Source organism: Hyperoodon ampullatus (genome assembly GCF_949752795.1).
Source record: "Hyperoodon ampullatus genome assembly, chromosome: 11".
In the NCBI taxonomy this organism is placed as follows: Eukaryota; Metazoa; Chordata; class Mammalia; order Artiodactyla; family Ziphiidae; genus Hyperoodon; species Hyperoodon ampullatus.
Window position 1 is genome coordinate 70,898,027 of NC_136924.1, and position 141,330 is coordinate 71,039,356.

Consider the following 141,330-nt stretch of genomic DNA (forward strand, 5'->3'; position numbering starts at 1 on the left):
AGTTCCCATAAATGTTTACTTTTTATAGTCAGTATATACAAGTTTCCTCACCCATAGGCCCCCATTTCTTAGAAAACAAAGACCTTTTGGTTTAATTTTTCTTTCTAGCTTGTTTACTTTGTGAGGATCTCTGAAAATGCTCAACTATTGTAGATTTTCTAATTTTCCATTTTCAGTTTCCTATTCAGGTCTGAGCCCATTTACAGAAAGAAGGGACATGTCTCCCTTTAAAATTTCCTGAAGTCAATTTTTATTTTGTTTCCTATCAAGTAGTGTTCATTTTGTTTAGAGTATTAAGTGTTGACCAATCTACCCCTGAAATAGTGTACTTCCTAAATAGTTTCTTGTTCTCTCAAGGCCAATTTTTTTTTTTTTTTTAACAGGCTGGGCTGTTTGAATCTGGTCTTTACTATCCTGCTGCTTTTAACCTTTTTCCTCTATGATGAAATTAATTAGTAAGTAAGTTGGGATTCTGCAGCAAATTTCTGTCAGTCTACCTGAGATTTAAAAAAATCTTTACGCATAACTCCCAGCTAAATTCTAGACCAGTCTTTAAATTCAGTTTCTATAGCTCTGACTTCCACTCTAGCAATTTAAAGAGGCTGTTGTTTAGTATAATTTTTCCTTTTCTGAGAAACCGCCAAGAAAGGTAGTTCATTTCAGAGATATGGGTAAGGAGCTGATGGAATAGAAGGGTATTGTGGATACTATAAAGAGACAAATTCAGGGAGGGTAGGTTTCCAAAGGTTTGAGCAGGGGAGTAAAGAGAGACAATCTTAGTCATTTTATTTTGAGGCTTCACAATACCAATTAAAGAAGTCGATTATTGAATGTTATTTTTGTCTCATAATTTTTCTATATTTATAATTCCTCTTAAAGTATTAATTTTGACATTTTAAAAGTTGGCCGTAAGTCCTGTTGTTATGTTGCAGTTGTCAGTCACCATTTTTGTAATTTACCAATGTAAGTGCAAGAGTCTAGATTATATTGGAAGTTTATAAAAGACACAGAAGTTTTTCCTAGAAAAGATATGGCCTTGGCAAATAAGAAAGAGATCACTAGAGTCAAGAAAACGGTGTTGTGGTAATTAAGTGGGAAGAGGCACATTGGGAACTGTCTGGGTAATGGAAGTGTTTTAAATCTTTTTTTAATATAAATTTTCAAATATTTATTTATTTATTTTGCTGTGTCGGGTCTTAGTTGCGGCACATGGGATCTTTCGTTACGGCGTGCAGACTTCTGTCTAGTTGTGGCGCGCGGTCTCAGTAGTTGCGGCGCGCAGGCTCAGCTGCCCCATGGCATGTGGGATCTTAGTTCCCCGACCAGGGATGGAACCCGCATCCCCTGCATTGGGAGGCAGATTCTTAACCGCTGGACCACCAGGGAAGTCCCTGGAAGTGTTTTAAATCTGAATGAGGGCTGTGTTTGTGGTTGTGACGGTATTGGCATACGCCCAAACTCATTTAACTGTATGCTTAAGATCTGCTTGTTTTACTGGATGTAAATTATTCCTAGATAATAAGAGTGCTTTAAAATTTTTTTTCCATTGGGGCCCTTTTTTTTTTTTTTTTTTTTTTTGCGGTACACGGCCTCTCACTGTTGTGGCCTCTCCCGTTGCAGAGCGCAGGCTCAGCGGCCATGGCTCACCGGCCTAGCCTCTCCACGGCATGTGGGATCTTCCCGGACCGGGGCACGAACCCGTGTCCCCTTGGCAGGCGGACTCTCAACCACTGTGCTACCAGGGAAGCCCTTTTTTTTTTTTTTAAATTTATTTGGCTGTGTCAGGTCTTAGTTGAGGCACGTGGGATCTTTGTTGCCGTGCGCAGGCTTCTCTCTAGTTGTGGCGCATGGGCTCCAGAGGGTGGGCTCCAGAGCATGCGGGCTTAGTTTCCCGGGGGCATGTGGGATCTTAGTACCCCAGCCAGGGATCGAACCCGCATCCCCTGCACTGGAAGGCAGATTCTTAACCACTGGGCCACCAGGGAAGTCCCCATTGAGGCATTTTATTTGCATGTTTGTATTGCATCCCTAGAAAAAGAATCCCAGGATTTTCTCTCCTGTGTTTTTATCTTGCTTCTTCATGGTCCGTGATGCCATCTGAAGTCAGCTCAGTGAAACCAAACTGATAGGACAGGAGCAGGTTTTTCTGCCATTTTTCTAGATCTTTGAGTTGCACATCAAATCTAGGGACTGATCACTTCACACTTGTTTGACCTGCCTGTGAGGTTCACAACAGTTTTTCCAGCCCTGTGATCATTGATTTCAAATTCGCTAATGTAACCGTGCTTCATTATCACAGAAACTGGATGATGACTTGGGAGCATGGCCTAATAAGAACCTGGCACTTGCCTCTCCTTTCAGCATTATTGATGCTCTTGAGAGCATCAGCTAGGACTTCGGTGTGCACCATTATATCAGCACAGAAAGATGGCTGGAAGAGTTTAAAATTTTTTTTTAACAAATGTATCCTTACAAACATTCTCAGGTTCCTTGATCAAGCAGAAGTTAGGAAGGTGCCACATAATAAACCCCATGGTTATTGACCTTGTAATGCTGTCATGAAAGTTTAAGTGACCCAAGGTGAAGTTTGGCCCATCACTCAACTTTGCCTGAATTGGTCACTGATGTTACTCATCTTTAACCTTTAGTGCTTGGGGCCAGTTTGAATTGCATTGGAGGCTCTCAGGCGTATGCGTCCATCCATTCCACACGGAGCACTCCCTTATTCAGTGAATGGAAACAAGACAGTACAGGACAAAACAAAACATGTGAGACAAAATTTTGAGCAAGTAGATGAACAAAAGCAAAGCAAGTAGCTGAAGAATTATAAACTAATGGCAAAAATATTTATCAAATAGGACACTCAAAGCCAAAGCCAAAAGGCCTAATTGCCTTATACAGAAACCTACTTGGTACAAATCATAGGGTAACAGAGTTAGCAATGTGAGCTCAAGGCACTGATTGGAGCACCCGTCATTGTTGAGATTGACTCATCTGATAGGAAAATCAAAGAACAAACAAGTTGGACACAAGCAGCCCATTCAGTACACTTGTTTGTCTAAGGGCGTCATTTGGAATGATGCCAAATGAGGGTCTTAGGTTGACTGTCAAAGAATGAGAGACACCATTCAATATCTAAACAAAAAACACAAAGCTGAAATTATTGATTACTTAAGGAAAAGCTGTCCTGGTCTGATACTGCCTCCCCTGAGCAGAGCAGATTGCTAGTCTTATAGGGTTTTTAGGGAATTTCAGAGTCCAAAGATTCACAGACTTTCAAAGGCAGGAGTGAGTTAATGTCAGCAAGTAAAAGCAGTGTCACTCAAGTGAGGCAGTTGCTGATTGGTTGGCATTTTGCTGCGTGTTCACTGAAGTGAGTCTTTTTTCTTTTCTTTTTTTTTAATTTAATGATAATCAATGACAAAGAAGGCATCAAAAAGTGACACAGCCCAGCTACCTAAAGGATAAAAGATGCAGGGAGATGAGTCTAATTTTATTTGTGTTAAAGTTAGTTGGTTTGCTCTTTGGGATGTTTAGGAAATTCTTGTCCCCAAAGTTACCATATTCCCTCTAGATGGGTTCAGAAACAAAAATTTATTTGAAGGCATCTTTCATGAGAATCCTAAGTTTATTTTTAAATATTTCTCAAATATTAATGTAGGTCCATGTGGTTGGCTAATGTGTGCATGGAACTGAATAGAATTATCACCTAAGTAATCCTATTTTTTTCTTTTTTTTTTGCGGTACACGGGCCTCTCTCTCACTGTTGTGGCCTCTCCCATTGTGGAGCGCAGGCTCAGCGTCCATGGCTCACGGGCCTAGCCGCTCTGCGGCATGTGGGATCTTCCTGGACCAGGGCACGAACCCGTGTCCCCTGCATCGGCAGGCAGACTCTCAACCACTGCGCCACCAGGGAAGCCCAGTAATCCTATTTTTAAATGATTTTTTACATTAAAAGAAATAAACCTGACTTGAGTTACATGTTTACAAAGAAAGATTTATTTGTCCCAAATTAAATGCAGACTACCATGTGGAATATTCTTAAAGCTGAAAATTGATTCAACTTTTATTTCATATCCTTTTTCCTAAAATCATATCTGGTAAGAACCATATCTGGCAGTTCACAGAAGTTATGGAGACAGTGTTCCGGAACTGGAGAAAAGTCTGTGGAAATAATGGGTTCAGTAAGTTTAGAAATGTAGGAACTAGTAAGTGGGAAAGTTAGCAGCCGACTTCTTTGGTGGTTTTTATATTTGGTTCCCCGACTCCCCCACCACCCCCCCCCATTAAGGAATGGAGAAAACACAGGAAATAATCCATGTATTTAAAGGTGGAAATGAAGGAGAAATTTTTGAAAAGAAGTCCTTGGAATTAGACATGGCGTCCTGAGGAGAAATAAAGAGATGGCATATAGAGATAGGTAAAACAAATGCTATCTTCTAAGAGTATAGACTGGAAGGAAAGAACATATAAAGAGATTTAACACAAAGAAATATTATGCCAAAGTGAGTCCATTCTTAACTGGCTGACTTTCAGAAATAAGGGGCTATCAACAATAGGCTGGTTTGCAGAAGCATATTCAGTGAAGCAAATGGTTATTGGTTGGTTAAATGTGTATAAACCAGTCCTGGTATTGTGTTACTATGACTAAAGAACTGTCATTTCTTGATTAAGAAGGTTTAAAACCTGTTCTGGTGGCTACTTTTGCACCATGGCCACTGGCCAATTATTTTTCTCTAGGAATGTGGGAGCTTTGTATTCTCATGTTGTTCCCCACCCTGAAACTTTCGGGATCTTTCTTTCTTTCTCCTTAGTGTACTGAAATTTTCTAATGATGAGCCTTGGTATGGATTGTTTCTTTTTGGTTTTATTTTGTTTTGATTTCCACCATTTCAGCATACTGAACCCTCAGTAGACTTTTTTAGTCTGGGCTTTCATGTTCTTGAGATCTTCTGATTCCTGACCATTTCAGTTTCCTTGTGCCACCCCATCTGTCCCCCAACCCCACACCCCACACCCACTTCAGGAGTAGATATTTGGTCTGCTTTCTCTGCTAACTCACTTACCATTAATGTATCTCAGAGGCCAGCAAGTTTTTTCTATAAATGCCACATAGTAAATATTTTAGGCTTTGTGAACCAGATGGCCTCTGTTGTAATGACTTAGCTCTGCCATTACAAGATAGCAGCCATTGACAATACACAAATGAATAGGTGTGGCTGTATTTCAATAAAACTTTATGTACAAAAACAGATAGTGAGTTGGATTTGTCTGCAGACCCCTCCCCTATCGTGTTCATCTTTACCAGAATGTTAGCTCAGTTGAGGGCAGGAATTTTTTTGTTGTTCATTGGGTATATCCTTGTACTTAGTAGGCACTCAACTGCTTGTGGCTCAGGGTTGCAGATGGTTCAGAAAAGGGGGATAACATGTCTATCACTGCCATCTTATAGCTAACAGAATGCCCCTTGATGCTATTTTTCAGCCTTCCTCCCTTTTTTTCTTGATGGAGTAAATATTTTATTGTAATTGAATTTAGGATAGGGCTAAAAGTCACGTCTATAATTCTGCAGTTTCTTTCCTCCTCTGATGTTTTATAAAGGGCACTACCAGTAGCATCCTTTAGTAAGTCGGTTTATGAAATGCTCCATATTAATATGGTATAGTAGTCATTTTAAATAAATGCTTGAATGTCTTGTTTATATAGGAAGGACATGAATACAAAGATAGTACTTAAGAATTCTTTTTTTCTTTCTTTCTTTAATAAGGTACTAGATTTTACAAGTTTGCACCATGCGTGAGTATAAGCTAGTCGTTCTTGGCTCCGGAGGAGTTGGAAAATCTGCTCTGGTAAGACATTCTCACTGTACCCAAGCTATTTACTCCAAGACATGTTCTTTTCCTGTTGAGTTTTAGGTTTTTGCTTATTTGTCTTTATTTATTTGTTAAGGTGAAATCTCCTAATGATTTTAGAAGTAATATAATATTTTTCTTGTAATTTAGTCAGCTTTTAGTTGTATCTGGGTAGATCATATTCTCTCTGGAACATGGCTTCCAGACCAGAATACAGTTTGGACTAAGCACAGAAGGGAAAGAACACATAAAGAGATTTAACACAAAGAAATATTATGCCAAAGTGAGTCCATTCTTTAACTGACTGACTTTCAGTGCATATAAATGGGTGTCTGCATTTCAGAGCCAGACAGGAATAAATTTTGGTCCATCCCATTGTGAGTTGGCTTACAATACAAATTTTATGTTACAAAAATTAAATACACCTTATTTTAAAAACTTTTTCAAAGATTACCTTTGACTGTCCCACCATGTTTTCTGTATCAAGAAATAGTAAAGCAAGAAAGAAGACACAACTTGACAGTGGTGGGTGGGGAAGGGGAGAAACTTGATGCACAGTTCAGAGTTTAGCAAAGCCCCACAGTAAGATAGATTGACCATCTTACTTTGCCACTTAAACACCTAGCACAGAATTTGACATGCTTGGATCAAACTGAGAAGTGTGTACAATGGGGCATGAACTGCTTTTTCATTTGTAAATAGATCCAAAGTAATGGGGAGGTGTTGTGAGTGTGCACATACGTGTGTACACAAGATAATTAGCCACTTTCTAACTAAAATTCAAATTTAAGCCCTTAGGACTGAAACAGGAGCCATTTAACGATTTTTCAATATATGATCTCTAAATTTAGACTTGCCCAATAAGGAGCTTGGTGATTATTAATTTTTTTTTAAAAAAGCTTTCTAAAGTAATTTTCCCACCAAATGCGTATGTTCAAATGTAGTTGCGATTATGTTTTTTTAATCAGTGGTATAACTAGCTATATGAAGTCAATACTTTAAAATGTGCAGAATTGAATGTGCTCTTTTGGGGGGAGTATAATGGTATGTTAATTTTTTTCAGACTGTACAATTTGTTCAAGGAATTTTTGTTGAAAAATATGATCCTACGATAGAAGATTCTTATAGAAAGGTATGTTAACTTTAGAAGGCCTTTTGCTTTTGACTTTACTATAAATATAAATTCTAGTTTTTAGCTTAATAATTATTAAATGTTGTTTACAGAGTAGGACGAAGAAGCAGAGTTAATTTATAAAATTAGTGGGGAAAGATCACACCTGATTATTTCCTGGCATTGTGTGTTTACCAGCTTGAGAATCTTAAACAGTCATTCTTGTTTTTTGTCTTATCTCTCTCTCTCAAAGAATTTTAAGTTTATACTGGCCCCAAAATTGTAATTTGACACACTAACTTTAGAGCTGGGCCATGCATTTCAAGTGGTAGCTCCATGTTTCTCTCCCCTTCCTGCCCCACAAAGACTGAATACTCTCAGGCTCCCTTCTTTTTAATATAAAGATGTAAGTACAAAAGTCTCCCTAACCTTCCTGCTTACAACTCCTTGAGAAAGTTCCACTGCTCGTAATAGTAGAAAGGTTTACTTCTGTCCATATGTTCACTTGTATAACATGTGACAATAAAACTATAAATGCGCGAGATTTTTTATTTAGCAGGGAGAGAGTTATCCTCCACCTTGACATAGTGGCCAACCTGGCCCCTGCTGCTGTGCAGACATTGTGTTTCCGTTCCTCCCTCTGTGTCCACAGTCTACCAGAACAAACTGGAAACCCCTTTCTGCACCCCAGCAGTGAGGCAATATTACTCTTCTTTCCATGTATGTAACTTTGTTCCCTAGGAAATGTTAGGTAAAAAGGGTAGCAGAGATATATAATTTATTTGATAGCTCTCCTCTGCTTCCTTGCTCCCAGAAATGTTGTTGTTCCAATATGGTGAAAGGGATGTGGTTATCTAGAGAAATGAAGGTATTTCTAAAGTATGGGAGAATTGAGATAGACAGTTACTTCTTGTATTATTGGAACTATTACTGGTTTTAAAAAACTTTTTTTGAGCTATTTTGAAATCATTTCCTCTCCAGATTTAAGTGCTGAGTGATTCATATTGAGGTTGGATCTTGTGTATCTTGTATCAATAACTATCCTTGTGTTAAATTCAGAACACATGGTTTTTGCACCTAATGCAGTTTGGGGGTCAGTAGACCTGTTTTCTAGCTATTTTTTTCTCCTGTTTTGTTAAAGTGAGTATTGCTTGAAATTAGTTGTGAAGTTGCTATAATCTGTATCTCTGTTTTAAATATCATATTAGCTGTTGGGTATATTAAAGTAGTCTTGTATACATTTTAAAAAATGAATATCTATTTTAATTTTTCCCCAAGCAAGTTGAAGTAGATGCACAACAGTGTATGCTTGAAATCTTGGATACTGCAGGAACGGTATGTAAAACAGAGTACCAAAGTATATGCACAGCTTGTGCAGTATTGACCTTTAGATGCTAGTATTCTGTAGACAAACATTAGTTAAGCTTATTTAAAAGTACTGCTTGCATTAACTCTTAAAGCTGTTTTCCTTATCCTCTTGAATTCTCCTTTTCTTGTGTGTGTGCTTTGCCATTGCAGTGGATCATTTACTGAAGAAATAAGTAGAAATTTTGTATGAAAGTTTTCATAATCCCGCTAATACTTTTAAAACAAGTTAAACTATATTACCATTTATTAAATAATGTGGAAAATAATATTAGAGTATACATTTATTCCTCAGTGGCTGTATGAAGTATTTTGAATGTTATCTTTCCTTCTTAAATATATTTCCAGACCAACTAGATTTGTTGGTATCTGAAGGTGAAGGGAAAATTTATTCTGGATATGTGGTATTCATTCAACTAATGTTTGAGTACCTGATTTGTGCCATGTATTGTATTCTTACACTCAAAGGCTCACAGTCTAGTGAAGGAGGAAAAGTGTGGGAAAATGGCAAGATACAGGTAACGTGCTGGTGACCCCCATAGAACTAACTAGAGCATTGTGAGCTAGCTGTGGGTAACTTGGTGATTTGATTTGGGTGCCTTGCATATTATGATATATTAAAAATCTGCCTTTAAAAAAAATCTGCCTTTAAGTAGCATTTGGAGACAGGACATTTCTGTTCCACTTGAGTATATTTACTGCACGTAAATCTGCTCTGGTGTATTATTTTTAAGTAAAACACTTATTTCTTGAAATACTGATTTTTTCAAATAGCTACAGACTGTAATTTTAAGAGATGTTACGTAACACTACTGTATTCTTCTTTGAGCTCTAATTATAGACTTTGAAAATTGTCAGATTATCTGTCAAAACATTTTTTTTAACATTATTGTTTTTTAATGATTCTTTCTACTGTAGGAACAATTTACAGCAATGAGGGATTTGTACATGAAAAACGGACAAGGCTTTGCATTAGTTTATTCCATCACAGCACAGTCCACATTTAATGATTTACAAGATCTGAGAGAACAGATTCTTCGAGTTAAAGACACTGATGATGTAAGCTGGCTTCATAATAAATAAATATATTTTGTTTCAAACCCTTATTATAGTGATATCCAACTTAAAAGTTTGAATTTAAATCCAGTTTAAAGTTAATGTATTTGAGGGGCTTTGTTTTTCAAAAGCTTTTTCCTTGAAGGGGAAAAACATATCTTTAACACTATATATAATGTAAAAAGTGAGAAATACCCTCCTCTCCCCTGTGTAAAATAAATTTTATACCCTTCCTGTTTTTAAATCATGCATTTGGTGGAGAAGGAGAGGTGTTGGTGGTAAATATTACTAATAGAGCATATGATGTTCTGGCCACATTTCTGGCAGATTTAAGAGCCTTTTTAACAAGAATCAAAACAACATATGAACAGATCTCAAGCAACTATGACAGAAGGAGCATAATGATAATAATTTTTAAAGAAAGGCAACAAATATATTCGATTCTAATGTAAATTTACATGCCCCTTCAGAGTACACCATAATGGAGTTTAATCCCTTTAGGAAACTTCAAATGGATTATTTTAATTCCTCATCACACTATATATATTATATATAAATTCATCTTGCATCGAATTGATCTTGCATCAGAATCACCTGTAAAGCTGGTTAGATTGCCAGGCCCCACTCAGAGTTTCTGATTCAGTAGGTCTGGGATAGGGCTTAAGAATTTGCATTTCTAATAGATTTCCAAATGGTGTTGATGCTACTGGTCTGGGCACTTCACTTTTAAGAACCACTGTACTATGTATAGTTTAATTATAGCAAATATTTCGAGAGCTTGAGGGCACCTATGGGAAATGCTGCCATTTCCTGGACTTCTAAAGCAGGAGAACTTTGGGGGACCCTGACATACTTACAGCAACCTCGGTAAAGCTGTTTACCAGTGTCTCTGGTAACTACTATGGTTTTCTATCAGTTGCATTAAACAGGTATTTATTAATATGATACTATATATCAGTTCCTTAAAAAGCCAAAATTCTTGATTTTCTAGTTTGGATTTTTTCCAAAACTTCTTTAGAAAGACAATCTCTAAATGGTTAATAGGAGTTTTGCAGCATAAGTATTATTTTTCCCTGTAGTGTCCTTCTAAAATTACAAACATCACATGTATCCAAACACGTGATTAATATGGTCTAGATTTTTAGTAAATTAAGATGATTTTACTTTTTGGCTTTTTAATATACACTGTATGAGAAGCTAAAAGTTCTGCTTTGGGGGCTTTCCAGATTTCTCCTTTTTGTGTCATGAAATAGGGAATGAGTATTTGATAAATACATGTTAGAAAACCAGAAAATTCTAAATTGATTTATGTCCCTTGGAGAAACATTTTAAAATTTTGGAATATATTGGCTTTTCATGGTATACCCTTTTGCACTTCCTTTTTTTTTTAAATTTATTTATTTATTTATTTTTTGCGGTACACGGGCCTCTCACTGTTGTGGCCTCTCCCGTTGCGGAGCACAGGCTCTGGATGCGCAGGCTCAGCGGCCATGGCTCACGGGCCCAGCCGCTCCGCGGCATATGGGATCCTCCCAGACCGGGGCACGAACCTGTATCCCCTGCATCAGCAGGCGGACTCTCAACCACTGCGCCACCAGGGAGGCCCTGCACTTCCTTTTAAAAAGGTTTTGTGGGGCTTCCCTGGTGGCGCAGTGGTTGAGAGTCTGCCTGCCAGTGCAGGGGACACGGCTTCGTTCCCCGGTCCGGGAAGATCACACATGCCGCAGAGCGCTCTGCGTCCGTACTGCAAAAAAAAAAAAAGGTTTTGTGTTTTGCTTACTATAATTAGTTAAAAGTCCACTCTGAGGGACTTCCCTGGCGGTCCATCGGTTAAGACTCTGAGCTTCCACTGCAGGGGGCACGGGTTCAATCCCTGGTTGGGGAACTAAGATCCCGCATGCTATGCGGTGTGGCCGAAATAAAATAAAAGTCCATTGTGTTATAATTTTAAGGGTTTTTCAGCCTCTTTTATAAGTAGATCATAGCTTGTTTTCTAAAAAAATTTGATGTGAAAAGTTCTTAAATTAACATTGTCAAGGCTTTCATATTTAACTGTAAATTTTATTACACATTATTAACTTAGCATTTTTCTCTGGCATAATATAAAAAGTAATCCTTAGGAGAAACATTTTAATTTGAATTTTGATTTGAATTTATATTGCATATTTGTTTACTTATTTGTTTTTACCCTTTTTAGGTTCCAATGATTCTGGTTGGTAATAAGTGTGACTTGGAAGATGAAAGAGTTGTAGGAAAGGAACAAGGTCAAAATTTAGCAAGACAATGGAACAACTGTGCATTCTTAGAATCCTCTGCAAAATCAAAAATAAATGTTAATGAGGTATGGTGAAATAGAACTCATGACTTGGAATTTAGCATTCAAAATTAATGGAAAATAATGAGTCTATATTAACACAACCCCAGGTTAATTTGTACTCAGGGTGTTTTGTTGATCATATAGGCAGAAGTCTTGTGTTAAGTAAGTGCATGTTAATAAGCAATAATGCTCTTTGAGCCTCTTTATTAAATACTGGTACAGTGGAATTTACCATAAAATGAAGGAAGAATGGACAGAAAATGATAGGGATGGGGAAGACAGATTAAGTCTTCAGGTATATGAAGGATGTTATGTAAAAGGCAAAGACAAATTCAACAAGGCATGAACGGCTGTTGCCTTGAAGGGACTTAAAATAATGTAGAGTAAGGATACATAGAGTTGAAGAAGAGTACATAATTGTTCTCTTTGGATGGTGGTAAATTCTGTCTGAACTAAGATCCCTGCAGCTCCTTCAACTCAGTATTTATTTTAAGGAGAACGATTTTTAGCCCTCCCAAAAAACAAACAGAAAAGAACTTGGCAATTATAAGAATACCTGGCTTTACTCTCATTACTTAACTGAACAGAATATTTGCTTTCTGGGGAAAAGTTCATGGAAAGTTCAATTTTTTCATTTTACTCTTTCACTTTTAGTTCTTTGGGGGCTTTTTTTCCCTGTAAATTTTTTTAAAAATTTAATATGTTTGCAGATCTTTTATGACCTAGTGCGGCAAATTAACAGAAAAACTCCAGTGCCTGGGAAGGCCCGCAAAAAGTCGTCATGTCAGCTGCTTTAATATACTAAATGCATTGTAGCTCTGAGCCAGGTATGTTGATATATCTTTTCCTCTGTTTTGTTTGTTTGTTTCCTCTAATTTTTAACCTCAACTTTATTAAGGGTTAAGAAAGCAAATATAGGATTTTCTTTTCTAAAAAAGAAATGGTTACTTCCTTTTTAAGATATGAGTTAATATGATATCCTAGTAATTAAAATAATTATTTCATTTATATATCATCATCAGAAGTAAGGTATTCCACATAAGTGAGAATTCTAGATGAGTTTATCTAGTATATACTCATGCCTCAGTGGGTCACTGGTTTGTGTTGACAATACAGTGGTGATGAAAACCAGTCTTCTCTGCTTTCTTCTTTGTTGCCTTAAGCTAACTAAGGTCTAATTGGAGAATTAGACAAACAATTGCAAAATATGATAAATGCTATTGCAGAATAAGTCCAGCATGGTACTGATAATAAAAAAAACCCTGATATATTATGTGCCAGGCACTCTTAAGTACTGCCTATATATGTTAATTGTACTCTCACAACAATCCTGTGAGGCAGAACTATTATAATTCCCATATTACAGATGAGTGAACTGAGGCACCGAAAGATTGTTACTTGTTCAAGCCCTGCAATTAGTGAATAGCCTAGTCAGAATTGGATCTAGTGATCTGAGTACATCGCTCAGAATTTGAACTGTGGTCTGGCTCCCAAGTCCATAATTAGTCACTATTATGGCTGCTATTGGAGCATTTAACTGGAGCACCAGACCAGTCAGATGTGAACTGTGGATTCAGGGAAAGTCTGTCAGAGTGAGATACATCTAAGTCGAAATCTGATGGATAAGTAGAAATTGTGTAGGGGATGAAGAGTTCCTAGGAAGAGAGAACCACAAGTACAACCCTGAGATGAGATAGCAAAGCAAAACTGAGCATACAACACTGTAACATAGTTTTTGAAAACAGTCATATTAAATGAGTTAATACTTGTAAAACAGAGTTCAGTGCCTGGCACATGGTAAACCCTTACCTATCAGCTGCTGTTTGCCAGGTATTGTTAAACCATATCTTACTGTACTCTTATCCTTGGGAACTTTGAATGTTTGTAGCTCTGCTTCTTCCTGTGTTAAATGGCCCTATACTACCATAGAACTCTGATTCTGTATCTCTCTAGAGTTTTTGTCCCTACTCTCCATTTAAGGCTTTGTGTTTAGAGATACAACCTCTCACTTTTTATATCCTCTCATTTCCAGCCACGTGCCCATTCTTAGCAGCACACATGTGCCTGAGCTCACACACTCCCATCTGTCCTTTCCAGTTTGCTACATTCAACCTGCTAAGATTTAGGAAACTTAGAAAACTCATTCAGACTCCAAACGAGGGCTTAAAGTTCAAAGCATTTGTGGAAATTATTTCATCAGCTACGTCTATATTAACAACCTTTCTGAAGCTTGCAACAAATCTGATTCTCAGAAAACCAGTTTAAAAAAAAAAAGAAAGAAACATTTTTTTAGCCCAGGCATGCGTGCAGAAAATCATCCAAAGTTAAATAAATAAATGACAGACCCGTGAGTTCTGATTTTACCTTCTTTACATCACTCAAATTTTTAAAAGTTTAATTTGGTATGATTTTAGTGTAATAACAGCCTTTTCTGACATCTATCTTAGAGTTGGTAGAATCTGTTTGTGTAGAATTAAAAAGTACATAGCTGTCAACTGTAGAGAGCCTTCGTGAAATAAATTCTATTTTGTTCACTTCTATGCACCAGCTTTTTAGCCACTCTTATTAGAAGAGTAGGGAAGAAAAGTCTTGATTTTCTAATACTAGAAAGCCTGGTTAGATGTGCATTCTGTATTTGTCATGTAATTCTAGGGTTGTAAACACAGATCAGCCATTTTGTTAATATTGCTGTCTGTTTTATAATCCTAATTCTAGTAAAGGTGACCTAATGTAAAATTTTAATGTGGTTTTTTTTCTTTTTCCCTTGCTTTTAATCTTTGGAAGGTAATACAAAGAAATTTGCATTAAGGTACACTCAACTTACATTTGACTGACTTTCAAGAAGGCAGCAGAATAGATGAAGTCATTCCAAAAAAGATGAAAATGTCTACCCATGCTTTGCTATGAATCGTGGTACCTGGTCATAATGTAATGACGAGGATAAGAACCTGTATTATATTTATTTCTGACACTTTAGCACTGTTGTCTTAATATGTCCTTTGGATCTTTAGTGTGCCGTTTACACCCCATGTTTTCAATTAATTTAATTTTCTCATTTTGACAGGTCTGAAGAACTGTTGCCCAATTCAACAGTGCCAGCATTCCAACTTTGTTAAACCTACCAACATCTTAAATGGACTTTCTGTGGTGGTACCCTTTAAGAGGCGGATGAAAGCTACTACATCAGTTTGCACATTCTAATCACTTTCCAGTATCACAAGAGAGATTTTTACTTATATAATAGTCCTAGAGTATGCAGCTGGTAAAACCAGAGGCTACAATCCAGTATTACTGCTAAGAGACATTTTTCATCCACCAATGTTGTACATGTATGAAAATGGTGTACTGTATACTTTAACACGCCCTATACTTTGTATTGGAGAGTACAATAATGTAAATCCTAAAAGCACCACTATTTTAGCATAATAAAAGAAAGTCCAAAGAGCTCCTATATAGACTACTCCAGATAACTTCGCTTCTTTGATACTTGTAGCTTATTGTAATTTTTTTTAAGAAATTCAAGGTCATTATCATTGTATTGTACAAATAAGCGCTTTGATTAACACAGCTATATAGTTTTTTTAATTTTTAAAAACCTGTGGAGACAGTGATCTTGTCTTTAAAATATGATAGTCCTTTCAGTATAATGTCTTAGATTAAAGACGTTGCCTTTAATATCTGTTGGGAAGGAAATGTCCAGACTTTTCAAATCTTTTATTATATGTTTCCTTTTTTGTTTACATAGGGAACAATGTTTATAGTTGTGTGTACAGTGGGGGTCTACAACAAGAAGTGTATATTTTCAAACAATTTTTTAATGATTTAACAATTTTTGTAAATCATTTTCAGGCTTCTGCAGCTGTAGATTCTCACTGTGAATCCCCTGCTTGCTCATGCATAAGTGTATTTGCAATACCAAATATACAGGTTTAGTATTTTTGCCTGTTAGTGATTGTTTCACATGTGTAACGTTTTGGTTGAGATGTTAAATGGTGGACGAGTACTGTGGATGTGAATGTGGGAAGTAATTTTAATCATGTGTAATTGGTCACAAGGCCTAAGTTGCAGTAACTATTGCTGTTTTATTTAACAATGCCTTGTTGCTTTGTATGCATTAACGTTTGGGTGTAAAGATTGTGTGTCTATCCAACAGGGAGCCACAGTATTTAAATTGACCAACCTAATGTTACAACTACTTTTGAGGTGGCCAAATGTAAACTAAAAGCCTTAATTAAAGTGGTGCAATTTTGTATAACTTAGCATCAGTAGTTCAATAAATTTGGATTGCCATGCAAGGGCTTGCATTATAATTACTTGCCACTTGAATGTGTTTTGTGTAATGTTTAACAGTGCTAGTAAATAAATATGGGTTTAACTTCTTTTTAAATGGAATGGGTGCATTTTGCATAGCGTGGTTTCATAATTTAACATTTGGGCAGACTCATTAATTACAGAAATGATGAGAGAAAGAAGTCAGATATTCTTAGTATGTTTCAATATCCACATAACCATCTTTTGAATTTTTCCTTTGGAAAGAATTTTGTAAATCAAGCAATATTACTTATGAACGTATGCCTTCTGGGCAGTGTTCAGTAGCTCTTTGAGGTATAGGAGGAAGAATTGAAAATACTTTGACAGGTGTTAAACTTAGATTTTTTTAAAACAATAGGGCACAGTTGTACTTGTCATAAAAATCTTTCAATGAAGTGGACTCAAGTACTACTTTCTTTTTATATAATGAGTGTTTGTCTTAGATGTGCTATAATTCAATTCTTTTTTGAAATCTGTAAGTGAATCTTAACTCAAACTTTATCAAAATATTTTCCAGCCACCGAGCATATTAGCAATTAACTAATGATACCATCTAATTTAGGGATGTCTGCTAATCCCCTGAATACTTGGTATTTGAATGGGACATTTAAAAGCTCTCATTTTAAAAAGAAAAAAGTCTTATTCCTTACATATTTCGCTCACAGAGTTCCATATATTAAAAGGTTCCATGTTATCTAAAGAAAAAAATGTTTTCTCAGAAACCCCACTTAACTAAGAGACTTGTTTTGGCAGAACTGGTTTTATTTATAGTCACTGGGAGAAAATTAAATCCGCCAGAAGTGGAATTATGGAACACTAAAATCACTTCAATTTATTATGTCCTGTTGTTACGTCCATTTGGCCCTCTTTGAGGGCACCACCATTAATTCAGTTACCTTCATAAATGTTTGTTACCTACCAGCCATGAGCCAGGCTGCATTTTAGGCTCTTAAAAACATAAATATCCAACAGATAAATTTAGTAATTTCTTATCAGCCATTTATTCTAGGTCTGAGGATAGAGCAGCAACCAAGATCAACTTAGGACCCTGCCCCCTAGGATTGATACTTTACTTTGGGGTTTCTCAACCTCAGCAGCACTGTGGATGCTGTATGCTAGATAATGAGTTGTTGGGGGCTTTCCTGTACATGATAGGGTTTTTAGCAGCATCTCTGGACTCTACCCACTAGATGTCAGTAATACCACCCCCGCCCCCAAGTTGAGACAAGCAGAATTGTCTCCACACATTGCCAAGTGTTCTCCAGTTAGATTCAGGGAAAGGGGAGAGGGGTGTTGAAGGGCAGAATTGCCCCAGTTGAGAACTGTTGATCTGGTGGGAAACAACACATTAATTACAGATGAGTGTTAGGGGTACAAAGCAGACAGTTTACTATAGTGAATAAGAATGGGTTCCGGAACCAGATTTCCTGGGTTTCTAATCCCAGCACTGCCACCTCCTAGCTTGTGACCCTGGTTAGTTTCCTCAGTTGCTTTATCTGTAAAATGGGAATGATAGTAGCATCTACTTCACAGAAGTTAAAGAGAGTGAAGTACATGGCCAGTGTCATCCTCCAGGTCAATATTTTTGTTGCTTTTTATTTTGTATTTTGTTAACAGAAATGGGGCTGTGGTTTTGGCAAAAAGCACCATTGTCTCCCATACAAAATAATAACTGCAGCTTAGGAATGCAAATCATGTAGATTGACTTTTCTGGTACTTAAATGGACAAAAATATTAAAATAAGTCAGAAAACTAATGAGTCCCTTTTTATGTCACCAAGGATACTTGGAGAAAAGCAAATTTTTGGAGAAAAACTGGTATTTCACGTAATTTTTCTAAAAAGTGGAAAAACCCTATTTGAACTTTCATGTTGATTCAATTCCTTTTCTTAAATATATAATCTTTACCACACGTGGATATTATGAGTAGGAAGTTTAAAAACCTCTATTTATGAGAATAAGTTTGCTTTGCTTTTTTTTAAATCGTCTCTAGATGTGGGGCAGAAAGCTTAGAATCAAAACTCATTACTGCAACATTTTTTCTTCTGGTTTGTCTGTCTGTCTTCATTGAATGTAATCCCCATCTATTACTTTGCCACTCTTTAAATCATGGAAATGTAGAGTTACAGTATTTTATAATTAATACTCCTACAACCTTATCTTAGAAATAATCTTAGTGTTTGCAGTCTTTTTTTTTAATTTTAGTGTTACTTTTTGGCGACATTGGGTCTTTGTTGCTGCACGCGGGCTTTCTCTAGTTGCGGTGAGCGGGGGCTACTCTTCATTGTGGTGCGTGGGCTTCTCATCGCAGTGGCTTCTCTTGTTGTGGAGCATGGGCTCTAGGCGCGCGGGCTTCAGTAGCTGCGGCACTCAGGCTCAGTAGTTGTGGTGTGCAGTCTCAGTAGTTGTGACGCACGGGCTTAGTTTTAGTTGCTCCGCAGCATGTGGGATCCTCCTGGACCAGGGATCAAACCCTTGTCCCCTGCATTGGCAGGCGGATTCTTATCCACGGCACCACTAGCAGGGAAGTCCCAGTGTTTGCAGTCTTTATCTCTCAAACTAGCAGTGAGCCTTAACAAACTGACTTACAAGACTCAAAAATTTTTTAATCTGTTCTATAATTTGTTACAGTGCATGAGTACATCTGGTATTTTATGAATGTATGAGAGAAGTGAAATAGAAAACAGAACTAAACTTCTGTTCCCTTAACTGACTATTGAAAGAAGAACGTATGAGTCCTTTTTATGATATTGATGATACTTGTCAAAATTCTAAACCTATTAATGGAGCAACTAAGTTTGTAGGCTTGACATTAATTTATCTTTGAAAGGTAGAAATAAAATACTTATTGCTGAATACGTCGGTTTTCTAAATGCTGCAGAAGTAATCCATATGTTGCACATACTTTGAACTTGTTCCCTTAAAACACCCTTTGTGTGGCCTATAGATTACTGACCTTAAAAATTAAAGATTTTTTCCAAAATTAGGGATATCCACCTGATTTTTGTATCTTAAGAATCAACAAACATTCAGTATTGCATATTTACCATGGTTCAAGCACTGTTCACTATGCTAGCGTGGATACAGCAGGGATGTTCTGCTCATGTGGAGCTTACATTCTATTGGGGGGAGTGGGGAGTCAACAAATGAGCAAAACTCGGTAAAACAAACTGTCTCAGAACTTTCTATTTGGGACAACTTAATGATTTTAGAAAAGCATGGTATCGTTTTTAATATGTATAAAGATGTTATCATTTGTAGGCAGTTAATTTCTCTATTCTGATTTATTTGAAAGGGTGTGGAGAGAATTTTTACTGTTTTGTTATATTGCAAACCTAGTTTAACCTAATTTTCCTCATACAGTGACTTAAATGAAATAATTATCCATATTCAGCATTTGGGTCAAAATGCAGGGTTTTTTCCTGAAGACTAAACAAGGCAGATCATACAAGATTTTAATGTGAATAGAGTATTCACTTACATCAAAAGGATACAGCAGTTTTTTAAATAGGCAGAGATCAAAGCCTTCAGTGTTTTTGTCATCTACCATTATTACCCATTGAACTTTCTATTTATAGTGTGGTAGTTTATGCCCCCTGGGAGCACTAAGTTCAGAACAGGAAACTCTATTTCTGTCAGATGTGAAATGTGCTGTGTTTGGAGGAGAGGGGAGTAGCAAAAAGTGAATGAGAGAATAAACCCAATCCCTGCTGGCAAAGTGCTTAACGTATCAGTGGTGGGGAAGCCAGTCAGAAAGTATCACATAAGCAAAAACCTAGTACCTCATATCTAACCACAGAGAGTTCATGCTCCATTATCCACACTAATCCAAGTGACTAAGAGTAAAAATTGTATTTCGCTTGTATGGACTATTTGATTTATATTTCTATTCATTTTACTCAGGTCAGTGTTAATTAGATTCTCTGAGCAAATCAACCATTGATGGAAAACTACATGGCTGGCAGAAAAAAATGAGTGTCTTTCCATATTGGAAATGGAGCAAGATCAGAGGGGTACAGCATAGAGTGGGAGTAATATGACTCATCAACAGATTTTGACAGCTGTGTGAAAGATAGCTCAGGAGGTAAAATGGTAGAGCTGGAGGTAACCCAGCCAGTTTGTAGGCTGCTTGGGTTTGTAAGCATGAAGTGATAGCGTTGGAGCTGTGGTGAGAAGGGGAGCCCACAAAGTTTTAAAAAGGAAGAACTGGAGAATTGTTTAGTGGCTTAGATGTGGGAGCTGAAGGAAAGAGTGAAATACCGGGTTATATGAGCCAAACCAGAGGGATTGAAACCAATAATGATAAAATACAGAAGCCAACAAGGAATCGTGGTTTTTAGTGCATGAGCGAAACAACTTTTTGGTATGATGAAGTTTATTTTAAGTGAAATGTTTTAAAGGGTATTTTCTGAGGAGAGGTGGATTTTAACAGACTTTGAAGTCATTGACATACAGGAGGCAACTGAAACCATGAGTGTGAATGAAATTATTTTCATAAGGATTAAGTATAGAGAAAGAAATATAAGAAAGCCTGGCCTCAGTGGGATGGGGAGGAGAAAGGTTGGAGTACAAAGGATTGCTGTTACAAAGACAAGGGCCTAGAAGGCAGCAAATAGCCTTCTATAGCCAGAGAATACAGCATTCTTAATGGCAAGACAGTGTCACCCTCTACTTGGTTTACACTGGTAAGGCCAGCAGTAGTTCATTCTCTCGTTGCATCATAATTTATATCTGTCTCTTCATATACTTCTTGGTGGGGAATTAGCTACTAATCTAAGGAGATGATAGGATAGTTTTGGAAATACCATCCTCTGATTAGTACCAGGTTTGTGGATGTCTGTTCAGCAACTACAGGCACACCTCACAGATATGGCAGGTGTAGTTCCAGACCACCGCAATAAAGTGAATATTGCAATAATGCAAGTCACAAATCTTTTAGTTTCTCAATGCATGTAAAAGTTATACTGTACTGTAGTCTATTAAGTGTGCAGTAGCATTATGTCTAAAAAAGACTACAAACCTTAATTTAAAAGTATTTTGTTGCTTAAAAAAATGCTAATCGTCATCTGAGCCTTTGGCAAGGTGTAATCTTTTTGCTGGTGGAGGGTCTTGCCTCAGTGGTGATGGCTGCTGACTGATCAAGGTGATGGCTGCTGAAGGGTGGGGTGGCTGTGGACATTTCTTAACATAAGACAGCCATGACGTTTGCCACATGGATCAACTCTTCCCTTCATGAACGATTTGTCTGTGGCATGCAATGCTGTTTGATAGCATTTTACCCACAGTAGAACTTCTTTGAAACTTCAAGTCAATCTTCTCAAACCCTGCCGCTGTATTATCAGCTAATTTTACGTAATATTTAAAATCCTTTGTTGTCATTTTGACAGTCTTCACAGCATCTTCACCAGGAGTAGATTCCATCTCAAGAAACCACTCTTTGTTGATCCACAAGAAGCAGATTATCATCCGTTGAGGTTTTATCATGAGATTACAGCAATTCAGTCACATCTTTGGGCTCCACATCTAGTTCTAGTTCTTTTGCTGTTTCCACCACATCTGCAGTTACTTCCTGTACTGAAATCTTGAACGCCTCGGAGTCATTCACGAGAGCTGGAATCAACTTCTTCCAGATTCCTGTTAATGTTGATATTTTGACCTCTTTCCTGAGTCAGAAGTGTTCCTTCTTTTTTCTTTTCCATTATGGTTTATAATTCCCTTTGGTATACAGTAGGACCTTGTTGTTTATCCATTCTGTATATAATAACTTGCATCTGCTAATCCCAAACTCCCAATCCAACGCTCCCCCTCCGCCCCCTGCCGGCAACCACAAGTCTGTTCTCTATGTCTGTGAGTCTGTTTCTGTTTCATAAATAAGTTCATTTCTGTCATATTTTAGATTCCAAATATAAGTGATACATGGTATTTGTCTTTCTCTTTCTGACTTCACTTAGTATGATAATCTCTGGGTCCATCCATGTTGCTGCAAATGGCATTATTTCTTTTTTATGGCTGAACAGTATTCCATGTATTATATGTGCCACATCTTTATCCATTCATCTGTCAGTGGACATTTAAGTTGCTTCCATGTCTTGGCTATTGTAAATAGTGCTGCTGTGAACATAAGGGTGCATGTGTCTTTTCCAGTTATAGTTTTGTCCAAGTATATATCCATTAGTGGGATTGCAGGATCATATGGCAACTCTGTTTTTAGTTTTTTAAGGAACCTCCATACTGTTTTCCATAGTGGCTGCACCAATTTACATTCCCACCAACAGTGTAGAACCGTTCCCCTTTCTCCACACCCTTGCCAGCATTTGTTATTTGTAGACTTTTTAATGATAGCCATTCAAATCAGGAATGTTCTTTTTTTTTAAATAAATGTATTTAACTATTATTTTTTTTTTTTTTTGGCTGCATTGGGTCTTCGTTGCTGTGTGGGCTTTCTCTAGTTGCGGCGAGCGGGGGCTACTCTTCGTTGCTGTGCGTGTGCTTCTCATTGCGGTGGCTTCTCTTGTTGCAGAGCATGGGCTCTAGGTGCGTGGGCTTCAGTAGTTGTGGCTTGCGGGCTCTAGAGTGCAGGCTCAGTAGTTGTGGCGCACGGGCTTAGTTGCTCCGCGGCATGTGGGATCTTCCCGGACCAGGGCTCGAACCCATGTCCCCTGCATTGGCAGATGGATTCTTAACTACTGAGCCACCAGGGAAGCCCAGGAATGTTCTTAATAGCATCTAGAATGGTGAATTCTTTCCAGAAGATGTTCAAATTACCCAGATCCATCAGAGGAATCGCTATGGCAGCTATAGCCTTACAAAATATATTTCTTATTTATTTTTTTTTTATTATTTCTTAAATAATAAGACTTGAAAGTCAAAATTACTTCTTGATCCATGGGCTGCAGAATGGATGTTGTGTTACCGGCCATGAAAACAACATGAATCACCTTGTACCTCTCTGTCAGAGCTCCTGGGTGACCAGGTGCATTGTCAATGAGCAGTACTATTTTGAAAGGAATATATATATATTTTTTGAGCAGTAGGTCTCAACAGTGGGCTGAAAATACTCAGTGAACCGTGTTGTAAACAGATGTGCTGTCATCCAGGCTTTACTGTTCTATTTATAGATCACAGTAGATTTAGCATAATTCTTAAGGGCCCTAGAATTTTCAGAATGGTAAATGAGCATTGGTTTCAACTTCAAGTCACCAGCTGCATTAGCTCCTAACGAGAGAGTCGACCTGCCTTTTAAAGCTTTGAAGCCAAGCATTGACTTCTCCTCTCTAGCTATGAAAGTCCTAGATGGCATCTTCCAATAGAAGACTGTTTTGTCTACATTGAAAATGTGTTGTTTAGTGTAGCCACCTTCATTATCTTAGCTAGATCTTCTAGATAATTTGCTGCATGTTCTACATTAGCACTTGCTGCTTCACCTTGCACTTTTATGTTATGCAGATGGCTTCTTAAATCTCAAGAACCAACCTCTGCCAGCTTCAGACTTTTCTTCTACAGTTTCTTCACCTCTCTCAGCCGTCTTAGAATTCAAGAGAGTTAGAGCTTTGCTCTGGATTAGGTTTTGTTTCAAGGGTATGTTGTGGCTGGTTTAATCTTGTATCCAGACCATTGCAACTTTCTCCATATCAGCAATAAGGCTGTTTAATTTTCTTATCATTTGTGTGTTTGTTAGAGTAGCACTTTTAACTTCCTTAGCACTCACAATTTGGCTATCTGGTACAAGAGGCTTTGGACATGCCTTCCTCACTAAGCTTAATCATTTCTGGCTTTTGATTTAAAGTGAGAGACATGCAACACATTCTTTCAGTTGAACACTTAGAGGCCATTGTAGGGTTATTAATTGGCCTAATTTCAATACTGTTGTGTCTCAGGGAATGGGAAGGGCAAGACAGGAATGGCCAATCAGTGGAACAGAAGACACACAACATTTATTAAGTTCGAGGCCTTATATGGGCATGATTTCTGGCACCCCAAACAATTAAAATAGTAACATCAAAGATCACTGATCACAGATCGCCATAACAAATATAATAATAACGAAAAAGTTTGAAATACTGCAAGAACTACCAAAATGTGACACCGAGACACGAAGTGAGCAAATGCTGTAGGAAAAATGGTGCCAATAGGCTTGCTTGCCGCAGGGTTGCCACAAACTTTTAGTTTGTAAAAAAAAAAAATAATCTGCTAATTGTAATTAAGTGAGGTATGCCTGTATAAAGTCTGTTTCAGAGCCAGTATTGGCAAACTTCAAATTCAGCTGTACCACATCCCCAAGGCATCTTTCAAATACATGTCATTGAAATATTTCTCCACCTACATCTCCAATGATATAAACATGTTTGTTCCTCTTGTCTTCTTAAATGGCACTTTGGTGTTTTACCCACAAAAATGCATTAGGGTGGTAAATTATTATTTATTAAGTGGGTTCTCATATGTTGTCGACTTGTTTCTGTTATTTTCTAAAAAGACATTGGTGTCCTAGCTAAGCAGTATGCGTTAGTTCCTAGGGCTACTATAACAAATTACCACAAATTTGGTGACTTAAAGCAACAAACTGTGACAGTTCTGGAGGCCAAAAGTCCAAAATCAAAGTGTTGGTGAGGCCTCGCGCCCTCTAGCGGTTCCAAGAGAGAAGTCATTCCTTGCTGCCAGCGTTCCTGGGCATTAGGCCGCAATCACTCCAAACTGCCTCCATCTTCATATCGCCTCTGTGTCTCATCTGTCTTTTAAGGACGTTTATGTTGGCATTTAGGGCACAGCCGGATAATCCAGGATAATCTCAAGATTCTTAATCACACCTGCAAAGACCCTTTTTTCAAATGAAGGTAACATTCACAGGTTTGGGGATTAGGATGGGAACATATCTTTGGAAGCCATTATCAGCCTACTAATTTTGCAGTAACAAAGACCAGCATGGGTCTACTCTAGGATAATCCGAAACATGCCAAATTGAATCAGCAGACCTAAGGGTCTCCCTAGAGAGATCCCACCTAGGAAAGCCCCAGAATTAAGCTACTCTGCACAGATCCTTCTAAGGGAAACCTAAAGTCAGAGGAGACCTTCATGAATCAATAAGAGGTCCAGTCTGGGCTAGTTCCACAATTCCAGAACCAATATAGTGTCCATGAAATGCTGTTAACCATTATCCCACTGAATTACCTTCCACTTGGGTTAGCACACATCCAGTCTACCCGACATTTTATATTCAGCGATGACAGAAACTTCCCCCTTCTACTGACTTAGTTTTAGGAGTGATATAAATAGTAAACTTTATTTTCTCTGCTTTTCATTTCTAGACACAACAAAAAGGGTTTTGCCTCCACCTCACCCCCTCACCTTCAGTGAGACATACATGATTCATATTAGAAGAAAATGAGTGCTTCTGAAGCCAGTGTCATGATTTAGATTTTATTCAACCTCTGCACTGAATTGCATGTTTCATTTACTGCCTTTCTTTGTTTTTAGAAATGGGAGCAATGAATGGGCACAAGAATTAAATGATAAAAATTCATTTGTTTGGAATAAATTACATTGAACATTCAAGCAAATAAGGGATTAATTCAACCCAGTGGGATTTGGGGGTTTTATATTTGTTAGTACATCCTGCATTAGGTTTCTGTGAGGTTTCTCAAAAATGAATTTGCACCTTCTCCAGATAGGCCTTATCTGTTCGTTATTTCTGGTAACTATTTGAAGTAATGGTAAAAGGAGACAGTAACCATCCGTGGGGTTTACATGTTTAAAATACAAACTTATAGTTCCCAGAAGTTGATTCAGTCATTCTCTATCAGAACTATTCTGGAAAAAGTTCTCACTTTGTTCATTTATTCCTTTGGGTTTTCTGACTGCACTAAAGCGTGACTTGGATTGTGCAAGACTTTAACTGGAGACATAAAAGAGTCTATTTTATTAGACTAAAAGACAGTCATGATTCTTGAAATGCATCTTGGGCTCCTGCAGAAGCTAGACCAGCTGGTAATTACTATGTCAAACACCTAACAGCTAGCTCTTAACTTGTTCAGAAACAAAGAGATGATATTAGCTACCACCATGCCATTAATTTCATTCCACCAGTGCTGTCATAGAGGATGGCACTAAAGAAGGAAGATGCACCCATCACCCCTCCCTTCATCCTTCCATTCTGAACCAGTACAGGATATGGTCAGGCCATCCTCTCCTTAGCAGGATGTGGCTAATGCCAGATACAGAGTTAATGATTTTGTTGCCCTGGGCCCCCTGCCAAGGTTCTTGTTCAGGGAGGGTAAAGAGGACAGGTCTCAGGATGTCATCCAAATAAGATAGAAGTAAAATGTCAAACCATCTCAGCCCTGGAAAGTGAAGACAATTTACAGTGCCACCTCCCCTCCCCACTGTCTGCCGGAAGAGAGCTATAGCTACCCTAGAGTTCATCTCCCCAAGGCTATTACATCATAAGGAAGGATTTTTTTCTTGGCTCAGTTGCTTGTGAAACTCACTGAGAGGAGCAGTAGAATTAGTCACAACTGGCTCAACTGCTTTATCTCACTTCGAGGAAGAAAGGTAACAAATTCTAGGAAGCAAAAGATTTTGTGACAGGTCTCCTTGACCTGCACACAATAAATTCAAAAACACCCCATGAGTTAAACCAAAACATATTCAGTATCTAGCCTTAAACCTAGTTTGACTATAACGTCTCTTTTCCAAAGGAAGGTAATCTGTGGAATAATGATTTCAGAGATTGTTATAAAATAATAATAATTATTATGTAGTAATTTTTATTTTTTTAATGTTATTATTACATAATAACAATCTATGGAATCATCTCCAAACATAGACTATTTCTCTGCTCTCTTTTCCTGTCATCCTATCAAGGGGAGAGAATCACAAATAAAAGCTTAAGAAACCTGTTACCCATGCTCCCCAAAACCAATTTAAATGGAGAATGATGGAAGAATAAGAAAAAGCAGCAAGTGATAGCTGAATTCTTGTTCTTTGGCATGATGTTCTGATGAGAAACTTGGGATTCAAGAACTCATCAACTCTGATAGTTTAGAAGTAATAACAATATTAGTTATTTCTTGGACCCCTACCATGTGCCACCCACTGCTCTAAGCACTTTACAGGTTTTTATTTAGCCTTCAAAACGATGCTATGAAATAGGGGATATTAGTGTCCCCTATTAGTGCTAATGGATGCCTTAAATCAATAAAATAAAACATAAACACTAGAAAAGGAAGTTATTATAAATAAATACTTGAAAAGCTCAAAAAGTCAATTAGAATTATTCAGGAACTTAGGAAGGTAGCTGGATACAAAAATATGCCAAAAATCAATAGCTTTTTTTTTTCTATATTCACAGTAAGCACTTAGAAGTTGATATGAGGGTAAATATAACAGACAAAAATTATAAATGTCTCAAGGAATAAAGCAAACAAGAAAGAGCTACTAAAAAGTCATTAAAGAACATAAATCAAGATCTGAACAAACTATATTCTTGAATGGGAAGACAATATAAAATATCAATTCCCCCAAATTAATATTTTAATGTAATATGATTCCAATTTGAATTTCAACTGGTGAAGTTTTGAAATTGAACTAAATGATCTTAAAGTTCAAGTGAAAGAAGAAATAACATTCAGGGACTTCCCTGGCCCTCCAGTGGTAAAGAATCCGCCTTCCAATGCAACGGACGGGGGTTCGATCCTGGGTCAGGGAACTAAGCTCCCACATACCACAGGACTAATGAGCCTGCACACAACTAGAGAAGCCCGCGTGCCACAACTAAGAGCCTGCCTGCCGTGACTAAGATCCAACACAGTCAAAAATAAATAAATAAATAAATATTTTTTAAAAAGAAATAACATTAATTAGTAGAGTAGAACTGAGTCCAGAAGTAGATTCTAGTATATAACATTAATATATGACAAAGTTGTATTTCAGTAAGAAAGAATGTTTCTTAGTAAATGCTGGCACAACTAGCTATCCATTTGAAGAAAATGAAAGTGCAACCCTTATATTGCACAAAAAGCAAATTCCAGATATATTAAATTTTAAAAATTAAATATAAAGTAAAACAAAAATAAAAATCTAAGAGACTGGAAGTGCAGTCTAGAGATGGGGTACTTTCTTAGCCAATTTAAGAAACTCAAAAGCTATTTTTTAATTAAAATACTTTATATATTTATGAGACTTCCCTGGTGGTCAGTCCAGTGGTTAAGAATCTGTCTTGCAATGCAGGGAACGCTGGTTTGATCCCTGGTTGGGGAACTAAGATCCTACGTGCCAGGGGGCAACTAAGCCCGTGCACCACAGCTAGAGAGGAGCCCGTGCACCATAACAAAGAGCCCACGCACCACAATGAAAGATCCTGCATGCCGCAACTAAGACCTGAAGCAGCCAATAAATAAATATATTTAAAATATTTTATACATTTAAATTAAGATAATGAAATTAAAGAATTTATAGATTTAAAATTTGACAAAATATATTACAAAGTCAGTTCATTTGGGAAAATACAACAAAATATATAGGGTTAATATCTATAAAATACAAAAGGTTCTTAAGAATTGAGATGAAACAATCCAAAAGAAAAATGGGTGAAAGATATTACTAGGCAGTTCCGAGGAGAGCAAATTCAAATGGCCCATAAACATTAAAAAAAAAAAAATGCTCAAACTAACTTGTAGACAGAGAGATGCAAAACAATGTACCAAAGAACCCAACACACAGGGAAAATTTGAAAGAGATAACACTACAAGCCCAGAAGAGAGGTTAGAAGGCAAGAAAGGAGTCATATATTGCTGATGGAAATGTGCTTTGTAGAGCCTTTGGTAAGCAAAAATTTTAATTTGCTATCTGCCATTACCTATTGAAAGTCAAAGTAGGCTTATTTGACCCAGCTATATCCTACTCCTGATGGCTACACCAAAGAAATAAAAGTATATATATATATATGTACTTTACTGCTACAGTGTAGTAGAAAAACAGAAATAGGGTGAATGACCATCAGAAGAATGATTAAATAAATTATGATGCATTCATAACATAGAATATTATGCAGCCATTAAAAATGAGTTTGAGGGGATTCCCTGGCAGTCCAGTGGTTGACTTGCCGCTCTCACTGCAGAAGGCCAGAGTTCAATTCCTGGTCGGGGAACTAAGACCCTACAAGCCGGAAAAAAAAAAAGGAGTTTGATTTTTGTTTTATTTATTTATTTATTTATTTATTTATTTTTGGCTGCGTTGGGTCTTTGTTGCTGTGAGCAGGGGCTACTCTTTGTTGCGGTGCAAGGGCTTCTCATTGCACTGGCTTCTCTTGTTGCGGAGCACGGGCTCTAGGCACGCAGGCTTCAGTAGTTGTGTCTCACAGGCTCTAGAGCACAGGCTCAGTAGTTGTGGCGCACGGGCTTAGTTGCTCCGCGGCATGTGGGATCTTCCCAGACCAGGGCTCGAACCCGTGTCCCCTGCACTGGCAGGCGATTGTTAACCACTGTGCCACCAGGGCAGTCCAAGTTTGATTTTTAATTGTTGATTTAGAGGGATTTCTATGAGGTATTTAAAGTGAACAAAGCAAAATACATGGAAGGATTGTGTTACGTGTGTGTGTGTTACATGAGCCTGGAACAGGTACTGAAAAATACATTCCAGGTTGTTAACATGGTTTTAGAGGAGGGGAGGGTTGAGGAAGTTAGAATTAGGAGGATCTGATTGGATAAGGGAAGAATAGCAAAAATACAGCTGTGGGAAAACAAAACAGGATCACAAAGGCATAGAGAATTCCTCATTGTCAGTGTCAAGTAAATAACAGTTTCTGGAATATAAATTTTAAAAGCTATATGAATCTCATTGCTATATGTAAAATATGAATATCAACATATGGGGGATAATGTGCTATAACAAAAATAACTGTCCTAGCCATAGTAATATGGATGACTTTTGGATGACTTTTGAATTATTTCTTTTTTCCCTAACATTCTTATGCTATCTTTAAGTAAAAAATAATTTTTGTAAACATTAAGTAATTAAGTCATAACTTCATAGCTAAATCAGAAAAAAATAAGTAATCATTCAAAAAGCAAAAGGAGTTTAACTTTCTTCTGTTACCTGACATTCAATCTTCTTACACAGCTGAAGAACTTCAGTTGATCTTGTGAAGGACAAAGAAGCAGAAGGACTCCCCTGGGATGGCAGAAAGTTTCCTGAAGATTAAACTCAATCTTTTAAAAATTGCAAATAGGAAGCCAGGACAGATTTCTAAGCACAGAGGTACCTAATGCCCTTTTGAGGCACAGACTCCAGCTTCCTAACAAGTTTCAAGGGCAGTGTTCAAGACAGACCCAGCTTTTTCTTGGCATTATAGTGCACTGCCAATACTTACATTATAGCATTTTATGCTTTTAAATGCTCTTCTGTTTATAGAACCTGCATAGTTGGCTCTTATATGTCAATATGTTTGTAGCTCAAAATATCCTCAAAGTATTTTAAAAGTCCGTGCCTGCTCTTGATTTACAAACTAAATATACTACATTTTCAATCATTAAAATAACCCCTTGGGACTTCCCTGGCAGTCCAGTGGTTAAGACTCTGCACTCCTAATGCAGGGGACACAGGTTCGACCCCTGGTTGGGGAACTAAGATTCCGCATGCTGCACAGCATGGCCAATAAACAAATAAATAAATAAATAACCTCTTGAAAATTGTGTTGTTGTTAAAGAATAGATTCATAGCATAAATTTTCATAGATGATCTAGTTAGAAGATATTTACTTATAGAAAAAGATAACTGTACATATATGGAATCCATTCAAGTTTTTTTTTTTTCCATGGAATGTTTAATGAAGTCATCTATCGGGAAATACCTGAACCGGGAGAGGAAGGGGGCTGCCCAAGACAGCAGTTGGGGCGCTGATGATAACCAACACGGGTTACAGGAAAGTTTGACCTACATCAGAACTGTAGTGCCGAGTCTCCCTGGCTGATTCTCCACGTCTCTCTAGGCTTCCCGTCCCTGCCTCTCGTGGGTGCTTATGGAGCCAGTTGCTTCTCTGCATTTCTCCCTGCCAGGCTCCCTTCTCTTCTTCCACCTCCTCAGCTTGTTTGCAGCGGTCTCAGGTAGGGGTGCATGCCACTAACTCCTATCAACTTTTCGTTCTGCACACGGTCTTCGAACGGATCCCAGCGCCCTCCATTAGCAATCCAGTGAGAGCCACAAAGGCGAGCTGCATATATAACTTAAAATTCTTAGTAGAGTTCTGGAGGCTGGAAGTCCAAGATCAAGCTGTCAGCAGGTTTGGTTTCTTCTGAGGCCTCTCTCCTTGGCCTGCAGATGGCCACCTTCTTACTGGGTCCTCACGTGGTCTTCTCTCTGTGTCTTCATGTGGCCTTTCCTCTGTGGGTCCACGTTCCTGGTGTCTTTCTCCTCCATTCAAGTTTTTAAATTACTCGTTATATTGTTTCTCAAAAGGTTTTCATTTAGATGATGATGTGTTTGTTTTCACTGTGTTCTTTTAACCCCTCCCTACCCTCTTCCACCTCACTGGCTATGCAGCATGTGCCTCCCATCTTTCTGACTGTCAGACACAGAGATCTGGACAATGACCTGCATTTGGTAAAGTGGACTGAAGGCTGAATGCCATTATCTGTGTTCTTAGCACCAAAGAAGCCACCGCATGGATTCTTATGCAAACCCTAGAGAAGAGGAAAGAACCCCTGTGATGTGTGAGGTTGAATTTCCTGCCTTCAACCCACCAAACCAGGGAGGATGAGGGCTCAGTCAGAAGTAAGACCATTATAAGAAAAACAATTTTTAATGTGACTTTTCTTAGCCAGTCGAATTTATGGGGTAAGGTTCATGCTAGCTACCTTCCTTTGATATTAAAAGCTAAATAAAGTATAAATCATGCTATTTAGAGAAAAGAGAACAAAACAATGCTGTCTCAAAGGCCCTAAGAAATCATTCATCAGGAATGCGAGTGCGTATTTGATTTACAGAATTTCTATGCCAAGCAGAGAAGTATGCAAAAACAGCAAAGCAAAATGCAGAAGCTGCAATAATAGTTTCGTAGTTTAGCTGGAGCATGTCCTGTATCAACAGGGATTAACGATTTTAGTTTTTTGATCGCCCCCAAGATCATGTTCACTATTGATGACGCCTAAGATGTCTGTAAAGAGTCACTGCAATTGATTTATTTGTCCGGCAAACTTTTTGTCAGCAAATTCACTACCACCTTAAAAATGTCACTGACTGCTCTATGCTTTCAACACTAGAAGCACAAGCTGCAGTGAAACCTGTATTGAGCTCACCCTTACTGTCAGAATTCTAAGAAGCAATAACATATTTATGATTTCATGTTAAAAATCTCCCAGACATCACTGTTTAAATCACAATTTAGCAATAACAGAGTAACTTGAAATTATGAAATTTTACATTTCACCATTCTGTTTTCCTCTTCACATTGAACAAAATTTGAAAGGATTAAGAGGAGAAGCTATAACACATAAATTATTCAAGAGTTCTTCCTGTTTTTAAGCTCCACAAGACTGAGATGACAAAGAACTCTTTTGAAGTGGTAGAGAGTACTGTGAGGTATCTATATATGATAGAATATAATATAAATGAAAATAAATTGTCTGATTATAAAAATGTAGATATTCTTATTAGAATATTTGTTGAGGAATTGAATGCAGTTGTATTGATTGGAAATGACCCACTCATTCAAAAAAATTTGAGCACCTACAAAGTGACAAAAGGTAGAGATGAATAAAACAGATACGGTCCCTGCCTTCTTGGAGCTGAACAAAAGAGCAAACACATACTAAATATTTACTATACACGGTGCATTATAATATTAGTCTATGTTTATTGGTTATTATAGACCAAACGCTGTTCTAAGTGATTTGTCTGTGTAAACTCATTTAATCCTCACGATAAATTTCTCAGGTAAGTACTATCATTTATGTTATACAGAAGCAGAGAGGTAGTTTGTTCAAGGCTCCACTGAGTAAGTGGAGGAGCCAGGATTCAACCCAAGGAGTCTGTGTTCTGTGCCACCTCTCAAATTGCTACATAAACAATATTTAATCACGAGTACAAACTTCTGAGGACAATACTCTTATCTCAGCTTTGCAGAAGAGGAAACTGAAGTGTAAAGAGGTGAAATAACTCATCAAATATGAACTGACAAGACCCTACCCACTACACTACACTACACTCTCTGCTTTACAGGCAAGATAGGCACACAAGGGTCAACTAGGCTCCGTATTTAAACTTTGACCCCATTTGACCTCAAGGTAAAGCATTTTCCTTCAAACCAGATACTAACCCCACCCCACCACCAGCAAAAAATGTCATATCAGAAAAGACATAATGTACTCAATCAATAGCTTCCTGCTATCACCACCACGACCACATCCTTTCTTAGACTCCTGTCAATGTCTCAGGGAGTCCTTCCATTAGCGTTTCTCCTCTATGTGAGGTTCCGATAACACATCTGAATCTTCGAGGGCACACACGGTTTACACTCCACACTTAAATACTTTTTTACTCCCCTGATTCATGAGCTTCTTCTTAAAATTTAACATTTTTTCTATCTTTTTGGCTCCCTGATCTCTCCAGACCAAACTCATATCTTGCAGATTCCCCCTAAAATCCATTCAAAGTTCTGTTTTCCTTCCCATCACTGATGTATAACTGCTTTACAATATCACTGCTACTTATGCATGAAATGTGTGTCAGCATTTTATTCTGACTACCAAGATCTGATGCATCTTGAGCAGGAAGCCAAATTAAATAAAAAATAATTTTGGATTTATTTTGGTTTATAATTTGGTTTCTATGTTTAAGACTAAAATATTTCCTTGCACAATAATGTGAAATGTACTTAATGCCACTGAACTGCACACGTGGAAATGGCTAAAATGGTAAATTTTATGTGATATATATGTCATCACAATTTTTTTAAATAAATAAATAAATAAGCTAAAAGAGCTGGTCGACATCAAAAAGGAAAAGCAAAAGAATAAAACATTGCCAATCAAGCCCTAATATCAATTTACAAGATCTAACGGTTTTACCTCATAACAGGTTTTAAGTAAGAATATTTTAAGAAAATAATGGCCAGGGAATTCCCTTGAGGTCCATTGGTTAGGACTCCACAGGGACTTAAGACCTCACAAGCCACAGCACGACCAAAGGAAAGAAAAAAAAACACCAAATTTTATTTGGTGACTATAATGGTGACCTAAAATATTTATGTATTCCAAGTTTGTGATCAATTATGTATATTTGAACAGGTAAGTTTACATGATTTTTTTTTAATCAGCAAATGTCCTTTTCCCCAATCAATATCTCCCAGCTACAAGCACAGTGCCTGGTACATAATTGACACTTGATAATTATTTGTGAATGGGTGAATAAAGGATTCTTCAGGATTATAACCACTGAGCTGCTTTATATGGAGAACAAAAGGAGACTTTGCAATTATATTTATATTTATCAATATAAAGTATTAGTTATTTTGAGATCTTTATATAAACAGGGAAAAATGCTTCTGCATCAGAGGTGAAAAAAAAGGATTGGAATTAATTCAATTCAACCTATGTTACTAATGTCACTTTCTCTATGTCTTAAGTTTGATGATGCAAAATGAATGGATAATTATTGTAAGAATAAGATAATTTTTGAACATGTATAATATGCCACACATTTAATGCCTGGTACTATTATAAGGCTTTACACATATTAACTCACTAAATCCTCCTAACAACTTTATGATTTCATACTATTATTATACCCAAAAAGAATAAACTGAGGCACACACTTGCACCCAAGGTCATGTAGCTGGTATGTGGTGGAGCTAGGATGTAACCCAAGTCAATCCAACTTTCAAGTCTGAGCTTTTGACCACTTTGCTCTATTGCTATTTTTGTATTTTGTCCTCACAATTACCCTAAGAGAATATTTTCATTTATAGAGGTGAGGTTTAGAATAGTTAAATAGCTGATAAACTGCAGAACTGAGATTTAAACCTGGGAAACCTGATTTCCAAGACTGCTCTTAACAGCCAGGCAATATTGTCTCCTGAGCCAAGCTAGGTCTTAAAACCTATATATGGTTTTGGTTCGGCCAAAAACTGGTATTTGTATTTAATTCATGATTCATGTTATTTACTATACTTTTGGCTTGTGATTCAATTCAGTTCAAGTCCATGACCTGAAGTAAATTACTTAATCTTACTGCAATTCTACTTCTTTAGATAAAAAGAATATTATGAAATTTTAATAGCATGTTTGCAATGTTTTGAGCTCAAAGAAGAAAACTGCTGTTTTAGAATTAGAACATGTTAAATTTCAGATACTCTGTATCCTCAGAGTAGACATGCCCAGTAAGCAATTGGATGTATGAGTCTGGAATACAAAAGCAAGATATGGGCTAGAACTATAGATTGGGAATCTGGGAGGAAAGAGTTGGTAGTTTAAAGCCTGAGGATAGTGCAGAGTTGAAGAAAAGAGAGCTTAGGTCAGAATTCTGGAGAAAATGAATTAACATTTAAGGGAAAGGCAGATTTCAAAAGCCCACATAGGAGACTAGTTAAGAGAAGCCAGAGAAGACTTTAAAAAGCTCATGAGGAAAGTCATGAGACCTAGGGACAGGACTGTGGCAGAGAAGAGAGTGGTCTGCAGTGTCAAATGCACCCAAGATGATGAGAGATGAAAAACAAACTTTTACTGACAAAGAGAGCATTGGTAACCTTGTTTGGAGCAGTTTTCTTTTAGCAGTGAGGGTTGAAGTCAGACTGTGTTAAGTTGCATTGTCAGTGTAAATAGAGACAAGTTTTCCTCTTTCAAAATATTTGGCTAAATTAACAATGATGCAGATGAAAAATATTTGATATGATTAAAATGTTCACACTGTTAAGTGAAAAAGCGATTATAAAACAGTGTTATAGTCTGATCCCACTTGTTCCAGTTATCTATTGCTACATAACAAGCCACCCCAAAATGTAGTGGCGTAAAACTGAAACAGAAGGGAAGGGGGCAGGGCACATTAAAAGAATGCCTAACCATTGAGGACAAGACATAAACTGGTTAGAACCAACTAGGTCCAAGATGGCAGAAGATTCAACTTCCAGTAGACCTTCGGTCTCATTATACACTCATTGTAATTGTAATACATTAGCATCTAAATGACACACCCACAGATGCCATGACAGTTTCCAGGCCTACCATAAAAGGCCAAAAAGTGGGCCTTGGCCCAGTTCCTGGAAATCCCTGTCCCTTCCCCAAAATAGTTGGAATAATCCTCCCACTTGTTAGCCTATGAAATTACCCAGTAATAAATTAACCACCCCATATTTTGGGGCTCACTCTCGCCTTTTGAGATGGACAGGATTCTGTCTATGGAATGTGTATCTCTCTAAATAAACCCACTTCTTACCTATCACTTTATCTCTCACTGAATTCTTTCTGTAACGAGACATAAAGACCCTGAGCTTCATTAAGTCCTGAGACCTGGTGTGGGATTTCAATTAAAAAGTGGGTTCAAGTCCCAGTCTGAGTTCTGGCTGGGTTCGAATCCCATCCGAGTTGTGCAGTTTCCGTATGGTGTTTATGCCTACTAATCGATTGTTTCAAAAGTGAACCCCAGTGCACTTTTTAACAAGTGTTCCCTCTTTGCATATGAACTGAACACTGAGCTAATCCTTTGCCCAAAGCTGCTCTTCACTTTTATTGTGTGCCTTATGGTCAATCACTTCAAGTAATTACATGAATAAAACGCATTGGAATTCACTTGCTAGGGGACACATGGCAAGAACCTGAAACACTGGCTCATACTTTGAATAAACCTGTCTCTGGCACTGACAAAAACCATTAAGACCACATTTCATTTTCCGTAAGAGAAAAGTGTTCTTTTGTACAAGAAAATTAGGATATGGGAGAAATGAGAGAGCACTAGGGTGAGACCCAAGTAGTTATTGGAGGAGGAAGAAAGTAACATTTCGATGAGTACCATGTGCAGTGCACATTTGACATCTCGTTTTAATCCTCCCAACAACTCTGCGATAAAGGCGTTCTACAGGTGAGGAATCTGCAGCGCAGGGGTTTCAAGCCTAGGTGGAGCCCAAAGCCACGTTTCTTCAAAACCCCACGTCGTCTCAGCAGGAATTAGGTATGAAGAAGCCTTCCTAGAACGACATTTCCCAGGATTAGAGTGGAATGTAAATGCCTAAGGCAAAACTTCGACTGATTCCTTCAGGGCCAGAATATTCTTTTTGCCTATCCTGCACTTTGAAATAGAGGGCAATACCAACATCTTTTATGCTTTCTTTAAACAGGTGATCCTTTTCTCCTTAATAGGGAAAAATACCAAGTAAAGAACAAATAGCCATTATGGAAAACAATTTCAAAAACTGTAGGGGGTTTACACTACAGTTCAAACAAGGTGAGTACAGTAAGAGAGACACAGGGACCCCCGAGGTGTAGCGAAGAGATTGCACGTCAGAATTCCAGGTCCAGGATGTTTCTAACAGAGAATACCAGGAAGTGACTTCACATTTCTCTAGACTATCAACATACGGCAAGTATCCCAGCAGGATAACCCCGGCGCCTGGACCACGCCCATAAATGCCAGTCAAGCAAAGTGGCGGCCGCACAGCGAGGCGAAACTGTCAGGCCCCGCCCCCGTCCTGCCCCGTCCCGCCCAGCGTCGTCAACCGCTGGCACACCTTTGCGCCTGCGCAGACCGGACAAGCGGCGGCAGGCGAAAGAAATTGCGCATGCGCCGAATGGGAAAGTTGTTCCTTCCCTCCCGCCTCTCGCCTCTTTTTTCTACAGCGGCTTAGCGAGGGCGTGCTTCCGGGTCAAAGGGTTTGCTTCCGGAGAGCGGGGAGGCTGAAACGCGGCGGTTAAACTGGGACTGAGTTTGCAAGGTTCTCGGTGGGAGAAGGCTATAGCCATGGACAGGTGAGTTCTGGTGGTGATGGCCGAGCCCGGACACTTGTCCCTCCAGGGTGTTGGAGGAACGAAACCCGACTCCCAGAGGAAGCCGACGAGGGCCCGGGTGCTGACCCTAGGACTCCTTTAACGGGCTGGGGGACTGCAGCTGATGGAAGAAAGGCCGCTTGGGTCGGGAAGGGATACAGCTAATGATAATCTTCTGGTTCCCACGGCGGCTCTGCCATCTACTCACTTTCGCGCAACATTTTTCGCTCCTGGGGTGGGCGAGGTAGGAGGTGGCCCGGCATTCGAGATGTGACCTGCCCGAGATCACAGAGCCAGTCAGTAATGGAACAGGATCTCAGCCCAGACTTTCTGATTACAGGTTCCAGCACCAGATAGTTATTGAATTCTTTCTATGACCCTGGCACTATGCCAGACACCTGCGTAAAAGATGAGTTATTCAAGGTTCTTGGCCTCTGGGGAATGTGTAGTGGAGGAGGCAGCCGAGCAGTATGGAGTGATAAGTGTTTTGTACTGCTCTGTGGGAAAAGAAATGAGGAGCAATGAAGTCTCCCTGTCATGGGAGGTATCAGGAAGACCTCTCAAAGGAGAATACTTTCTAGTTGGTGTTTGAATAGTAGCAGTAGCCTACACTGAGCAACTTAAACGCTTTAAATATATTATTAGCTAATTTAATCTTTCTAACAATCCTGTGAGGATAGCTACTGTGATCCTCTTTTTACACCTAACATTGGGGCTAAAAAAGGTTAAGGAACTTGGTCAGTTAGGAAGCTAACAAATAGAAGAACCAAGTTGCCAACCTGGATCTGTGTCTCTAGACTCCAGGAGGCTGTTTGATGAGTAAGTATTCACCAGGTAGACCAAGGGGGCAAATGTAGGCCTCTGTAAAAGAAGCAACATGTACAAAGGTGTAAGGATATGAAGGCGTAGCTGAATGGTCACATGCAGTGTATGTTTGTATGGAGTGATGTTTTGGCTGAATATAAGGCTGAACTGGTAAGCTGGGGTCAGGTTGTAAAACCCATGCTAGGAAATTTGGACTTGATTCTGTAGGCCAGAGATAGCTATCTGAAGATTTTCAAGTGGACGAAATGCATATTAGATTCTTGTCTTAAGATACGGGCCTCTCAATTCACACAATTTATTTTCTAGACTTTGGGCAGACAATGACAAGGGCATTGTGACTACAGTAGTGCTGAGACAGGAGACACCCTTAGTGTAGTCTGGGGAGAAAAAACTTGAAGGATCATTTCTCTCCAATTTACTAGATTTCTTTTTTTTTTTTTTTTCGGTACGCGGGCCTCCCACTGCCGTGGCCTCTCCCATTGCGGAGCACAGGCTCCGGACGCGCAGGCTCAGCGGCCACGGCTCACGGGCCCAGCCGCTCCGCGGCATGTGGGGTCCTCCCGGACCGGGGCACGAACCCGCATCCCCTGCATCGGTAGGCAGACTCCCAACCACTGCGCCACCGGGGAAGCCCCTAGATTTCTTTTTTACTTAGCCTCCCAAGTCACCAGCTTAAATAGTAGTATCCATGGTTTGAAGTATTTTGGAAACTACAGAAGGTCCTTTTAAGAGTTCCTGCAGTTTTAGGGGCCTCAATCCAAAGAGGAAAGGTTTACCGCCATGAAGCAGTTATCTAAAACAGTGTTATAATATAGATTTAGATTCCACGTGTTAAAATAATTCCATAGGAGAAAATAACAAGTAAGTATTAGAAAGTCATAGAAGTCTTTGTGCAGGTAAAATTTGAGCAGGACTTTGAGGGATAAGCAGGATTTGGAGCCAGAGGGGCATTGTCAACAAAAATATCAAAGACTTGGCTACTGGGATGATCTGCATCTTGACTGACTTAGGATCCTTTGGTCCAATCATGGTGATAAAGTTTTTTTGCAAATGCTGCATTCTCATTTCATTCACATGAGCTTGATTATGCCATTTTAGGAGTGGCTTTGGAGAGATGTCATCTCCTGTGATCCGGGAGGCAGAGGTGACTCGGACTGCACGAAAACAGAGTGCTCAAAAAAGAGTTTTAAGTATCCTTTGCATTTTAAGCATGATTATAAAAATTGCAGCATGTTCAGAATCAGGATTATAGACTTTTCTTTTTATGAGAGATATTAAACACTAGCTATAATAATAAAATGCTGTGAACATTAGTTTTAGTTTGTGTGTTTTTTTTTAACTTCCCAGATGTGTTATTTTGTAAGTATAATGCTGAAATTCAGTGAGATTCATGTTTCCCTGAAAATAAGGATGTTCCATTTTACTGCTGACCATCATACTGTGGTTAGCTTCTGCTGAGATTAGATTTTTTTTATTATTTGAAATCTGACTAACAACTTTTAGTTCAATGTGTAGTAACCTAAGACTGATAACTGAGAATTTAAAGGGGAGAGGGAATTATTTACTCTTTGCATAGAAAATACGGTAGCCATAAAATACCTTGCCCTTGAAAAATGTATTCACATATTTTGTATAGTGTAAATATAGTTCATTCTAACTTTGATGGTGTCTTTTCTACATAAAAAACTTTTCTTAACTTTTCCTGTAGTTCAGGCATCCCAAGATGAAATTTTTGCTAATACTACACCAAGAAACCAGGTTATCCCCCGAACTCCCAGCTCATTTCGACAACCTTGTAAGATTTTTCTTTTTGCTTTTAAAGCATTTAATAATGATAACAATAATAGCAACTAATACCATAATATATATTATATTTTATAAATTATCTCTAATTAAGAACAAATAATAATGATTGCAGTTACTATTTGTTGAACTCTTACCATGTGTAAGTCACTGTTCTTTACATAAATGCATACTAACTATGACATAGGTATTATCTCTATTTTGCCAAGACTGAATGTGAAACTTAGAGAAGTTGATTAACGCAGATAACATAGCTAGGTAAGTATGTAAGTAATGGAACCAAAATTCGAACCATTATCTGCTTACTCCAGGGCCCATGTCCTCTATACTATAGTATGCTTTATAAAGTTAGAATTTGGCAAATTCATGGACTCATTAGTGTCCCTTTTTTTATGCTCAGTTATGCTATAATGAAAGCATCTCTGTTTGCAGTAAAGTTTTTCTTGGTGGGCTCAGTAGTACCAAAAATTCATATTTAGAAAAATAAGTTGAATCTTCATATGATGGAAATGTTAATATTGAAAGTATTTATTTGGTTAGAATCTAAATAATTGAAAAGTGAAAATTATTCTTTATTGCTTGTTTTCTTCCATGATCAAGGCTGACGCATTTCGAATTCTTTTTACTAACCTCTTCCTAGTAGTTACTCCAACAAACCGAAGCTTACTAAGGCAGCCAGATATTTTCTGCATTCTTGGAACTGGAGGGAGGTCTCCTCGGCTTACACAGTCTTCGGGGTTCTTGGGAAATCTGTCTATGGTATGTAGAAAGATGGGGCTGAAATTTTCTTCCTTTTTATTAACGTAAGATATTTAGCTTAAAAGCTTTTAATGAGAATTGAAGTCTTATTTGTCATAAAATAATTCGGTTATGTTAATTGAAATCAGTTTTTGATTAGAAAGACTTTCAGAAAACTGAGACCCTTAAGCATACTCATGTCATAGGTGGAAGCTGTGGCACCAGCGGCAGTTAGTTGCCGACAAAATGTGTTAATCTGACAGTTTGCTGATCAGAATAAATCAATTCCGATTGGTTGCTATTGGTATAAAAGCTGAGCCCAAGAAGCATAGAAGAGAAGGAAGCCAGGAGTTATCAATGAAGACTGTCATAAGGAAGGAGGACAAAGCATTAAAGGAAAGACGAGAAAATTTTGGGAGAAGTAGATGAGACACTCTTTAGGAATCACTATGGTACAATATTTAAAATAGCAAAAGAAATGTCTTATAAACTGTGATACAGAATGACTTGACCTAGGTGCTTAAAATACCCTATAGAAAAAGAAAGAATTGTATCTAACTGAGAAGAAGGAAATGGAAGACTTTTGTTGGAGTAGTAGAGTATTGTGGCCCATCTAGTTCCAGAAACAAGATAAAAATGCCTTTTTATTTGGCTCTGTGCTTATTAAAAAGAGGTTTTGCATGTTAAACCTCTCCTTGTCTTAGAAGGTTAAATCGATCTTAACAGTATTTATTACAGTCTTATGAATTTTTAGAGTGTTAATATCTAACAGTGATCTAGTCATTGAACAGTTTTACTTTGCTTATGAAACTGGTTTATTTTGGCAATGTTTATTCTTATTCTTCTTAAAAACATGAGTGAATTGACTGCTTCTGGGTTTAAGCAAAAGAAGATGAGTTTTATTATTTACTGCTTCAGAACTGCAAGATTAATAGTAAAATTGTTACTCTTTTAAAGAACAGGATAGAGTAAATATGTATTGATTATTACAAAATGTTTGGAAATTACTTTATAGTCAAAGATACTGTCTTGATTTGTTTTGCCTATTTTATTTTATTTTTTAATATTTATTTATTTTCCTTATTGTTTTGGGTCTTAATTGGGGCACACGGGATTTTCATTGAGGCGTGTGGGATCTTTTCGTTACGGCACGTGGTCTCATTGTTACGGCGCACGGGTTTTCTCTGTCTAGGTGTGGTACATGGGTTTTCTGTCTCTAGTTGTGGTGCGCAGGCTCCAGGGTGTGTGGGCTCTGTAGTTGTGGTGTGCGGGCTCTCTAGTTGAAGCGCGAGAGCTCAATAGTTGTGGTGCATGGGCTTAGTTGCCCTGTGGCATGTGGGTTCTTAGTTCCCTGACCAGGGATCAAACCCATATCCCCTGCATTGGAAGGCGGATTCTTTACCACTGGACCACCAGGGAAGTCCCTGTTTTGCCAATTTTAATATCAGCTGTGAGAAGTGGTCTTAGATAGCCCTGAAGGAAGTACAGTTATTTGCTATGTTGATTTTACCATGTGCCTACCTGCTAAGATTTGGTTATGGACCGAAGCATTTTTCTGAATGCAGGATATCACTACTGTGTAAGATTTTCAGTTTGAACTTTATAATAATGATGATAAGTATCCAGAAGGGAGTAAACTATCAATCAGTCTTCGGTAGCTGCAGCTAAGCTCTCCTCAGCCCATAGTTACTACCTCACTAATATATAGGGCCCCAGCACCCATCTTTAGCATTTTTCCTTGAGGAGACTGATTTAAAGGTACATTTTTATTGTTGCTCATGCCTGGATTTTAAGTAAAGGTAAATTTAAAAAAGATTTTCATTACTATTTTTTAATATGTCCAAAAATACAATAGTAGAGTAAGCCTCCATGTATTTATTGCCCACTTTCAACAGTTATCAGCATATGGCTGATCTTGTTTCATCTACACCCACAAGCATTTCCCCCACATTATAGTTCTCAGATTTCATACCATTTTATCCATAAATACTTCAGTAGGTATCTCTGAGACATAAGGATGCTTTCTTTAACATAAGTACAATATTGTTAACACATCTAGCCCCTCCCTACACACACACAGAGTAATTCCTTTATCATTTCAAATAGCCATTTTATGTGTACCTTTTTCATTACAATACGTATATCATTAAGTGTTCATACTTCTTCAGTTGCGTCAAATTTTTTAAGTTGGTTTGTTCAAATCAGAATCCAAAGAAGCTCAACACATTGCATTTGCTTGGTATGTCTCTTATGTATTTTAGTCTATAAGTTCCTCCATCATTCTTTTTTTCTTTACCATTTATTTGTTGTAGAAACTGGATCATTTGTCCTGTACTATTTCCCAAAATTAAAAAATTGATTTGAACTAGTCCTAGAGCAATAGGACTAAAGCTGATATTAGTTTACTTATTAATATCAGCTTAAATATTACAAAATGGAATCTTTATTGGCTTTTTTTTTAAAGTATGGAGTAATACAAAGAAGAAAACAAAAAAGCTGGGACTGGGACTTTCCTGGTGGTGCAGTGGTTAAGAATCTGCCTGCCAGTACAGGGGACATGGGTTTGATCCCTGGTCCCAGAAGATCCCACATGCTGCGGAGCAACTAAGTCCATGCGCCACAACTACTGAGCTTGCGCTCTAGAGCCTGTGAGCCACAACTACTGAGCCCACGAGCCACAACTACTGAGCCCGCAAGCCACAACTACTGAGCCCGCATGCCACAACTACTGAAGCCCGCACACCTAGAGCCTGTGCTCTGCAACAAGAGAAGCCACCACAATGAGAAGCCCGTGCACCGCAACGAAGAGTAGCCCCCGCTCGCCACAACTAGAGAAAGCCTGTGCTCAGCAAGGAAGACCCAGCGCAGCCATAAATAAATAAATAAATTTTTTTTTTAAAAAGGAAGGAATATACTGCCTTTTTAAAAAAAAAAACCCACCAGGACTTCTTTGGCGGTCCAGTGGTTAAGACTCCAAGCTCCCAACACAGGGGGCGCAGGTTCAATCCCTGGTCAGGGAACTAAGATCCCACATGCCTCATGGCATGGCCAAAAAAAAAAAAAGCCATGATTTCCTTAATAAAATGGCCCCATGGCTCTCTTTTAAAAGTGAAAAACACATACCTATGGTCTTTAAAAGATTTTAATAGTATTAAAGTCTTTATTCACTCAGCAGCAATAACCGCATTACTTTTCTGTACCTTCCTTTTATTTTTTCAGGTAACTAATCTGGATGACAGTAATTGGGCCGCTGCATTCTCATCACAGCGTGCAGGGCTCTTCACAAACACAGAGCCCCACAGTGTAACAGAGGATGTAACTCTCAGTGCTGTTATGTTACGGGAGGACGATCCTGGAGAAGCTGGTAAAATTTCGTTTGTAACACAGTAGCTTGTCGTTTTACTAAGATCAGGGAAATTATCTCCTATTTCTGAACATCATTAAAAAATATTTTTTGGGGCTTCCCTGGTGGCGCAGTGGTTGAGAGTCCGCCTGCCAGTGCAGGGGACACGGGTTCGTGCCCCGGTCCGGGAAGATCCCACATGCCGCGGAGCGGCTAGGCCCGTGAGCCATGGCCACTGAGCCTGCACATCCGGAGCCTGTGCTCCACAATGGGAGAGGCCACAACAGTGAGAGGCCCGCGTACCACAAAAAAAAAAAAAATATATATTTTTTGTTAAGCCAACTAGTTATGGTAACAGCTACGACATTTGATGTAGTAGCTTTAGAAGGTTGAGAACCTCATGTTAGTTCTCAGTTGGAGTGGCATTTTGCCGTTTAATCTTTCAGTATAAGTAGTAGCCTGTTAGGTTATTAGACTAGTCTCTAATATTTTTATTCTTTCCATATTTGTGCTGTTGAAAGAGCTTCTCTTTTTCTTTTGGTTTAATTTTTATCTGACATTGTTGACATGTTTTATTTGGCCTGGATGCTAGTGTTGTTTCTTCAAATAGTACTGTGACTATTCTAACTTTACGTTGGTTATTACCATTCCCTTTTGGAAAAAAAATTTGCTTTTAGTGTCTCTGTACCTGCACATTATGACATAGGTTCTTCATTTTATCATTATAAGCTAACATATATGAGTGCTAGTCAGTATGCTTACCACTGTATGAACACTAACTCCTTTCATGGTCCATTAAATAGATACAGTAACTGTTTCCATTTTCAGGGAGAGGAAACTGCTGCTCAAAAAGATTAAGTAACCTGTTTGAGCTCACCTGGCTAGGAAGTGATGGCACCAGGATTTGAAACTAAGCAGTTTGATTCCAGAGCCCTTCTCTCTCTCTCTTTTTTTCCTAATAGATTTATTTATTTATTTTTGGCTGTGTTGGGTCTTCGTTGCTGTGCTCAGGTTTCTCTGGTCGCGTCGAGCAGGGGCTACTCTTTGTTGCAGTGCATGGGCTTCTCATTGCAGTGGCTTCTCATTGCAGTTGCAGAGCACGGGCTCTAGGCACGCAGGCTTCAGTAGTTGCAGCACGTGGGCTCAGTAGTTGTGGCTTGTGGGCTCTAGAGCTCAGGCTCAGTCGTTGTGGCGCACGGGCTTTGTTGCTCCGCGGCATGTGAGATCTTCCTGGACCAGGGCTCGAACCTGTGTCCCCTGCATTGGCAGGCGTATTCTTAACCACTGCATCACCAGGGAAGTCCCAGAGCCCTTAACACTCTGGTGACCACTCCTTCTTTGTAGTATTTGCCAGTTATAAGTACTCAAATATTGAGTGACTCAAAAGTACTTTGTACTTAATCTATAAAAAATTTCATTTTTAGTATGAACCATGGCTGAGTCCTTAAATATTATACAGTATTGTAGTAGAGTGTATGTATTTTCCCTGAGTATCTATTATAACTTTCTCAGCTACTTTGTTAGGGTGTACTTAAAATATAATTCAGATGTTTCAAAATTTGGCTCATGGTTTTGTAGTAATGGTCAACAGACTACTGAATAATACATTTTGGAATCTTTAAAGACTTGTAGGTAACAAAAGACAAAATAAATTGGACTACATCAAAATACGTGTCAAAAGAACAATCAATAGAGTGAAAAGGCAACCCACAGAGTGGGAGAATATATTTGCAAATCATATATCTCATAAGAGATTAATATTCAGTATGTAGAAAGAACTCCTACAACTCAACAATAACAGAAAACAAACAACTCAATTGAAAAATGGACAGAGGACTTGAATAGACATTTCTCCAAAGAAGATATAAAAGTAGCCAATAAGCACATGAAAATTTGCTCAACATCAGTAATGTTGCATTATTAAGTAATAGTTTGCATTAAGGAAATGCAAATCAAAACCACAAGACACCACCTGAACCCATTAGGATGGCTACTGCCAAAAAACCGCACAAAAACAGAAAACCCCCAAGCAAACAGAAAATAACAAATGTTGACAAGGATGTGGAGAAATTGGAGCTCTGGTACATTGTTGGTGGGAATGTGAAATGGTAAACAGTGGTGGTTCCTCAAAAAATTAAAAATAGAGTTACCATATGATTTAGCAGTTCTTCCTCTGGGTATATACCCAAAAGAAGTGAAAACAGGATTTTAAAGAGATTTGTGTTCCCTCATTTATAGCCCCATTATTCATAATGGCTAAAAGGTAGAAGCAACCCAAATGTCCATTGATGGATGAAGGATAAACAAAATGTGGTATATACTTACAGTGACATATAATTCAGACACATGCTACAACATGAATGTACTTTGAGGACATTATGCTAAATGAAATAAACCAGTGGCATAGGGACAAATACTGTATGATTCCACATATGTGGGACACCTAGAGTAGTCAAACTCATAGACATAGAAAGTAGAATAATGGTTGCCAAGGTCTAGGGAAAGGGGAGAATGGGGAGTTATAGTTTTAGGATTTTTTTTCTTTTTTTTTTTTGAGGTATAATTGACGTAACATTCTGTAAGTTTAAGGTGTACAACATATTGCTTTGATACACTTGCATATTATTAGTGTTAGCTAACACCTCCATCATACTTTCACATCACATAATTATGATTTCTGTGGTGAGGACATTTAAGATCTAGTCTCCTAGCAACTTTCAACTATGTAATACAGATTTATTGATTATAGTAAATGCTGTGCATTAGATTTCCAGAATTTACTCATCTTCTAACTGCAAATTTGTACCCTTTAACCAACACCTCTCAATTCCCCCACCCTCTAGCCCCTGGAAACCACCATTCCACTCTCTGTTTCTATGAGTTTGGCTTTTTTAGATTCCTCATGAATGATATAGTACAGTATTTGTCTCTCTCTGTCAGATTTATCTTACTTAATGTTTTCAGGGTCTATCCAGGGTCTATCCTGTCACAAATAGCAGGATCACTTTCTTTCTCATGGCTGAATAATATTCTGTTGTATATATATACCACTTCTTTATCCATTTATCCGGTGATGGACACTTGGGTTTTTTCCCTGTCTTGGCTATTATGAATAATGCTGCAGTAAGTGTGGAAGTACAGATACCTTTTTGAAAGCCTGTTTTCATTTCCTTTGAATATATACCCAGAAGTGGTATTGATGGATCATATGGTAGTTCTATTTTTAATTTTTTGAGGAACCTCCATACTGTTTTCCATAGTGGCTGAACCAGTTTACATGCTCATCAATAGTGCACAAAGGTTCCCTTTTCTCCACATCTTCACTAACACTTGTTATTCCTTGTGTTATTGATGATAGCCATTCTGACAGATGTGAGGTGATATCTCATTGTAGTTTTGATGTGTATTTCCCTGATGATTAGTGATGTTGAGCATCTTTTCAGGTACCTGTTGGCCATTTGTATGTCTTTGGAGGAATGTCTGTTCAGTTCCTCTGCCCATTTTTAAATCGGATTGTTTGTTTTAGAATGTTATGAATTCTTTATATTTTGGAGATTAACTTCTTATCAGTTATATAGTTTGCGAATATTTTCTCTCATTCCATAGGTTGCCATTTCATTTTGTTGATTGTTTGTTTAGTTGTATAGAGCCTTTTAGTTTGATACAGTCCCACTTGTTGATTTTTTGCTTTTATTGCTTGTGCTTTTGGTATCATATCCAAAAAGTATTGCCAAGACCAGTGTCAAGGAACTTTTTCCCTACATTTTTTTTCTAGGAATTTTACAGTTTCAGGTCTTATTTAAGTTTTTAATTCATTTCAAGTTCATTTTTATGAGTGGTGTAAGATAGGGGTCTGAGTTTGTTTTTCTGCATGCGGTTATCCAGTTTTTCCAGCACCATTTATTAAAGAAACTATCCTTTCCCTGTTCAGTATTCTTGGCTCCCTTGTCAAATATTAATTGACCATATATGTGGGAGTTTATTTCTGGACTCTCCATTCTTTTCCATTGGTTTATGTGTCTATTTTTATGCCAGTACTGTTTTGAATACTATAGCTTTGTAGTGTAGTTTGAAATCAGGAAGTGTGATGCCTCCTGCTTTGTTTTTTCTCAGGATTGCCTTGGCTATCCTGAGTTTAGTTTTGCAAAATGCAGAGTTTTGTGGTCCCATGGTGGTGATGGTAGCACAGCAGTGTGTATATACTTACTGCTACTGAACTGTACACTTAAAAATGGTTAAAATGGTAAATTTTGTTAAATGTATTTTAGCACAATTTTATATTTTTAAAAATACAGCAGTTAAAAAAAAGGATTTGTAGCTATGTTTTTAAGTTTTTAAAACAAACAGAGTTACCTAGAAGTATGTCATTTAACTCTTTCTGTTCCATTTCTTTTTAATGTGTTCTAGCATCCATGAGTATGTTTTCTGATTTCCTGCAGTCTTTTTTGAAGCACTCTTCAACTACAGTTTTTGACCTTGTGGAAGAGTATGAAAACATATGTAGTAGTCAGGTAAGTTAATTTCACTGCATTGCTGGTCAGACTTCAGTACTCTTAAGTTTTTTTTGAACAGCATCAATTTGTGAATTTCTATACTATATTTAAGGAGGATGTCTTGGGTTGTAGTGACAAGTGTGGCGTGGTTAGAAGGTCAGCCAGAGCAGCTCTACTTTTTACACGTTGAGAGTCTGTATAATATTTCTTTTAAGGACAAAGGGATTCTGCATCTTTGAAAAAGGAAAAACCAAAATATACAAAGAACTTAAAACTCAACAGTAAGAAAATGAACAGTCTAACTGAGAAATGGACAAAACATGTAAACAGACACATCACCAGAGAAGATCTACAGATGGCAAATAAGTATGGGAAAAGATGCTTAACATCATATGTCAACACAGCATTATAAATCAACTATACTCCAATATAAAATAAAAATTAAAAAAAAGACACATCATATATCATTAGGGAATAGCAAATTAAAACAACAAGATGCCACTATACACCTGTTAGAATGAACAAAATCCAAAACACTAACAAAACCAAATGCTGGCAAGGGTGTAGAACAAGAATTCTCATTCATTGCTGGTGGGAATGGAAAATGATACAGCCACTTTGGAAGACAGTGTCTCAGTTTCTTACAAAACTAAACATACTCTTACCATATAATCTAACATTCATACTCTTTGGTATTTACCCAAAAGAGTTTAAAATATATGTCCACACAAAAGCCTGCACATAGATGTTTATAGAAGCTTTATTCATAATAGCCTAAATTTAGAAGTAATCAAGATGTCCTTCAGTAAGTGAATGGGTAAATCAACTGTGGTTCATCCAGACAGTGGAGTATTATACAGCCCTTAAAAGTAATGGGCTATCAAGCCATAAAGAGATGAGGATTAACCCGAAATGCATATCACTAAGTGAAAGAAGCCAATATGCAAAGGCTACATATGGTGTGATTGCAACTATGCGATATTCTGGAAAAGGGAAAACTTACAGAGAATAAAAAGATCAGCAGTTGCCAGGGTTCAAAGGGCAGTAAGGATAGAAAGTGGAGTACAGTGGATTTTTATTGGAGTGATATTATTCTGTGTGATATTATTATGAGGGATACATGTCATACATTTGTCAAAACCCATAGAATGTACAACACCAAGAGTGAACCCTTGTGTAAACTATGGACTTTCAGTAGTAATGACATGTCAATGTAGCTTCAGTGACTGTAACAAACGTACCACTCTGGTACTGTATATTGATATACAGTTAGGGGGTTAGGTTGTGTGTATTTGGGGGCAGAAAGTAATGGGAACTCGCTGTACTTCCTACTCAGTTTTGCTGTGAACCTAAAACTGCTCAAAAAATTAAGTCTCTTTTGAAGGAAAGGAAAGGACTTCAAGAAACTATTGCATTCAAGAATAATTGAAATAATAGTAATAGCCAACATTTTTTGAGCATTTAATATTAGTTCAATAATCAATTTCTGAATTGTTCCATTATAAAAGCAGTAGCTTCATTAAATAACAAAAGCAATAATAATCACCTAGTGAATCACTGGAGTTAGGATTCCAGTAGAGAATTTATTAAAGGAATGAGAAATACAGATAATACTTTTATTAAACACTGGCCTTAAGACAGAAGTAACATTACTTTTTGAATACTTTTTAAAGGGTGGGGAAACCTGTTGTTTTGGTAGTGATTCTTCATTTTCTGAATGAGACCAATCCTGTTTCTTAATTGCCCTTGATAAGGAGGTAATATTCATAACCTTTGAGAAAGGTTTCTTTTACCCTGGGTCCTTAAACCTCCTATTAAATAATTTGGTGTGTGTTTCTGTGAAGAACATCCATATCTTTCATTAGACTTCCACAAAAAGTCCTCAAATGGTTAAGAACTACTGTTTTACAGCAAGGAGGGATTTTGGTTAAGGTTTGGTTAGAAACGACAATGTTTTGGTACCAGTCTTAGGAAAATATTTTTCTTGATTTTTTTATATGGTATAAATTTTTCAGATAAAATTTGAAGATACCTTATTTTTAATTTTCATTGCTGCTCTGTTGGTTCATGTTATGATTTTGTTGGGTGTAGGTTAGATTTAGCTTATCTTCTGGGTTGATGTACAAGGAGAAAAACATACTCATGGCTGTTATTGTTGAATCTGAAATCTAGAGTCTGTTAAACTTCTACATATATACTCACATAAACACACCTTACTTCAAATTAAGGCCATTTCTAGTGGGAATGTTATATTACACTCAATTTAAAAAAGACAATAGACAGGAAAAATTTATAATATAAATATGTATATATATAAAACATATATAATTAGTTTTAGCACTATGTACTTGAAGAATACAAAGTTGTGACTCAAAATTATAGAAAACCTTATTACATTTGTATTTTTAATTCAGGTGAATATACTGAGTAAGATAGTGAGCCGAGCAACACCTGGACTTCAAAAGTTTTCAAAAACAGCCAGTATGCTCTGGCTTCTTCAACAGGAGATGGTCACATGGAGGCTGCTGGCTTCTTTGTATAGGTAAAATTGTGTAGGACTTTAAAGAGAAATAAACTGGCAGATTAACTTGGAAGTTAGAGTAAAATGTGTTTGGAAATAGCTTCTGCCATTCTGTGATACTTATCATTTCTAATGCCTTAGTTGTCAGAAGTGAGTTAACGAGGAAAGAGGGGAATATTAATCATAAAGCTGGTAGCTACCAAAAATTGGATATGTGGAAAGATTTAAGGAAAGTGCTAAAAATACGGCAATATTTAGAAGAGGATAGATTAAGAAAAAGAACTGACAGATATACTTTATGTAATATGGAACTTTGAGAGAAGTTAACCAAATTTTTCTTCTCTCAGATGCTCCTTGGTTTTGGCTCTCATTCTGTTACTTTCTCATCCTAATGAGAAAATCTTGAGAGAAAATTACGTTTTTTCATTTGGGCCCTGTGAAAACATTATATTCAAAAGTTAGGTGTATGCATTAGCAGGTAACCATTAAAGACTTTGCAGTTTGTATCTTCAGTAAATATCATGTTTGTTCAGATGTCAGTATTAGATTCAGAAGGCATTTACTACTTGATTTTTGCTTTTAAAAGCATGTTGGCTAAGTTAATTGGAAACTCATTTGTTTACAGTGGATGGAATGCAGATTTCTGCATGTATCTAGCTTAAAAAGGTGATTTCATTTACTCATATGAAATAAGGCTTTTTCATTTTGTGTTATTTTTCCCCAGAGACAGAATACAGTCTGCATTAGAAGATGAAAGTATGTTTGTAATTACTGTAAGTTTTATATTAAATTTTTTCCTTTATAAATGCTTAAAAATTCAAATGTTTTTAGTAGTAGAATTTGATTTTTGACCCTCCATCTAGAGTTTCTTCATTTAAAAAATTTTACAAATAAATAAAAGATACAATAATCAAAATTGATTTACATTATAGAGTAAAAGGTTAAAGTTCTCTTTTATCCCTCATACTGTTCAGTCTAACAATTTAGTACGTATTCTACCAGACATTTTTCTCTGCATCTTTATACATATATACACACACAGTTTTGTGGGGGTTTTTTTGAAGATCAAGTTGAGAATGTCATTTTGAAATGTTTAGTTCCACCTTGGGAAGGTCAACCGCAGTGTTCTAGAGATGCCTTCCTTCAGACAAAGGATCCCCCAAACAATGACGGCTATGCCTCATTATCCTCGAAATCAAACATTGACCTCCTAGGAAATTTGAGAGAGTTGTCCCTCAGGCCATTCAGCAGAAGCCTTTTTTTTTTTTTTTTTTTTTTTCAGTACGTGGGCCTCTCACTGTTGTGGCCTCTCCCATTGCGGAGCACAGGCTCCGGACGCGCAGGCTCAGCGGCCATGGCTCATGGGCCCAGCCGCTCCGCAGCATGTGGGATCTTCCCAGACCAGGGCACGAACCCTCGTCCCCTGCATCGGCAGGCGGACTCTCAACCACTGCGCCACCAGGGAAGCCCCAGAAGCCTTTTTTAAATGCAGTCTGGGTGAAGTGTTGCAGGATTCAGTGACTTGGGTCCTAGTAAAGGTGTTAGTCAAGTTGTTAAATTGTGCAGACTTCTCTGCAGCGCTAGAATATATTTTGTTCTCTCCTAGAGACTCCAAGCAGAGAGAAGACACAGCCTTAAGGGAATGAGTCCCCCGGCTCTGTCTCATTCTGTAAATGGTCTTTCCATATTCTTCTTTTCCTCCCAGCAGACCCAGGGGAACTCAGCCACGTTGCCCCCCTTCAAAAGTCAGCACCTTCTGCAGTTAACGTTTGAACAACACGGGTTTGAACTGTGTGGGTCCACTTAACACACAGATTTTTTTCACTAAATACATACTGCAGTACTACATGATCTGCAGTTGGTTGAATCCTCAGGTACAGAACCTCGGTTACAGGAATGAGCAGTACAGAGAGCCAACTGTAAAGTTACATTTGGATTTTTGACTGTAAGGAGGATCGGTGCCCTAACCTTTGCATTGTTCAAGGGTCAACTGTATTTCTTTTAAAGCAAAATAATTTGCAAGCGCTGTAACTCCAACCTGTCAAAAGTCAAACCCACTTTTGCCTTTCAGTGGATGACACCATAGCTAACTTTCCAAGGAACCCTAATGTTCCCTAAGCCAGCACTTCTCAAACTTTACTGTGCACATGAGTCACCTGGGGATCTTGTTAAAATGCAGATTGTGGTTCAGTAGGTCTGGGGAGGGGCCTAAGATTCTGCATTTTTAAGAGGCTCGCAGGTGGTGCTGATGCTGTTGGTCTGTAAACCACACTCTGAGTAGCCAGGGTTTAGACCCTGCTCTCTGCCTCATCTCAAAATTTAGTCCATCATCAGATCTTGCTCACTTTAGCTCTTCTGTTCCAACTCTGACCTCTCATCTCTGTTCCTCTTGCCACCACTTAAGCCAAAGCCTTCCCCATCATTTTTTGCAGGAATTATGGCAATAGCTTCATCTAGTCTCCCTGCTCTATACATACACATAGTTTTGGGTGGCGGGGGGTGGGGGTTGGTTGGGTGTTTTTTTCCTTTTTACCATATAGTATGATTTCATTTATACCTTATACTGAAGAGTTTTTTATTATTCATCAATATTTCTTAAGTTTTTTCATGTCAATTTGTATACGTTTACCTTATTTTTTCATAGTATGCCAAAGTATAAATATGCCATAATTTTTTTCAGACATTCTGCGGGACATATTTGTTTCCAGTATTTTTGCTATAGTTATCAATAATGCAATGAACATTCTTCACACTTACCTACATATTTGAGTATTTCCTATATTCCTGGAATTGAATTGTTGGGACAAAGTTTGATAGAGTTTGTCGTGTTGCCTTCCTAATGAAATGTACTAGTTTACACTCACAGTGTGAAAATGTTTACTCTGCCATCAATCATTTGATTTTGCCAGTTGGAAGGAAGGTACCTTGTTTTTTCTTTTTTTAATTAATTTATTTTTGGTTGCGTTGGGTCTTCGTTGCTGCATGCAGGGCTTTCTCTAGTTGTGACGAGCGGGGGCTACTCTTCGTTGCCGTGCGCGGGCTTCTCATTGCAGTGGCTTCTTCTGTTGTGGAGCACGGGCTCTAGGCGCGCAGGCTTCAGTAGTCGTGGCATGTGGGCTCAGTAGTTGTGGCCCGCGGGCTCTACAGCGCAGGCTCAATAGTTGTGGCGCACGGGCTTAGTTGCTCCGCGGCATGTGGGATCTTCCCAGACCAGGGTTTGAACCCATGTCCCCTGCATTGGCAGGCAGATTCTTAACCACTGCGCCACCAGGGAAGTCCTAAAGTTTTTATTTTATTTTATTTTATTTTTTTTTTTACATCTTTATTGGAGTATAATTGCTTAACAATGGTGTGTTAGTTTCTGCTTTATAACAAAATGAATCACTTATACATATACGTATGTTCCCATATCCCCTCCCTTTTGCGTCTCCCTCCCACCCTCCCTATCCCACTCCTCCAGGCGGTCACAAAGCACCGAGCTGATCTCCCTGTGCTATGCGGCTGCTTCCCACTAGCTATCTACCTTAGGTTTGGTAGTGTATATATATGCATGCCTCTCTTTCACTTTGTCACAGCTTACCCTTCCCCCTCCCCATATCCTCAAGTCCATTCTCTAGTCGGTCTGTGTCTTTATTCCTGTCTTACCCCTAGGTTTTTCATGACATTTTTTTCTTCTTAAATTCCATATGTATGTGTTAGCATACGGTATTTGTCTTTCTCTTTCTGACTTACTTCACTGTGTATGACAGACTCTAGGTCCATCCACCTCATTACAAATAGCTCAATTTCGTTTCTTTTTATGGCTGAGTAATATTCCATTGTATATATGTGCCACATCTTCTTTATCCATTCATCTGATGATAGACACTTAGGTTGTTTCCATCTCCGGGCTATTGTAAATAGGCCTGCTATGAACATTGTGGTACATGACTCTTTTTGAATTATGTTTTTCTCAGGGTATATGCCCAGTAGTGTGATTGCTGGGTCGTATGATAGTTCTATTTTTAGTTTTTTAAGGAACCTCCATACTGTTCTTCATAGTGGCTGTACCAATTCACATTCCCACCAGCAGTGCAAGAGTGTTCCCTTTTTTCCACACCCTCTCCAGCATTTATTGTTTCTGGATTTTTTGATGATGGCCATTCTGACTCGTGTGAGATGATATCTCATTGTAGTTTTGATTTGCATTTCTCTAATGATTAAAGATGTTGAGCATTCTTTCATGTGTTTGTTGGCAGTCTGTATATCTTCTGTGGAGAAATGTCTATTTAGGTCTTCTGCCCATTTTTGGATTGCGTTGTTTGTTTTTTTGTTATTGAGCTGCATGAGCTGCTTATAAATTTTGGAGATTAATCCTTTGTCAGTTGCTTCATTTGCAAATATTTTCTCCCATTCTGAGGGTTGTCTTTTGGTCTTGTTTATGGTTTCCTTTGCTGTGCAAAAGCTTTGAAGTTTCATTAGGTCCCATGTGTTTATTTTTGTCTTTATTTCCATTTCTCTAGGAGGTGGGTCAAAAAGGATCTTGCTGTGATTTATGTCATAGAGTGTTCTGCCTATGTTTTCCTCTAAGAGTTTGATAGTGCCTGGCCTTACATTTAGGTCTTTAATCCATTTTGAGCTTATTTTTGTGTATGGTGTTAGGGAGTGATCTAATCTCATACTTTTACATGTCCCTGTCCAGTTTTCCCAGCACCACTTATTGAAGAGGCTGTCCTTTCTCCACTGTACATTCCTTCCTCCTTTATCAAAGATAAGGTGACCATATGTGCGTGGGTTTATCTCTGGGCTTTCTATCCTGTTCCATTGATCTATCTTTCTGTTTTTGTGCCAGTACCATACTGTCTTGATTACTGTAGCTTTGTAGTATAGTCTGAGGTCAGGGAGCCTGATTCCTCCAGCTCCGTTTTTTGTTCTCAAGATTACTTTGGCTATTCGGGGTCTTTTGTGTTTCCATACAAATTGTGAAATTTTTTGTTCTAGTTCTGTGAAAAATGCCAGTGGTAGTTTGATAGGGATTGCATTGAATCTGTAGATTGCTTTGGGTAGTAGAGTCATTTTCACAATGTTGATTCTTCCAATCCAAGAACATGGTATATCTCTCCATCTATTTGTATCATCTTTAATTTCTTTCATCAGTGTCGTATAATTTTCTGCATACAGGTCTTCTGTCTCCTTAGGTAGGTTTATTCCTAGGTATTTTATTCTTTTTGTTGCAGTGGTAAATGGGAGTGTTTTCTTGATTTCACTTTCAGATTTTTCATCATTAGTATGTAGGAATGCCAGAGATTTCTGTGCATTAATTTTGTATCCTGCTACTTTACCAAATTCATTGATTAGCTCTAGCAGTTTTCTGGTAGCATCTTTAGGATTCTCTATGTATAGTATCATGTCATCTGCAAACAGTGACAGCTTTACTTCTTCTTTTCCGATTTGGATTCCTTTTATTTCCTTTTCTTCTCTGATTGCTGTGGCTAAAACTTCCAAAACTATGTTGAATAAGAGCGGTGAGAGTGGGCAACCTTGTCTTGTTCCTGATCTTAGTGGAAATGGTTTCAGTTTTTCACCATTGAGGACGATGTTGGCTGTGGGTTTGTCATATATGGCCTTTATTATGTTGAGGAAAGTTCCCTCTATGCCTACTTTCTGCAGGGTTTTTATCGTAAATGGGTGTTGAATTTTGTGGAAAGCTTTCTCTGCATGTATTGAGATGATCATATGGTTTTTCTCCTTCAGTTTGTTAATATGGTGTATCACGTTGATTGATTTGCGTATATTGAAGAATCCTTGCATTCCTGGAATAAACCCCACTTGATCATGGTGTATGATCCTTTTAATGTTCTGTTGGATTCTGTTTGCTAGTGTTTTGTTGAGAATTTTTGCATCTATGTTCATTAGTGATATTGGCCTGTAGTTTTCTTTCTTTGTGACATCCTTGTCTGGTTTTGGTATCAAGGTGATGGTGGCCTCGTAGAATGAGTTTGGGAGTGTTCCTCCTTCTGCTATATTTTGGAAGAGTTTGAGAAGGATAGGTGTTAGCTCTTCTCTAAATGTTTGATAGAATTCGCCTGTGAAGCCATCTGGTCCTGGGCTTTTGTTTGTTGGAAGATTTTTTATCACAGTTTCAATTTCAGTGCTTGTGATTGGTCTGTTCATATTTTCTATTTTGTCCTGATTCAGTCTCGGAAGGTTGTGCATTTCTAAGAATTTGTACATTTCTTCCAGGTTGTCCATTTTATTGGCATAGAGCTGCTTGTAGTAATCTCTCATGATCTTTTGTATTTCTGCAGTGTCAGTTGTTACTTCTCCTTTTTCATTTCTAATTCTATTGATTTGAGTCTTCTCCCTTTTTTTCTTGATGAGTCTGGCTAATGGTTTATCAATTTTGTTTATCTTCTCAAAGAACCAGCTTTTAGTGTTATTGATCTTTGCTATCGTTTCCTTCATTTCTTTTTCATTTATTTCTGATCTGATTTTTATGATTTCTTTCCTTCTGCTAACTTTGGGATGTTTTTGTTCTTCTTTCTCTAATTGCTTTAGGTGCAAGGTTAGGTTGTTTATTCGAGATGTTTCCTGTTTCTTAAGGTGGGATTGTATTGCTATAAACTTCCCTCTTAGAACTGCTTTTGCTGCATCCCATAGGTTTTGGGTCGTCGTGTCTCCATTGTCATTTGTTTCTAGGTATTTTTTGATTTCCTCTTTGATTTCTTCAGTGATCACTTCGTTATTAAGTAGTGTATTGTTTAGCCTCCATGTGTTTGTATTTTTTACAGCTCTTTTCCTGTAATTGATATCTAGTCTCATAGCGTTGTGGTCGGAAAAGATACTTAATACAATTTCAATTTTCTTAAATTTACCAAGGCTTGATTTGTGACCCAAGATATGATCTATCCTGGAGAATGTTCCAATGAGCACTTGAGAAAAATGTGTATTCTGTTGTTTTTGGATGGAATGTCTTATAAATATCAATTAAGTCCATGTTGTTTAATGTATCATTTAAAGCTTGTGTTTCCTTATTTATTTTCATTTTGGATGATCTGTCCATTGGTGAAAGTGGGGCGTTGAAGTCCCCTACTATGAATGTGTTACTGTCGATTTCCCCTTTTATGGCTGTTAGTATTTGCCTTATGTATTGAGGTGCTCCTATGTTGGGTGCATAAATATTTACAATTGTTATATTTTCCTCTTGGATCGATCCGTTGATCATTATATAGTGTCCTTCTTTGTCTCTTCTAGTAGTCTTTATTTTAAAGTCTATTTTGTCTGATATGAGAATTGCTACTCCAGCTTTCTTTTGGTTTCCATTTGCATGGAATATCTTTTTCCATCCCCTTACTTTCAGTCTGTATGTGTCTCTAGGTCTGAAGTGGGTCTCTTGTAGACAGCATATATATGGATCTTGTTTTTGTATCCATTCAGCCAATCTGTGTCTTTTGGTGGGAGCATTTAGTCCATTTACATTTAAGGTAATTATTGATATGTATGTTCCTATTCCCATTTTCTTGATGGTTTTGGGTTCGTTATTGTAGGTCTTTTCCTTCTGTTGTGTTTCTTGCCTAGAGAAGTTCCTTTAGCATTTGTTGTAAAGCTGGTTTGTTGGTGCTGAACTCTCTCAGCTTTTGCTTGTCTGTAAACGTTTTAATTTCTCCATCAGATCTGAATGAGATCCTTGCTGGGTAGAGTAATCTTGGTTGTAGGTTTTTCTCCTTTATCACTTTAAATATGTCCTGCCAGTCCCTTCTGGCTTGCAGAGTTTCTGCTGAAAGATCAGCTGTTAACCTTATGGGCATTCCCTTGTGTGTTATTTGTTATTTTTCCCTTGCTGCTTTTAATATTTTTTCTTTGTATTTAATTTTTGACAGTTTGATTAATATGTGTCTTTGCGTATTTCTCCTTGGATTTATCCTGTATGGGACTCTCTGTGCCTCCTGGACTTGATTAACTATTTCCTTTCCCATATTAGGGAAGTTTTCAACTATAATCTCTTCAAATATTTTCTCAGTCCCTTTCTTTTTCTCTTCTTCTTCTGGGACCCCTATAATTCGAATGTTGGTGCATTTAATATTGTCCCAGACGTCTCTGAGACTGTCCTCAGTTCTTTTCATTCTTTTTTCTTTCTTCTGCTCTGCAGCAGTTATTTCCACTATTTTATCTTCCTCGTCACTTATCCGTTCTTCTGCCTCAGTTATTCTGCTATTGATCCCATCTAGAGTATTTTTGATTTCATTTATTGTGTTTCTAATCATTGCTTGATTCATCTTTAGTTCTTCTAGGTCCTTGTTAACTGTTTCTTGCATTTTGTCTATTCTATTTCCAAGATTTTGGATCATCTTTACTATCATTATTCTGAATTCTTTTTCAGGTAGACTGCCTATTTCCTCTTCATTTGTTAGGTCTGGTGGGTTTTTATCTTGCTCCTTAACCTGCTGTGTGTTTTTCTGTCTTCTCATTTTGCTTATGTTACTGTGTTTGGGGTCTCCTTTTTGCAGGCTGCAGGTTTGTAGTTCCCATTGTTTTTGGTGTCTGTCCCCAGTGGCTAAGGTTGGTTCAGTGGGTTGTGTAGGCTTCCTGGTGGAGGGGACTAGTGCCTGTGTTGTGGTGGATGAGGCTGGATCTTGTCTTTCTGGTGGGCAGGTCCACATCTGGTGGTGTTTTGGGGTGTCTGTGGACTTTTTATGATTTTAGGCAGCCTCTCTGCTAATGGGTGGCGTTGCGTTCCTGTCTCGTTAGTTGTTTGGCATAGGGTGTCCAGCACTGTAGCTTGCTGGTCGTTGAGTGAAGCTGGGTGCTGGTGTTGAGATGGAGATCTCTGGAAGATTTTCACCGTTTGATATTATGTGGAGCTGGCAGGTCTCTTGTGGACCAGTGTCCTGAAGTTGGCTCTCCCACCTCAGAGGCACAGCCCTTACTCCTGGCTGCAGCACCAAGAACCTTTCATCCACACGGCTCCTCAATTTGGGATGATTCGTTGTCAATTCATGTATTCCACAGATGCAGGGTACATCAAGTTGATTGTGGAGCTTTAATCCGCTGCTTCTGAGGCTGCTGGGAGAGATTTCCCTTTCTCTTCTTTCTTCTCACAGCTCCCGTGTCTCAGCTTTGGATTTGGTCCCGCCTCTGCGTGTAGGTCACCGGAGGGCATCTGTTCTTCGCTCAGACAGGACAGGGTTAAAGGAGCAGCCGCTTCGGGGACTCTGGCTCACTCAGGCCGGGGGGAGGGAGAGGCACGGAGTGCGGGGCAAGCCTGTGGTGGCAGAGGCCGGCGTGATGTTGCACCACCCCGAGGCGCACCGTGAGCTCTCCCAGGGAAGCCGTTCCTGGATCCCGGGACCCTGGCAGTGACGGGCTGCACAGGCTCCCCGGAAGGGGGGCGTGGACAGTGACCTGTGCTCGCACACAGGCCTCTTGGCGGCAGCAGCAGCAGCCCCAGCGTCCCACGCCTGTCTCTGGGGTCCGCGCTTTCAGCCGCGGCTCGCACCCATCTCTGGAGCTCCTTTAAGCAGCGCTCTTAATCCCCTCGCGCACCAGGAAACAAAGAGGGAAGAAAAAGTCTCTTGCCTCTTCAGCAGGTCCAGACTTTTTCCCGGACTCCCTCCCGGCTAGCTGTGGCACATTAGCTCCTTCAGGCTGTGTTCACGCCGCCAGCCCCCGTCCTCTCCCTGCGCTCCGACCGAAGCCCGAGCCTCAGCTCCCAGCCCCTAAAGTTTTTAAATGTTAATTTCCTCATATGCCCCATGACTGCATCCTACCCTTTATTATGATTTGTTTCATTTTGTTTTGTGTTTTATTTTTCCTGAAAACAATATCTCTGGGGAAATAGAACTTAAAAATTTTAAGCATAACCAAGAATTAAAATATAAAGTAAGAGCAGCTACACATTGATCTAGCAGTTTGAAACTTACTTATAAAATTTTTTTCAAAGGTGAATATACAGATTTGCTATGTTAAAATGGTTATGGGTGGTTAAATATACTTATTTCAGATTCTGTTACCTTTCTGTTGAAATAATGTTCTTGAGGATCTTCTTTTCTTTCTTTCCACCATTTTTTTTATAGGCTCTTAATGCCAGTGAAAAAGCAGTTGTGGAAGCATTATTTCAGAGAGATTCACTTGTCCGACAAAGTCAGGTATGACTAGAATTTTTACATTTTTTTGGTGAACTCTGGAGAAAGGTAAATGACATAAAAGAATGAAGTTTTTTAAGTCAGACTTTTTTCTTAATTTTTTTCTTTTTGATCTTTTAATTTATAATTAAAAAGAAGTAAGAACCTTGTTTTTTGTTTTCAAATAATAGCCCCACCATTTCCAGGAATAGCCTGTTAAAAACTGTATTATTCCTATAGAAAATATCTTTTGCCATAATATTTATACATCTTTAAAAAGTAAGAACAGGGGCTTCCCTGGTGGCGCAGTGGTTGAGAGTCCTCCTGCCGGTGCAGGGGACACGGGTTCGTGCTCCGGTCCGGGAAGATCCCACATGCCGCGGAGCGGCTGGGCCCGTGAGCCATGGCCGCTGAGCCTGCGTGTCCGGAGTCTGTGCTCCGCAACGGGAGAGGCCACAACAGTGAGAGGCCCGCGTACCGCAAAAAAAAAAAGAAAGTAAAAACAGTGATAGAAAAAATTGTTACTTGATAGTTTTGAATTAGAAACCTTTTTTTTTTTTTTTTTGCGGCACACGGGCCTCTCACTGTTGTGGCCTCTCCCATTGCGGAGTACAGGCTCCGGACGCGCAGGCTCCGCGGCCATGGCTCACGGGCCCAGCTGCTCCGCGGCATGTGGGATCTTCCCGGATCAGGGCACGAACCCGTGTCCCCTGCACCGGCAGGCGGACTCCCAACCACTGCGCCACCAGGGAAGCCCAAACCCTTTTTTTTTTTAATTAATGGTAGGAGTAATACTACTTCAAATAAAATACTTACAGATTTTATAATTAATACTCTTTTTGTCCCCCTTTCCTAGCTGGTGGTAGATTGGTTGGAGAGCATTGCCAAAGATGAGATTGGAGATTTTTCGGATAATATTGAGTTTTATGCAAAGTCAGTATATTGGTAAGTCACTAAACTTTTATTGTTGAAGTCATTTAATGTTGGTTTTGTTTTTTCATCTTTCAACAAATATTTATTCAGTTCTTACTGAACTCAGTCTGTGAGCAAAACAGATAAAAACCCTGCCTTTGTGGAATTTATAATTGTATAGGAGAGTTAGACAGCAAATAGACATATATCCTATTGGGTGCTAAGAGCTTTGAAAGAAAAAAAAAGAATCAGAGTTGATAGATAGAGGATTGTAATGGGATTTACTTTAAGTAGAAGTGGTGACCAGGGAAGGCCTCTCTAAGGAAATAACAGGTAATAAGAGTAAGAGGTTTTTAAGAAATAAGGGAGGCCAGACATGCAAAAATTTGAGGGACAAGTGTTCAGGGCAAGAGCAGGAACTACCGAGACTCTAAGAAGGTAAAGCATTTGCACAAGGAGGCCAGTGTGAACACAGCAAAGAAAAGAATGGTAGGAAGAAATGAGATTGAAGAGAGCCAGCTCATATAGGACTTTTACAGGTAGCCAAGGTAAGGGTTTGGGACTTTATTCTAAATGTGATGGGAAACCTTGAGAATAAAAGAATGACATGGTCTGATTCATGTTTTCAAACAATCACTTTGCCATATTTTCTTAATAATCATAATTTGATTATCAAGAAGACAATTCTCTCATGTTTCTAGCTACTTGTGTTTTTGTTTTTTAATTTCTTTTCCCTGCATTCTTCAGTGCTTCTAAATTATTGTAAGACCTTGAAACCAGAAAGCAAGCACCCCTAGGTTAAAGGGACAGTTTATTTCAAGACTTAAAGAAAAAGTTCAGTTTGCCTTTAAATTCAGTAACATTATATATGTATCAAGTCTATAAATCAATTGTTTTTTCTCTGCTTAACTAGGAAATTAGTGCTACCAAATTTTATTTTTAATCTTAAATCTTGGTTAGTTGTGGTTTTTCTGAGAGAAAGAGAAATTTTCATTTTCAGAAAAAAAATTTTTTAAGTTAATATGTCCTATTAAGGTTTTTACAGGTTTTTTACGAGTTAGGCTCCTTTTCTTGCCAAGCAATAAAAGAGAATAGAGAATCCTAAAACAGAGCCACACTTCTGTGGTCATTTGGTTTTTAATGAGGCATCAAAGCAATCCAGTGGGGAAAGCAATGTCTTTTGAACAAACCATGCAGGAAAAAACTGCATATCTATGTGAACAAAGATTAACCTTGATACCTTCCTCACACTGTACCCAACAGTTAATTCAAGATGGATCATAATCCCCAATGTAAAAGCTAAAACTGTAAAGCTCTTAGAGGAAAACATAAGAGGACGTTTTTGTGACCTGGCAAATAAGCGATTGTCACAGAAAACAGTAATCAGGAGAAAGAGATTGATTTGACTTCAAAATTAAAACCTCATTAAAAGACATCATTGAGAAAAGGAATTGGTGGCAATCCACAGACTGGAAGAAACATAAAGAACCTGTAATTCATAAAGAACTACAACTCGGGGGCTTCCCTGGTGGCACAGTGGTTGAGAGTCCGCCTGCCGATGCAGGAGACACGGGTTCGTGCCCCGGTCCGGGAAGATCCCACATGCCTGCGGAGCGGCTAGGCCCGTGAGCCATGGCCGCTGAGCTTGCGCGTCCGGAGCCTGTGCTCTGCAACGGGAGAGGCCACAACAGTGAGAGGCCCGCGTATCGCAAAAAAAAAAAAAAAAAATCTACAATTCAGTAGCAAGAAGACAGCTGGATAAAAAGGACAAAGATTTGAACAGATTCCTCACAAAAGCAGATAGGTGAATGGCCAATAAGGCATGAAAAAGTGCTCAACATCATTAGTCATCTGAGCTAAAATGCCCTTTTATATTAGCGTTTTGATTGTTTTTTCTGAGTTTGTACTCTCTTTCCTTGACTTGATTTTTTTTAAGTAGACCTATTAAAATTCCTCGTTTAAAAAAAAGTTGTACTTACTCTTTCAGGGAAAATACTCTGCATACCTTGAAACAGCGGCAGCTCTCTTCTTACATAGGAAGTGTCCGTCCTCTTGTCACTGAATTGGTAAGTGTTCTTTGAAATGGAAGTTGTCTTCAAAGTTAAGTGATTTTTATTCTTAAAGGCTGAGAATTTTTATTTTCTTGGATCCTTGTTTTAGTTTCCTGAAGGATTGCATATACTATTTAACTCTGAAAATTACTAAGTTGCGTTTGAATTTGATGGCATATATTTGAACCCATCTGTGGCCTATAGATTGTAAATTGTAAAAGCAAGTATAGAAAGTGTTCTTGATTTTCCAGCATTAAAACAAATTAATTTTGACTTTATAGCAAGGTTTGACTCTGCAGCTGTAAGGTGGTGACCTATGAAAGCTGTTTTATATAGAAAGCAGGGGAAAAAAATAAAGCTTTGTGAATTAGGTTGAGGTTAGAAGGGTCATTCTAGGATATGAGTTATAGGAGTAACAGTGGATTTGAAAATAACGGGAGTCTAATTATTGTAGAAATGAAGGAACAGAGCTTTGTGATAGGTGGAGGCATGTGAATTAAATGTTTATAGTGAAGAGTGAGAGAAGTAAGTAACAGTCAAAAAAATAGGTAAAATTCCATTTGGTAACAAAAGTGTGTTTTGATGAAAATTACTTGGAAACTACTGAAAGTTCTTGTAATAAATTGTAGCAAAATTACCCCTGTAGCAAGCAACTAAATATCATTTGCCCTTAACATCTGGAAAGTAGTGATTTCCTTTTGCCAGAAAGAAACCATGTTCCGAAATTGAATGATTATATCTGTCTGCAAAATATTTGTGAAACTAGCCAGTTGACCTATTATGCCTTCCAGTTTTTGAATTGATAATCATATTACTCAGTAACATTTGGAATAAGAATTACTCCTCTTTTAAAGTCACATTAAAATAGCTTTTCATCTGAAACTCATCATGTAGATCAGGGGTCCCCAACCCCCAGGCTGTGGACTGGTACCGGTCCGCGGCCTGTTAGGAAGTGGACCACACAGCAGGAGGTGAGCGGCAGGCGAGTGAGCCAAGTTACATCTGCCGCTCCCCATTGCTCCCCATCGCTCCTGTTACCACCTGAACCATCCCCTTTCCCCCCCCACCCCCCTGCCATCTGTGGAAAAATTGTCTTCCACAAAACCGGTCCCTGATGCCAAAAAGGTTGGGGACCGCTGATGTAGATCATGTGTGCTCTTTGCCGCAAAAGTGAGGACACTATGTTATCCCCAGTGTTCAAAGGCACATTTCTTTTTATTCGTGAAAGGTAGTTGCTGGGAATAACTGAGCGTGGAGGTATCTATTAGAAATCTGTTTTAAAATTTCTTTTGTTGGGTGTTGGTGTGCTTTGTGTAGCATTAGTCCCATACTGGGCTCTCTTCTCATATGTTCTCAGAAAGAACCAGCTAAGCACCTTCTAGCCACAGAATGCATTGTGATTCCTGCAGTTTCTCCTCTCCTCATTCTCCATCTAGGCCTAATTCTGTTTAGGATTAACTGGGCCATGTAATTGCTACAACAGGGTAAAGCTCAAGTCAGCTTGAATTATGAGTAGATTTTCTAGAGCTGCTGGGCTGGACTAGGGCTGTTTCCAGCTTGTCTGACTAAAGTGTGCACCTTTGTGGGCCAACAGAGTCTGTTTTGAATGGGCAGCAGACAGCTATGTGGCTATTTGGGACACTTGGGACACTTTCATTCCCTTTGTTACTTAACTAAATTCAGTGAATTTATTTCAGTATGTAATTCAGGAGACATTTATCATCTCTTGATGATGTTTAAATTGTATGTGCATATAAAGAATTTATAGTTGATGATTTAATTAATTAATTAATTTTTGTAGGACCCTGATGCTCCCATAAGGCAGAAGATGCCCCTTGATGATCTGGATAGAGAAGATGAAGTCAGATTACTTAAGTATCTTTTCACTCTGATTCGTGCTGGAATGACAGAAGAGGTAAATGATGTATACCCTGCTTGTCCAATATCAAAAAGTCACAGACTGTAAGTTGGAAAGGATCTTTGTGACCACTGAGTATAACTCCTCAATGCAGTAATCTTTTTCACAGTATTTCTGTATCTAATTCCTGTTCCAACATTTCTAGTGATAAAGAACACATTGCTTCAGAAAGCAGTGCGCTTCAGTTTGCACAACTCTGGTAGAAAATTCTTTGTAAGAAGTCAAATTTTGCCTTCCCATTAGTGTACTGCATACCCTAGGCATAGCCCCATTATTTCTAGTTTGGATTTTTTTTTGTGTGTGTGGTATGTGGGCCTCTCACTGTTGTGGTCTCTCCCGTTGCGGAGCACAGGCTCCAGACGCGCAGGCTCAATGGCCATGGCTCACGGGCGCAGCCGCTCAGCGGCATGTGGGATCTTCCCGGACCGGGGCACGAACCCGTGTCCCCTGCGTCGGCAGGCAGACTCCCAACCACTGCGCCACCAGGGAAGCCCTGGATTTTTTTTTTTTTTTTAATGAATTCAATGAACACTTTTTTTTTTTTTTTTTTTTTTTTTTAGTAAATTTATTTATGGCTGTGTTGGGTCTTCATTGCTGCACGTGGGCTTTCTCTAGTTGCGGCGAGTAGGGGCTACTCTTCATTGCGGTGCGCGGGCTTCTCATTACGGTGGCTTCTCTTGTTGTGGAGCACAGGCTCTAGGCGCACGGGCTCAGTAGTTGTGGTGCATGGGCTTAGTTGCTCCACGGCATGTGGGATCTTCCTGGACCAGGGCTCAAACCCGTGTTGCCTTCATTGGCTGGCGGATTCCTAACCACTGCGCCACTAGGGAAGTTCCTATTTCTAGTTTGGATTTTTAAGAGTTAAGAATAAGTCTGGGTCTTCCCTGGTGGTGCAGTGGTTGAGGGTCCGCCTGCCGATGCAGGGGACACGGGTTCGTGGCCCAGTCCGGGAGGATCCCACGTGCCATGGAGCGGCTAGGCCTGTGTGCCATGGCCGCTGAGCCTGCCCGTCCAGAGCCTGTGCTCCGCAGCAGGAGAGGCCACAACAGTGAGAGACCCGCGGACCGCGAAAAAAAAAAAAAGAATAAGTCTGACCCTAATTGCTCTTCTAGTTGACACTGTCTAGCATTTGAAGATATGATCCCCTCAGATTTCTTCCTTTTAACTTCACCTCTTCAAAATGTAACCTCCTGGGCTTCCCTGGTGGTGCAGTGGGTGGGAATCTGCCTGCCAATGCAGGGGACATGGGTTCTGTCCCGGGCCCGGGAAGATTCCCCCATGCCACGGAGCAACTAAGCTCGTGTGCCACAACTACTGAGCCTGCACTCTAGAGCCCGTGCTCTGCAACAAGAGAAGCCACGATGATGAGGAGCCTGCGCACCACTCGCTGCAACTAGAGAAAGCCCGCGCACAGAACAAAGACCCAACACAACCAAAAATAAAAACAAATAAATAAACATTTATTTTTTAAAAAATGTAACCTCCTTTGTGATAGTTAAGGTCTTGTGTGTAAGATGTGAAGTATCTGATTAGACAGCTTACTGGATGGCTTTGTGGACTTTTTAGATGAGGCAGTCTGATGCATAGGAGCTTCAAGCTTCAGATATTATGTTGTACCTGTTTTGCTGTACTCTTGGCGATGTTCTTTAGATAGAAATATGTTAGCTCAAAGTGTTGTTTGTTCTTCTGTGTTACAAACCACTAGCATATATTAAGTAATTTTTATAGTATTAAGTGTTGGATTATTAAACATCATTCTTATTTTTTAATTAAGAAAAGAAGGGGAATTCCCTGGCGGTCCAGTGGTTAGGCCTCTGAGCTTTCACTGCCGAGGGTTTGGGTTCAATCTCTGACTGGGGAACTAAGTTTCTGGAAGCCATGTGGGTGGTGCGGCCCAAAAAGAATAAGAGAGAGAGAGAGAGAGAGAGAGAGAAGAAAGAAAGAAAAGAAGTAACACATACTCATTTGTTCAGAAAATATTTGAGTCCCAGCCACTCTGCCAGGTGATGTGCAGGATACTAGGAATCACAATGGCAAACAAGGATGTATTTTTAAAAACAAAACAAAAATATAATCACATTATTGAAAGCCTTGAAAAATAAAAACTCTCAAGGTCCCACTGCCTTTACATAATCACAGATAGTGGGGTTTTAAAATTTACTTACAAGCCTTTTTCTTTTGTACATCTTTTTAATATAATCGTAAACATAGTATACTTCCAGGGTTTTTTTTTTTTTTAACATCTTTATTGAGATATAACTCAAACACCATACAATTCACCCATTTAAAGTGAATAAGTCAATAGTTTGGGTATATTACAGTATTGATTTTTTCATTCTGATAAAAGATATATAACAAAATTTGTCATTTTAACCATTTTCAAGTGTAAATTTCAGTGACATTAATTACATTCACAGTGTTGCGAAACCATCACCACTATGTTTCTAAAACTTTTTCATCACCCCAAGCAGAAACTCCGTAACCATAATGTAGTAATTCCCCATTTCCCCTTTCTCTCAGCATTTGGTAACCTAATCTACTTTCTGTCTCTATGCATTTGCCTATTCTAGCTATTTCACGTAAGTGGAATCATACAATATTTGTTCTTTTGTGTCTGGCTAGTTTCACTTAGAAAAATGTGTTTAAGGTTTTGCATTCAGATTTTGTCCTGCCTTTTTTAGATAGCGTATCAAATACTTTAAAAATATATTTCCATGTTGCTACATAGCTTTCATAATTTTTAAAAGTCATAAATCCAAAATGATGTTTTGGGTGTGATACTTTTTAACTGGTTCAATTTTTAAAAAAATATTTATTTATGTATTTGGCTGTGCCAGGTCTTAGTCATGGCATGCAGGATCTTCATTGTGGCGTGTGAGATCTTTTTAATCACGGCATGTGGACTCTTAGTTGCAGCATGCAGGATCTAGTTCCCTGACCAGGGATCAAACCCGGGCCCCCTGCATTGTGAGCGTGGAGTCTTAACCATTGGACCACTAGGGAAGTCCCTTAACTTGTTGTATTAATCAGATTCTGTAGGTTCAAATGACAGAAGCCCAACTCAGATTACTTACAGGTGGGGGATTGATTGTCTCATGGAACAGAGAAGTATAGAGGGTTATATCTGGTTATAAAAGCAGGATTCGGGGACTTAGAAGATGTCATTAGGATACTGTCTCTCCCAGGCTCTTGACACTCCTCTCTGTGGCTTCATTCTCAAGAAGCCATTTGTGTCAGTGATGGTCACCAGCAGTTCCAGCCTTACATCCTCCTGCAAGCTAGCAACCCCAGCAAAAGGAGTGTCTCTCTTTCCCAATATCTCTGGCAAGGGTCCTGGGAGTGTTTCTTGTTAGATCACATGCCTAATCCTTGAGTTCAGAGATGGAATCATATGACCTACTCAAACCATATGAACTAAATGGGGAGAGATGGTTCCTAAAGAGATGATGGACCAACAAACATGTTTCTGTCTCACTGGTATATCAAGCTCATCAGATTGGTCACATTTAACATGAAGAAATATCATCTTTATGGGCTGAATGAGCAATAGCACCCTGTCATTATAGAGACTAACAGTGTTTTTATAATACTTTTATATAAATCAAGGGTCATCAGCCTCTTTAGCCCATTTGTCTCTAGCAGAATTACATGCCTGTGGGCACCATGGGCACCTAGTGGTAAGCCCAGAATCAAAGAGCAAAGGGATTATTAGGGAAAGAAAGAAAGGAAGGAAGGAAGGGAGGGAGAGAGGGAGGGAGGAAGGAAGGAAGGAAGGCAGGCGGGCGGGCGGGCAGAGGCCACAGAAAGCCATGCATATGGCTGAAGTGAAACGCCATTACTGATTGTCTGCACCATCCTTTGTGACATCTACGCCATAAGTTATCTAATCCTCATAAATTGCTTGTACTTTTCTATAAGGCACAAGTACTTCTTTAGTATTGCATTGGTTATATGACCAACTGCTGTTTCTTGTTTCTAAAGGCACAACGACTCTGCAAACGCTGTGGTCAGGCATGGAGAGCTGCAACACTTGAAGGCTGGAAGCTCTATCATGACCCCAATGTTAACGGAGGTATTTTAATTGATTTTATTCTGAGAGTTGGGGATATATTTAGCTCTAAATGGCAATTTTGTGAAGTATAGCTTTTGTTTTTAGAAATTGTTGAAATTAGGAGATCTCATTTTAAACTATAAACTTTATTTCTTTTACTGTTTTATAGGAACAGAATTAGAACATGTTGAAGGGAATCCATATAGATGCATTTGGAAAATAAGTTGTTGGAGAATGGCAGAAGATGTAAGATATAATAAAATATTTACTGATACTGATTTTTGCTCTTAATTCACTGAAGGCCTGCTGAAGATGCTATGAAATGTTGAGAGTAGTTTAAGACTAAAGTTCCTGTTTTCGAAGAACTTCCAATCAAATTGAAGAACAGGGCAGGCTTTACGAATCAGAGTTATTCAGACACACTGAGTACTAAGAATTAAGCACTGAAATAGGGCAAAAATACAAAAGTAGCAAATGAAGTCACAGAATAAGTACTGGGCTGGCTTCCAAAGAGAATTGAATCGATCTTTTAAAAATTACTAGGATTTGAGTTGTTGGGCAAGAGGAAGGAGGAAGGAATTCTAGGTAGGATGCCTCGGTTGGGAAAACTCAAGGGAAGGTAGGTTTACCAGGTTGGAGCAGAAGGCTCACAAGAGGAAGTATAGTCAGTTCTGTCATGACACCACCTACGCATTCCTAAAAATCACTACAGCATGGCAAATTGTGCAGAAAATCCCCAGGGCTTTTAGGGAAAATGGAATTAAGAGCACAGTACTCAAAAACCACCAGTGACACATAAGAAGTTAAAAACCTAATAAAAACAGCACAGTGTCACACTGTTAAATAAACACATAAATACTGCAATAAATATGGCAGTTTACCTTGAAAAAGAACTGGAGTTTGCTTGTGGAATGAGGTGTCAGAGGGTTGCAGCTTGTGAGTTATTGAGAAGTGATAGAAGGAGGTTATCTGAAATGAAACAAAATTGTAACGGTTGATGTGGATGGATTTAGCTTATCATACACCTGGAGAGCTCAGGGAGCTGGTAGATGTTTGAGGAGTGTCAGTTTTGTGTATTTCCAAGTGGCTTGGTTCAGTTAGGTGTTGTTTTCTGTATTCAGCTAATGTTTCTTGTGCACAAAATTGTGCATAAGGAAATGGGAAGTTTATATTATGTTCAAATCATTCCTTGATATATCAATTGCATTGGAACAAATTCACATTTTCAAAACAAGCATTGTAGCAGAACTGACTGTAATGGGAAGATGACTGAAAAAGGTAAATTAAGAGCAGGCAGTGGTGGTCCTCAAGTGCTGCTCTAAGGAATGGGAACTTTGTACCATAGATAGTGGTGAGCCATCAAAACCTTGAGGGCACATGACAACAGTGCTTTAAGAAAATTAGCATGGCAGTGGAAAATAGGCTTAAAATTGAATGAACTAAAGACTGAGAAACTAGTTAGGAGCCTGTCAGAGTTATTCAGACACTAAGTAATAAGGACCTGCCCTAGGTTAATATGGAGAGTAGAAAAGAAGGGAACAAAAATGGTCAGGACCAGAAACTGGAAACAGTGCAGAGGAGGACTCAGTTGTATAGTGAGAGTCTCTGAAGTCTCTTGTTTGGATGATGAGAAAACAGGAAATGTCATTAATAGAATCCAGAAGTAAAATGGGATAATTTGATGAATATAATTAATTCTACTTAGGAATTTGATGCAAACTGATGCGTGACAGGCTCCAAGTGTGCCTTGTTTGGATGTTGTTCTTAGGTCACTATCAGGTAGCATTAGGTATTTAGAAACTTTATAGGGGAAAACACCTATACAGAGTCTATCTGGAATAAAATTTGACTATAATAAATAATCAAAGCATCCATTAGATTTGAATCTGCTTTCACTCTGTGTTTGAAATTTAGATATTTGACTTTTCAGGAAGATTTCAGCATTGGCTATATCAAACTAAGGGGTCCTTCCTTCTTATTCCCCCACTAGATCTTTTACTAAAGTTTAGAAACTGTCAGGTGAGTAAATAAGTTCATTTTAGAAGACACTGCAGATTTCCAGATTACGAAAAAAGTTGACATACTAAGAAAAACAGTAGTTCAATTTTATTTATATTCATTGTATTTCAGGAGCTTTTCAATAGATATGAGAGAGCAATTTATGCAGCTTTAAGTGGGAATCTCAAGCAGGTATGCAATTTATTTTAATAATTCTTTTTTTATGGAATGAAATCATGTATATATGTCATATATATAACCATATATAATAATCATATAAGCTTAAGCTACTAAGAATAGCAATGATAGAGATAATCATGAAATAGAATAGTAACTTGAGGTACTTAGTTTGATGTATCTCATACATCAAGTGATGTTTTATTTATTTTAATCTTACTTTTTTTAAAAATTTATTTATTTGGCTGCGCTGGGTCTTAGTTGTGGCACAAGGGATCTTCTTTGTCGCGTATGGGATCTTTAGTTGCGGCATGCAAACTCTAAGTTGCAGCTTGTGGGATCTATGGAGTTCCCTGACCAGGGATCAAACCTGGGGCCCCTGCATTGGGAGCCTGGAGTCTTAGCCACTGGACCACTAGGGAAGTCCCCCAAATGATGTTTTGATACATGAAATCAGATTTCAGTTTCTAAGAATTGTACATTTAATTCCAATACACATTTATTGATGACTTATGTTTCCCATAGCTTTATCCAGAAGTGTTCCACAAAGGCACAATGACTGTTTGAACTGTCTCACGTATGTGTGTGTGCTTCTCATAACTCCTACTACCCCCTACATTTTACAGCTGTTTTGAGGAATGTTACCATAACATTGAAACACCATCTTATATCAGCATGGAAAATTGATGCTATTGTGTACTCATCATGGAAAAAATCATAATAGTTCAGACTTCTTAGAAGATGTGGTTTGAGGGACTTCCCTGGCGGTCCATTGGTTAAGACTCTGAGCTTCTACTTCAGGGGGCACGGGTTCAATCCCTGCTTGGGGAACTAAGATCCCTCACCTCATGCTGTGCAGTGTGGCCAAAAAAAAAAAAGGAAATGTGGTTTGAGGGGTGGAGAGAGGAGGTTATTTTGGTATGATATTTTACAGTCCACAATGTCTTATGTCATTATAGTGACTTTACAGTCCATATAAGTGGGTGTAACTGCTTTTCCTTTCTTTTTTGTTGACTATGTCTGCATGTTTCTGTTCTGAAATGGGGTAAAGCTGCTTCCTGTCTGTGACACCTGGGAAGACACAGTGTGGGCCTACTTTCGGGTGATGGTGGACAGTCTGGTAGAACAGGAGATCCGGACATCAGTAATAACTCTGGATGAAACTGAAGAACTCCCTAGAGAATATTTGGAAGCAAAGTGAGTGAGTTGGTTTGTTTTTCATCATGAGGATTTGTAGTATTTTCTATGAAGTTTTATTTTGTAGTCTTTGTTCATATTATTTATTAGCATTATTTTATCCCTTTCCTTGTTCTTTCTTTCAAAGTTGGACTTTAGAAAAGGTTTTTGAAGAACTTCAAGCTACTGATAAAAAGGTAAATATTAATATTTTAGGATAACTGGAATATGAAACTAAATGTTACATTGTGCACTGTAGCTGAAAGGCATATGTGAAATCTTGTTATATTCTCTTTTCCTTTCCTCACCTCTTATTCATATAAGAGATATTCTTTAAAAAGAAAAAACTGGGGCTTTCCTGGTGGCGCAGTGGTTGGGAGTCTGCCTGCCGATGCAGGGGACGCGGGTTTATGCCCCGGTCCGGGAGGATCCCACGTGCCGCGGAGCGGCTGGGCCTGTGGGCCGTGGCTGCTGGGCCTGCAGGTCTGGAGCCTGTGCTCCGCAGCAGGAGAGGCCACAACAGTGAGAGGCCCGCGTACCACAAAAAAAAAAAAGAAAGAAGAAACTTAACTGCATATTTAAATGATACATCATTTCTGTTTATTTGGTTTAGGATTGGTTTCATCTAAATATATGGTATGCATGTAAGCTGATTTATCCCTTTCTTTTTGAAAAATTAAAATATATAATGAAAATTAGCAAGACTTTCTTTTCCTAGATCTCAAAATAATCCAGTATTTTTTAAAGTAATATTCTTAAAAAAATTTTTAAATAACCAAAATATGTACTTGAAACAAAATAATTTAAAGATGTATAAGTAAGGCCTTTATAAAACTTCCTCCCAACCTCTTTATGGTTATTCTCATTCACTGAGATGATAAAACATTGATATGTATCCTACATATCCTTCTCCCTAATCTTACAAATATATGTAGATAATGTAGATATTCCAGTATAGGATTTTGGTTTTTGAGGTGGTTTTTCACATCATTCTACCTACATTAGTCTATGGTGCCTTTTTTCCCCATTTAATGATTCTGTCTTTGAGTTAGTGGACATAGATTTAACTTAACCTAACTTATTATTTTTAATAGGTATATAATGTTCTATAGAATGACGTATCCTTTTTTTAAATCATTCCCCTTTTGGTGATATTTAGATTGCTTCTAGCACTGCAGTGAACATTCTTGTTTATTTACTCTTATTTTTTTTATGCTTATCTACTAGTCCTGTTTCTTTACAAGTTTCCTGAAAGCAGGAATGTTGGGTTAAAGGGTATATGTATGTTAAGTTAATTCCCTTGTTGTAGCAATTAATTCATACTCCTACAAGTAATTTATTAATGTGGCCATTTCCCTGCATTCTCACTAGTCCGAGATATCACAGTTTTTTTATTTTTTGCCAATCCATCAGATTAGGTTGGAAATAGAAACTCACTGTTCTTCTCATATTTCCCTGTCTATTCATAAGGCTGAGCAAGTTTTCCTATGTTTATTGACCATTTTTGAATTTCCTATTTAGAGCTTTCACCTATTTTTCTGTTGGATTTTATCTTTTCCTTATTATTGTATAAGAGTTCTTTGTATAGTAAAAAAATGAAATGCTTTCTCTATCAAGTGTTTTTTTTGCCAGTCTGTTGTTTTGGAGATTCCAATGAATGAAAATAAAACAAGAAAGTCAAGGAATAGATACAAATTTAGAAACAGGGGAGCATTTACATATGATGAGAGTGTAAATCTAGAAACTCAAGATGCAGTAAGTTACTAGAATTAATAAGAGAATTTTTAAAGTATCTAAATTCAAGACAAAGTTATGAAAAAAATCATATCCTTTTTGTAATTGTTACATCTAGTTAGAAAAGGATTTAGCTCCCTGCAAAAGTCCCATTTAAATTACTGACCCAAACTACAAGATACCCAGGAATAAAATTAACCAAGGGTTTGAGGACCTTCATAAAAAAAACTAGAATCCTATTGAAAGACACAAATAAATAGATATACCACATTCCTGGATTAGGTGATTTGATATAAATATCAGTCATTCCAAAATTAACATTGAAACCTAATGCTTTGGGGTATTATTTCTGAACAGAAAATTTCCAAGTAGAAGAATAAGTGAGAATGGCGAGAAAAGAACAATAGTTAATAGGGTATTTGCCTTCCTCAATAATAAAACAATATAAAGATACAATAAAACAGTATCGCACCAGTCAGAATGGCCATCATCAAAAAATCTAGAAACATTAAATACTGGAGAGGATGTGAAGAAAAGGGAACACTCTTGCACTGCTGGTGGGAATGTGAATTGGTACAGCCACTATGGAGAACAGTATGGAGGTTCCTTAAAAAACTACAAATAGAACTACCATATGACCCAGCAATCCCACTACTGGACATATACCCTGAGAAAACCATAATTCAAAAAGAGTCATGTACCAAAATGTTCATTGCAGCTCTATTTACAATAGCCAGGAGATGGAAGCAACCTAAGTGTCCATCATTGGATGAATGGATAAAGAAGATGTGGCACATACATACAATGGAATATTACTCAGCCATAAAAAGAAACGAAATTGAGTTATTTGTAGTGAGGTGGATGGACCTAGAGTCTGTCATACAGTGAAGTAAGTCAGAAAGAGAAAGACAAATACCATATGCTAGCACATATATATGGAATCTAAGAAAAAAAACAAAAATATCATGAAGAACCTAGGGGTAAGATGGGAATAAAGACACAGACCTACTAGAGCATGGACTTGAGGATATGGGGAGGGGGAAGGGTAAGCTGTGACAAAGTGAGAGAGTGGCATGGACATATATACACTACCAAACGTAAAATAGATAGCTAGTGGGAAGCAGCCGCGTAGCACAAGGAGATCAGCTCTGTGCTTTGTGACCACCTAGAGGGGTGGGATAGGGAGGGTGGGAGGGAGGGAGACACAAGAGGGAAGAGATATGGGAACATATGTATATGTATAACTGATTCACTTTGTTATAAAGCAGAAACTAACACACCATTGTAAAGCAATTATACTCCAATAAAGATGTAAAAAAAAAAGGTATCGAATTGTCACAGGAGTAAATAGATCATCGGAATACGAAAATCCATATTAGATCCAAATATATATGAGAACTTAATAGATGTAGATGACAGAGATGACTTTTCAGAGGACGAGGGATGGTTTACTTACATACATGGTATGGACATAATTGACTTTCCATCTGGAAGAAAACAAAGCTAGATCTCTGCTTCATGCCATGTATTAAAATCAGTTCCAGAGGGAGCAAACATTTGAATGTAAAAAAGAAAAAATGTTGGAAGAAAATTTAGACAAATAAAAATCAAGATATATTTGACCTAAAATATATGAATTATTTACTTCAGAAAAAAATCCAACAGCAGGTTACTTGTAAATTTTTTCTTCTCTGTGCCTAATCACTATTTTGATGGGTTTTGTTACTTTTGGTGCCATTTGCAGAAGAGAATACCCAAAGAATGCTTTCAAGAACCACTGTTTATGTTGAAGGAAATCTTACAGTTTATTTTGATTTGGTCACATGTGCCCTTCTTTTCTGGTTCACCATGGACTGCCAAGGAAAACTGTAGTAAAATATAAAAAATAAAAGTTTCATAACAGTCACAGAGATTAAATTGTTTTATCGCAATTCTGTGCTTTCAGAGATAACGTTCAGCCTTGAGTATATATTCCAAGGGCAGTATCTTTCTCATATTTTACTTTATTTTGGTATCCTAAGACTCTTCATTTCCAGCTTTTTCTTTGTATATGTTCCTTCAAAAGTTGACATTTTTAGCTTACCAATGAGTACATACTGCAGAATGACCATAGTAGATTTATGGAAAATGTAAAAATTTTTTCAGAGAGTTGTGGAAGAGAATCAAGAACATTATCATATAGTTCAAAAATTCCTTATCCTGGGAGACATTGATGGTAAGATATATTTTATTTCACTTTGTATGAGTTCTTTGTTTTCTTTAGTAATTTTGTAAAAAGTTATCAAAACTGCATATAACTTACCACATTTTGTCATCTCTATAAATATCAACCTATCTGTATGCAACTGTTTACTTAATATTTAGAAAATAAAGTTTGAATTTAATCCAGAGTCTGTTTTATATGATGGTTCTTAACAATGAGATAGTGAACTGGTAGTGGTATAGGAATACAATAAATGTCCTTGGATAGTGTTTATATCTCTTCTTTTGATTTTTATCCCTATTGTTGCATCTTTGCTTTGATGGCTTATAGGTCTGATGGATGAATTTAGCAAATGGCTTTCCAAAAGCAGAAACAATCTACCTGGACACCTCCTTCGCTTCATGACTCACCTCATTTTGTGTTTCCGCACTCTGGGACTACAGACCAAAGTAAATAAAAATGAGCTGTATACCCTTCTCTGCAAGACTGATGCTTTATACACCTATTGTCAGGAAAACATGCTACTTTTTGGTTGTTGTTTTCTGGAAATGGTGACCGTAGTCTCATATGGTCACTCGATGATAATTCACTGCAGGTTATTTGTTAGGGTTCTAATCTGTGGCTGCAGAATGCTGGTGGTTACCTGGTTTTTGGACAGTTTATAACTTTAATCCTCATCAGTACCCAGCTCTAAATCAACCAGCTAAGCTAACTGAACCAGACTAAGTTCTCTGAGATCTTAAACCTTTGTTTTCTTTTTCTTCTGTCCTAAATGATTGGTAACATTTTGGTCAGAGTACATTTAGAAGGCAGAATGATACAGTAGTTGAAAGCTTGGGTTTTGGAGTAAGAATCCTGGATTCACATTCTTACTCGGCAGCTTCTAGCTGTGTAATTCTGGGTAAATAAAACCTCTTTAGGTCTTAGTTTCTTCCTCTGTAAAATGTGAACAATAATAGTAACTACCCACAAAGAGTTAGGGTAAGGCAATACATGAACTTTGCTAAGCACTTAGTTATTGCATGTAGTTATTGCTCAGTGGTAAATATTAAAAGTCATTAAATCATTATAGTGGAATTTTTATTAGATATATTGCTGGTACACATAAGCAGTTGTATTTATAATTTAATAATTATCTTTTTTTCCTATGAAGGAAGAAGTTTCCATTGAGGTTTTAAAGACATACATACAGGTAAACTTTGAGAAACCACAATTATATTCTTTTTTTTTTTTACCATTTTAATGAAAACAATCAGAATGATAATATTTTAATATCTAGTGGCAGGACAGTCATCAAAATCCATAAAGATCTTTTAATTGTCATAAGTACTTTCTTTTGGAATTTAAAATTCTGTTTAGCAGCACAAATCTATATCTGTATGAATCTCTCCTAAATATATTTGAAATTTTGAAGTGAAATTTTTAAAAAGCACTGTTGATCCTAGAACTTGTTTTATTATTGACATACTTTGATCCTTTTTTTGTTTTTTAGCTTTTAATAAATGAGAAACATACAAATCTCATAGCATTTTATACCTGTCATTTGCCTCAAGACCTCGCTGTTGCCCAGTATGCACTATTTTTGGAAGGTGTTACAGAATTTGAACAGCGCCACCATTGCCTGGAGCTGGCTAAAGAAGCAGGTAAAAATGGTTGAGAACTTCATCTACTGGGCTTTGTAGGCAGATTATCACTTTGGCTTTAGTAACATTTAGCCTTCTAGTTTTAAATCCTATTTCTCTTACGAGGTAAAAAAGGAATGAGGTTTTCAGTGAAATTCTGTTTTTGGAATGAAATAACCTATACTGTAACTCGTGTTAAATATCTTAATTTTGGCATTTTCTTTTATAATGTCTTTCATATTGTACATATTTTATTTTTTTTTTTTTATTTTTTTATTTTTATTTTTTGCTTTATCACAAATTTAATCAGTTATATGTATACATATGTTCCCATATCCCCTCCCTTTTGCGTCTCCCTCCCACCCTCCCTATCCCACCCCTCCAGGCGGTCACAAAGCACCGAGCTGATCTCCCTGTGCTATGCGGCTGCTTCCCACTAGCTATCTACCTTACGTTTGGTAGTGTCATATTGTACATATTTTTAAAGAATTGTTATCCGAAATTTACCAAATCATTGTGACTGTTTAGAGGATATTAGTGTGAATGATTATTCTTGTTTTTGTTTCTTCAAAAAATTCTTTAGATTTGGATATTGCAACTATAACAAAAACCGTAGTTGAGAATATTCGGAAGAAAGATAATGGTGAATTCAGTCATCATGACCTGGCCCCCGCCCTAGATACTGGCACTACTGAGGTAACTTGAGGGGAAGAGAGAGGTGTGTTATATAACTCCTGATAATCCCTCATGTTATGCTTTTGTGAACTTCTACCTTAAAATACTCTGGTTTCTTTCTTTTTTTAAGAATTTTTCTTTGTCAGCCAAGTTATAAAAATTGGCAGCAAACTTAAGGTCTTGCGTAAGGAATTGCTTAATAGTAGTATTATGTTAAGGGAAGTTTCTTTAATGGAAAAAACCTGAGCATTGGATTTTTGCTCATCAGATTATTCTAGATACTTGATCAGTCACTAACTTTTTTTTTTTTTTTTTTGGCTGAGTCGGTTCTTAGTTGCGGCACTCGGGATCTTTTCATTGCGGCATCTTTTCATTGTGGCGGGTGGGCTTCTCTCTAGTTGTGACATGTGGGTTTTCTCTCTCTGTTTATGCCGTGTGGGCTCCAGAGCTCATAGGCTCTGTAGTTTGCAGCACACGGGCTCTCTCATTGAGGCACGTGGGCTTAGTTGCTCCGCGGCATGTGGGATCTTAGTTTCCTGCATTGGAAGGTGGATTCTTTACCACTGGACCACCAGGGAAGTCCTGATCAATCACTAACTTTTATGTACCTTACTTATTCCTATTTTCAGAAAAGAATAGAAAGTTTTATCTAGGAAAGAAAAAAATTTTAGAGTAGCTCTTAAAGGAATTACATAATTAAGTTGGTGGGACATCACATACATAATTCCAGATTCACAGTCCAGTAAGTTTTTTCTATAATTTAATAGAGACCTATTAAATGTGAAAATAAACTAAGAAAAGCTATTTTCTTTCATTATTTTGTATAACCTGAGGGAAAATATTCACTAGAAGTACAGACATAAGCTGGTTCTACTAATTTGCAGAATATCTTAGAAAAAACACAATTGACATTTCTTTTTTCCAATTAAATGAATAGGAGGACCGTTTAAAAATCGATGTAATTGACTGGTTGGTATTTGACCCATCACAGAGGGCGGAAGCACTAAAACAAGGCAATGCCATAATGAGGAAATTCTTGGGTATGCTGTATTTTTATATTCTTTTTTTTTTTAAGTTTTTGTTCTGTTCTAGAACTTTGTTGTTTGTTTTTCCAACCCTTCCAGTAGGGTAAGGCACAAAACAGCTGGTATTATGAAACAAAACATATTTAATAGTGACTTTTCATGTCCTACTCAATTTTGCATATAATCTCAAGGCTTTGAAAAAATTGAATTGCTTTTTTTTAAGATACAAAAAAGTATGTAAAAGTAATTGCATTTAATGAATCCTTTTGTGACTGTTACATTGAAATAAGGAAAAGCCCAGCCATTAAGTAGAGAGATCACCCAGACCTTTAACAGAAGTACCTTGAGACCTGAAATGGTTACAGGTAGCTGTGAAAGTTGCAAACCAATAATTTGATTCCTTTAGAAACCATTACACGGAAATCCATATGTATTGAAAAACTGTATATCTTTTTCGCAGCATCAAAAAAGCACGAAGCTGCAAAAGAAGTATTTGTGAAAATTCCTCAGGATTCAATAGCAGAAATCTATAACCAGTGGGAGGAACAAGGAATGGAGAGCTCACTTCCTGCTGAAGATGATAACGCTATCCGAGAACATTTGTGCATTAGAGCTTATTTGGTGAGACTGTAAAAACCACAAAACCTTTCTTTATGATGACTTTCCTGATTCACTCTCAGACCTTGAACTGTTTTTCCAGAAGTGGTGATTGACTCATTCATTATCTTAGGTCCCTTGCAACTATGGGACTGACTGATCCATAAGAACTTTGAAGACAAGACCTGGTCTTCATTTATATAAGCCTCTAATCAGTGCTAACCAACTAAGAACATTTCACATGGTAGATAGTGTGTGTGATGTCTGAAACGTATGTTTTCTTAAGATTCTTTGAGTGCTTCTCTCAGCTTTAACATTTCTGCTTTTGGCAATAACTGAAAAAAGCAAGATATTCTGTATTGTGACTAAAATAACAACATACTCATTCAAAATTCATTCAACAAATAATGAAGTGATTGGCTAGGTTCTAGGACTAATTCTGGATGTCTTTCTATCCTTGCCCTCTAGAAGCTAATAGGCTCGTCAAGAAGACAGACAAGTAAATATGTGAACATCACAAACAAAACACTTATTCACCATGATTTTTTTTGTATAAAAAAATATTAAATGATTTTATTTCTTGCTACTGAAAAATTATTTCTAAGAACCAAATTTTTAAAAACTTTGTTGAACATATGTGAACAGTTTTTTTTGTATTTCTCTATTTTATTTTGCATTTTAGGAAGCCCACGAAACCTTTAATGAGTGGTTTAAGCATATGAATTCAGCTCCACAAAAACCTACTTTGACACCTCAAGCAACTTTTACTGAGAAAGTGGCTCATGAACACAAAGAAAAGAAATATGAAGTAAGTTGAATGTAGATGAGACATGTCTATTGCATCTGAAAAATACATGTCATATATTTAAAGAGATCATTTTTTCAGCAGTTATATTCTTATTATAACAAGTGATCTTCCTTATTACTGTTCTACTTTGAAAAAAAGCCATCTCTTTAGTTACTTTTCTGTAGATAATTAACCAAACATGAAACACCTTCAGGTGACAATAGTGCTCATTTACATGGTTAACATTTTAGTGTTTTATTGAACTGCAGTCCGTCGATGTTTGTTTTTATATTTGGCTTACTGAATGTCAACTCTTTAGAATTATGTTCCATATATGTATATTCCTGTCTGTACTTTACAGATACATTATAGTCTGTTATATATCTGCCTTATGTTTGTTTTGCAGATGGATTATGGTATTTGGAAAGGGCATTTGGATGCCCTAACTGCTGATGTGAAGGAGAAAATGTACAATGTCTTGTTGTTTGTTGATGGAGGGTGGATGGTGGATGTTAGAGAGGTAAGTTGTGTGCATTGTTTATAGCTAAAAGCAAAAACAATGTCTTTTTTAAAAAGTTTTTTGAACAGGAGCAGCTACAGATCTCATATAACCTTTGTACTTATAACTAAACATCCCATAATTTAACCTGAAATACTAGTTAGGGAATATAGGAATGTTTGACTCTTGGGTAAACTATTTTTCCATATTTAATATGTTCACTCAGGATAGTAAAATCTAATTTTTTAAAAAATATTTATGTATTTATTTGATTGCGCTGGGCCTTAGTTGCAGCAGGTGGGCTCCTTAGTTGCAACATGTGAACTCCTAGTTGCAGCATGCATGGGGGATCTAGTTCCCTGACCAGGAATCGAACCCAGGCCCCCTGTATTGGGAGCGTGGAGTCTTAACCACTGTGCCACCAGGGAAGTCCCAAATCTAATTTTTTAAAGTTCTGGACCTAAAAATTAATTATATATATATTCAACTCAATTTATGGATATGAAGATAAGTCTAGTAGAATGAGTAAGACATATATAAAGCAGTGGTTCTCACCTCTGAGCTGTCCATTTAAATGATCTGGAGAACTTTTTAAAAATACTGGTTTGGTTCCACTAGTGGTTACCACTAGTGGGGAGCGGAGAGGGAGGGGCAACATAGGGGTTGCAGAGGGGGAGGTAGGAACTGTTAGGTGTAAGATAGGCTACAAGGACATATTGTACAGTATGGGGAATATAGCCAGTATTTTGTAATATCTGAAAATGGAATGTTGCCTTTAAAAATTGTATTAAAAAAAATAACTTTTAAAGAGTCCTGAAAAGACATGACAGTTAAATGTAGTATGTGATCCTAAACTGGCTCCTACGTTGGAGGAAGAAAGATGCTATAAAGGAGAGTGTTGAGTCAATGATGTTAAGGTATTACGTCACTGTTAAATTTCCTGATGTCGTTAACTGCATTGTGATTATGTTAGAAAAACTTCTCTTTATTAGGAAGTAAACACTGAAGTATTTAGAGGTAAGGGAACATGATTATGCAGCTTGCCCTCAAAGGGTTAAAAAAATGTGTATTTATAGATACACATACAGATGCAAATCATAAAGCAAACAGGGCAAAGACTGAACAAAGGGTGAGGGTATTGAGATATTCTTTGTACTATTGTAATTTAGTTTCTTTGAAATGATTTTCAAATAAAATATATTTTTAAATACTAAAAAAAAAATACCGGGTTCCACTTCCAGAGATTCTGGGTTAATTGGTCTGAGATAGGGCTGGCTGGCTTTTTTTTCTTTTCTTTTCTTTTTTTTAATTACCTGAAGAGCTTTAATGTGTAGCCTGGGTTGAGAAACCAGTTACAGAAGTACTAAATGCCATAAGAAAAGCACAGATGAAGCATTTTGTGAGTTTAGGAAAAGAAAAGGTTCCTTCTACCTGGAAGAGATCTGGGCAGAATGCTTGAAAGGTGTAGCGTTTGACTGAACCTTGAACGAATTGGGGAAATTTGGATGAGCTGAGGTGGGAGAAAGGAAGGATGCTGCAGGTAATAGTGGTGTGAGGGAAAGGCACTGAGGCTTGCTCATGGGGCATGACAGAAACAGGGAGTTACTCAGTTTTACCTCTGCAGACCTGATGATCTGTCCAAGGATTGTAAATGCTGGATTCTTGGATATTAGGTATATTATTTTGAACAGAAAAATCACAGGAGTATGTTTGGTATCTTCCCTTCTGCATTCCCTGAATCTTAGTATAGTCACTCCTTTTTCACACTTGATCTTAGCCAAAAGGCTGAGAAGCGATCATCACTCCTTTTTTATTGTTTGTTTTGGTTTGGTTTTTGCTACTACATTTTTCTAGTTCCTCTGGCTTCCCTTTTTTGACCAGAAGCAAAAACATTAGGGACAGGAGACTAGATTTGAGCCCCTATTTGCTACTATTCCTGATAGTAGCTGACTCTGCTGACTTCATAAACAGTTTTGAACCTTTAGCAGGTTCCTTGGGTTTTCTCTTCTATTTCATGCTGCTGCTCACGAAGATAAAATTTTAGTGTTGCAAAATGCTAATTAAATGGTATTTAAGGTTTGAAAAGACTTGATGCCTTATTTATACATAAATCTTTGTTATTCTAAGTATTAATTAATCTTAGATTAGGGACTTCCCTGGTGGTGCAGTGGTTAAGACTCCAAGCTCCCAATGCAGGGGGCCCGGGTTCAATCCCTTGTCAGGGAACTAGATCCCACATGCATGCCACAATGAAGAGTTCACATGCCACAACTAAGGAGCCCTCCTGCTGCAACTAAGACCCAGAGCAACCAAATAAATAAATTTAAAAAAAAGATAGTGAAAGTCACAAAACAGACACTCTGGAGTGTTTTAAAAATAGAGTAGGAGTGGAAGGCTATGAATGATACCATTTTGTTTTACCAAACATTTAAAAATCAATATTCAGTCTCAATCACTTCTTCAAATCTAATCCAAACAAGAAGAGATTTCTTGAACAATCAAATGATAAATAATGATATTTTGAGTTGAGTTTAGCTTAATACTCTTACATACTCAGCAAAGCAGGAAATTATTCAGGGCTCCTGATAGCACTTATATCACTTGTATAAAAATTAGGAAACGGTATCCATTCTCTTACACAGATAGATTCCATGCCAAGTGCACATGACCTGTAGACTGGAGCATGGATTAGATTTCAGCCCCCACTCACTCACCTGGCTAGCACCATATGCAAGGCACAGCTGTTCAGCAAAGCCCTGGCCTTATATGCTGACTCTTACATCTGTACCTCACTTTTAACATAACTGCAGAACGGGCCCATTCGTGTTGGAGGCTGGTGGCACACAGGGATGGCAGGGGGAATGGAGGAGGCAGCTCATCTTTACCTACTTTTTGCCACCTCTGCCTCAACCACATTCTAGTTGAAGCCTCAACTGTCTTTCCCTTGCTTCCACTCTTCCTTACGCAGTCTCTTCCTCATATAGATCAGCTAGTAATCCTTTTTAAATCCTTTTAAAATCCTTTAAAAAAGGGTCCTACTCAGACCCTTCTGATGGCTTCTCGGTACACTTTGAATAAAACGCAGAGTTCTTTTCTTGACCTACAAGATCACACATCCGCTGGGCCTTGACTGCCTCCCCAGTCTTGTATCCTACTGCTCTCCCCTCACTTTGCTCTAGCCTTCTGGCCTCTTTACCGTTCTTCTGCCTAGAGTACTATTTCCCCCAGATAGCTGCATGGATGGCTTCCTTACTTCCTTCAGCAGTCTGCTCCAGGGTCGTCTCTCTTTAGAGACTTTGCCCCACCCCCAAACCCCCTATCCTAAATAGGACATATACATATATGCACATATATGTACATAAACACATCAACACATATCAGTTAATGAGCTTTTCTCACATATAAAGCACTACATGTCCCTGATGGAAAGAATCTTTTTGTTTTATATATTTACAGGATTTTTCAAATTTACAGGATTTTTTATTCAGGTGAGAAAAATATAGGTTGTAGCAGAGCAATTTATTTGCTTTTCCTTGTGGCAAATTGCTGGGCCCATCAGGCATGATTCTGGTTGGTTGTTGGTTGATAGCAGCCAGCCCACTGGTATGGAAATCGCCTGTAGTCAGCAGAAGAGATCACACCCTGATATTTGGCAGCAACAGGATTTCGGAGAGGCAGGTGCCAGAATCCATCCTATGAAACGAGGTTATCAGTAAGCAGGTGGAAAGGAGTCTAGGGGCCAGGGGTACTTTGCTTCTTTAGCATAGGGGGAAAAGAGTACATTGGAGCACAAATGGAGGGACCCAGAAAGAAGCAGTCTTCTTATTCCTACTAGGCCCCTAGTAGGATTCACTAATATGAATTATGAGTAAGACCTTGAGGTGTTTTAAATCCACCTCTGAAGGTAGTAAGTTCCTATTTGAGAAAATAAATGAAGGTGCTTTCCCTTTTAAAGCTAAGAAAATACAAAGCATGCGTTTTAATATTTGCTTCTATGTATCTATATCTCAAAACAGGACAGAAAGGTTGACACTAATTTTTCATATGTGTGGAAACCTGACCTATGTCAGATTTAGTACAATTATTCCTTGGTATAATTTCCAGATTACATTCGGTTGCTTCACACCTCCACTTACATCTACCTTTGGAAGTGTTTTAGCAATTTAATATTATAGTCTCTCACATGAAGAGATTTTTAGTGATTAATATTGTCATAAGGAAAAAATTTTTAATTAATTAGGTGTCTTATTAGGCTTTTCAAAGGACCAGTTGGTATTTTTGCTTGTCCTGTTTTCTGTTTTGTTTTACACTATGAGTCCTATGGATTTCCTTCTAATTTTTAAGATTATTTCAGAAATTTTATTGTGGTTGGGTACCTTTTTATTATTTTAATTATTTTATTTTTCCATTTTTTATAAGAAAATGTAGTGGGCGTAAAAGGTCTGTTCTTTTCTCTGCACTCTTAGTACCCACAAAATTTTTTAGAAAGATCCCTGTATACTTATAAAGAAATGCTTACTGTTTTCTCTACAGTGTTTTCCTCATGTATCTGTTAGTTCTGTCCCATGCAAATCTTCAGATTCTTTTAATTTTTCTATTTTTAATAAATTATACAAAGACATCATAAATTCATTCTCTGTTTAAAGAAACAAAATATGTGCAATGAAGTTGTCCTCCCTGTGCACCTCTCCCCTCATCCTCCTGATCCTTCTTCCCAGCAGGAATCACTGCTGTTGGTATGAAGAGCCCTCTCAGTCCTTCTGGTATCTGTCTGTATTTCCTTCTGTATATATCCAGGGCAATGGTTATTATTTTCTGTTCTGATTTTTGCTCTAGTCTCTTAACTGCTTTTCCTTTTATGCATGTTTTTATTTAAGACATAGTAAGTACAAATTCAGAAGCATTCTGTTTTCATTATCAGACTTCTGACTCCTCTGAAGATACCATGATAGAAACCCTGCCTTGTTTTATTTTTAATTAGCATGATAAGCTTTACAGAAACACTTTAGCTTTTACCTGTTGCTTTTTGGTTTGATTCATTGACTTTTTTTAAGGGTATTTAGCTTAAAGTTGCTAGAATGACTACTTGATGTCTGTCTGTAGGATGCTGAGGAAGACCATGAAAGAACCTATCAAATGGTTTTACTGAGAAAGCTTTGTCTGCCAATGTTGTGTTTTCTGCTTCACACCATATTGCATAGTACCGGTCAGTATCAGGAATGCCTGCAGTTAGCGGATATGGTTTCCTCTGAGCGCCATAAGCTGTATCTGGTAAGTTCTAGAGCATTTGCACTTTTAAATTTTAGTGATTTGATAACCTCTGTAATAATATTTAGGTTTGTGAGATGTGTTTATATTCTTTAGATGTTCTTAGATTTTCTTAAAGTAGGGATCCAGTTTTAAGGTTTGTGCTTTTTTATCCAAAATATGTATACATTTCTAAGCAGTTTGAAGTGTATAGACTGGTCCAGAGAAGTAGCTTTGAAGTCCTGGGCTATCCTAATATACTGGCCTCTGGCTACATAAACCTTAAAGAGGAATTTCTTCTTGCATTAAGCTAATCAGGTTGATTAGGTGACTGTAAATTCACACTCTTTTTTGTTCTCATTCTTCACATTTTTCTCTTTTTTAAAAATCAGGTGTTTTCTAAGGAAGAACTAAGGAAATTGCTACAGAAATTAAGAGATTCCTCTCTAATGCTCCTAGACCAGGGACTGGATCCATTAGGATATGAAATTCAGTCATAATTCGTCTGCTGTTTGTAATCTCAATAATTTCCATGATAAATGGAAGTTTTTCTGTAAAATATATATATATTTGTAATTACTGGGTTTTTTCTTTTGTCTTATGGGGAAAATGTTTATGGAATTTAGGCATTTAATTTTGTACTTTTAAGCATATTATGGTGACACTTCGAAAATTTAATGTATTATATAATTCCGTGTTTATTAATAAAACTACATAAAAACGAAAATTTTCTGTTCATATGAATTCCAGGAACGTCCCTCTATTATGTAATAAGAAATTGAATTTCCGATCATAAGTACTCTGAAATCTTAAAGAGGATGGAAAGTAGATACATTTTTAAGCCAGGTATATAAGTCCTCATCATAAAATTTGGTGTTTTTTATTTGGTTTTTTTTATTTGGTTTTTTTTTGTTTTTTTGCGGTACGCGGGCCTCTCACTGTTGTGGCCTCTCCCGTTGCAGAGCACAGGCTCCGGATGCGCAGGCTCAGCGGCCATGGCTCACGGGCCCAGCCACTCCGCGGCATGTGGGATCCTCCTGGACCGGGGCACGAACCCGTGTCTCCTGCATCGGCAGGCGGACTCCCAACCACTGCGCCACCAGGGAAGCCCTGGTGTTTTTTAAATATTACAGTTAATTAGATGAACATAGCAAGAATGTTTTCTAAAATAATATTATACTATTGTTTTATTTTGAAGACATTTCTAGTTTATTAACTCTCATTCAGCAAACCTGCTCTAAAATAAGTTGGAGCATGTAAAGACTTAGAATAGTATCTGGCACACAGCAAGCTGTGAATAAATTGGGGAATACACAGTGAGTAAGATCTCATCTAGCCCTTCCAGTAGGGGAAATACAATATTTTTAAATGCCATTTTAAAATACAAGTAATCCAAGCAGGAAGAAACTATTTCCAGCTAAGAGGTTTCTGAGGAAGTAGCATTTGAGCTGGGGTCTGGGTAATGCACTGAATTTGCAAAGACAGAGATAAAAGCACAAGAAGGGTGGGGCACTACAGATTAGGAAATCAGTATAAGCAAGGCCTACAAATGGTAAATGCATGTTTATGAATCAGCATTTATGTTGAATTGACTAGAGTGTAGGACTTATAAATGGGAGATGACCAAAAGAGAGAATGTGACTCTAAGAGAAAACATGATGTAAATGGATTATAAACCTGAATATAAACGCTAAAACCATAAAACCTTTAAGAAAAATAGAGAATATCTTTGGGACTCAAGGGTAGGTAAAGATTTCCTATACAAGAGACAGAAAGCAATTACCATAAAGGAAAAAAATTGATTACTTAGACCATCAAAATATAAAACTCTGCTCTTCAAAGACATTAAGAAAATAAGTAAGCCACAGACTGGGAGAAAATATTTGCAGAAGGATAACTGACCAAAAAAACTCGTGTCCAGCATATATAAAGAACTCTTACAACTCAATAATAAAAAGGCCAAAAAAAATTTAAAGAGCGGACAAAATAGTACAACAGATGATTCTTAAAGGAAGACACACCTAACCATGTGCCTGTGAAAACTGCTCAAGTCAATGGTGAATGCAAATTAAAACCATGAGATACCACTATACATCCATCAGAATGGCTAAAATCAAAGACTAACAACCAAATGTTTGGGAGGATGTGGAGCAACTGTGACTGGGACATATTGCTGGGGAATGTAAAATGGTGCAATCTTTGGGGAAAGTTTTGACTATTTCTATTCTTGTGGATAACTGTATTTTATTGGCCTTTTCAAATATTCTATTATAAACAACCATCTACCCTTTAACCCAGAAGTTTCACTCAAATGCATAATGTTTAGAATAAGTAAAGTGATGTAACAACAGATGAAATAAATTGAAAATATGGTAGAATACCATATACAACTCTGACCAAGTATATTAGAACATTTAAGTAAAATGGACACTTTTCTAGGATGATGAAAAACCAAACATTGATTCAAAAAACAAAATCTGAATAGTTTACTAACCATGATGAGTATATGAGGGGTCATCATACTGTCTACTCTTCTGTATGTTTGGATTTTTAAAATAAAATGTCTAAAAATATGGTTTCAAGAAGTAATGCTTTCCCCTGTCTGGCGAGGGCTAAATTTGCTCAGCACCAACAATACCTAGCAAGTCGACTCAACCGACACAGAAAATACCAAACAAGAAAGGGGTCGCATATTGGCGCAGCCCGCTTTAGGTAACCCAGGAGGTAGTAGACCAAGGACGCAGCTCTCCGCACCCAAAGCTCAACGCGCCTGCGCAGGTAGAGGCCGATTCCTGAACTGTTCAAGGGCGGAAGCGCGGGCTCCCCGAGTCACGTGGCCGCGGGCGGAAGCGGGCGGAGCGTGCGGGACGTGCTGCCGCGTAGTCTGCGGCTGAATGGGCGGTGGCAGAGCATGTGTGATCCGCTGAGGCTGCTGCTTGCCTGGGACCCAGAGGTTGCATGCCTCCCCCCGGCCGGACCGTAAAGCCAGGGACTGCGAGGACGCGACGGCGGAGGAGGAGGCAAAGGGCAGCTGGAGATAGGCCGGGCGCCCCTTTCCGAGGGTGAAGGGCCCCGGCTCCGCGGGGGTCATGGCAGCGCTGGCCGACAGAGTACGAGGCAGAGGGCGCATCGCAGCCGGGCTCCTGCTAAACCTACTGGTGTCCATCTGCATCGTGTTCCTCAACAAATGGATCTATGTCCACTACGGCTTCCCCAACATGAGCCTGACCCTGGTGCACTTCGTGGTAACTTGGCTGGGCTTGTACGTCTGCCAGAAACTGGACATGTTTGCCCCCAAAAGTCTGCCGCCTTCCAAGCTCCTCCTCCTGGCCCTCAGCTTCTGTGGCTTCGTGGTCTTCACCAACTTATCTCTGCAGAACAACACCATAGGCACCTATCAGCTGGCCAAGGCCATGACCACGCCGGTGATCATAGTCATCCAGACCTTCTGCTATAAGAAAACCTTCTCCACCAAAATACAGCTCACGCTGGTGAGTAGCTTCAGCTGGGCGAGGCGCACCTCCTTAACAACCCACCTCCTGGACAGTCTTTCTCCCCGGGAAATTTGAATGGTTAACCTTGCGCCACATTCTTTCCCGTGATCTGGAAATCCACTCGAGTCCTTTGTGAGCAAGTGAACTTCAGGCTTATTTGGGGAAGGTGAAAAAAATGCCATCTTGGCGCTCTATTGGGCTTTTAGCCCAGTAGAGTGTGTTTGTGTGAGTTTTAATAACTACTGTTTGATGGAAATCCTTAAATGCTATGATCGGTAAGAAAAGAAAGCTGTGTTGGGTGATGCAAATCTGTATGGGATTAAGTGCAAAAGCTCAAACTGAAAAACGTTTCTGATAAACGTAAAGAAGTCTCAGGATATGTTTGCGGCGACATACTGCAGAAGCTTCAGCATCTTTAAATAAGATAGACTAAAATAATTTTAGCACTTCATAACTTACAGCATTTAAAATCTTAATGCTTTTGTTATATGTTTATGTTTATATATTGTTTAGACACTGGTTTTGGGGTCCATTTACTACTATGTGCACGCATGTGGTATTTTCTTGCAAAGTGCAACGCATCGACTCATTTTACCCAGAATTTTAAATAGAATTAAACGTGAGCGTAAATATAGAATTATCATATTTCATTTTGAAGAAATAGGATTACCAGTCCGTTTTTTTTTTCAAATGGAAAAAATATTTATAGAGGTTCATTGTTTCCTAATGATGTTTTTATGATTAACCTTTCAAGACACTGTGAAAGGAATACTAATTTTATGTCTCACAAATTTAATCTGAACAACGTTTACCTCTTTTTCTTTACAGATTCCTATAACTGTAGGTGTAATCCTAAATTCTTATTACGATGTGAAGTTTAATTTCCTTGGAACGGTGTTTGCTGCACTTGGTGTTTTAGTTACATCCCTTTATCAAGTGGTTGGTAATTTTTTTTTCTTTATGTGCCCTTTTTAGCAGATTTCATAAATTTTGAAGCTGTGCCCCAAGGTTTAGACAATACAGTATAGAGACAATAGACTGTTGGGAAGAAAGCATAATTGCATAAATTGTCTGACTCAAGGTGAAGAGAAGAAAGGAGACAGAGAAACTTGGGTGTATGATGCTCACCAAGTACCTCCCTACCTGTTTGTAAGTGTATATTACCCATGCTTAACAGTCTCAGTTTGGGGTGATGGTATATTATTTTCTGGGAAATCTTTACAAAATGAATAGTAAGACTTTTTACTTGAGGATTGAGTCCATTGGTTGTATTTACCATTTACTCTTTAATTATGACATTACTGTGAAGGAGTGAGTACAGGTGCAAAAATTTGAACAGGAAAGGAAAATTTGAGATTTATAAATCTTTGCCTCAGAAGATATGCTGCTGTTACAGCTTGTATATTCTAATCATTTTTCTCCGTCAATATTTTATAGCAATGGGTATTTCACTTATTGCACTAGTGCGGTGCCTTGCCTGTAACAGCCATTTATTTGACATTTGTTCATGGATTCACTTGCTTCATTACCATAAAATCTCAACAAGTATTTTTGTTTCTTATATAGTGGAGAAAAAAATAGTGAATGGCGAAGGGTACAGTGAAACAGTGTTTTCTCTGTACTGAAAACCTTGGACTGGAAATTCTGGTTTCCAGTGCCTGCATATGGGGAATCAGAGCCAAAATGTGTGACCAATTTTACTTTTTTCACAAACATCCACTGGTTATAAACTAAGGCATTCTTGTTATGAATGTTAGGAGTTTAATTATACAGCCATAGCATCTTAAATTTTCTAGTACTGGTCATTTCAGAAACATTGTTATGTGAAAATTCTGGGGTTGAATACATTTCTTAGTGGCAGAGAAGCAGTTTAAATGAAAGAGAGCAGTGACATGAGAGGGTGGGGCACCCGCTCAATCTTGTCACTTGGCCTCAAGATATTCTGTCTTTTACTGCAGAGAGAAATCAGAGGAAGCTCAGGTTTGTGCTTTAAGAAAATTGCATTTGGGCATACTTCAGTGAGTTTAAATTTAAATTTTTTAATTAGATACAGTAAGTGAACATTCCTACTTCTCTTTTTTGTTAAATGGACTTTATTTTTGACCCAGTATGGATTAGTTATTTATTAGATACAGCAAGAAATTTTATTTGTTGAATGTTAGAATTTCTTGTATTCCTTACACATCAATTCAGAGTACTCACTGTCCGTGCCAATATGACCGTTTTTGTTCACACAAGTTTCAAAATTGCTATAGGGTGGAATCAAAGGATTCTGTATCTCTCAGGTAGATATTTGAAATGAGATTGACCAAGGAATGATTGTAGACTAAGTCATGGGCAGAGTTTTTGATTATCAGTAAATGGTAAAAGTACTGGTACAGAATAGGTGTATTCCCTCCCAAAATTCATTTTAAGGAAAGTTGTATTTTCCCATTGTAACCTGGTATAATTTCTAAGTTATTTCTTCTTATACTGCTAGGGCATTAAAAGGAATTAAGAGCTGAGTGACCAACTATTAGTTTTAATTGTAGAAAGGTGGTTGACTCCTTCATTCATTCAGCAGACATTTCTGCTTTTTGCTCAACCTTGATACAAAGATAAAGGGCAGCTATAATCCAGCATTGCAGAAACACATGGAGACAGCTGATAACAAGTAGTATAACTCAGAGTATGAGGAAAGTTCTGAGGAACACCAGGGAAGAAGGGGTAGTTCTGCACGAGGGCGGTAGTGAGGTAAGACTTTATGGGAAGGTTAACAATTTAAATTGAAGAATGCACAGGAATTCACTTAGCAAAGAAATAGAGCAGAGGTCTTTCTTTGCAATGATGTGTGAAAGTACAGAGCATTTTTGGAGGACTTGATTTGTTTGGTGGGACTGGACTGTAGGTTGCGTGGTGGAAACACAGGCTGAGGGGAGGGGTGAGACCAGATGGCAGAGTTTTGAGTGTTATGCTGAGGAAGTGTGCCCTTTATCCTGCAGGTACCAGGAGAGCAGTTCAGATGGGCAGTGACTTGATCACTCCCTGTGTTTTAGAAACTTCACTCTGGTGGCAGTGAAGGATGAATAAGAGGGACGACAGGGTGACAGGCAGAGCAGTCAGGAAGTGCTCCATGGTTTAAGGGGAAGAGAGGAAGGACCTGAACAAGGACAGTGGTACTGGACGTGGAAAGGAAAGAGCAGACTCCAGAGACCTTTTGGAGAAAGAATTAGTAGGACCTGACTGAATGTGAGAATGAGGAAAATAAGGAGCCTGATCCTTGGAGGAGATTATATCATTAATTACCGGACCAACACAGGAGGAGCTAATTTGGAGAAGGAAATAATGAGCTTAATCTTAAACAAGCTCCTTCAGGTGATCTAACTGAAGATGGCCAGTAAGCTGTTTGTAGAAGGTGGGACTTAAATGATGCTCAAGGAAGGAGGTCAGAGCTGTAGATGTCAGCGGATAGTAAGAGATCAGTCAGGGAGATAAAAGAGGAAAGCGAGACATCTCCCTTACAGGTAGTAAGTGAAGGAACAGGTGAGTGAGGAAGCAGCGCAAACCAGAAGTCAAGTTCTTCCAAGAGAAATCTGCAGGTTCTGCAGAGGGCTCCGGCCGGAAGGGGACCGAGGGCAGTCCTTCGATGTGGCCACTAGAGGTGAAGGTGCCCTTTTGGGGAGCAGTTTCATGAGAGGGTTGGTGGGCAGAAGCCAGGCTGCACGACAGTGAGGGCAGGTGGTGGCCTGAGAGTCACCACCATTCCAGGCTGTCTGTCCTGTGTCAGAGACACACAGCTGCCCAGAGAGGCTGCTGGAGCAACACAGGACTGTGCACATACCCTCTGCATTCATTTTTGCTTACTGCTGTGTCCCAAGCAAAAGAATCAGTTCTTTGTCCTTCATGTTCACAGCAGACTCTTTTTAAGGCTGACAGGAATATGCTTCAGATTTCTTGCTCTTCTATTTTTGTCTTGGTGAATTTCTATAGACTTAGAGTTTATGTAATAGGATACCCGGACCTACAGGAAAGAGGATTATGTAGGAGCAGTTATTCAAAAGCCTGGCTGTTCCTGCCAGATCTTATTCAGACAGTTCTCTCAAGCTTTCTTTAAAGCCTCCTTTTCAGTTATATTTGTGAAGCATTTTGAGAACTGATGGGATTTGAGGCTTTGGGGTGTTGGTTCTACCGAAGGATAGTCTTTTAAAGTTTGTGATTATCTAGTTTATTGAGGAGTATTGGTGTGGGATTACCCACCGAAACGTCAGCTATAAAGAGGAAAGTTCCTTCTACCATCGACTGGGTTTCCTGAAGTGAATGAGAAGACCTCACATACCTTTCCAGCCACACATATTGGCAGCCACCTGGGATAACTGAGGTTTCTGTCAGTCTGTAATTAGAGTCCGCCCTGCCTCCCAGTCTTCGTTTTGGGGGCCATTTTTAGAAAGAAGTGAAGTCTGACACTGCATCTGTATTCCTGCTTAGAAATTTCCATTCCTGCCTAATTTTCCCAAGATCGCTGATGCCTGTGGGCCCCGGTATGCATTGACTTTCCCCATCTACTCGGATCAGGAGGGAAGAGAGGATTTTTTTTCTCCTTTATAATTGAGAAGAAAATAGATTATCAGACATCGAATTTATAAAGCTCCTTTCATCCAGGGAGCTTAAAGGATATACGTATATATTATTGACCTTTGAACTCTTGTAGACTCATTAGGCATTTCCTCTTCCCCCTGCCCTGCCTCACATTCCCACATTTGTGGCTAGAGTTGCATCTTTTGTTTGTTGACTGATGCTATTTTTTTCTGCCTAACTTGTTCTCTTTCCTAATTTTCAGTGGGTAGGAGCCAAACAGCATGAATTGCAAGTAAACTCGATGCAGCTGCTGTACTACCAGGCCCCGATGTCATCTGCCATGTTGCTGGTCGCTGTGCCCTTCTTTGAGCCGGTGTTCGCAGAAGGAGGAATGTTTGGTCCCTGGTCGGTCTCTGCTTTGGTAAGTTATAATTGTTTCGGTGTCTAAGAAACAAGATAATAATAATTTCTCCATTATTAATGCAACTTTTAGTTTGCAGTGCACTAGCTCAGATCCATTCCCACATTTAGGCTTTATAATCACCCTTTAAGGGAGGCAACGTAAGGATTATTCATTCGATGAAGAAACTGAGGCACAGAAAGATTGAGAGACTTGCTTAGGGTTAAATTGCCAGTCAGTGGCCAAATCAGGACTAGAATTCAGGTCTTCTGATGTCTGGTTACTGTGCTGAGCCCACCAGGCTATTGCCCACCAATAGTTTGGGCATTTTTTTTTTTTAAATAATGAAAATATAACTTTGTTGATTTTCTTGTAACAGTATAAGTAGTACATGCTCATTGTATGCATTTTTGAACATACATAAAATTATAAAGTGAAGGTCTCCCCAAATCCTGCCACACTAAGATAAACACCTTTACCCTTTTGGTGATGATCATTTTATGGATCTCTTTCATATACACAGACAACACGCATGTGTGTGTATGTTTAATGTCATATGAATGTAACCGTATTATATATGCTGGGTTTTCGGGAGGTTTTTTTTGTGGCTGTGCCGCATGGCATGTGGGATGTTAGTTCCCCTACCAGGGATCGAACCTGTGCCCCCTGCAGTGGAAGCGTGGAGTCCTAACCACTGGACTGCCAGGGAATTCCCTATATATGCAGCTTTCATCATGGATTCCTTTTCCTCAGCCCTCCTACCCATACACACATCAACATCCTATTACCTCACCCCTGCCCCTTGAAATAAGTCATGTTAACATTCTAGTTTTTGTTCTTCCGTGTTTTTCTCTGTGCTGTGCATACCCACATGTAAACACATACAACATACACAGGCACACATGCACGTATGTACACATAAATTACACATTGGTTTTTTTACAGAAGTGGGATCATATTACACATGATTTTCTGTATCTTGCCTTTCTCACTTAACAATGTCCCATGAAAATCCCTTCAAATCATTCTTTCAGTACCTGTATAATAGTTCCAGTTCTTAACCACTATGAACAGTATTACAGTAAACATCCTTGTACATGTGTCCTCATGAACTGGTACTTTTTATTCTATGGGATAGAGTCCTAGAGTGGAATTGCCAGATCAAAGGGACCTGTACTTTGGGGATATTTTTTTAATAAAGTTAGAAAGTATAATCCCCCTATTTAGGAAAGGAACTTCTGCTTCCCATACTTTTAACACAGTCAATGGGAATGTCTTTTTTGCTGGTGGTGTTGATTTATCAAACTTGCATAGCCCTTACTCTGCTTCAGGCACTATTCTAAGCTCTTTGCAAATATTAACTTATTTGATCCTCATAACAACTTTATTAGGTGTTTACTGATGAGGAAACTGAGAGACAAAGCGTTAAGTAACTGACTCAAGGTCCACAGCAGAGCCAGATTTTGAATCCATGCATTCCACATCCAAAGTCCACATTCTTAACCACCCTGTGAGGCTGCCTGTGAGCAGATTGATAGTTGTTTCAAATTCATATACTTTAGCATTTGCGCTTTTTTCCCAAGGTAGAAATCACTGGACCATCTCTCAGGTAATATCTCCTCTTACTTTTACAAAAGTTACCCATCTTGGTCATCTTGCCTATCAACCACTGCAGCTTGAGCACCTTAGACTAGGAGGGGAGAGGCTTTATGTGACTGGCCCTCTGACAGATTTGAAAACAGGACCTCAGCAGAAAGGCCATAAAAAAGGTCAAAGAAACAAGAGCACAGCAGTCTGAGGCCATTGAATAAGGGAAAGTCACCTGCATTCCTTCTTGTCCCTAGAGGGCATCATTGCCTCAAAGTAGAACATGTAATTATGTTTTTAATGATGTGCCAGGTCATCAAGAAATAGGCATGTGACATTCTGTGAACTCAATAAAATTAACAAGGACACATGTCTAGAAACAGTTTTTAAAATCTTTAAGGAGCAAGTTTCTCTTAGTTGAAGATTTAATGGAACTCACTGTTGTAAAACAAATAAGGTGTTACTCTTTCTCCCTAAATAGGCTGCAAATCCAATTGCCCTGGTCTTCTTCTGACTGCACTGATTTAAAAACTGAGAAAACCCACATGGGACAGAAAGAATCTTCAAATATGACATTTTCTTTGGAATTTAAACTTCTTACTAATTCAAATTGTAACTAATATTTTCTCTAGATTCTCTTATTTCAGAAATAGAAAATGGTTTTATAACTTGTAAAATGAAATTGTGGGATACGTTTGGACAGAATGCTGTGTGTGTCTACAGTGGTACAGCCGCTTTGGTCCCCCATCTCAGCCAAGTCGGTTTACTCGCCATCCCATGCACACACCAGGGCTTTCACGCCTGCATGCTTTGACCCGTACTGTTTCCTGCCCCCGTTATTTCTTTCTCTAATCAAAACATGCATTTGAAATCCAAAGACTTTTCTTGCTATCGCAGCCCAGAAGGACATCTCCTGCCTAGAGTCCTACAGAACCTATAGTCTGTTTGCCTATTAACGAGGTAGAGCTCAGGACTCATTTTCTTTTCTTGCCTGAGCTGTTCATCTTGTATTGCACTCTATCTTTCATGTGGTTAAGAGGTAGCATGGCAGAGCAGGTTAGGAGCAGGGACTCCAGTACCTTGGCCCTTCTACTTACTGGCTGTGTGTCTTAGGCAAGTTGCTTTACCTCTCTGTGCTCTGTTTTCTTGTCTGTAAAAAGGGAAGATATTTTACTCCCTCATGGCTGTTTGCAATGATTAAATGAGTTAATATATGTAAAATATTTAGAACAATTCTTGGTGCATAATAAGTACTATATAAGTATAAGCTATGATTATCAAGATTTTTATCACATGCTCAAGCAGTTTCTAAGATCTTTGAGGGCAGGAACCCACTGTGTTCCTTACAAGGCCTGGCCTAGTTTTGTAGATACCTGATGAATACCTACTGATTGAATTTAAATAAGAATAAATATGAACAATTCAACGGAAAAAAGATCTGGAAGGATATATACCAACGTATTAATAGTGGTGAGTGGTTGAGATTTAAAGAATTCCTTATGAGTTCTCTTTACAAGGAAAAAAACTTTTTTTCTATTATTTAATTTTGTATGCACATGGATGGATGTTCTCTAAACTTGCTGTGGTAATCATTTCATAATGTGTGTAAATTAAATCATGATGCTGTACACCTTAAACTTACACAGTGCTGTATGTCAATTATATCTCAATAAAACTAGAAGGAAAAAAAGAATTCTTTATATTCTTCTTGCTCATCTTTATTGTCTGGTTTTTCTGTAATGAATATATATTACTTTTATAATAAGAAATTATTACAAAATAATTTTTCTTTGGATAGATAAGAAAAATGAATCTGGAGATTTACATTCAGAGGCAGGATATTGTTGGAGGATTTTCCATTGCATTTTGTTGACAAAATTACATTTGTGAATACTATTCATTCTGCTCTTTAACCCTCAGTTCTTGCTTTCTCCCAACTTGATTCTCTCTTTTAAAAAATCTTGTTTTTAATGGTTGATAGAAGTGCCTGATGAAGTGTACTTTCACTTGATGATTGCAATGATTGCAGCTGCTTTGCATTAATGATTCTTCTGGTTTATTTGTAGCTGATGGTCCTGCTCTCTGGAGTAATAGCTTTCATGGTGAACTTATCGATTTATTGGATCATTGGGAACACTTCACCAGTCACGTATCCTTTTCCTAACAACTTACAAATGCGTAGTCTTTTATATTCTCCAAAACTCTGTCACATTGATTTCCTTATTTGAGTCTCACACTTTCTATTGCATGGCCTAAACTGAGTAGAGTGAGTTATTTTTAGTGTCTTACTAGAGTCTGTGGAAATTTAAAGAACTGTGAACTGGGGAAATGGGTTAGCTTTCTGTATGATAAATGCTTTTGAATTTTCTTAAGGAATAGATGACCTTTTCCCTTATCAGAATTAACATAGAGCACCATTCCTTGTGCATAGTGGGGTTAAATAAATATTTGTTGAGTGAATAATGGGGTGGATACTTACGTTTTCCATCACTTTTCAGTTCTCGATAGTTCTATAATAATAGGGTAAAGGTGTGGTTAATCCAAATAACAGAAAATAATTTCAGACCAGTTGCTCTGACTTTTGAGCTTGTTTTTGTACTTGTCTGGCTATGGGTGTGCCTGCTTTTCTCAATATCACTTCAAATCAAGAAGTGGAGTCATGACTTGAATGTCTGAATCAAACTCAACTGCCCATTTTTAACATTTTGCTTTTAATGAGTGAACACCGAGATGTCAACAAAGTAAAAAAGCAGCATATTTGCCAACTATCAGTAAATAACAGTGATAATAATTTTTTTAAAAAAACAATACCTGGGGACTTACCTGGTGGCACATTGGTTATGACTCTGTGCTCCTGATGCAGGGGGCCCGGGTTTGATCCTTGGTCCAGGAACTAGGTCCCACATGCCGCAACTAAGAGTTTGCATGCCACAACTAAGGAGCCCACGTGCCGCAACTAAGGAGCCGGCACAACCAAATAATTTTTTTTAAATTTATTTATTTAGTTATTTTTGGCTGCGTTGGGTCTTTGTTGCTGTATGTGGGCTTTCTTTTTTCTAGCTGCGGTGAACAGGGGCTACTCTTCCTTGCAGTGCGCAGGCCTCTCATTGCGGGGGCTTCTCTTGTTGTGGAGCATGGGCTCTAGGTGGCGGGCTTCATTAGTTGTGGCACGTGGGCTCCGTAGTTGTGGCTCACAGACTCTAGAGTGCAGGCTCAGTAGTTGTGGCGCATGGGCTTAGTTGCTCTACAGTATGTGGGATCTTCCCGGACCAGGGCTCGAACCCGTGTCCACTGCATTGGCAGGCGGATTCTTAACCACTGCGCCACCAGGAAATCCCAATAAATATTTTTGAAAAATTAAAAAATAAACAACACTTGATAAATGTTTATTTTGTGTCAGGCACTGTTCCAAACATCTTGTGTGTATTAAGCATTTAGTTTTTACAGCAGCTCGAAGAGATAAATTCTATCATTTTATTCTACAGAAGAGGAAATAGAGACACAGAGAGGTTGAATAACTCACTTGGAGTTACCCAGCTGAAAAGTGTGGTGTCCAGATTTGAGCCCAGGTAGTCTAGCCCCAGGATTTATGCGCCATGCTGCCAGATCAAGGCACCCAAGTATGTGCCCTGATTAAGAGCATCCATTCATTCAGTCAACAAATACTTATTGAATGCCCACTATAAACTGTTCTTTGACTTAATAAATATTCACATACTGAATATCTACTGTCTGTCAGGCACTGGAGATATAGTAGTGAACCGAAGAGACAAAAATCTTTGTTCTCACAGGCTTAAATTCTGGGGAGGAAGACAGGCTATAAACAAGAAAAATAAGAAATGGGCATATACAGGGCTAGATTGTGTTAAGTGATAACAGGAAAGGGGATGTGAAATGTTGGGGACAGGGTTGCAGTTTTACGGAGGGTAGTCGGGAAGGCCTCAGCAAGACGAGTACTTTTGAGTAAAGACCTGAAGAAAGTGAGGTTGCTCTGTGCAGAGCAGGATGGGTAGCGTTCCAGGCAGAGGGGACAGCAGGTGAGAGGCTGGAAGGAACAAGAAGCCTGTGTGGCTGGAGCGGGAAGAACAAAGGGTGGGTTCTTTGTCCCTGAAGAGTAACAGGGGGCCTGACTGAGAAGAACTTCCACACGAGGACTCCTGCGCCAAGTGAGAGGGGACGGCGTTGGAGTTTTGAGCAGAGAAATGCCATGATTTTCTGTCTATTCTAATAGGATCCTTCTGGGCTACTGTGTTGAGAACAGACCGGGGGTGCTTTTCAATTTCAGTGCTATTGGCCTTTTTGGTCCAGTGGACAGGCCTGTCCTGTCCATTGGAGCATGTTTAGCAGCATCTCTGGCCTCTACCCACTAGACGCCAGTAGCATCCCTTTCCCCAATTATGAAAACCAAAACTGTGTCCAGACCTTGCCCAGGTGACACAATCACCCCTGGTTGGGAACCACTGTACTGAAAGCGGCAAGAGAAGAAGGGAAGCCATCAGGAAGCCATGGTGGTTTGGTACCAGGACAGTCGCAGTGGATATAGTGAGACGTGATTGGGTTCTGGATATATGTTCAAGTAGAGCCAGCAGGTTTTATTGGCAGACTGGATGTGGAGAATGAGAGAGGAAAGAAGGTTGCCATCCGGTTTGGGCCTGAGCACCTGGCAGGGTGGAGTTGCCATGGACTGAAATAGGACAGCCCCCAGGAGGTTTGGGGGTGGGGAGGAAGACCAAGGGCTCAGTTTTGGGTAAAACGAGTCTGAATTCAAGGTGGAGGTCTCGGCTGGAGGTATTCCGGAGGGAGTCAGTGGTGTGTGGATGTGGTTTGAAGCAGTGAGCCTGGCTGAGATTACCAAGCAAACAAGTGGAAGAAAAAGAGGCGCCCAAAGACCAAGTCCTGGGTCACCTCGGTGTTTAGAGTTTGGAGAGATGACAGGAGCCAGGCAGAAGGGGCGGAGAAGGAGCAGTCAAGGTGGAAGGAAGGAGGACAGCGTGGAAAAACCAAGTGAGGAGGAAGGGGAGCCAGCTGTGTCCAAGGCCGCTGGCAGGTCAAGCTCGAGGAAGGCTGGAAATGGATGGAGGAAGGGGTGTGGTGGGGTGGAGGGCACTGACGATTTTGAGGAGAACGTCAGCGTGTCCAGGTGGAAGCTGACTGGAGCAGATGGAGAATTAGAGAGAGGAATTGGAGATGTCGGGTATAGATTGCACCTGTTTTGTTTTGTTTTATTTTTCTAATTTACAAAAGGATTCATTGGAGCATTTCTTTAAATTTGCCTTTCCTCTCGTGTAAATATTGTTAACAGATCATGAGCACTTCAAAGCGAGGCTGAGGAGTAAGGAAATGCTGAAGTGCGGGAGCCGGTTCACTTGAAGATAGCTCGTAATTGAAAACGAAGCCTGGTTTATCATGGTTATAATTAACATCCTTGGGAAGGTCCTCCATCCCGCAGGAAAATTACCCCTATTGGGTCAGGCCAGCGTAGGTACCCTGGCGACTCAGCTCGTGCTGTCCTGCCCGGAAGCAACTTCCAAGCTGCTTAGTTGGGCTCAGAACAGAGGAGGGAGGCTGGGCTTTGAGGTCGGACAGGTCCAGGTGTGCCAGCCCGGCCCCGCCGCTGCCTGTGGGCCTGCGTGACTTGTGGGAGATCTCGGGTCTCACTCTCATCACTTATGAAACGGGGGTTGTGGTACCTACAGAGTTAGGTGAGTGCTTGAGAGAATGTGTCCAGCATCTGGCAGATGTTTATTATGCATAAGTACTGCTGTTGATAGCTGACCCATAGGGTGCTTACTGGGTGCTCGAGGCCTTGCATATATTAGCTTAGTTAATCCTCACAATGATGCTGAGGCACAGAGTGGTAGCTCTTTCTTGTATTGTTTTTAGGAAGAGTAGATGGGTACATATCAGACATCTAAAAAATAATAAAGTACTAATCCGTATATAAAAAACTATTTAAAATATGGGAAGAGAATAATTTATAAAGGAACCATTTGTGTGTCTTTAGTTTGTCTTTTAAATGAACAGTGATTTGGAAACACCCTAATCCAGCAGCAAGTTACTGGCAGTCTACTCGTCTCAAACATGGACTTTGGAGTTAAGTAGACCCACCTATGTTTGGCCTCTGTCTCTGCCACTTACTAAGTCTGTGATCTGAGTTACTTAAAATCCTCAAGCCTCTACAGTTGTAGATGGGTGGAGTGATACCACAGAGAAGGGAAATGTGATGCTTAAATAAAATGGTGTTACATATGCACCTGGCATAGTGCCTGGCATGTATTGGTGCTCAGTGGTGTTCCATCCCCTGTCCCCGATTCCATCTTAAACTTCAGCACACTGGCTGTGTTGACCTTGTGTCAGCCGTCTGGCGCCTTTCACGTCTCACCTTATTTGCCAAAGGGAGTTTAGAAATGGCGCCATGAAACAGCATCACAAATTGCTCTGCAAAAGACCTTCTCTGTACCTTGTTCTGAATCCCTTCCCCACCCTTGTACTACAGCCCCTTGTCTTTGGAGAGGTCAACAGGGAGAGTTGAGGCAGTCTCCTGTCACTGATTAATTGCTAAACCCTACCTGACGAAGCTAGGATCAAGCCGGCACTTCACTGAAGTTCCTGTTCTTTAGACAGGGTGGGAGGCGGGGCGATGGGGGCAGGGGTGGGGCCGCTGTTTGGTCTGCGTTTCGCGCACTTCTCTCCAGGCACAGGAAGTGTTTGCTTCGTGGAGTGTGTGTGTGTGTGTGTGTGTGTGTAACAGCTAGCTTGTTCTTTTTTAGCCTTATCCAAAAACCTCAGCTATAACATGTTTGGACACTTCAAGTTCTGCATCACTTTATTTGGAGGATATGTTTTATTTCAGGATCCATTGTCCATTAATCAGGGTCTTGGCATGTTATGTACACTATTTGGCATTCTTGCCTATACCCATATTAAACTCAGTGAACAGGAAGGAAGTAAGAGTAAATTGGTGCAACGTCCTTAATTAGGTTTTCGTGGAGAAAAGAAAGTCGCCTGAAGAAGATAAAAAAAAAAGTATTAAGTGTGCAAGTTACTTTCAAAGATGAAACAAAAGTTATATGGCAAAATACATTAAATGATGGTTTGAAAGAAGTTAAGCAAAGGAAATTTTATTCATAAATATGACTTTCTTGGGACTTAACTGGTGGTCCAGTGGTTGGGACTCCACACTCTCACTGCCAAGGATGCAGGTTCGATCCCTGGTCAGGGAGCTAAGATCACACAAGCCGTGTGGCACAGCCAAAAATTAAAAAAAAATTTAAGTAAAAATAAAATAAAATAAATATGACTTTCTCTTTTAGAGTACCTTTTTTAAAAAACGTAATTCTCTAAAACATGGCTCATGCTTCTTTTCAAAGATGATTCTATGAAGTACACAGAATGTTTGGTTATATCAAATGAAGTACATGAAATTAAAGTTCTGTAATGGTGACAAAGGAATTCAGATCACTGTACTACAAACGTGTAGTGGTTTTTAAGGAAGGACACATAGGAGGTCCCCAATGTGAGCTCTGTTATAATTTAGGCCAAAGTATTCAAGTCAGAATTTAACGCTAGCATTTCTATTGATATTTTAGTTGTTTTAGTGTAACTTCCTGCTTTTTTCATTTATAGATATGAAATAACATTTCTAGAAAGCAGAGTGTAGTAAAGGGGACCATAAGCCAAAATCCGGTTCTAAAAGTACCATTTCTCTAGTAGAAAATTGATGTAAGAAGTTAGATGTTATAAAAAAAACTACAGTTTCTGTAGGTATTCTCTTGTTTTGAGCTCTCGGTGAACTCTAGAAACTATACATGAAGTTAAAAAACAAATGGCTCCATGTTTAAATGGCTCAAAGAAAAGACTACGGGAGGAGTTGAACAGGTTTCTTCCTATCCTGGTGACTGTTCTTCTGGCCTCTTTGAGCATTTCAGGTTGGTAATTTCTTAAGACTACCTTCCTGCTGTCATTCCCTACCCGCCACATGTGAGGCATCCGTGGAGCTTTCTTTGGCACTGAAGGATTTGGAGTGAACTATGTCAGCCTTTCTAAGGGGGCTGAGGAAAATTCTTGAGCAGCAAGTCAAGGCAAATTTTATCAAAGACTAAGCAGAAGCTTGATGAAGATACGAGGAAAGATTTGAAGGAGAAGTAGAGAAACAGTCAATATTTAACAAGTTCCATGAGTTTTTTAAAGGAATAATTTAAAAAAATGTTATAGGGGAAATACATGATACTTAAGGAAATAAGTGTGCCACATATTTAATTGCAAAATCTATTTCTGCCTTCCAACTTTTGACATTTGAGAATTCAAAGCAGTTGTTGATAACCTCTCACAATAAATTGACTGAAACAGGTAATCCCTCTTGTAATAAATAATTCTTTTTCTAAACATTGTTTAGAAACTTCAAGTGAGAACGCAACACTTAGGAGGACAAAGAGCCATGTGTAGAAAATATGCCTTTTAGGATTACTTTTTTCCTGGACTGTTTGAAGTGAAAAGCCTCACTGAAAATCTTATTTTGACAGAATTTCAATGTATCAGTCAATCTGTTGTGTGATTTTTATGTGTGGTTTTCTGTTTTTGTTTTAAATACTTTTGATTCTTCTCCGTTTCCAAAGATACATTTTATTGTGCTAAGAAATACAAAGCAGATTGTCTTGCCAGATGGACCTCAGGAGTTATGTTTGTCTAAGAAATGTTCTCTGTGTATGTTTAAATTAACATATAATTATTTCCCCAAAGCTGGAGAAAAGTATTTCAGTATTTCAGAGGATTATGTGACTTCCGTGCACTAACAGCTGAGTTGATTTGTGCCATGTACAAATTCTTCTTAACTGTAAATACAACTTGGGGAGGGGATTTGTAATAAATGTTGGGGGAGAGTTACAATAAATGACTGATGTCAATAGGAATGCAAGGGAGGTTGGAACAAGATAGCATGGGGGGGTATGTATTTATAAGTGAATAAAATATGTACTCCTGGAACTAGAGTCTGATAAACATTTTTTGCCCTGAAGACCATCTTCCCATTGAAAAGGAGATTCCTGGAGGAAAAAATGTACCAGACCATAAGGACCAACCATAGAGACAAACCAGAAATGCAGTGCTATGGAAGAAAACATGCTGGCTGTCCTTTTGTTACGGATGTAACTGCACTTGTTTTTTATTGTATATTTGATGACTGGACCTCAGCTGTTACCTGTTATAAATAAAGAGAACCTGATGTTTTTACTTTCAAGTTGCATGTTAGGACCGGCAGAAGAAGGATGGCATCTGTGTATATGCAGGGGTAACAGTGGCCTGTCCAGCTCCCAAATATGCAGCGTCTAATGAAAGAAAATCCTCATCTCCCTTTTAAAATAACATAAAGGAGAAATCTTTTTCTATGAAATGAAGCAAGCTTTTTCCTGTTGCATTTTTTAAAATACTTTTTAAATATTGCTAGTTTCAAATCAGTGGTCATCTTTTCTAAAAAAAATCTACTTAAAAGCAACAGCACTAATCGAGCACTCCACATTGACCCCATCGGTGAATAGTTGTTGGGTGAATGAATATGCAGAATGGCCAAAGGAGAAAGTCTGATTAAATGAATGAAGACCAGATTTATTAGATAGATTCTGTTTTGCATTTCTGTTTCCAAACTTGAACTGGATTATACTTGCTAACGTCATGAATACAATGATCATTTCATTCATTTGACAAAGTTTTGTTGAACATATATTTTGTGCCAAGTACTGTGCTAGGCACTGTGCAAAGACACTCCTGTGTTCCCTGTGATCTTAAGAAATATTGGTCTAGCAGAAAAGATAGACATTAATTAAATTAAAATGTAAGTTTATTATTACAAACTCAAATAGTAAAAGGAACATGGGGGCTTCCCTGGTGGCGCAGTGGTTGAGAGTCTGCCTGCCGATGCAGGGGACACGGGTTCGTGCCCCGGTCTGGGAGGATCCCACATGCCGCGGAGCGGCTGGGCCCGTGAGCCATGGCCCCTGAGGCTGCACGTCCGGAGCCTGTGTTCCACAACGTACCGCAAAAAAAAAAGAACATGGTTCTCTGGAGCATGTAACAAAAGAATCTGGCCCAGGATTGGCTGTCAGCAAAGGTGTCCATGAGGAAAGGACAACTCAACTGAAATCTGATGGGCATATAGAAGTTAGCTAAGCAAAGAGGGGAATTGCATTCTGATAAAAGGGAATAACACATACAAAGGCCCATTGGTTGGAGGAGTTTATGATGAGTTTAAAGAACTGCAAAAAGGATGGAGCATAACGGCTACATTTAGGGAAGGGGAGATGTGGTATGACACAAGACTGGAAAGGAAGGCCAGCCTCGGACCATAGAATACCTTGTAGGCGTTGTTAGGCATCCAGTAAGAGCAAGAAGGGAGTGTTCTGAACGTCATCACGGTCGACCCCTTCGTTTTGAAACAGTTGGAAGAGAACCAGAGAGATGCTAGGAGACCTGATAGCTTGAAGGGGTGGTGGTGAGATGACAAAGTGGGTAGATCAAGAGGATTTAGTAGATGGGATCAAGTAGACTTGAGATGGATTGGAAATGGAGGGCATGGGAGGGGATGAAGTCAAGAATCACACGTGTTTGATTTGGGCAGCTCGATAGAGGATGGGCCCCTCTCTGAGGTAGGAAACGCGAGAAGACGGGGTGGGGAGGATGGAGCCCGAGTTCCTACATAGCCATCTCGATTTTGAGGAATCTTTGAGAAATCCAATTAAAATTATTAATCAAATAATCAAATATACAGGTCTAGAAGTCAGGAGTGTATTCTTTTTAATTGAGGTATAGTTGATTTACAATATTAGTTTCAGGTTTACAGCTTGGTGATTCAGTATTTTTACAGATTATATTCCATTAAAAGTTATTACAAGGTTATAGCTATAATTCCCTGTGCTATACAATATACCCTTGTTGCTTACCTATTTTATACATAGTAGTTTGTTTCTTTAAATCCCATACCCCTAAGGAGCTCCTCCCCACTTCCCTCTCCCCACTGGTAAACACTAGTTTGTTTTCTATATCTGTGAGTCTGTTGCTGTTTTGCTATATACATTCATTTTTTTTCTGACTTATTTCACTAAGCATAATATTCTCTAGGTCCATCCACATTGCTACAAATGGCAGAATTTCATTCTTTTTTATGGCTGAGTAATATTCCATTTTCTGTATATGTGTGTGTGTGTGTGTGTGTGTATACACATGCACCACATCTTTATCCATTCATCTGTCGATGGACACTTAGGTTGCTTCCATATCTTGGCTATTGTAAATAGTAATGCTATGAACATTGGGGTTTGTGGATCTTTTCAAATTAGAGTTTTCATTTTTTTCTGGATATGTACCCAGGCGTGGAATTGCTGGATCCTATGGGAGTTCTATTTTTAGTTTTTTGAGGAACCATACTGTTTTCTATAGTGGCTGCACCAATTTACAGTCCCATCAACAGTGTACAAGGGTTCCCTTTTCTCCACATCCTCATCATTACTTGTTATTTGTAGACTTTTCGATGATGGTTATTCTGACAGGCGTGAGGTGATATCTCATTGTTGTTTTGATTTGTGTTTCTCTAATAATTAGCAATATTGAACATCTTTTCATGTGCCTATTAGCCATCTGTATGTCTTCTTGGGGACAGGAGAGTTTTGGTTGCAGTGGAGACAAACGGGTAGTTACTGGAGTCTGCCTGATGAGGATGAAAGCATAGACCAGGATGAGCTTACCTAGGAAGACAGTATAATGCAAAAAGTCTACAACTGAGCCTTCAGGAACTCCAGCATATACTGGCAGTGGTAGGTAATTCTGCAAAGGAAACTGAAAAGGAAGAGTCAAAGAGGTAGGAGGAAGACAAGGATGATGATATAATGGAAGAGAGGATGGCCAAAGGTGACAGTTTTGTTGAGAGGTCAGGGTAGACATGCACAGAAAAATAACCACTGTATTTATTGACAGTTTACTGTGGACCTTAGTAAAGCTGTTTCAGTGGCGTGGTGGAGGCAAAGAGTGGGTTGGAGAAATCTGAGTGGTCAGTGTGTGAGAGTTAAGGAAATGGATCCCAGGGTATAGACAATTCTGTTGCTATTGCAGAACTGCAATATTTCAAGCAATATTGAATGTTGCTTGACATGAATGGGGGCTTTTTGTATGTGAGTCTACGACTTTTTTCATAATGCTAATTTATTATTATAGGATTAAAATTGTAAAGCACCAAATATCCCTGTGTAACCCTGGAGGAAGTGCACATACTTCTGTAACAGGGATGATCTTTTACTCTGAAAAGGAGTTTTGTTTTTGGCTCCTGAATATACTTGAAATGTGGGTTGCTATTAATAAAATCAACAGTTAACTTTTGCGAACCACCAGCATACTTTGAAAACAACAATCTTGCAAGCCCACTAAGGGGTGATCAGTTATGCATTTTCTTGTCTCTGTCACAGCTGAGGTTAACAAAGGGGAAAGAAACCTGCCGAGAGAAACGCCAGTCTGTTTGGGAGCAGGGCTGGCTTAGACATCAGGATCGCGGCTTCCAGTCCAGACTCTGCCTTTTTGACCAGGGTGGCCTTTGGCTTTGGACAACTCCCTTGCCTCTTAGGTCTCAGTTTCTTCATTTATAAAATGAGGGCTTGGATCCAGGTGATTTCCAGGGGACCCTCCATCTTCAAAATCCCCTGATTCTGCTTTTTCAGATTAAAATTGTAATTTCTCATTCACTTACATTGAGAGCATATTAGATTAAATTAATGAGAAAGGTTTTGTTTGGTCCTTATGGGAACTGTTTTCTTGTTCATATGCACTTCATTACTCATATATTGTTTTTTAAAAGTCTATGCAAAACATTAATTTTCATATTTGTTATATTAGAAGACATGGTTTCATTTGATTTATCCAGTCTGCTTTACACTTCACATGAAATCACTGGGAGGTGAAGTAATGCCAATTCAACTAATTATTTATAGGTATTTGGAGGATTTTTTTGCTATACTGTTTTTAATTTGGCAAAGAGCATATCACCCAAACCATAGTAATTCACATTTTTCTGTTTAACTAAAAATATCTCATAAATACTAGGTATACCACAAGAACAAGCCTGCATATTTATTTAACCAACCAGGACTATGCCTTTTTTAAAAAGAACTTTATCAGAATTCCCTGGCAGTCTAGTGGTTGGGACTCCATGCTTCCACTGCAGGGGGCACGGGTTCGATCCCTGGTCAGGGAACAAAAACAGGAATAGGTATTTGGTTAGGAAATACCAATACCACAATTAGCACACAGCACAGTCAAAAAAAATTTTTTTAATAAATAAATAAATAGGACTTATTTTTTAAGAGCAGTTTTAGATTCGTATTCACTTCTAAATTTTGAATTTTTTTGTTACCTACATGAGATTATTTTTCCTCTTAAAATCAAATGATCTGTATCAACCAAATGTCTTCATTTTTTTCCTGTTTGTTCTTACACTCCCCCCAAAAAGTCAGTTTCCTGTTTTCTCAGTTTAAAATTAGAGCCAGCAGTTCAGTGCAGGAGAGTGATGGGTGGGCCTTAACCCAAGAGATGGGAGGCTCGAAATCAACTAGTCTGTTGAGATCTCCTGGGATATCCAGAACTGCAGTTTACCACAGGAATGAGCAGACTCTCCAGGTTTTTCTCTGCCTGGAGTTTGGAAGCAAGACTAACCTTGGGACTGGAGTTCTTAGAGAATTATGGAGTGACGCCTTGGCCATATTTGTTAGAATCAGAATGCTTTATACAACTTACCAAAACATTATAAGAGAAATATCGGCAAAAATGCTGTGGAAGACACAGTTGGTTTCCTAATCAAATACCTACCCTCTAGAGGCTAGACATGCTAAATTCTCTTATTACCATGCTGCCACATCCACAGAACATGGATATCTAGAATTGTGCTAATTGGTAAAGGAGTGGTGAAAGAACCTGATCCAGAAGTACTGAGCTGCTTAAGCAATGCCATCAGCTGCCTATCTCCAGTCTTCTTATTCTAGATGGAAATAAACCCTGATTTGTTTAAGCCACTTTTAATTGATACTTGCAGCTAAAAGTATGCCAGTGAACTTTTGAGGGTAAAAATGGAGGACTTGATCTATCTGATAGATTTTACAATCCAGGAAGCAATAAGTAAATGTAACTGGTTAAAAGTGAAAATAGGCTAGTGGCTAGCCTGACGCCAGCCATCCTTGCATTCCATAGAGCACCAAACCCCAGCGAGTGAGGTGGATGGAAGAGAGGGAATGATCTGATGGACCTGGGGACTCATGAATGGGGTCCAAACATGGGGCTATTGCTGGCTTGGGGTGAGTGAACCAGTTCCAACCAGGAACAAACTTTCCAACCAAGTGTGAGGTGGCCTACCTTGCCCTCCACCGTCCTCTTTGTGCTCCCTGACTTTGGTCATCTCCAATTACCCAATGCTCCCCTTGCCCCAGCAACCTTACACCTCTTCAGTCACTACCTCATCCCCACTACTTCCCCCAGTTCTTCAAGTTGAGTTGGTAGATGAAGGAAGCAGTATCACCAATGACTACAAGGTCATGCCTAGGTCTTGGAGCCGGGCATCAATATGAAGGTTCTACAGATATTCAATAAGAGGACCTAGGAGAAACTCACTCTAATAATAGTCCAGGACCTCCATAAAACCATAGGAAGAGGGAACTTCACTAGAGGGTCTCCCAGTGCCCACACACAGGACTATGGACATTGGTGAGAACGTGTGTGCTGAAAGGAAATGTCTGCTTATTATCACAGAATGATTGTCATGGAGAATTCAGCCAAACAGAGGACCATTCTTCTGTAATCAAAGAACACCTTGAGGACATCCAGCGCTTGTACTCAAACAGCATTCCTCATAGGGGTGTCAAGCCTGTGAATTTCTTACACCTCAAAAAAGCTCAGTGCTGTTCTGAAACTCAGGGATTTTGCCAAGGAAACTATGAGCTAAAACTTCTGTCCACTTTTCCCCTGACACAGCACTGTGTGGCTCTGGAGAAGTATGGCCTCTCATCATGGGTTCTTGAATGTTGTCATGTTTATCTCCATTCTAACCCAACCTTGGTCTCCCCCTTTTTCCCGGTGTGAAGATGCACATCCAAGTGGGACAGTCTGAATTTCCCTGCCCTAAGGGGTCAGAGGAATCAGGAAGTCAAGATGAACATCTAGAACCTGCTAGAAATGAAGTTCACTCAAAGAATGACTATCGCAGGGTTTATGAACTACTCCTGGATCATGCGGGCCACAAAAGTCCTCTAGGTCAGTGCCATTCAAGGTGTGGTCTGTGGACCAGTGCCAGCCCATGAGCAGTTTGTTACCTGTTCAAAGAAAGTAAGTACAGAAATTGAGAATAAGTGTTGAGAAACTTCTATAGCAGTTTGGTACCGCTATGATAGCCAGGCATTTGATTTTGTCTTTTACAAAAGTATCACTCTGCAATGGACTGAAAGTAAAAAACTGATCTTCAAACAGTTCGCGCAGGACTGCCTCCGCCCATGTGGGGAGAATACGAAGGAGATGGCCGGAGTTTGGGCCATGAGGTGAGTTGGTTATGAGGAGCTTTGTGATTAAAGCCTGGCCTCTCGGTTACTTGGCTTACCACAGGTCTTCTCTTAGGGGCTTTGAATTCCCAGACCTCCCCTGCCCACTAGAGTCTTGGAGTTTAGTGGAGGGACAAGAAGAGCATGTGCGGTGGAAAGTTTGGGGCATCTCATACACAACTCGTTAGTCTGATGACCTCTTCAACATCTCCGCCGGGCAGTCCAATAGATATCTCAAACCGACACACCCAAAACCAGACATCTTCCCCCACCCCAAACCCACTCCTCCTGCAACATTCCCTTACCGTTTGCTCGGATGAAAAATCTCAGAGTCATTCTTGACATTTCTCTTTTTCTTACCTTCTTGCCCAGTCTGGCAGGCTGGTTGGCGCTACCTTCCCAACATATCCAGAATCCAACCTCTTCATCCATTTCCACTTATATTGCAATGGCCTCCTAAGGGATCTCCCCACTTTTACCCTAACTCCCCACAGTTCACAATACAGCAGCCAGAGAGGTCCTGTCGTGTCACCCCTTTGCTTGAAACCCAGCAGTGATGCCCCCATTCTACTCAAAAATCCAAATCCAAGGGGGGGCCTCGGGGCTGTGTAGCGTATGACCTCACCTCCTGTCACCCTTCAGCCCCTCCTCTGCCCCCGCCATTGGCCCTCACACTGCCCCTGCACGCTGCAGGCGTGCTCACAGCTTGGGATGTTTGCTCCAGCTCTGCCTGGGAAGCTCGCTCTTTGTTGTCTGTGTGGCGAACTCACTTCCTTCTAGTCTTTCCTCAAAACCTCACGTTTTCCATGAGGCCTACCTCACCCTCACTCCCAGCAATCTGGACTCTCCTTACCTTGCCCTATACTTTTCTCTTTTTTCCATAGAACTTGTAACTTTATACTGTACCATTTTAACATAGTCATATATTTATGGTTTACTGTCCGTCCCCACGCCAGAGTGTAAGCTTCACAAAGATAGGGGTCTGTTTTATTCTTTGATATATACAAATGCAGGCACTTAAATACTTGACAAATGAATGAATGCATTTCCCTACAGCAGCTTTTATTAATTCCCTGAAGAATTCCCCCTAAACCTCAATGTTACTTTAGAGGAAGGAAAGCAGAGAGAGAGAGAGAAGGAGGAATGAAAGAGCTATCCCTAAAACCCAAGGTTGAATTATCCACTAAAAACGACAGGAGCTGCTTGTGCTCTGCCGCACCCTCCAGGTCTCCCTGTCTTTCATTGCTCCTGTATTCCATTCTCCCATTCAGGAAGGGCCAGAAACGCAGAGGTGACAGGTGAAGGATGAGGACTCATCATCCTTTGACAAACTTCGGGACTTCACGTAGGCAAAGCAGGAGAGTGCATGAGGGGCTAAATCTATTTCTCCACTTTCAAAAAGTACATTTGTGGGCTTCCCTGGTGGCGCAGTGGTTGAGAGTCCGCCTGCCGATGCAGGGGACACGGGTTCATGCCCCGGTCCGGGAAGATCCCACATACTGTGGAGCGGCTGGACCCGTGAGCCATGGCCGTTGAGCCTGTGCGTCCGGAGCCTGTGCTCCACAACGGGAGAGGCCACAACAGTGAGAGGCCCACGTACCGCGAAAAAAAAAAAAAAAAAAAAGTACATTTGTGCCAGAAGTTACTGGGTTTTTTTCCATCAGAGCAGGAGTTTGGAACAAGGCATCCAGATCCTCCCTTGCATCTCTTCAACAGAAAGTTGGAAAAGAGGGGGGGAAAAAAGCAAAGATAAAGTGTGACAGAGAGAAAACAATCATGAACAACATAACAAGCAATAATAAAATTAAAAGGATAATCGAGATTTTTAACACACCTCTATCAGAAGTGGATAGAGCAAGTGGCCTGAGAGTAAAGTTGTCTAATAGGTTTCATGAGGACGCTTTTCTCAACAAGCAGAGGACACACATTCTTTTCAAGCGCTAGTGGAAGCTTTACCTTTAACAGTAAAGATTAACAGAGATGGTATAAATGGTTGGTAGGTTGAAGAGTTTTTTGTTTTGTGTGCATTTATTAAAATAATAAAAACAGGGAATTCCCTGGTGGCCTAGTGGTTCAATCCCTGGTCAGGGAACTAAGATCCCACAAGCTGCGTTGCATGGCCTAAAGATAAATAAACAAACAAAAACAAACAAACAATTTAAGCCATCTTTTATTATTTTGGGATACTTAATGCTGAGAATGGACTAGAATCTTTTTTTATATATTTATTTTATTTATTTGGTTGCCCCAGGTCTTAGTTGCGGCTCGCGGGCTCCTTAGTTGCAGCACGTGGGCTCGTTAGTTGTTGGCAGGCAGGCTCCTTAGTTGCACTCGTGGGCTCCTTAGTCGTGCTGTGTGAACTCTTAGTTGCGGCATGCATGTGGGATCTAGTTCCCTAACCAGGGATCTAGTTCCCTAACCAGGCCCCCTGCGTTGGGAGCACAGAGTCTTAACCACTGTGCCAACAGGGAAGTCCCCCTGGACTGGAATCTTGAATGATCAGATTTCAAGGTACAGGTGTTGAACCAGGTGATCTTGTGCTTCAAGGAGGCTTTGGAAGTCACTACAGGTGAGATTAGAAGTCTTAGGAGTGGACTCTCTGACCCAAGATATGTGGCTGGAACCAGAAAGGATGTAAGCAAAGCGTGAGGAAAACAGCTCAGGAGGAGGGAAATGGTGAAGCCATTTGCAGAACTTCTCAGGAAGATTAAAAGAATGAATACATACATACATACATACATACATACATACATACATACATACATGTGATTAATAAATAAATATGGGTTGCTACTAAACATGGAGTGACCAAGAGGGACATTTTGGGCCACTTCTCTGGCCCCAATTTCTAATATTATTCCTAATGTTGAACAGCTGGTTGTCCTAGATCTGTTACTCCTTCTATTTAAATTAGTTCTAAAATTTTATTTTAAAATCTCAATGCATAATTTCTAAAATTTTAATTAAAATTAAAAATGTTCCATATGCTTTTCCGGGAGCCTTCTTTTCTAATTGGAAGAGTTTTCTCCATGACACTTGAGGTTGAAGGAATGCAGTTTGCTGCCCTCAGCCTATGAAAATGAGACTTGTTTTCTCCAGCATCTGCCTCGTAGGGCACTGATTGAGGCTCAGCAGCCTCAGACTCTGGGCTAACCCAGAATGCATGCACAGTCACAACATGGACGACGGGAGAAAGTCTTGTTTAAACCCTGGTTGTGGCCAGTGTCTTTGGGGAAGGAAAAATGCAAGTTGAGTTTATTAAGAGGATTATTTTTAAAACTATAAGGTTTGTGATTGCACTCTAAATGTAAGTCACTTTTTAAAAAATTCACTTTTATTGGAGTATAGTTGATTTACAATGTTGTGTTAGTTTCTGCTGTACAGCAAAGCGAATCAGTTATACATCGACTTAAGTCACTTTTGGAATGAATACAACGATGTATGTGACACAGGGATGAAAAATTAATTGTCATTCTTATTGTGAATCTGACAAAGTGTTCGTAATTAGGGATACCTGTGGTATTGACACTTGCCCATTAATTCAGGATGTTCTCGTATTGAGAATTCTTTGGGCAAGCAAGGATTCTCTATTAAAGGAAGAAAAGCAAGATCCTTTAAAGTAGTATTAGTGTGAGTAGAATCTCATTTTGCTGGATAAAACCATTACAGTTACAGTTATAAGAGGATTGTCTGAACATCTTGGCGTGTAGCCCGTAACCGCTCTGCTTTGCTAATAATAAGCAATACTGCTTGCAGAAATGTTTCTTTAACTAATGCATTTCCTAAGTGGTTTCCTGTTGACTTCTCTTTTTCTTCCTTGCCCCTAGCTTCGAATATTCAGCAAACCTCAATCCTGACCTCTACTCTTTCTTTATTCTCTTAGAAGCTCCTTGAGAGGGGCTTCCCTGGTGGTTCAGTGGTTAAGCATCCGCCTGCCAATGCAGGGGACACGGGTTCGAGCCCTGGTCCAGGAAGATCCCACATGCTGCGGAGCAACTAAGCCCATGCGCTACAACTACTGAGCCTGTGCCTTAGAGCCCGCGAGCCACAACTACTGAAGCCCGCACGCCTAGACCCCGTGCTCCGCGACAAGAGAAGCCACCACAATGAGAAGCCTGCACACCGCAACGAAGAGTAACCCCCGCTTGCCACAACTAGAGAAAGCCCACGTGCAGCAACCAAGACCCAACACAGACAAAAATAAAAGAATTTAAATAAAAAAAAAAAAAAAGGAAGCTCCTTGAGAGCAGAAAACTTGTGTGTCAGCCAGTGGGTAAACCAGTGTCAGATACTTACTAGACATTATCTTTCACTATCAGTTCTAACCTGGTAATTCTCAAAACCACATCTTTAGTTCCATGTTCCTGTCCATGATTTATTGTTGTTCTTTCCACTGAAAATTATGTCCATGAAAAAAGCACTTTACTCCAGCTCATAACTCAATCAGGAGTGAGTTCTTCCTGAAAATAACCAATGTACATACTTCAGTGTACAGCCAGAGTGTTTTATGTGTACTTCCCATTTTATCATACAGAATCCTGAAAAGTCACGTACTCAAGGGTAATGACTAAATAAAATAAATAATTTTGACTGCTTCTTCGAGGACATTCTTAAGTGACTTTTAAGTGAAACTGGCTTTTTTTTCCTGTGGAGGTGAAGAAGAATATCATGACTGCTAGTACAGCTGGTGCCATGGCCTTGACTTCATGCCAAGGGGCCAACAGTTTTACCCACCATTGTTTTTGCACCATCAGGGCAAAAGTCAACACGGTGAAAAAGCAAAGGAAGTCTTACTATTATTATGAAGAGACTTTTGACCTTACAAGACCCTTCCAGGAGGTCCATGGACCATACTTTGAGAACCGCTGCCGGAGGCCTTCAGGATGTCATGGCAAACAAGACAACAACGTCACTGCCCCTGGAGAGCTTAAGTTCCAGTGATGGAAGACGATCGACAAGTAGAGCAGTAAGCAGGGGTGACTTCAGAGCATGATCGACTCTGTGAAGAGCATAAACAAGGAGAATGTAGGGGACTTCCCTGGCGGTCCAGTGGTTAGGACTCTGCGCTTCCACTGCAGGGGAGCACAGGTTTGATCCCTGGTCGGGGAACTAAAATCCCGCATGCTGTGCAGTACAGCCAAAAAAAAAAAAGGAATATGTGATAGACAGTCTCGAGGGATGGAGGAGGGGCTGCTTTTAAGAAGCCCCTTGAGGAGGTGACATCTGAGCCCAGAGCTCAAGGATGAAGGGGGGTCTGCCATGCACAAGACTGGGGAAGAGGTTTCTAAGATGATACAGCAAGGGCCAAAGTTCTGAGGCAGGGAAGAGCTTAGCATTTGAGAGAGACAAGAAAGAAGGCAGTCAGGACTGGATAACAGCACTATTTTTTATGGCCCTTAAAATTCCTTTAGGAGGGATTCCCATGTTATTACCACTAACAATAATAACAGTATATGTATTAACTTATTTAATGCTTGCAATAATCCTGTTATCCCCATTCTACAGATGAGGAAACTGAGACATGCAGAGAATGGTAGAGTTGGTGTCAGAGCTAGAACACCAGGCAGTATGGCCATGGAACCTATACTTGTAATCTTTAGAGCCTCTTTTTTAGAAAACAGTCACTCAGTAGGTAAAACTTTCTTGTTAGTGCACATAAACGCATAGTGTGTGTGTGTGTGTGTGTGTGTAGTATATCTGATGTATCCCTCTTTACTTTGGGTCTGGAGAACTAGAAGCTATCAAGTCACAGACAGGAATCTATCATTTGAGGAAGGAACAGTAGCCATCAGCTCAGTGAAAGGAGTTTCTCTGAATAATTCTGCTAAAAAGTTTCTCTCTCAGACTTCCCCGGTGGCACAGTGGTTAAGAATCCTCCTCCCAATGCAGAGGACATGGGTTTGAGCCCTGGTCCGGGAAGATCCCACATGCTGCGGAGCAACTAAGCCCGTGCGCCACAACTACTGAGCCTGCACTCTAGAACCTGCAAGCCACGACTACTGAAGCCTGCGCGCCTAGAGCCCATGCTCCATAACAAGAGAAGCCACTGCAATGAGAAGCCTGCTCACCACAACTAGAGAAAGCTGGTGCCCAGCAACAAAGTCCCAACGCAACCAAAAATAAATAAATTCATTAAAAAAATTTTTTTCCTCTCTCAATGTGAGCAGTCCGAGATACATTGATTCTTTAGGAAGCTTTTGTTTTATTCTAAATGCGATATAAACAAAGAGCAGTGAGCTTTGAAGCTGAACAGTCTACTCAGCACAAGTTCCTCTGTGCAGGTTGGTTGTTGAGTGGCTAGTCTAACCTCTGTGGTGGTCTGATAGGGAGGTTACAAAAGGATGGTGTCCTACTGCCAAATCTATGCAGAGAAGCAGGAAGGTTGTAATTCCCTTTCTAGAAGCAAACCTGGCCTGAGATACCCCTCCACTCCCTCACCTCCACCCCAGCCCTCAGTAAGGGGACCTAACTGTCAGCTTTGATGGGAAAGGGCAACCTTCCTGGAAACAAGGGCAGTGAGACCACCCATGGCACACTCTTGAGATGTTGATGCTGACCCGCGGCATCTCTTTTTATTTTTTAATTTATTTTTTTTATTAGTTTCTACTTTATAACAAAATGAATCAGTCATACAGATACATCTGTTCCCATATCCCTTCCCTCTTGCGTCTCCCTCCCTCCCACCCTCCCTATCCCACCCCTCCAGGCAGTCACAAAGCACCGAGTCTCTTTCGCTTTGTCACAGCTTACCCTTCCCCCTCCCCATATCCTCAAGTCCATTCTCAAGTAGGTCTGTGTCTTTATTCCTATGACCCGCGGCATCTCTTTAATCCTCTCTTTGTGGAATCTTCTCTGCTTTGCTTCTCAGTTCATCACCACCCCAATCTGCAGGCACTGGGCGAAGGATGGACCCTGGCTCCAAAAGTCGCTGTCACTTGAAATCGGACTTACTCCCTGGTTGTGGGCACTCTGTCCTCTGGATTGCAGCAGAACCGTGTTTCTTATAAGAGGCCAACCCCAGTCCAGGGTTTCACCATCTGTACCTTAGCCTGAATAGTAGACTCTGGCTTCAACTCACCAAGGAGCCCTGCTCTGGGCTTCTGGAAATTATGTGGCTAAATCAAGATGTGACACTGTGCCTAGTCTCTCCTGACAATAAAGAAAATACAATATGTGCTTGATTAATTTTCTACCTCTGACTTTTGTAATTTGTAGACTATAAGCTCCACGAGGGCAAGGTCTTGTCTGTTTCTGCTCACTTTTGTACCCCCAGCCCTGGCACAATGCCTGGCACGCCCTGTTCATTGATTATTCATTTAATGACTGAATGACTAAATGAGTGGTTTCACTGGACACATGGAAATAGACATTTGAATGTAGTAGAAAATTTATTCATCCACTTGGTCTTTTATTCACTATTCCACAAATATTTATTGAGCACTGATTATGGCAGACACTCTGTTGGATGCTAGGAATGCAAAATCCATGGGTGAAGCAATCTAACCAAGGGGACTTTCCCAACTAGGCAGACTCAAAGAAATAGTCCTTTATTCAGTGGGTAGCGTGAGTCAAGAGTCCTTTGCGTGCAGCACACTGTGCTAAACCCAGGAAAGTAGAAAGAAATGGAAGACATTTCCTTTCATCACAGAGCTGTCAATCTAAAGGCCAGAGAACACAGCCCTATGCAAAATACTAAACTGTTGTGCAGTGACACATATATGAACAAGAAAATATTAACATGTCCCCAAACGCTGCAGCTCTCTGAGTAATCAAGTGATCATTACTCATAGTGTCACTGTCAGAGTTTCTGTCTCCTGGAAAGCTCTCCCCACCCTCTGCTTAGATAGCTTCCCCTAATGCAGATCTCAGGAAGGCTGTGTCTACATCTACATCCAGATGCCCCTCTGTTAGTCTCTCTTTTAAGAACCCATTTCTTTTCCTTCCAAATCTTCATCCCAATTTGCAATTATATATTTACTTGTTTGTTTCTAGCCTTTCTCCTTCACTGCCCTGAAAGCTCCAAAAAGGCGGGGACTTCGTATGTTTTGATCAGGCTGTCTTTCAGACATCTTGCACTGTATAAATATTTGTTTAAAAAAATGAGTTAAGGACCACAGCCAAATTCCTACTTAAAATACTTTGATGCCTGGCTGAGAGGGTTGCAGTGGCAATGCAAGAGACTCCTGACACAGCTGGTCAAGGTCGCTTTCCTTTCCACATTATTGCTAAATGGCTATGCCGGACACAGTTCTGATCTAGATCCTACTTTCCTTTTTTTTTTTTTTTTAACCTTATTTATTTATTTTTAATTGTGATAAGGACTCTACTTTTTTTTAAAATTGGTGTTTAAATTTTAAGGGATTTGTTTCCACAATTGAAGTCATATTGGCTTTACTGAAATTTTAGAAATAAATGTTTTTAAACATCCACTGATGTAGAAACATATCACAAATCAAGTAAATTGATACCATGGAAGATGATATAAGTGGAGCCATTTAAAATAGAGCTGGAGCAGGTATTCCAGAGGAACTGCCTTGCATGTCCTGTTTTCTGGCTTCTGAACTGGACCAAACTGCCAACAATCCAAGAAGTCAGCAAAGAAACGAGAATATTCTGCTGAAAGGACCAGGACATATCAATGGACTTTGACCTAGAGACTGCTAGCTTTTCCTCATCTTTTACCAATGAACACTTCACCTGATCGATTACTTCATCTTACACTAACGAACTCCTCTTAAAAAACAACTTACCTCATCTTCCTCTCTTTTCCCCGTAAAAACCCTGAGCCCTTCTCCAGGAATCAAGACCCTATTTGGGTTTCTGTCTAAATCTGTGTACCCCAAATTGCAATTCTTTGATCCCAAATAGACGCTTTGCCTCTTGAACTGGATTCCTGTTTCTTTAGGTTTACAATACTCTGTTTTCTTTTTTAAATTTTATCGGAGTATAGTTGATTTACAATGTTGTGTTAGTTTCAGTTGTACAGCAAAGTGATTCAGTTCTACACATATATATTTTCATTCTTTTTCAGATTCTTTTCCCACATAGGTCATTACAGAGTACTGAGCAGAGTTCCCTGTGCTATGCAGTGGGTCCTCGTGGGTTATGTGTCTTATATACAGTAGTGTGCGTGTGTTCATCCCCAGCTCCTGATTTATCACCCCCACAACGTTTTCCCCTTTGGTAACCATTAAGTTTGTTTTCTGTGTCTGTGAGTCTGTTTCTGTTTTGTAAATAAGTTCATTTGTATCTTTTTTAAAAAAAAATTAGATTCCACATATGAGTGGTATCATATGATGTATGTCTTTCTCTGTCTGACTTACTTCACTTAGTATGATCATCTCTAGGTCCATCCCTGTTGCTGTAAGTGGCATTATTTCATTCTTTTTTCATGGCTGAGTAATATTCCATTGTATATGGATATATGTACCACATCTTTATCCATTCCTCTGTCGATGGACACTTAGGTTGCTTCCATGTCTTGGCTATTGTAAATAGTGCTGCAAGGAACATTGTGGTGCATATATCTTTTCGAATTATGGTTTTCTCCTGATACATGTCCAGGAGTGGGCTTGCTACTATTTTTAGTTTTTTAAGGAAACTCCATTCTGTTCTCCATAGTGGTTGTACCAATTTACATTACCACCAACAGTGCAGGAGGGTTCCATTTTCTCCACACCCTCTCCAGCACTTATTGTTTGTAAAGTTTTCAGTGATGGAATACTCTGTTAAATAGATATCCACTGGTCTATCTGTATTTTGTTTTTTTTTTTTTGTTTTGGGTTTTTTTTAACTTGCTTTTATTTTTTATTTTTATTGAGATATAATTGACATATACAACTGTGTCAGTTTAAGGTACAACATGTGATTTGATACATATATTGCAGTATGATTGCCACCATAGCATTAGCTAATACCTCCATCACCTCACATAATCATCATTTCTTTTTCGTGGTGAGAACATTTATGATCCAGTCTCTTAGCAGCTTTGAAATATATACTACAATATTGTTAACTATAATCACAGTGCTGTGCATTAGATCCCCGGAATCTACTCATCTTCTTTTTTTTTTTTTTTTTTTTCCCGGTACGCGGGCCTCTCACTGTTGTGGCCTCTCCCGTTGCGGAGCACAGGCTCCGGACGCGCAGGCTCAGCGGCCATGGCTCACGGGCCCAGCTGCTCCGCAGCATGTGGGATCTTCCCGGACCGGGGCACGAACCCACGTCCCCTGCATCGGCAGGAGGACTCTCAACCACTGTGCCACCAGAGAAGCCCCCTACTCATCTTCTAACTGCAGGTTTTTACCCTTTGACCAATATCTCCCTAATCCCCCTACCCCAGCCCTACTTTAAAAAATAGTCAGAAATATACTTTTTGAAATTACTCTATTAATTTTTGTTCCTATTTTTTTTAATTTATTTATTTATTTTTGGCTGTGTTGGGTCTTCGTTGCTGTGCGCGGGCTTTCTCTAGTTGCGGCGAGCAGGGGCTACTCTTCTTTGTGGTGCGCGGGCTTCTCATTGTGGTGGCTTCTCTTGTTGCCAAGCACGGGCTCTAGGCGCACGGGCTTCAGTAGTTGTGGCTCGCGGGCTTAGTTGCTCCGCGGCATGTGAGATCTTCCCAGATCAGGGATCGAACCCATGTCCGCTGCACTGGCAGGCAGATTCTTAACCACTGTGCCACCAGCGAAGTCCCTGTTCCTATTTTTATGTGACGTATTTAGATTTATGTCTCTAAATAACTTAAGAGTGAAGAGGACACTTTAAGTAAGGTGATGAAAGATAGAAAACAGCCTGACCAAATTTTTAAAAGAAATGACAGCCTCGGGCCTCCCTGGTGGCGCAGTGGTTGAGAGTCCGCCTGCCGATGCAGGGGATACGGGTTCGTGCCCCGGTCTGGGAGGATCCCATATGCCGCGGAGCGGCTGGGCCCGTGAGCCATGGCTGCTGAGCCTGCGCATCCGGAGCCTGTGCTCCGCAACGGGAGAGGCCACAACAGTGAGAGGCCCGCATACCACAAAAAAAAAAAAAAAAAAAAAAAAAAAAAAAAAGAAATGACAGCCTCTAAGGTCGAAAACAAAACCACGGTTAGATTGTAGCATTTTCTGGTAGTTAGAGGGAGCCATTGCTACTGCTGGTTTTCTAAACCTTAAACTTATTTATAGAGAAACTTCCTCTTCTGTCATCTTAAAACCAAAGCTTCTTCAAAGTTTTAAATTTTAGTTCAGTGAATTCCCTTAAAGGGGGAAAATCTTAAGAGGAAGAAAGAAATAAAATAAGTAGTCAACTGATTTATTTTTCAACGTTCAGAAATGCTGCTTATTAGAATTTGAATTCATTCTCAGACTTTTCAGAGAGATTTGAAGGGCCCTGCTGTGTTTATTAACAACACAATGACCAGTTAGAAAACTAGGGAGGGAACCGTTGAAAAGGAAGGAATGACTAACATCAGAGGGTCAGAGCCCTAGAATCCTGATGACTTAACAAGTCTCAACATGTGGATTTTCCCTTTAAAGAAACATTCTGTGCTGATTTCTCATTTTGGCCCCAGTAATTACTCCTCAGCCTGTAATTATGCTTGCTCTTTCATTTCCTCCTCTAATGATAAAGGAAGCTGTAGTTGCTCAATGTTTGAACCGAGAACATCAGACAGGACAACTACACAAGAAAGCGGGCAGGTACAAGCAGGGCACATGGTGGCAGGAGTCGGGCCCTCTCATGTCTCCGTCATTTTCCTCTCACACTTTTGCTCTTTTTGTCTCCATTTCCTATCGTATTACATTTTTGTCTTAACCTTTTCCATCTTTTTTCCTTCTAAGACACCTCTGCCTTAAACCCACAAGTTAAAGCGGGCTTCTGCTTCGACTCAGGAATTTTTTTTTTTTTTTTTTCTCTTGGCCGGTCGAGTGGCATGTGGGATCTTAGTTCCCTGACCAGGGATTGAACCCACGCCCCCTGCATTGGAAGCATGGAGTCTTAACCACTGGACCACCAGGGAAGTCCCATCAACTCAGGAATTTTAATACAAACAAACAAGACTCCAGCAATCATTGTAATATAACGTAAAGTGAATTCCTTTTTCTATAAATACCATACAAGTTTTTTTAACTGATGAAAATAGTTCTGAAATGAAAAGGTAAATGGAAATTTTCAACATATAAAATTGGCAAACATTTTGTTTTCATTTTCATAGAGACCTAGAACTCCATATCTTTCCAAATTTAGTAATCAAGGGTATGGGAAAACAAGTACCCTCTTATATCACTTATAAAACTGTAAATTGACATAGCCTTTCTTTGACCCAAAGAATCCACTTGCAGGAAGTTAAGATGTGCCCAAGGATTTTTGTCTAGGGAAGTTTATCACAGAACTATTGATAATAGCAAAAAATTGGAAAGCACCTAAATGTCCAACAGTTCTTGGTCCGCTAATCTGTGTGATTCCCCAGTCTTCTGGAAAGGCCTGGAGTTTTTAACTTTGTACTTGACACATGAACCTAAGCTGAATGAGTGGGACCCTGGAGGTCCATGGTCCTCTCCAGTTAAGGACTGCTAGCCTTCTCTCATTTCTGAGTGCAGATAGCTTGGTTTCCCCACTGTGTTCAATCTGCTGCTTAGAACTTCAACTACTTGCAATTGCAGTTCCCTCTACCTTCCACTCTGGTTAAATACAAGAACTGTGGTGTTTTTTGGTTTTTGGTTTTTTAATTGTATTCCCCAGAGTGTAGCACCATGGTTAATGGGTACTTAGTTAATTTTTATTGTATGAGTGAGTAAATGAATGGGTATTTGCGATCTGCCTTGAATGTGATGAGCTCTACTTCAAGCTGCAGGCCTGTATTCTACTGCAGAAAGAAATCATTTACACAGTAATACTAGGGGGGGAAACGACTATGATTCATAGCATTTCAACTGTTAACCTAACCAAACAACAGTGATGGTTTTAGCCATCCATTCATTCAAAAAATGTACTGAGGGCTTCCCTGGTGACGCAGTGGTTGAGAGTCCGCCTGCCGATGCAGGGGACACGGGTTCATGCCCCGGTCCGGGAGGATCCCACATGTCGCGGAGCAGCTGGGCCCGTGAGCCATGGCCACTGAGCCTGTGCGTCCGGAGCCTGTGCTCCACAGCGGGAGAGGCCACAGCAGTGAGAGGCCCGCGTACCGCCAAAAAAAAAAAAAAAAAAAAATTGTACTGAGTATTTTCTATATACCAGGCACTATGCAAGCATTGGAGATAAAACCACAGAATTAGAATTCCAGAAAACTGTATGGCTTGACCTGTTTAAACTACACAATTAAAGTCTCTTAAAGGACTGATTTGTACAGCAGAGTATCAATTTTTCAGTTCAGAAAGATAGATTTACTCATTTCTTCTTTATGGGCATCCCCTGCTTCTGCATCAAGGTGCCTATGAAACTGGATAAGCTAGTTGAAAGTTTAATGGGCATATAATCAGAGAGAAGGGAGTAGACTAATGTAGAAAGGTATTTCTTTCAAACTATGGAAAGGCCTGGAAAATTTTATGTATTTCTCTAGTGAATTGATCAAATTCTTACTATGTGTTTCTCCTTTTTATATGCTTCCTGTATATAAATGTAACCCTCCTTTACTATATAGAGTTGGCCCTCTGTATTCACAGGTTCTGCATCCGGGGATTCAACCAACCTCAGATGGAAAATATTCGGGGAAAAAAATTCCAGAAAGCTCCAAACAGCAAAACTTGAATTTGCCGTACATTGGCAACTTTTTACATAGCAATCAGATTGTATGTACAACTGTTTACACATAGTTGATATTGTATTAAGTATTACAAGTGATATAGAGATGATTTAAAGTTGTGTGGGAGGATGCACATAGATTATATGCAAATACAGAATTTTATATAAGGGACTTGAGCATCCATGGATTTTGGTGTGGGGCTGTCCTGGAACCCATCCCCCGTGGATTCCAAGGGACAACTGTATTATTCCAGAGAGGCTCTGAAATAACTAAGTTACTATTCTCATTTTAAGGACACATCCTGCTGTCTTAGATAAGTCTGGTGTATTTGCCTAGTTTCAGCAGCCGAAGTGTAAGCCTTTTCATAGTGTAGGTTATGCCTGCAGATGGCTATTTCACCCAAGTTAGAGTGGTATGTACAATAAAGATGGAGTCAGTTTCAGTGGGGAAGTTCTAACAACTCAGTAAATGGCGTTGGGACAGTTGATCATTTGTTTTGATAAAGTTAGATTCTCTACCTAACACCATTCATGAAAATAAATTCTAGAGGGACTAAAGACCCAAATGTAAAGAAACAAAACCCTAAATATATGAGAAGAAAATGTAGGAGAATACGTTTATGACTGGGAAACTAGAAGTCGTTTTAAACTAGGCCCTAAATGCAAAAGACATAAAGGAATAAATTGATATGGTTTGACTGCATCAAGACGGATAAATTTGAACAGCATGTAAAAGTTCTCTACTACAAAAGGCATCATAAGCCTTCAATAATATGTCCAATATGTTTAAGTGTAGTTCAGAGAGAAGCGACAGATTAGGAGATAATATTTGCCATACATATGATGCAGAAAAGATTAGTTTTTAGATCCATAAGACACACCTACAAAAATGGAAAACTCAAATAAACCAATGGGAACATGGAGAAAAATCATAGGATAAGTTATTTATAGAAAAATAAATACAATTGGCCAATGGACATATAAAAAGAAGCTGAATGTCACCAATTATCAAAAAAATTGATTATATTTAGAATATTGAGATAATTTTCAACCATTATACTGTCAAAAATTAAATCCATTAATAAAACGGGTTGACATGGGTGTGAAAAGACATACATACACACTGCTAATGGGAATATAAAACTGACAGAGCCACGTTGAACAGGGAAATTTGGCAATATTAAATAAAATAAAAATATACATATGCTGTGAGCCAGCCATTCCAGATATTAGTCTCTACTTTTGAAAAACACTGGCACTTGTGCACAAGAAAACATGTACAAGCATGTCCATTGCAGAGTTCCTCATAGGGAGAAACAGGAAACACTGAATCATGAATAGAAGAATGGCTAATAACATGTACACTCAAACTGTGTATGTGGTGATTTGAGACAGTTAAAGGGTATGGTAGGTCTGCGCCAACCTGGATAGCTCTCCACAGCATGCAGTTGGGTAAAAAAGCAAGTTACAGATATATTTCTATGAGGGACAGGAGTGTGGGTGGGACTTGACGGGGATTTGATCTTATCTATAATGATGCCCCCTTTTTTAACAAAGATAATTTGTGTATTACTTATTTTCATTTTATTTTTCAAAATTTAGTCTGTTTTCTGATTAATAACTGCTGTAGATGAAATATATATACTCCCTTTAAACACTTAGAGATGCTGCATAAAACATCAAATAAAATTTAAATACATATAAATATAAATTTAAATACACACAAGTACATATATAGCATAACTTGAAATCAAGAAGCATATAAATATAAATTTAAATACACACAAGTACATATATAGCATAACTTGAAATCAAGAAAGAGATGTTTTCTTTTGTACCAGAAATAAACAGGGAGCCCCCAAATCTAAGCAGTGAGTAAGTGCTAAAGCCAAGGGGCTGGGGCTTCCCTGGTGGCGCAGTGGTTGAGAGTCCGCCTGCCAATGCAGGGGACGCGGGTTCGTGCCCCGGTCCGGGAAGATCCCACATGCCGCGGAGCGGCTGGGCCCGTGAGCCATGGACGCTGGGCCTCCGCGTCGGGAGCCTGTGCTCTGCAACGGGAGAGGCCACAGCAGTGAGAGGCCCTCGTACCGCAAAAAAAAAAAAAAAAAAAAAAAAAAGCCAAGGGGCTCACAGAGCAAGGGAATAGGATTAGACTTTATTAGTAGTGTTGGGGATATAAGCTCTAGATTGTGGCATCAGAAGCTAACAGACTGTGGAGTAACCAGGTGGTCAAAGGACATCAGCTGGCTGGAAAGCAACAGATGTGAGCAGAATTGACACAGAACAACACGTGCCAGGACCACCTCCACTCCCACCCCAATACTAGAATACCAACTTAGAAAAGCAAGGGATGAGGAAGATCTAAAAGAAAGATGAGCATTTCTATTTATCTACCTACCTATTTATTTTTTAAAACCAGACTATTTATTGCATGACTAATCATTGAAATTCTTAGGATAAACTGTTAAATACCACAAGCTCCTATGAACATTTCTATTTAAAAGAGACTGGACACTGCAGCAACATGGATGGAACTAGAGATTATCGTATTAAGTGAAGTAAGTCAGACAAAGACAAATATCATATGCTATCGCTTATATGTGGAATCTAAAAAATATATATATACAAATGAACTTATATACAAAACAGAAATAGACCCACAGACATAGAAAACAAACTTATGGTTACCAAAGGGGAAATGGGGGAGGATAAATGTGGAGTTTGGGATTACACACTGCTATATATAAAAGAGATAACGAACAAGGACCTACTGTATAGCACAGGGAACGATACTCAATATTTTGTAATAACCTATAAGGGAAAAGAATATGAAAAATATATATATATGTATGTGTAACTGAATTACTTTTGCTGCACACCTGAAACTAACACAACATTGTAAATCAACTATACTTCAATAATAAAAAAAATAATTATGACTTACCTTTAAAAATAGTAAAATAAAAGAGACTGGACACAGTTCAAATGATTTAAATAACCAGATTTAAATAATATTGGACATTTAATTAATTTTCCTATTAAATTTCAAGTACAGCCTCAGAAATAATTGTAGGCAAAATTAAAGTGTTATTTTTTATTTGCCTGTCTGAGCTGTGGTGAGTTAAATTTTCAACCTCATTAGTTATATAATAATCCATTACAATATTGTTTACAGATCTATTTCCCTCATTCTTTCAGTGTCGTCTATGGTCACAGCCAATTAGAGCTGCTAAGGCAGTTGTCCTGTTTGCTCCAGCCAATGAGAGTAAGTGTACTATGCTGCCAAGACTCTCAGCCAATGAGTATCCTGAGCTATCCTCTGTCGAGCATGTACTGCAAGGTGGGTCATTTGTGCTTTTTTGGTTTAACTTTCTGCTGTTTATTTTGGGTTCTAGGGAACAGTTTGACCCAAAATGTCTGACATAATCTATGTAAGTGATAGTGTTGCCTCACAATCAAGAAACAGAAAATATCATGGCATTAAAAAAAAAAGAAGCCCACAGGTGTTAGGGTGACCTGAATTAGGAGCTAGACAAATAGAAGTTGGCTTCCCCTTCTAGGTTTGGCCACATGAGGAAAAACTTGAAGGTCCACGTGCCTATGAGGCAGCTCCTCATCATGGAGAAGGCACAGTGTCTTTTTAACCACTTTGAGCATCAACAGTGGAATCATCTGGAGCCAGTTGTAGATGCTAGACAATGGCAAACACCTCAGCAACCAGCAACAGTTTAAAGTGAGTAGTCAAGCAGAGACTGCTGACCTCCAGGGCAGGAATTCTCTGACCCACTCAAGAAATCCACTGAGCATGGCAACCACCACCCCAACTTGTCCTGGGAGGATGATTTTAATGCCATGAGAGGCTACTCCACAGTCCTGAAAGGCACTACTACTTTCGTGAGATTTTAACTTGAAGTCCCTGTGGACCTGTCATTCAAAGACACCTATCTCTGCCTAAGCCAGATTTTCCAGTCCTGAGTTGTACCATAATTTTTCACTCAATACAAAATTACAGTAGTCATAATTCTGAGTGGTAAGTCTCTGAAACTAACTATATTAGTTTGCTATGGCTGTCTTAGCAAAGTGCCACAAATTAGATGGTCTCAGCACAACAGAAATTTATTGTCTCAGGGTTCTGGAGGCCAGAATTCTGAAATCAAGTTGTCAGCAGGGCCATGATTATGTTACATCACATGGCAAAAGGGAGACTGTCTGGGTTGGTCAATTCTAATCATAGGAGCCTTTTTTATTTTTTTTTAATTTTATTTTATTTTTGGCTGCGTTGGGTTGCTGTGCATGGGCTTTCTCTAGTTGTGGCAAGAGGGGGCTACTCTTTGTTGCGGTGCTCAGGCTTCTCATTGCAGTGGCTTCTCTTGTTGCCGAGCACAGGCTCTAGGTGCATGGTCTTCAGTAGTTGCGGCACGTGGGCTCAGTAGTTGTGGCTCACAGGTTCTAGAGCACAGGCTCAGTAGTTGTGGCGCATGAGCTTAGTTGCTCTATGGCATGTGGCATCTTCCCGGACCAGGGATCGAACCTGTGTCCCCTGCATTGGCAGGCAGATTCTTAACCACTGTGCCACCATGGAAGCCCCATAGGGGCCTGTAAGCTCAGAGTTTTCTCTGGCTGGTAGCAGAGGGGTGAGTCAGAGATTCAAAGTACAGGCATTGGAGACATTGTGGGTTCAGTTCCAGAGCACTGCAGAAAAGTGAATATTGCATTAAAGTGAGTCACACAAATGTTTTAGTTTCCCACTGAGTATAAACATTATGTTTACACTATACTGTAGAGTATTAAGTGTGCAGTAGCATTATGTCTAAAAATCAATGTACAAACCTTAATTTAAAAATACTTTATTCCTAAAAACTGTTAACCATCATGTAAGACTTCAATGACTTGTAGTCTTTTCTGCTGGTGGAGGGTCTTGACTCGATATTGACGGCTGCTGATGGGTCAGGTTGCTGAAGGTTAGGATGGCTGTGGCAGTTTCTTAGAATACGACCACAGTGAGGTTTACCACATTGGTGACTCTTCTCTTCATGAACGATTTCTCTGCAGCATGCAATGCTGTTTGATAGCATTTTCTAAATCCTTTGTTGTCATTTCAATGATCTTCACAGCATCTTCACCAGGAATACATTCCATCTCAAGAAACCACTCTCTGTTGATCCATAAGAAGCAACTCCTCATCTGTTCAAGTTTTAGCATGAGATTGCAGCAATGCAGTCACATCTTCGGGCTCCACTTCTAATTCCAGTTCTCTTGCTTTTTCCACCACATCTGCAGTTACTTCTTCCACTGAAGTCTTGAACCCCTCAAGGTCATCCATGAGAGTTGGAATCAACTTCTTTCAAGCTCCTGTTGATGTTGGTATTTTGACCTTATCTCATGAATCATGAATGTTCTTAATGGCAACTAGAATGGCGAATTCTTTCCAAAAGATTTTCAATTGGCTTTGCCCAGATTCATCGTGTGGAATCACTATCTATAGCAGCTAAAGCCTTATGAAATGTAGTTCTTAAATAATAAGACTTGAAAGTCAAAATGACTCCTTGATCCATGGACTGCAGAATGGATGTTGGGTTAGCAGGCATGAAAACAACATGAATCTCCTTGTACATCTCCATCAGAGCTCTTCGGTGACGAAGTGCATTGTCAGTGAGCGATAATGTTTGAAAAGGAATCTTTTTTTCTGAGCAGCAGGTCTCAGCAGTGGGCTTAAAATATTCAGTAACCCATGTTGTAAACAAATGTGCTGTCATCCAGGCACTGTTGTTCCATTTATAGAGCACAGGCAGAGTAGATTTAGCATAATTCTGAAGGACCCCAGGATTTTCAGAATAGTAAATAAGCACTGGCTTCAAGTCACCAGCTGCATTAACTCCTAGCAAGAGATTCGAGATTCAGCCTGTCCTTTGAAGCTCTGAAGCCAGGCATTGACTTCTCCTCTTTAGCTATGAAAGTCCTAGATGGCATCTTCTTCCAATAGAAGGCTGTTTCATCTGTACTGAAAATCTGTTGTTTAGTGTAGCCACCTTCATTAATGATCTTAGTTAGATCTTCTAGATAACTTGCTGCAGCATCTACATCAGCACTTGCTGCTTCACCTTGCACTTTGATGTTATGGAGACAGCTTCTTTCCTTTAATCTCAGGAACCAACCTCTGCCAGCCTCAGACTTTTCTCCTGCAACTTCTTTACCTCTCTCAGCCTTCATAGAATTGGAGAGGGTTAGGGCTTTTCTCTGGATTAGTCTTTGGCTTAAGGGAATATTGTGGCCTGGTTTGATGTTCTCTCTAGACCACTACAACTTTCTCCATATCAGCAATAAGGCTGTTTTGCTTTCTTCTTGTTTGTGTGTTCACTGGGGTAGCACTTTTAATTTCCTTCAAGAACTTTTACTGTGCATTCACAGTAGCTTTTGGCCTATTTTGGCTTTTGACATGCCTTTGACGTGCTTTTGACGCGCTTTTGACATGCTTTTGAAGCACAGGCTCAGCGGCCATGGCTCAGCTATTATAAATTATATCTTTTTCTGTTTTATTTCCAGTTGCTTATTCTTGACATATGGGACAATTATTGATTTTTTTTTTTTTTTTTTTCTTTTTGCGGTACGCGGGCCTCTCACTGTTGTGGCCTCTCCTGCTGCGGAGCACAGGCTCCGGATGCGCAGGCTCAGCGGCCATGGCTCACGGGCCCAGCCACTCCGCGGCATGTGGGATCTTCCCGGACCGGGGCACGAACCCGTGTACCCTGCATCGGCAGGTGGACTCTGAACCACTGCACCACCAGGGAAGCCCTGATTTTTGTATTTTGATCTTAGAGCCAGCAACACTGCTGCATTTTGTTTTATAAATATAACTAGCTTTTCAGTAGATACTTTTGAATTTTCTATGTAAATAATAATCTCATCTGTAAAAATCATCAATTTGTCTCTTCCTTTCTTATGTATATATGTGTGTGTGTGTCTATTATATATATATGCATTTGTTTTTTGTCTTTTGTTTTGCCAGGCCATGTGGCTTGCAGATCTTAGTCCCCTGACCAGGGATCAAACCTCGGCCCTCGGCAGTGAAAGTACAGAGTCCTAACCCCTGGATGGCCAGGGAATTCCCTTATTTTCTTGTCTTAAAACCATTATAAAAATTATTACTTCAGGGAATAGTAGCAATGATAGTGGGCATCCTTGTCTTATGCTGGACTTCAATAAAACATGCTTTTAAAGTTTGATGTTTGCTGTAAGTTTTAGGTAGTTGCCCTTTATTACACTATAAAACTTTCCTTCTATTCACAGGTTTTTTAATTTTTAAAATATATGAATAAGTGTTCAGTTTTATCAAATACTTCTTTATACATCTGGAGATGATCAAGTGTTTTTCTCCTTTATCTGTTAATATGGTAAGATTATAGTGATAGATCTGATAATATTGAATCATGCTTGTATTTACTCAGATAAACTCTACTTAGTTATTAGTTACTTAGGGCTTTTTTTCCTCTTTTTTAAAGACACTGATGAATTAAATTTGTAACAAGAATTGTGCAACAGGATAATATGGAGCATAACTGATATCCTGTCCTCAGAGGTTACCAGAGGCTACAGTCCTTAGAGGATTTCAGTGGGGATATTGTCCTGTTGAGAATAGTTACTCAGTTCTCCAAAACTAAGTTCAAATTAGGCCCAGTTCCTGACTTGAGACTCTGGTTCCCACAGGGGCAATACAGGTTCAGCCAGTTTGATAACTTTTACCATTGAGAGTTTAAAGGGAGGACCATGAAAAAATAGGTCACGTTTTGGAGGAACAGAGAGTTTATAACATCCCATACCCCCAACTAAATCTGAAACTTGTGATCATATCTTGTCTGGAAGTTGATGAACCACTCAACTGGCAGAAGAGACGTAGTGAGTTTGAGTAGCATCCTCTGCCTTGATGTGGAAAATTAGCAGGAGTTTCTTGCAAGTCAGTGGTCCCTAAGAAGATGGCAGGGGTGTTAGGAGTTTTACTGGTAGCCCCTAAGATGGACACAGCCTTGTAATAGAACCCTGGCAGCAAAAGACTGTAGGATATGTATGGTGGAATGTGCTCAGCTGGGGCAAAAGAAATTGAACTTCATTCAGATCCCCTCTGTCCAACTTCCCGCCAGGACCAAGCCATAGGACCCCTTTGGAGAACTAGCTTTTGGACACCTGCCACCTGGAGGGAACTGATGTGATGCCAACTGATATTAAACAGGAATCCAGGACAACCAACAGAAAGGGGACAGAAATGTCTCCATCATTTAGCTGGTATTGTTCATATAAAGGAACCATGATTATGTACAATTCATATAAGGGAAACAAACTTCAAGGGCAATCATTTTCCCCTCCTTCCACCTTCCCAACCCAATACCAAAGGAGTCATGTAGTGGTTCTCTATTGCTGTGTAACAAATCACCACAAACAGAGTGGCTTAAAGTAACACAAATGTATTAGCTCTCAGATCTATGTATCAGAAGTCCAAGTGAACTCAGCTGGGTTTCTCTGCTCCAGGTCTCACAAAGTCGAACTCAAGATTGGCCAGCTTGAGCTCTCATCTGTAGGCTCTAGAAAAGAACCTGCTTTCTAGCTCATTCAGATTTGGGCCCATATTCAGATTGCGTTGATTATAGAACCACGGCCCCGTTTTCCTTGCCGACAGTCAGTGGAGGCCACTCTTGGCTCCTGAATGCTGCCTGCATTCCTTGACACATGGCTCCCTTTATCTTAAAGGCGGCAACAGTATGTTGAGTCACCCTTACAGAGGCATATCTCATTTTATTGTGCTTTGCTTTATTGCATTTCACAGACGTTGCCTTTTATTTTGGTTACAAATCAAATGTTTGTGGCAATCCTGCATTGAGCAAGTCTATCAGCACCATTTTCCCCATAGCATTTGCTCACTTCATGTCTGGGTGTCATGTTTTGGTAATTCTGGCACTATTTCAAACTTTTTCATTATTATTATATATGTTATGGTGACCTGTGATCAGTAATCTTTGATGTTAATATTGTCATTGTTTTGGGGTGCCACAAACCGCATCCATATAAGAAGGCAAACTTAATCAATAAATGTTGTGTGTGTTTTGACTTCTCCACCAACCAGCCATCCTCCTTTCTCTCTCCCTCCCCTTGGGCCTCCCTATTTCCTGGGACACAACAGTATTGTAATTAGGGCAATTAATAACCCTACGATGGCCTGTAAGTGTTCAAATGAAAGGAAGAGTCGCACGTCTCTCACTTTATATCAAATGCTAACATTAAGATTAGTGAGGAAGGGGGCTTCCCTGGTGGCGCAGTGGTTGAGAGTCCGCCTACCAATGCAGGGGACACGGGTTCGTGCCCCGGTCCGGGAAGATCCCACATGCCGCGGAGTGGCTGGGCCCGTGAGCCACAGCCGTGGAGCCTGTGCGTCCGGAGCCTGTGCTCCGCAACGGGAGAGGCCACAACAGTGAGAGGCCCGCATACAGCAAAAAAAAAAAGAAAAAAAAAAATCAATAATTGTCCCATATGTCAAAATAAGCAACTAGAAATAAAACAGAAAAAGATATAATTTATAATAGCAATAAAAATTATAAATTACCTCAGAAAAAATAGCCAAAGATACTAGAGACCTAGGGAGAAAATGATAAAACATTATTAAAGGATGTAAAAGGGAGACCTGAAAAAAAAGGAACAATACGATATGTTCTCATTTGGGAAGAATCCAAACTGAAAAGATGTCAATTTAATCTATTAATCCAATGCAGTTTGAATCAAAATCCCAGTAAGATTCTATTTTATTAATTAGACAAACTGATTCTAAAAGTGACATTCAAGAAGAGCCAAAACAATAGTGAAAAAGATAAGGACAGCTTTCCCTGTTAGATATTGAAACTTACCATAAAGATTAATACCCTATGGGCCAGCAATTCCTTTTATATGTATGTATATATGGTCTATTGTGCTTACTGTTTAGAGTCAATGTATAAAAATGTGGACTCAGTAGATAAACATCAAGTTGATAATTATGATTGTCTCAAGAGAGGGAGGAGAATGGGATTAGGAATGAGAATAGGGGAACTTCAACTTTTTTTATGTTCCCTTTTTTAAATCTATCCAAAGCAGAAATGACAAATGTGTATTATAGGCAGTGGTTACATTGGATATTAATTGTTTTGTGAATATTTCTGCATACTTGAATCTTGCCAAAATAAACAAAAAGTTAGTTGATTCATTCTCCAAATAGAAATAAAAACCCTGTATTTATAGCCACCATTTGCTGGGTTTTTGCTTTTTAAATGACACTATCTCCAGATGTCTGCAAATACATGAGGAATTTGAACTAATTCTGTAATTTTAGATAGTCTCATAAATATTGCAAAACTTTTAGCATTCTAAACATTGTTTCTGAGATAAATCTTGTTTATTTTCTACCATTCTTTAAAGATTAGTCAGTTGTCATTAATAAATGCAAGTATGAAATGGCTCTTGGACCAGCATAAAAGTCTACTGTGCATGTGTCTGCAGAGTTTAGGTGCCAAGAACATAAAGATGCTCAAGGTATCTCCATCTCTTAGAACAAAGGAGGGTGTCAAGAACAACGCTACCAAATATTAAGCAGAAGATGCCCCCAGAGAAGCCTCCAGGAAGCACAGCAAGGGCAGAGTGACACAGGACAACAGTGGAATGCAGGGAAACAGCAGCAGCTGGTCTGCATTTTTTCATAACGGTAAAGTCACAAACAACAGGAACTGTTTTTAGAGGGAGCAGATCCAGTGTGTTTTCTCATTCTTCGTTTTCTTTGACTTCTGCAGTATTCAGTACCATTACTTGGCTCCTGTGGTTTTGAGACACCACCATATGGTCCTGTGTTGGTTGGCCTTCTGGTCATTCCTCTCATTCTCTGCTGTTTGTTCCCCTGCTGCCTTATCCCAATCTAGTCTCTTCTCTCCTTTGGGGAACTCATCAGGTCTTAAGTGTGGAGCCAACCATCACCTTGATAGCTCTGTCGCCAGCCTGAGCTTCAGTTCTACATTTTCTACCACTGAACTCTTCATTCTGTGGTACATCATCTAAAACTCAAACAACTCCTCAACTGCATTTCCTCTAGACTTTCGGTCAGCAATATCATTATTCTCTTTGGGTGGAAATTCAGAGTCATCCTGCTAGGTTCTGTGATGGCAGGTAATATGACCATCTTGTTCACCAATAGGGGCCTTGGGGAGTGCTTGGTACACTCGGTAAATTTTCAATATCAATTCCTTGAAAGATAGAATCCTTGCCTCATTCATCTCTGCCCCCAACAGTCCAGATCCTATCACTTCATTTCTGCCCTTCTTTTTTGGTTCCATTAGAAGAAAAAGACTAATCCTATCAGTTCTGCCCTTTTGTTTCTGCTCTACTAATTCTGCCAGGAGGATTTTTTCAGAACACAGGGCCAAAGAGAAGGGGGAAAGTTGGTCCAGAGGAGGCTGGCCAGTCTATTCATGAATTTGGTCATGGTGGTGCTGTTAAAAACAGTTTAAAGCTACTCACTTGTTTACGTTCTTCCCGTCTGTCCACTGCCTACCCTGTCCAAAGCCCAAATTCCTTTGCTTGGCATTTAAGGAACCTCCAAATTCTGAAAAATTTTTTTTTCTTGGTTTTTCTTTTCCTTGGTTGTAAGTCAAACTTATTGTTTCTCAAATGGTCCTTTACATTTTCACTTCTGAGGACTTCCCTGGCAGTCCAGTGGTTAAGACTCCATACTGCCACTGCAGGGGGCGCAGGTTCGATCCAAGGTCGGGGAACTGAGATCCCATGTGCTGCGAGGCACGGCCAAAAAAAACCCAGAAACAAAACAACATTTTCACTTCTGGACTTTCTGGAGAATATTCTTCTTGTCCCTGGAATATTGTCTGTCTTAATTCTTACCATCCTTCAAGGCACAAGATATATCTAAACGTCTCTGAGGCCTTTGTGAACTGCCTGGGTATTCACTGAGCAATCCTGTCTTTGAACTCTTGTAGCACATACCTGTTCCTTCACTTGGCATTAACAAATGCCAGCTTGTATAATTTATCTTTTTATGCTGTTTTCTCCATCTCTTGAGATTTTCTTTTATCCTGTGTCAAGCACACGCTTTTACAACCAGAAACCTCACTATATTTGATTTGACAAAGAGATTTTTTTTAAAAGCCAAACCAATCCCTGAAGATAATGTTAGCAATTAAATTAATTGAGCGACCACTATGTTTAAAGAAGATTGCTTTCTAGTAGACTAGGGTGTGGGAGAAAGGAAAGATGTAACTTTATCAGAAAGTTCCCCGTTCACAAGGAACTAGTCACTTTCTTGCCAAAGAAGAAGCTGTTTTTGCGATGACTGTGCTTTTTGGGGTGAGCCAACTCAATTCTCATGTCCTGGCTCATTTTTGAGACTGCCATGCCTATGTGCCAAAAGGGGCAAATAGGTGAGCCTTTCAGTACTGAATGCCTAATATAGAAACAGATATTTTTAATGGGAATGAATACATTCATCATATAAACAGAAGAAACCCAAACACTCTAAAAGCATAAAGTTAAGAGTAACCGTTCTTTACCCCACCCATCTCTAACGGTAACCACCAGCCTTTTATTCCTTCAACTAGAATACTGTATGCATCCCTGAACAAGCCCATACTGTGCTATTTTTAATCATACTTAAAAAAAAAAACTCCAGCGGCTGGCGGTGCGGGCTTAATATATCGCACAGCTGTTAATTGTGGTTTCTTTTTCGGTAGCGGCACTTAGATGCGTATTTGCCTGAGTTTCCATTGCGGTAGGGAGGTGCAAACACAGAAATACAAAAATAGCGCCAAGAGACAAAGAAGTCCCAAGCTTGGCGCACCAAACCAGGCGGCGGCGGGAAGTACCAGAGCTCAGCTCCGCCCGGGAAAAAGCACAACCGACTCCGGCCGGTCGCGCGCGCCCGGCGCCCCTCCCCACCGGCCGAGGCCGCTTGCTCAGTTCCGGGACCGCCCCCTTCGCCTAGGCTGTCTGGCCCAGCCCCGCCCCCAGTGGGCGGGGGCGGCGGGGCTTGCGCGCGCAAAAGCCCGGATCGGCCGCGGCTTCCGGCGCGCTGCGCTCGGACGGTAGGGGGCGCGCAGCCGCCGCACCTCGGCCAGCTCGGCACCTTTGGGGGCCTGTGCGGCCCGGTGTGACTGGAAGGAAAATGGAGCAAGAAGCCTAGCCTGAGGGGTAGCTCTTACCCCTCTGACCGAGGTCCTGCAGCTTTCGCCGCTAGGAGCCTCCTTCTCCTCCAGACCTAGTACTTTCGAGCGCCCCGGCAGCCTGGGCCCGGCGAGTGGAATGGTGGCCGAGGCCCAAGGCGTCGGGCTTCCGCGCGCCCCGTGACGGGAACTAGGGCGCCTCGAGGGACGGCTCCCTCACCCACCCCGCCGACTCCAGGCGCGGCAACCCCCAATTAGTGAGCAGCAGGTATCGGCCTGGAAGCGCGTGGGCAGTTCTGGGTTTGCTTTGTGACTTGGGTCTCCCCGGTCGCTCTCACCCCCCGCCTGTGCCCCGCCTTTGTGCATTTCGTGGTGGGGG

The 141,330-nt window shown here is 39.3% G+C and overlaps 3 protein-coding genes and 1 pseudogene across 5 annotated transcripts; 3 read left to right on the forward strand and 1 right to left on the reverse strand.

Annotated features, from left to right (window-relative positions):
* Window positions 1-2,028: 2,028 nt before the first annotated feature.
* LOC307060023 (small ribosomal subunit protein uS8-like) lies at window positions 2,029-2,434 on the reverse strand (annotated as a pseudogene). The gene has a single exon. The product of its transcript is annotated as a small ribosomal subunit protein uS8-like (transcript).
* A 3,358-nt stretch (window positions 2,435-5,792) lies between these two features.
* RAP1B (RAP1B, member of RAS oncogene family) lies at window positions 5,793-16,088 on the forward strand (the record flags this gene model as incomplete). The annotated part of the gene is made up of 7 exons (XM_079714617.1): window positions 5,793-5,849; window positions 6,916-6,984; window positions 8,242-8,298; window positions 9,247-9,387; window positions 11,582-11,725; window positions 12,412-12,528; window positions 14,766-16,088. The coding sequence occupies 6 exons, from the start codon at window positions 5,793-5,795 to the stop codon at window positions 12,496-12,498; spliced, it is 555 nt and encodes a 184-aa protein (XP_079570743.1). The 3' UTR covers window positions 12,499-12,528; window positions 14,766-16,088.
* Window positions 16,089-40,521: 24,433 nt separating this feature from the next.
* On the forward strand, window positions 40,522-89,185 carry NUP107 (nucleoporin 107; the record flags this gene model as incomplete). Its single annotated transcript, XM_079714671.1, has 26 exons — window positions 40,522-40,593; window positions 41,217-41,360; window positions 44,559-44,703; window positions 49,090-49,193; window positions 51,590-51,717; window positions 52,421-52,469; window positions 61,749-61,820; window positions 62,653-62,741; window positions 64,696-64,774; window positions 66,561-66,674; window positions 70,659-70,749; window positions 70,898-70,974; window positions 72,859-72,918; window positions 73,955-74,100; window positions 74,228-74,276; window positions 77,959-78,028; window positions 78,347-78,465; window positions 79,170-79,208; window positions 79,509-79,659; window positions 80,222-80,334; window positions 81,251-81,353; window positions 81,799-81,959; window positions 82,618-82,743; window positions 83,129-83,242; window positions 88,325-88,492; window positions 88,861-89,185. The coding sequence occupies 26 exons, from the start codon at window positions 40,522-40,524 to the stop codon at window positions 88,966-88,968; spliced, it is 2,691 nt and encodes an 896-aa protein (XP_079570797.1). The 3' UTR covers window positions 88,969-89,185.
* A 2,372-nt stretch (window positions 89,186-91,557) lies between these two features.
* SLC35E3 (solute carrier family 35 member E3) lies at window positions 91,558-106,165 on the forward strand (the record flags this gene model as incomplete). Of its 2 annotated transcripts, XM_079714192.1 has the most annotated exons (5): window positions 91,558-91,959; window positions 92,791-92,901; window positions 96,779-96,937; window positions 100,570-100,652; window positions 105,293-106,165. In XM_079714192.1, 5 exons carry the CDS (start codon window positions 91,558-91,560, stop codon window positions 105,477-105,479), a joined length of 942 nt encoding a protein of 313 aa, XP_079570318.1. In that variant the 3' UTR covers window positions 105,480-106,165. The 2 variants fall into 2 exon arrangements, with proteins under 2 accessions (XP_079570318.1, XP_079570319.1); XM_079714193.1 differs by lacking the exon at window positions 92,791-92,901.
* Window positions 106,166-141,330: the final 35,165 nt, after the last annotated feature.